Consider the following 116,677-nt stretch of genomic DNA (forward strand, 5'->3'; position numbering starts at 1 on the left):
TATTATCTGAAAGGATTTATGAGGAATTTGGGCTTGCTCCTCTCTCAGCAGCACCTTCTGAAGATTTAATAATGCTTCCGAAGACAAACCCCTGTCATCATTGTTCTCTGGCTGGTGGCTCCACATCTCCATTTTCACTTAAAAACCCAGAATTTCCAGGAAATGCAGTGCAGGGATTGCTGTGCAGGAATTGCTGTGCAGGGAATGCTGTGCAGGGAATTCTGGTGCAGGGAATGCAGTGCAGGGAATGCAGTGTAGGGAATTCTGGTGCAGGGATTGCAGTGCAGGGAATACAGTGCAGGGATTGCAGTGCAGGGAATGCAGTGCAGGAAATGCAGTGTAGGGAATGCAGTGTAGGGAATTCTGATGCAGGAAATGCAGTGCAGGAAATGCTGTGCAGGGATTGCTGTGCAGGGATTGCTGTGCAGGGATTGCAGGGAATTCTGGTGCAGGGAATTCTGGTGCAGGAAATGCAGTGCAGGAAATGCTGTGCAGGGATTGCTGTGCAGGGATTGCTGTGCAGGGATTGCAGGGAATATAGTGTAGGGAATTCTGGTGCAGGAAATGCAGTGCAGGGAATGCTGGAGATCCACACGTTTCACATGAAGGGTGGTCACGTGCAGCTGGTGCTCACAACGTTTTACATGGGGCCGGATTTTCCGTCTGTCATGTCGGCTGTGAAGTCACCCTGGATTACTCCACATTCCCTCTTCACTCAGGGATGTAGGGAAAAGCAGGGGATCACCCTCCCCACCCCAGCAAGGGACCCTGATATCCCATATTTGCCCTGGCAGATCACACATTGCAATCACTGTGTCCACTCCACCACGTAAAACGATTCCCATTCATTCCGTACAACAGATCCTGTGTCATTTAATTAATTTGGGCTGAGAGCAATGTTCAAGCATTCACCAACGACTTCACCTTTGGGACTGGCAGTGAGAAATCCTTGTGCTGTGCAGTGGCCAGAGCCAGGACAGCATTCCTGGAGGGAAGTTTTACATGGAGAGGGAAGTGTCCCTGTGCCCCTGCTGCCACCAGGTCACAGTAGGGACAGCAGTGAGTTGAGACAAGCAGTGATGGACTGGCAGGAAAAGTGTGAGGGACACGGGCTGGTCCCAAGTGAAAAACCTGAGAGAGGCACAAAGCAAAGGCAGGACAAACCCAGCCAGCTGCCAAGAAGCTGGGGAGGTTTTCCATCACTGCCCCTGCATCCCATGAGGGTCCAAGTGATTCCCAGCACTGGCAGCCAGAGCTGTTCCTGTGTCCTAAGGATTTCCTTTGCAGAAGACATCAGTAACTACAACACAACAAAAATCCCCCCTTTTTAAAAGTCTCATCACACTGAAAACTTGCTAGGATTTGTGACAGCACTTTTACATAAAAATACAAGAATTCAGATTTTCCGTGTGATGCAGCAGCAAAAATCACATTAGCAGAGAGTTGAAGTGAGAAGATCAACATTTATTACATCCCCATCATACACCTGCTTTTAAGTATGAAATGGAATATTGGATAAAGAGGGTTTAAAATCAAACCTGTCTCCAGCTTTGTGCTTGGGGCAAGTTCTTGCAGCGCCAGCACCACCGGGGTCGTGTTAAATTTGTTGTTGGGATCCAAAACACAACTCAAATAATTTGTCTGTTGTGGTTTGGGAGATGGAACTGATACATGTGGGCACGGGGGAGACCGGGAGGAAGGACATTGCTCCATCTGGATTCCATATCAGAATCTCTGTGTGAGCAGCAGGGGTGGCACCCACAACCACCTGCAGGTTTTGGTGCCGTGCACAGCCCTTCCCAAGCCCTCACACAGTTTCTAAATCCTAAATCTCACTTCCTTTCAGGGAGATGTGGATTTTACCCGGGGTGTGGATGGGCTCAGCTCCCTGTGGGATGCTCTGTGGGACAGAAGAGTCCCAGAATCACAAAACATCCTGAGCTGAGAGGGACCCACAAGGATCATCCAGTCCAACCCCTGGCCCTGCACAGCACATTCCCAAAATCCCTCCATGCCCTGGAGGTTTTCCAAACACTCCTTGAGCTCTGGGAGGCTGCTGGGTAGGGAGGGCAGCAGGGAAGGCACCGGTGCTGCAGGTTTTTGTTGCACTTTGGCAGCACCTGGATCAGGCTTGTCATGCCCAGGGAGCACAGCAGGGGTGACTCTGCCTGCCCTTCCTGCACTTGCACTGCCAGGAAAAGGCAGCAGGCAGGCATGGGAGAGTTACCAGCACGAGCGATGGTAGGGTTTGGTGCCAACAGCATTTTTGGGGCATTTTTTGTAGCGGTATCAGCTCAATATCCAAGCATTTCACCTCCCAGGACAAGCCATGCCCCCCGAACTCCCCCTTTGCAGAAGTTCCTGCAGTTTTGTAGGCACAAACAGGCAAAAGATGTTGGTTTTCTTTGGAAAAACTTCAACCCTTCAACCCCTGGCTCCCCACCCATCCCACAGCCCCAGCAGGAAAACCACAGGGATTATCCACCAGGAGAGAGGGAGAAACATCCACATGTGTGCAGGGAGAGAAAGCAATAAATAACAAATGAGATCTGATTATGTAACACAATCTTATTTTCGATGTGCAGACGAATGATGCAATAATAAATCAAACCTTTGTGTTTCACCAGATCAGAGCCAGCTCCAGACTGCAACATCTGGAGCTCTGGCTGGGCCTTCCAAATTCTGGGGGTACCTGGACCCCAAGGTTCAGCTGCAGCAGAGCAGATGGAAAAATGTGAAGTTTTAACTCTGGTGGTTATCACAGAAGTAGCAGCACACAGGGAGAGGGCATCACCCCCCATGGAAACGTGCAGCCACGACAGGATAGGGTGGGATTTCTTTTTAAAATTTCTTTTTAAAGCAGAGTAGGAAAAAGGAACAGACTCAGGGAATTGTTCAGTTTGGAACAGCCCTCTGAGGTCATTGAGTCCAAGCATCCCCAGCCCTGCCAAACCACACTGACCATGTCCCCAAGTGCCACCTGCCCAGGGCTGTCAAATCCCTCCAGGGATGGGGACTCCACCCCTGCCCTGAACAGCTGTGCCAGGGCTGGAAAACCATTTCTGGGAAGAAATTTTCCCAATATCCAACATTCCCCGACCCTGGCACAGCTTGAGGCCGTTCCCTCTCCTGCTGTCCCTCTCAGGGAGCTGTGCAGAGCCACAGGATCCAGGGGCCAAAAGATCCAGGAGCCACAAGGTCCAGGAGCCACAGGATCCAGCCCCAGGTGCCAGAGCTGTGCCAAGGGTCTGGGGGTGGCTGCGTGGGCATCCCCTGCTTCCCCCCTGGGGGAGACACCCCCAATCCACACCTGGATCACGTCTCACTCTTAAGCCTTGCCTGATCTTTGATCGCCTGTTCGATGTTTTGGCTAAGCCGGGTGAAAAGTTTGCTTAAAAAGCAGCGACCCCGTGCCCAGCTGAAACCTGGCAAAGCCGGGAAATCACGGGCACGGCTTGGACACGCTCGGGAAGCAGAGGCTGCTAAAACCAGCCAAGCAAAGGAAAGAAGCAGTTAAAGGAGTTTGGTTCCCGAGGTTCCCGGAGCTCCGGGGCAGATTTACACCCGGGAGCAGAGCAGGAGCAGCGGCTCCGAGCTGGAGCCGGAGCGCCGCAGAGTTTGGGATTCACGGCTCGGCAGCGCTGGAACAGCAACTGCTCCATCTGCTGGGAACGACCCCGGCCGGGATGGGATACGGGATGTGGGATCCAGGGTGCGATGTGGGATGCAATGTGGGATGTGATGCAGGATGTGATGTGGGATGAGGGATGGGATGTGGGATGTAGAATGTGATGCAGGATATGATATGGGATGTGATGTGGGATGCGGGATGTGGGACATAGGATCCAGGATGCGATGTGGGATGCAGGATTCGGCATGGGATGCGGGATGCGATGTGGGATGTGATGTGGGATGTGATGTGGGATGTGATTTGGGATGTGATTTAGGATGGGATGCGGGATGTGATTTGGGATGTGATTTAGGATGGGATGTGGGATGTGATGCGGGATGTGATTTAGGATGGGATGTGGGATGTGATGCGGGATGCGGGATGTGGGATGTGATGAGGGATGGGATCCAGGATGTGATGAGGGAAGCGGGATGGGATGTGGGATGGGATGTAGGATATGATGCGGGCTCGCAGCTCCCCCGGCAGAGCAGCAGCGATGTCCCGGCAGTCCCGGCATCCCAGGGCTCGCAGTGTCCCGGGGAATCCCGGCTGGAGTGCGGGACGGGCTAAAGGAACCGAGCTGAGCCCGGCGGCTGCTCGGGGGTTATAAACAAATCACTTAAAATAAAGGGGATTGGATCAGATATGAGGGGAAATCCTTCCCCATGAGGGTGGGCAGGGCTGGCACAGGGTGCCCAGAGCAGCTGTGGCTGCCCCTGGATCCCTGGCAGTGCCCAAGGCCAGGCTGGACAGGGCTTGGAGCAGCCTGGGACGGTGGGAGGTGTCCCTGCCATGGCAGGGGTGGGATGGGATCATTTTTGGGGTCCCTTCCGAACCATTCCAGGATCCCATGAGGTTTCCCAGGAGCGTGCAGGGGTGGGAGCACACAGCACGTGCTGGGCTCTGCCTGGGCTCCCAGGTTCCACTTTAAAAAAGCAAAAAAACAAACACAGAAATACAGGGTGGGGGGGATCGATATCCAGAATTTAAACTTTTCTTTCATATGAATTTTTGCTTCCTCACAACCCAGGGAGAGCCCTGAGAGACAAGGCTGGGCTGCAGGACTCATCCCTAAATTAATGATTGTGGAACTGCTCAGATATTGATGGCTCCATGCATTTATTTGTCCTGGGCCAACTTGAATGAGCCCCCACCCCAGAAGGGATCAAAATGCTCTTGGTGATATCAAACCACCCCAGAAGGGATGAAAATTACTCTGATGGAATCAAATCACCCCAGAAGGGATTGAAATGCCCCAAAAGAGACCAATTGTCTGTCTGTGGGTGCTTAGATGTGTGATGGGAGAGGTGGCCCAAGCCTGGCCCTGTGGCCAGGGGCTCACAGGGGGTTTCTGTGCTATCCAGAGTGCCTGATGGATTTGGAGATAACCAGGCATGGATGTTGGAAGAAGAAGGGAAGAAATACTTCCTTGCTTTCTAAGCGTGGCATTTTTGTACCTCAGCAAATCGGCGTCGCTCCCGCTGGCAGTCCTTCCTTTAAAATATGGGCATTTCTCTGCTGGAAATGCTTTCCTGCACTATTTCCTTGACCTGAAAGCTGGGAGTGTCAATACATCAGCGTTGAAGTCTGCTGAGTGCCTAGAAATAAGGGGATATCATCTCCAAAATGAGTGCCCACCAGGCTCTGTCAGCTCTGCCAGCACGGAGCAGCTCTTTGCAACTTTGATTTACTGGCAATTGTTGGAAAAGGAGCAAGCAAGGAATGAAAACCCAATATTTCCATTACCGTTTACTTAATAAAAAAATATTGTAGGGAAGTCAGACATCATAAAACGCCCATCCTCGCTCTGTATTTACAGGGTCATCCAATAACTTGAGCCAGGCCAGTAATCAATTTGAAAAAGCCCTTTGCAATTGAAGGCACAGACAAGTGAGTGCTCCATATCAATATTCCCAGAGCAGAGCAGCAGCCACGCTGCTGGAGCACCCCAAACACGCCAGGATGAGTTAGAGCCCTCAGAGGGATGAGGAGGCTCACAGGGAGCACTGGAAGGGGAGGATTTATTTCCAAGGAGCCTTTTGGAACACAGAAATTCCTTCTCCAATGTGTCCAAGAGCTCTTCTGCATCATCCACTCACAGAGCAGCTTCTCTTGTTAATGTGGAAGGGATTTTTATCATCAAGCTCTGGGATTCTGGCTGACCCACAGGGCAGAATCTTGCCTGTGGCAAGAAAAGATCAGTCCTGATGAGTTGGTTCCTCCTCTCCCCACTGCCTTGGCTGCTTCTGGTCCTTCCCATTGTCACAGGGATGGTTTGGGTTGGAAGGGACCCCTGAGACCCTCTGGTTCTGAGCCCGTGGGCTGCTGGCTTTGGGGCTCTCTCATGTCCAGCTCAGAGCTCAATGTTCAGCTTCCTCAGAGTCACTTTGGGCCACAGCTACAAGAACTTCCAGGCTGCTGCTGAAGAAATCCAAGCTCAGTTCCCAGTGAGGGCCGTTCCCTCTGGATGTGTTCCCACCCTGGAACGGGGGCTGAGCTCCAGGCAGGAGAGGCTGGACCAAGGCAAGAGCACACAATCCTTTTTCCTCCTGCTGTGTGCAGCCACCCTCCAAAGACATTTTGGGATAAAATGTGCTGCTTTGGGAGCTGCTCATTCTGAGGCTCGTGGAGAGCAGTGCCTGGTCCCTTGAATCCCCAGGGAGCAGCAGGAGGTTCCAGGGAGCAGGAGGGGCCCTGCTGGAAAGTCAAAGCAGCGTTTCTGCCAGAGTCACCCAGCATCTCTCATTTCTCAGTCCATGGTTTAATCTATTTTAATGATTATCAATACTGATGGTGAGTGTAATCACCTTGTCTGATACAATTGCTAGAATCTAAAAGTCAACTTGATTTTAATGGTTTATCATTAGGAGTATTATTTAGTCGGATTAAACTGGTCTTAATTCCTCGGCAGTCATTATTTAAAAGCTGTTTGGAGCACATTAGGGCGACCCCCCTCATCCCGGAATGAATCAATGCCCTGTCTCCATCCCATATATTTCCAGCAGCCTCTCTCAAGCAGCCACACGATGGACACCGAGGCACTACAAGCTGTTAATATTCATGAATCCTCCCTCCTGCCATGAAGGTTCCCTTAACACCCCCCAGCAGGGGCTGGATTTCACTCTCCTGCTGTGATGGGGATCCTTAACCCCTGTCCTGTCGGCAGGAGGGCTGGGGAATGCACGGACTGGGATTTGGAGAAGCTGGAGCAGCTTCCAGAGCCTTTGGAGCGAGTGCTGGGCTGCCAGGGAATGTCTGAGTGCATCCCTGTCACCTCCCAGGGCCAGGGGACACAGCCCAGCAACAATCCCAGCTCATCCCAGCACGGAGCAGGAGAACTGGGATTTTCCAGCAGCAATCCCAGCACGGAGCAGGGGAACTGGGATGTTCCAGCAGCAATCCCAGCACGGAGCAGGGGAACTGGGATTTTCCAGCAGCAATCCCAGCACGGAGCAGGGGAACTGGGCTGTTCCAGCTGCAGGGATGCTGTCCAAGGCTCCCGGAGCCCAGGGATCACTGCTCTCCAGCCTTTGCAGGGTTCAGGGCCGTGTCCACCCGTGGCTTTGGGAATAAAAGCTCTGGGTGTCACCCAGAGGCTGTGGAGCAGGAGCAAGGCTGGATCCTTGGCTGCTGGGTGCCAAATCCAACCTGTCCTGCAGGGACCCCCAGCCCTGCCCTCCCTCCCTGTGCGGGGCAGCCTCTTCCCAGCCTCTGGCCCTGGCAGAACAGGGCAGGTTGGTGCTGCTGGGGATGTCCCAGGGCTGCAGTGACCCTGCTCGCTGCCAGTGCAGCCATTGACTGGCACATCCCACGTCCTTTCCACATTATCCTTTTTTTTTTACCTAAAAATAAAAGGTGGGAGCAGCTTTTGTTGCTTCCAGAGGATGCTGAAGAGCTCACTGATGGGGGACACAGGGAATGAGAGGCTGGAGTGACCAACTGTGGCTGTGCTGCTCCACATTTGTGCTGAACCAACTTCTCTTCCCAAGAATGCAAATTTGGAGAGTGGGAACACAAGGATGGACTTGGGAAAGCCTCACATTCCGGGAGAAAGGCAGAAAGTGCAAATAAAGAAGAGTTTTCTTATTCTAGACACTTATTTAGATTCCTTTTGAATAAGGGATCAAACCTGGGATGTAACAACCAGGAGTAACTCCAGTCTTGGAGGAGTCTTCTGACAGAGAACTGTGGTGGAGTGAATTTGTTTAAAATGAGATTAATTTGTTTAAAAATAGAGCCCTGGAGACATTTAAGATGTTTCCTTTAGTTAATGAGATTTCCATGATAGTTAAAACAATGAAATTAGCAAACAATGCCGTTAATCTCGGATTACAAGCAGCACCAGGGAAGAATTAGTAAAATAAATGAAGAAGATTTAAGGCACTTTGCTCTCCAATAAAGTAGCTGGGATGGGAGCTCCGTGCTGTGTTTTCCTGGAATTAAGGAAGAGATGATCAGGATCTGCCTTTCAGCCTCTAACCTGGAATATTTGAGCATGGAAATAACATTTTCTCAAGTTTAAGGTTTTATTTAACCCATACGCTGCTTACTTATATATGGCCTATAAGTAAATAACTGCACACAGCTTCACATTTAAAAATTCAAATTATTTTCAATCAAAAGCCTCAAATTAAATCACAGCAACTTTATACACCCCACATTTGGCTGTTCTAACCAGCAGTATGGAAAGGGGATAAAAGACATCCTAAAACAGGATTACACAGAGCAGCAATAAAAGGAGAAATAATCTTTGAAGAAATGATGGAAGAACAAATTCTAAGGGCATTAAGAAGGAACAAGTCATGGTTTCAATCACAGCCAGGCAGGAGATTGCTAATCTCATGTTTACAGCAGATAAAGCTGGGAGGACAACAAATTGCATTTTAATTTATGGACTGAAAAGGTTAATTTTTAATTCTCTCACTCCAGAAATCAGGGAAATACAGGCTGAAACTAATAAAGTAATGGAGTTCTCCAAGGTGGATCCTCAAAAAACACAGGGAAAACATTTCATTTTCAGCGTGTGCTTTTGGCAGGAATTTAAATGCAATCCATTGAATCTATTAGTTTATTATTTTAAAATAAATTTATTTTTATTAGATTTTATTATTTAAAGCCAAAATTTATATTGTGTCCCCTTAAGTCACCTGAAATCAAAGGAGCTTCGTGATGAACCCACAAATGTATAAAAGGAGAGGAGAGGCTGGTAAGGAGAAAAAGTTGTTAAAAATTATTTCAAAAGTTTTCTTAGCAATAGCTCAGCAGGGCCTGGTCACAAAACACAATTCTTATCTCCTGCAAAACTTCCAGGAAATCAAAATTTCCAGGCACTGACACTCAAACAACAAACGAGTCCACATTTAGAGCTGTTTTCAACACTGCTCGTGCAATTAGATGTAATTATTTATCCTCGTTGCAAAGCAGAGCATTGAACGCTGTTCATCTCAAAAGAATTAACAAATGTGTCCCTGTCCTTTCTCCTGATGGTGTCAGCTCTCCAGTAAAATTATTGACTTCGAGCACAGACAGCCCTTAAATGCAAAATAATCACAATTCTCCAGGAATTTTGCTGGATAATCAGGGAGTTTTGAGTTCTGAGCTTGCTACAAACCACTTGGGTTTCCAGCAGAGGCTTCCCTGTGACCTGGGAAGATCTGTTGGAAGTCTCACCGTGGATTACACAATGACAGAATCTTGGAGTTTTTTAAGGCTGGAGAAGCCATCCCCAAGCCCCTGGGCTGTAGCAGCCTGAGCTACAACGTTGGCAACAGCCCCAGAGTTCTGAAGGTGAATAAATGATAAACACTAATTATGTGCAGCTTATCAAACAGTATTACCAGAAGGTTTTTGCAGCAAATATATCAGCTGCTTCTTTTTTTTTTTTTTTTTTTTTTTTTTTAAATAATGCTAAACTGCCAAAATACTGAATCCAGGAACTTTCAGAGCTCAAGAGAGAGCCCAGAGTGGAGAAGATAACCAAAGTGAGTTCCAGGGTAAGATTTCCAACAGTCACTGAGCTACTGTAGCAAATTTGTTCCATGAAATTAAACAATGTACTGGCAATTTAAAAATCTGAGATGAGTTTAAGAACTGGAGGCAACCCCAAGTATTTATTGGAGTGCAGAGAAGTTGAATGTCTGGCTGGGAAACTCTCCTGGCTCAATGGTCAGGCCAGGCTTCTATTTTTAGCCCAGTAATTAAATTTCAGAGCCTGATGTTTTGTGGAGGGATAGAAAGGATTGCAAAGGTGCAGGAGAAGTTTGTGTCCAGCATCTTGGCTCTTGCTGAATAAACTCTGGTTTATCCAGTCACAGCCTAGCCATGTTTAATGAAAAGGAAAACATGTGGAAAAGCTGAACACAATTCCCTCACAATAGGGTGATGTCAAAGCAAAGAAAAAAAAAGGAAAAAAATCTCGGTGAAGGGTTTTTTCTGAGCTAAACACAAAGAAGAGTTGTTTGGGTTTGGAGGGAGCAGGGGAGGAAGGACTCAGGGGAGAAAATAAGAGGAAAGGATGAAATTTTCCAGAAAAACTTGCACTAGATTCAGGCTCTTAGAGACTTTAGGATGGTGCTGCTCCAAGCCCAAGGGCTGGACTCATTTAGGACTTGAAAACTTGTAGGACTGCAGCTCTGTGTACAAGGGAAACATTAAATAGCCATGCACAGAACATAAAGCTCTACTAAAATCCAAACCTGGATTTAGCATCTGTGACAAGCTCCAGAATATCTCAAGGAATCCCAATCATCTCGTGCTGCAGAATGGGAAGGAACATTGAGTGGAAAAGGAAACACTGTCCAATCTATAATTCAAATGTGCAGTGATGAAACTCAGAGTGAACAGGAGGGCAGCTCATGCTCTACAGACAATTGGACACTCCCATTAATTATGGGAATAACCAGCTTTTTGTGCAACTAAACCCCCAAAGCTTTGGGCTGAGGGTGGTGTTGTCCTGTTAAACCAGGCTGAAGGATTCCAGGGAATCCCCCTCCTGAGCTGAGCCCATTTGTTTCCAGCATGAGTCTGTGGCAGATGGAAGCACAGGGATAGTGCAGCAGACACAGAGTGAGTGAACGCTTAATCCTGCCTTGGACCTTGAGAAATGAGGGTTTATTTTCCACCTAATGAAACTCTGGACACAATCAGGAATAAAGTCAACCAGAATTAGGCAATTCCTCCTCAAAACAGACTGTTACACAAATAGCAATGATGAAGCACCTCCCTCTTAGAAATTAGGACTTTGGGGCTGATTTCCTCTTTTCCAAGAGCCAGGTGAGCCCATCCTTTGATTTCTGGACTGAAGTGATGGATAAATTTGTCAGATTTTTATTTTGTTGCTTGGCAAGAGGCAGCAGTGAAGCTCTTTGGAAAAGCAGAGCCTTCCTTACCTTCAGGGCTCTCCAAGCAGGAGGTCTGCTTTTGTTTTCTCTTGATTACAAATACTTCATCCATTCCCAACCAACACTTTATACTTGACCAGATTCCTGTAAGCTCCTCAACCTGATCTGGAAGCATCTGTTTCCAATACAATTTGAACTGGAGGACTATTAACAAGATTGGATTCAGACCCCAATCAAGCCAGAACCCGGGGATTGATGTCATGTGCAGGCTGGCACTGCAATCCCGGGGCAGGGAATGGAGGGGGGGAGCTTTGGGGGCAATAAAATGTTGATTTTCGGAGTCTATCATAGAAAAGCATCTGCAAATCTGCACAGAATGTACTGTGAGGATCGTCAAAATCAAGTTCTGGGGGGGTTTGGGTAAATAAATGCTGCCTGGTTTATGTTTCCAGCTGGGGGCTGGAGCAGGAGAAAGTCAGGACTTTGTTCATGGAATAACGCCCTGGATCCCACAGAATGCTCACAGAATGCTCTGTCCCATAAAAGATAAAAGCAGGATTTGTTTCAGGTCCCACAGTTCAGTGTCCCCACCTCAGTGGGGGATTGTGTTCCATGGTGCAGAAGGTTTTATCCAGCCCACAATCCAGGGTTTGGGAATGATGCTGGAATTTTGGGTCCATCCTGAGGCCAGGGCTGCCTGGTCACTCCTCTGATTGCAGGGCCTTCTGAAATTCCTGTAATCAGAAAGACAACACCGACTGGAATCAGAACTCCTGGGAATCAGAACTCCTGGGAATCAGAACTCCTGGAGGAGTTCCAGGTAAATCTGGGAAGAACTTGCTTTTAATCTGGAATGGATTAACACGAAGTGCCTGGAATCCTTCCTTGTTCCATCCTGGTTTATGGCTCCACTTCATGGAGTTAAGCACCGAGATGTTTTCACACACAAACCTACAATTCTTCCTAGAGAAAAAAAAAAAAAACCAGAAAATCTTCTTTTTATACTCTTTTAAGTGCAAATCCAAGCTCTGGTAACAAGACAGGTGCCTGTGGAGCACAGTCCCAACCCATCCCAGTTCACCAGGTGTTTAAAGCCAAGGTACAAAAGTTTCTCCAAAGGTTTTGCTTTTCATTTCTTGGGCACAAAATGCCAATGTTCCACCTGGAAAGAGCATGACCAACAATGACTACTACACTGAGTATGAATATATTAAATATAAAACCACCCCAGCACCATGTGCAACCCCTCCCAATTTTTAGTGTCTACTTATTGTCTCCAAGTTGCAAATTAACCTGTTCAAAGTAGTTTTAATATTGGTATTTTCAATAAACTTGCTATTCTTGTTAGAATTATCATTATAGAAAGGGTACAAATTATTGTTCAGCCAGAAGATTTTATTATCAGAAAAAAAAAGTGATTTTAAAAAAAGTGCACTTCATTTCTGATTTATTTATTAACAAGCCTACTCTGAATCTTTAGCTGTAACAGGAAAATGATACAAAAATGTCAAGGAACAAAACTCCAAAGCTCCCAAGGAGCCAGGGAAGGTGGAGAACAAAGCAGAGGACCTGGGAGAATTTGGGGTTTGGCATCTTTACAGCAAGGCTCAGTCCACAGGTGCAGTTTCCCATCATGGCCAAGGCAAAGAGCAGGTAAAAGGTGCCCTCTGTGCATCTCCTCTGGAACTAAACACCAATTGGATACACAAATTATTACAATAACAGTTTTATAAACACAAAGAAACATTAAAAGGTACTCAGAGTCGACAGTTAGAGATAATTTGGGCATTTTGTTGTATAACCCATTCGAAGACTTTCAGTCATTCTTGTCCTGTTTTCCTGGGGCTCTGAATTTTCTGAGTTTCAGCACAAATCACTGAAAATTCAGGAACTGTTACAGTGCTGAGATCTCTGGCTAATGCCATTTTTGTGGCAGGATAATCTGCTCCCACATGGTAAGTAGTTTTTAAGGAATTTGTTGCTGTCTGTTTAGCAGATCTTTTGGAAAATTCTGTGGCATTCCAGGTAGACAAGGAATATAAATAGGCTTAGAAGTTAATTAATCACTTCCATAATCAATTAAAATGTCTGCACATAATTGACAAATCAAAATCTTCTGGTCTTTTGATGTGTTTGTTGGGATTTTAAAAATATACTGATAGTGAAGAGGCTGTGGTGAATGGCACCTTGGTGAAAAGGGGCAAAGATTTAAAACTAATTTTCCTCTAATTCTAACTTTTATTCCCAGGATGGAATAGTTTGGAGAAAGAAAAGGGGGGATTCTGCTTGCTCATGACAACAATCATTTAAATCAGATTTCTGCTGATAAATCCAGCTATAAATATTCCCTTCCTCTTCCCCTGCCAATCAATCGTTTTCCAGCCATCCAGGACCAGCATTTTCCTAAAATTCTCCTTGTCTGAATGGGAAAAAAACTCCCATTTTTTTCAGTCACCAAAGTGAAGTGGGGGTTTGAGTTGAGGAAAGCTCAGTGTGAGGGACAATCCAACAGTGGGAGAAACAGAAAATCAAAGAAACAAATGCCAAAAAACCACTAAGGTTTTTATGGAGCTGAGGGAATCTGGTGCCCAGGAACACCCAGCACACAAATGAAACCTGGCATTTCAATCACATCAGGAGAGCTCTGGGAAAGAAAAGCACATGGATTTTGGCAAGAAGGCTCTGAGGCATTGCAGGGGATTAAACTGAGAGTCCAGGGTTGTGGGGTTGTGGACAGAACTCCTTTCAGGCAGTGCAGTGCTGCTCTTCAGATGGCCAGAGAGGGTGAGGAAGGGTTTAAACTTCATCTGACAACAATGCACATCAAAACTGGTGCCAGGCTTTGGGATGTGACACTGATAGAAATCCAGTCCTCCTGCTAAAAAAAGCCTGGGCACAATTACTCCAACCAAAACTGAAAAACTGTAGCTCGAGTCACAAGAAAAAAAAAAAATTAAAAAAAGAATAATCCAGTCTGGAGAAAGCAAAATACTCATTTTTCACAGTTGAAGAGTTGCTGGTTTTCTCACTCTGGCTGTGTTTTGAAAATGAGCTGCCTCCCTGCTGGGCCGTGCTGCTGGATTACAATTATTTCCCTGGCATTAGCAGGAAGGCCATCAAACTGCTGCAATGGGCTGTGAACTTTCCTGCTGCACTGCCAGCAGCAGGTACAATGGTGATTTTCCACTTTTATTGATTTTTTTGTGGTCTCCACGTGGATGTTTACAGCATTTCCCACAGGCAGAGACACAACATTTATGTTCTGTTAGTTCAGAGCAGAGCATCCTCAGGGCCCAAAGGACACGAGAAGCCTGGGAAGCTGCTGAAAGAAGTAATTTTATAACATCTTTGTTTTGGGATGGGTGGGAAAAGCATCCACATACACGATTGCTAAATCCTTGTTAAAAAATACTCAGGGTTTTTGGAAAGTACACAAACTTTTCAAGACACTTCTGGGTGGGATTTTTTTTTTTTTTTTTTTTTTTATTTTTAATGGGAAAAAAGGTAAGAATTGCCATTATTCCTTGGGATTGCTGGACTGTGCTACTGATTCCTGAGGAGCAGCTGACAGAGGGCAGTGACACTCAGAGCTCCACACCCCACAATCCAGACTGTGCCCAAATTCCTCAGGCTGGGACTGCCTGGAACGACACACAAACAAATTAGCTGGAAAATAACATCTGCTGTTGATTTGAGGTCACTTTTGTTTGCAGTACAAATATGCAAATGTAAAGGTAGAATTTCATGTCTCTTTTTCTTGGCAACAGTGGAAGTTCCACCTCTTTTTTCTGGGCTCTGTGCCCACCCCTGCTCACTGTTGTAGTGCTGAGGGTGGCAGTGGAGGAACTCCTTGGTGGACATTGCTCCTGATAGGAAATGTTCTTTTCACCTTCTCTCTTATATCATAATAATGTATGATATCTAATTTATGATTAAATAACAGCTAATGAACAAAACTGGTGAATAGAAGGTAACTTTCTTTCCACACATCTTGATAAGAAACTGCAAAAGCAAGGATATTTGGAATGTGAATTACTAAAATCTCACTAAGATATTGATAAATGTATCATTTTGGACCAGGTAGTGGCAGTTCCATGCTCCAAAGCCTGGGTTTGTTTCCAGAGGAGCAGCAGGAAGGAAATCCCTCAGCACTGCCCTATCTCCAGGTTTATTATCAGTTCCATATTGAATCTGCTTTATTCCCATCTAGTCTGTGGGGAAGCATCTGGTTTACTTCAGCTTTTTGTTACCTCTGCTGTACCGTGGATTTTCTTTCCTATTTTTTTTTTTGTTTAATTGATGAGTTAATGGTTTTGATTTGATACAATATGAAGAGAGCAGTCTTCCATTTCAGACAAAACAGTAGTCCTTGGGCAGGCTGAACATTCCAGCCACTGCCAGGATTTGCTCAAGCACTACTCCAGTAATTTCATTCCCTGGAATATGGTTTTTTTAAATGCATGTATTGAAACAGAACACATGAAGATGTCAACATATTTTATGCTATAAGCAAATAAAGCCCACTTTCAATCAACAGGGAGGAAACCAACTGAACCCCACAAAGAAATGAGGCTTGGTTTCAACTCCCACATACTTCCACAAAAACCATGGAACCAGATTCCAAAACTCTATTGCATTTTAATGTCTGTATCAACTGAAAGTACTCCATGGAAAATATTCACAGATGTGTGTGGGACAGAAATGAGAAGGAAGGGAAAACTGGAGGCAACAGGTCTCAGAACTCCAGAATTTGTACACACTATTTTTGGATCCCTCTGAAAAAAAATGTATTTGGATGCTGTAGGAAAATCTCTCAGTAAAGACTGTGCTACATCATGGAGAACATTTTATTGTTGTAAAAACTTACCTTTTGCCACCTTCTGATTCTTGAGCTTACAGTAAACAAATCGTGAAATCATACTCAGGTTCTTGTTCACATAAAAAGCAGCAGTGACAATCTGAAAGAAATGAAACATTTGCTTGTTCAGTAGGCAAATAATTTGAAATACCTCAACTGCACCAAAATGTTGCTTCATAATCATAATGTGAATGACAAACACTGGCAGAAATGAACATCAGTGTAAATATTTGGGCAATGATGACTTGGTTTATGGATGGCAGAAATAAGAGAATCCTCTGTTAAACACAGGAGGGCTCAGAATGAACACAGAGTTCACAACTCCACTTAAGCCCCTAAATTGGAGAGCTGTGATTCAGAGTGACAGTGAGGACTAGGGAGCAATCCCAAAGCTGACCCCCTGGACATGCCTTGCTGAGTTCTGTGCTCACAAACATGACAGTTTGAATGTAAAGCCCTTCTCCAATTAATATTTCAGCTCACATTTCTGCAGCTCAACAGCTGAGCAAGTGTGGTTTTATTTCACTTGATTTCCACAGCCCTTTTACCAGACCAGTAAATTATATTCCCCTTATGGGGACAGACTTTGGAGTCAATCCCATTTTTTTCCAGGCATTTTTAGCTGCTGAGATCATTCCCCCTTTTCCTTTGTCATCTCCTACTTTCAGGTCTGAAACCTGAAGGCAGTGACCGAGTGATTCAGCACTGTGCAAGTGCCAGCTGCAGTGCTGTTCCTGACCTTTCCCCAGCCCAAACTGAATTGGCACGGCAGGATTGGTGGGAAAACATGGGTTTAAATAAACCTTGAGCCAGCCTGAGCTGCAAGTGCACACACAACTCAGGGTGGAGAAGATAAGAGAGGAGAGGTGATTTATTCTCATTTGCTCTAAGTGGCAGAGATTAGTGTCAAGTCACTACAACAGCACAGTACATCAAGCTCATTTGTCAACCACCAAATATTTTTGCAAACATGAACAACATGCTTCTCTGGCATATTATTCTATCTGTATTATGCAGATAGAGGAACATATCCAAGATAAAATTAAAAAAAAAAAAAAAAGAAAAAGAAAAAGGCAGCTTTTGCAAAAGGCTTCGGGCAAGATTACTCATGTTTGAATCTGAGAACTGCTTAAGACTTTCAACTTCGGGGAGTGCAGCAGGCAGCGAGCAGACAATGGCAGTGAGCCCTGTGACAAGGCTCCAGCACTCCCACACATCCCTGGCACATCCTCGCAGGAGCTGCCAAATCCAGGGCGCTCCATTCCTGCACAAGCTCCTGCTCTCTGCTGGGGAGATGCTGAGAGCAGCTCAGAGCCATCACTCCTGCACCGACATCCAATCCTCGGGGCTGATTGCTGCCTCCCTTCCCAGCCCGTGCAAATCCCCAAATCCGGTTAGGGATGCTGAACATCCTCTGTGCAAAGCCCTGCACATGCAGAGGGATGGAGCAGCTCCCAGTGAGCCCCAGTCTCCCCCAGGAACCTGCCAGATTCCAGGGAATAAACGCAGCCACTGGGAGCCAGGCATGACCCACACGATGATTCCAGACACGAGCTGCAGTTCCAGGAAAGAAAAAGACCTTGTGGATTCAATATGTAACGCTCCGAATTTATCACTGCAGCGTTTTAGTCTGAGCTCGTGGGGGGTGAGGTGGTCACTGACACGGAGGGGCCAGAAATCTGCTACAGGATAAGCTAAATGAGGGAATTTATTGCAATTTATGAACTCTGATTTTTCATGTTCGATGCGGTGCTAATAAAGTCACAGCACTTTCCTTAGAGGTACTTACCCAGATTCTGAACATGCTAGTCGCTCTTAAAAATATATATTTATATAAAATATTCGTCTATTTGTTGGTTCCATGCAATTAATTTAGAGAGAATGCTACGAACAAGAAGTGAGTTATGACTCAGATTCCAGGTGAGCTTTAAAGTCACTAAAATCCATGCAGCCTAATCAGTGACTCAACACAGTGTCAAACACTTTGGGTTATTTAACACTGCACAGGAAACATGGGAAGCATAAAAACCTGGCAGAAGGCAAATGTAGGGTGACCCTGACCCCAAAATTCCATAAATGATGCCACCATTATGCACCAAACTCTTCAAATCTTGAAAAAGTTTCAAAATTTGTTTTCACAGAGTATCATTCTCTGTAAAGTTAGGAGTTGCTTTGCTTGTTGGCCAGAAACTCCTTTTTCTTGCCATGAGACTTCAGGTTTTTTGTGGCTTTAAATGCTGGAACAAGTTTCCTGCAGGAATTGGCTGCCTCTTCAGAGAACTGTCATCATTGAACCTAAACCAATTAAACAATAAAAATACAACATACATTTATAGACTAGAAATCACCTGAGCCTGGAGGATATATTCAGTTTATTCTGCTTATACTGGGGAAGTTATTAGACCTTGTAGCCATCTTTGAAAATAACTTTTAAAGTTTAAAAAAATGTTGCAAGTAGTATTTCAAGTATTTTTATCCCATTCTGGCACTGTGCAGCTGAGCAGACTCACTAAAACAGGACATGGTATTTAAATTTGATTTTTTGGGGGGTTGTTATTATTGAGACTATAATTTTAGTATTACAAAATTTGCTACTTTTCTTAAATCCCTGGCAAAATGTCCTGTCCCAGGAAAAGCAAACCCAGGAATTCCATATAAAAAGATGATAAGGAGACTGCCAAAACATTTCTTTGCTTCCTGTAGTATTAAAATTGTCAGTGATGAGAAAAGCATAGAATGGTTTGTGCTGGACCTTAAAGATCATCCAGTTCCAACCCCCAAATTATAAAATTCTATTAAAAAATGGTTTATGTTCCTATAACAACTCTTTGCCTGTAACCTCATATTCTTTCTTAGATTGCTGCTCAAATACTGGTTACTTGCACATGGAAAATTTCCAGTGAAGGTGTGATCTTGGGCCTTTGGCATCATCCCCTTCTCCCAGGGTTAGAGCTTGTCCAGCTACAAACCACACTGTCGTGGTCCAAGGAATTTAGGAATAGGGAATCAACATCATGAGCCTCTTGTTTGGACACTTTATCCAATTTTCATATTTTACTCTGGAGGGAGTAAACAGAAACAGGCACTGCTTTAGAAGTGAAATCCACGTGCTTAGGATGAGCAGACAAGGAAATGCAGTTTATTTTTTCCCTGGGATTTGGGAGATTTACCACAGCTCCTGTGCCTCTCCAGCTGCTGTGAGCATCCCTGTGCTCTGGATGTCAAATAACCAGGGCTGCAAGTGATGTATGAGGATGTCAGAGGTGTGTTTGGCTGGTGTGCAAGGTCTTTAAACTGCACTTAAGAACAGCTCAAAGCCCAAAAAGGGTTCAGTTTTACCGTGTTCATCATTTAATTCCTGCTGGGGGAGGAAAAGGTGGAGCTGGGCTGTGGAGTAACCTGGGCTTCTGCAAGCATGTCCCAGTGTTAACCTGGTCACTGGATTTTGGCTTAAACTGTTCTCTGAAAGCGTTTTAAATGCTTTAAATGCTTTAAATGCTTTCTCCTGGTTGGGAATTCTGCTTGGCCAGATCTCACCTGGAAAGCAAGGCCAGTTCCCAGAGAACAATCCCAGTTTATCTTAACCTGGAATAGTGGAAGGCGTGCCCGGATGAGCTTTACGATCCCTTCCAGCCCAAACCAATCCGGGTTATTTGATTCTGTCATCTAGGAATTGATGGTTTTATTAACAATAATAAACCGAACAACAGAGCAGAAGGAAGCGCCTGTCTGGAGAGCCCAGCATCCCATCCCGGGAACTGAGATCCCGGGGGCTGCCATTCCCCTTTTCCCTCGGGGGATCCACGGGGAGAGGCAGGACACGGGAATAACAACGGGGAACGGCCCCGGGAGCGGCCCCGGGCACCGGGAGCGGGACACACGGACTGGGGCACCGAGGGAGGGCACGGAGGGATCTGCTGGGCTGCGGCAGCCGGCGGGCTGGCCTCGAGGGACACCCTGCGGGTGGAGAGGGAGGAATGGAGCACCGGGATAACCGGGATAACTGGGATAGCCGGGATAGCCGGGATAACAGGGATAACGGGGATAGCCGGGATAACGGGGATGAGCGGAGCTGCCCCATCCCCACAGCCCCGGCCTGGCCCTGCCGTTCCCGCCCGCCGCCGTCCCCTCAGAGCGCGGGCGCGGGGCGCCCCCTGGCGGCGGGCGGGCGCCGCTGCGGGCTCAGCCCACCCTGAGGGCCGGGAGCCGCCGGGGCCGGGTGGCCACGGGCCCTTCATGGCCCGGGCACCCCGCGAGGTGATGGACGCCAGGATTTCATCCTTCAACCCCCGCCTGGGCAAGGCTGGAAGGGCTCACAGCGTCCGTCTGCTCCCAAATGTGCCCTGCAGAGCTGGGCAGAGGGGCGGGATCACCCCCTGAACTGCGGGAAACGCCATGAGACCTTCCCGGAGCGGCACCAGCACCCTCCTCCTGCTCGCTTAAATACATTTAATCTGATCAATACAGAGCGCAGTAGAAATAATTCTAAATTACAATATTAGGATCTTTTTTTTAGGGGTCTTTGTCATTTTAGAAATAGAATGGTTTAGAAGTTAGTTAGAAGGATCTTAAAGCTCATCCTGCCATGGCAGGGACACCTCCCACTGTCCCAGGCTGCTCCAACCTGGCCTTGGGCACTGCCAGGGATCCAGGGACAGCCACAGCTTCTCTTGTCTTTATTTTCCTGTTTAAAATTCCCTGCTGCAGATATTTAGGATCTTGAGAAGAGTTTCCTAAGCTGCAAGAATTTGAACTTTTAACAAGCTTGAAAGTTCTGAATACTAATTTAATTGCTATGTAGGTTTGATTTCATATGAAATTTGAATTTTTATCAGTTTGAAATAGTTGTTTTGAATAGTGGGAATTGACACTTTGGATAAATGAATTTTACTTCTATTTATATATAAATCTCTCTTTGGAGAGCAAAGTGTCTTTTTGAATCACGTTTTCTCTTTCTGACAAATGTGGATGGAGGTGCTACAAAGGGTTTTGAGGGTGTTTTGTGGAGCATTTCCTGAAGCCCCAGTAAGGAGAGGAATTTTCATTCCCAGTGAGTGTTCAGCAGTCTGGGAAGTCAGTTCTGTTCCCTGTGTCAAAGGAAAAGAAACTGGAATTCCACTTGGCAAGAGGCTCGACAGTGAGTGCTCAAACCCCTCCTGTTCATGTGTGAGATTGCAGAATCCCAGACTGGTTTGGCTTGGAGGGAACCTTAAATCCCATCCTGTTCCCATGGCAGGGACAGCTCCCACTGCCCCAGGGGCTCCAAACCCCAATGTCCAGCCTGGCCTTGGGCACTGCCAGGGATCCAGGGGCAGCCACAGCAAATCTGGGAATTCCAGCCCAGCCCCTCCCCACCCTCCCAGGGAAGGATTTTTCCCTAATATCCCATCTAACCCTGCCCTCCTGCTCAAGGCCATTCCCCCTTGTCCTATCACTCCAGGCCCCTCCAGCCTCTTTGCAACCCCCTTTAGGTCCTGGAAATCCGGACATGAATATTTCAGAATATTTTGATAGGGAAGAGTGTTGTATAATTTACTGAATTTTTAATACAGTTTTACTTTTTATTCTCATACAGGCTCATCATGTCAGTGGTTGCTGCAGCCTAGCTAATTAACAGAGGGCTGGGGGAATGATTAAAGGCAGGCTCTGGGTATCTGCATTGTTCTAGTTTAATTGCTGCTCAGGCAATGATTCACTGGTTTTGGCAGTTGAGCTGCTTTTGTCTGGCACGGTGAAATTCCCTGTTTTGTCCATGCCACTCCTCTGTTGGGGATGGGCAAGAGCAGGAGGATTTGTAACAATTCTAGAGCCAGGCTCGTGGAAGGAATAGGAAGGAAGACCAGGCTGGAGTGGAAGGTGTCCCCTCCATCCCAAGCACTCCGGGATCCTGTGGTTGCAGGAGGGGAGCTCCTGGATGGACCCTTCATGCAAGGACATTGCCCTGCCAGCCTGAATCCATCCCTGTTTCCTTTGGATCTGTGCTGTAGCCTTGTCACAGGTCCTCTTTCTCACCTTGTCTCCTTTTGCTCCTGAATATTTAAAAACTCGTGTCAATCATAGGAAGAAAGGAGCTCTAAAGCAATTTGTATGTGGGAAAACGGCATAAAGATACCTCAAAAATCCTTCCAGAGACTAAAAGAAGTTTTCAGAAAGAGAGACTGAGATTCCTGGCTTTATCCAGGCCTTTTGCTGTCCCTGTTCCTGAATAAACACATCTTTGATGTCACAAGCTGCATTTCATGACACTCCCTTAAAAAAGAAGTGACTAAAGAGGGGATAATGTGGGAGACAGCCGATTACTCCATAAATGTAAACGACATTAAAAGTGGTGTGTAACATTATATATTTATGGCTACAATTTTGTTCTGCTGTCACATAACCAAATGAATAATGCATCAGTCCAAGAACTTGTCATTAAGTGAATTTCTTTGTTGCCTTGCTGTGAAAATATAAAAATCCTTGGTGTGTGTATATGTGTGACATTAACCCCTTCTGGGAGCAAAATATAGGGTGGGTGAAGGCACTGTCAGATTTTATCATTTTATCATTTTACAGGTGAAATAATGTTAGGGATTTGAAGACATTCAGGAGGGGTTTTTTTCTGTGGCTGAGAGGTAATAAATGCACTTCACTTCTCAAAAACAAACTTCTCAGTACAAGAAGAACAGGGATGCACTGAATCCAGGGGAGAGCCATGAAAATGGTTCAAAATCCAGCTGGAGGTGGCCCTGGGGCTGGACTTGATGGTCACTGGAGTCACCTTCCAACCCCACTCTAAGAGATGGGACATGGAATCCTTAAAAAGGTGAGACTGTTACTCACATGGTTAAAGTTAAGCTGAAAAATCTGCTGAGCTGAGATCTGGAACCTCCTGAAAACATCTCTAAAAGTTCATGGTCTCCACCCCCAGCTCCTGTGAGTTTCAATCTCTTTTCCATGTTGTCTTCCTTTAATCCTTGTCCCCCCCAGGAGAGAGGGGAGCAGCTATTTACAGCCTGACAGAGGAGACCAAAGGGCCAATGGAACTTCTGATTAGGAGAAAATTGCCTTTATGGTTGAAGTCAGTTAAACTGGATATGGAATTTCAGGCCCCAGCTGAAATCCTCGTCCTCCTGTGAGTCCTGCTGAGGGAAAAAAAAGGAAACCCTAATTCAGTTAGATGAGGGTGAAAAACTGTTTTGGTGTTGTGCCTTCCAGGCTCATCCAATGGAGATGCACGTGATGAGTTTGCACCTCTCAAAAGTAAGATTAAACTTATCTGAAATACCATTTATCTCAGAATGCATTAATCGGATTTTTTTTTTCTATTTTCTCCTATTTCTCCCTAACGTAATTGACAGCAAAATTGAATCGGTTTCCTACCGAGTTGGACTTGAAAGGTGAACACTGAATTTTCTATTACTTGGTTTTAATGCAATGTGTACACCTCAGGATTTGATAAATTCAGACCTGCTGGGGAAAAGCCAGGAACCGCATTTTGGACACAAAGGATCAGATCTTGTTTTATTTCTCAGGAACTATTGGTTTACATTTTGAAGTTATGAGAGGAAAATGGTTTCTCTGCAAAATGCGTTGAAAATTCAGGGAGCTGGTTTCTGGAGCAGGAGGTTCTCAGGTTAGGGAGGATGTTGGAGGAAAAACACAACAGATACAGTGATACCACCCAAAAAACCCCAAAACAACCACCCCATAAAAAAACCACAAAACCCCCAAAACACAGAGAAACTGAGGAAATGAAAACTTAGTGAGGATTGCTCAAGAACAGGACAGGACAACATGAGCAGAGCGAGAAAGAGATGAAAATAAAGAGATGTTTCCTTTAAAAGAAGATATTTGAGAGCAAAAAGAATCATTAATTCAGACACCAGGACAAACCAGTGATCTGGTGTGCTCAGTTCCTAATGGAGTAGGGGAAATCTCTGGCTAATGAGTAATCTCCTAATTGTGGAGTGTTGAAAAGCTTTGCTTAGGGAAGCAACACCAGGACAAACACCAGGTGAGCCTAGACCTGACAGCTCTTGCCTCAACAGGTTTGGTAAGCTCCAGGATTTTCCAATCCAACCTTCTGCAGTTCCATGCTTATTTGTACAAAGAATTCTACAAATCTAGCAAACAAAACTTTGCTTGCCAAACCACTTCCACATCAGTGCTGGTATTAATTAATTTAAATAACGTTTCCTGTGAGTTGCTGCCTCTCTTCTGTTTTCCCCTGCTTGGTTTTCTTAAGTCCCCAGGTAACTGCTGCTGTTCAGCTCTGCTGCCTTTGTGAAATGAGGTGCTGGTGGAAGCGTGCTCCCCTTTCAAAGCCTTGTGCTCCTCTGAGGTGCAGCGTCAATTATGGAAAGCTTATTCAGCAGATATTTTAGGGGTTTTGGTGCCTTACTGAGGCATCTCTCCATAGCCAGGAGGAGAAGCTGTGCACAGGTAAGGTGTGAGCAGGTATTGCTCCTCTATCGTGTAACTCAGCACAAATCCCTGGGTTAATTTTCATTGCTATGGATTAGCCGGTTTCATTAGCAGCTTCAGAGGCTGGGTGATTAATATTAATGACCCCTGTTAGCCTGTAGACTTAATGAGGGTGAGGAACAGCTGGGTGCTGTGCGGAACCAGCCCCGGCGTCTCTGCCCTGATTGCTGCGCTCTTAAAGACTCGGGCAGCTGGGACGGGCAGGTCCTCCCGGTCACCTATCGATATCTCCTCCTTCCTGCTTCCAGGACCCTGCTAAAGGCTCCTGGCTCTTACCCAGGACCTGGCAGCATGCTCGGAGCAGTCCTTGGAGTCACACGGGGTTTTTGTGTGTGGGAATAGCCGCTTTTGCTTTCCTGGGTGAGTTTTCCTCACTGCTGCTCTCAGGGACAAAGCCCAGATTCCTTGGGCTGGAAGCAGCAGCAGTTTCCTTCATTTCACGGCTCTCCTTAAATAAATTGTGCCAGCCTTCACAATGTCCCTTAGGGGTACTGCTCAAACCTGCAGGGATGTCAGGAGTGCGGAGCTGTTAAAGGGCTCCTTAACTTGCAGAGCTGCAGCTCCGCTGGCACCGACCCAGCGCTCGATGTTGGGTCGGGTTCAGGGTCTGGAACCCCGGCAGCAGCGCAGTTATGCAGCTCAATTAGCGCACTTCATAAACTATGCAGCTCAATTAAGGAAGCCCTGTCCGTGGACGGAGATGTCTGAGGTAATAAAATATGCCTTCAGTGGGGAAATAATGCAGGTGAAATTAAAATGTTACCTGAGATGTGAATGTGTGTGGGGATGTAAAAACGACGCTGGGTGTGTTTGAATTTGTCCAAGAGGAGGCTGAAGTGAATTTTTTTTGTTGCTTGTGAGTATTTTGGAGACCTCTCTGAATCAGCGGTTGTAAAGAATTGAGTACGCGAAGTTTCCCTATTGGCGATAAACTTTATCGCCACGGCGGCGCAGCAGATGTTGGGTTTGTGATGCAAATGAGCCTTTGGAGCAGGGCAGCTGTTAATGAGCTCTGAGCATTGCACAGCCAATACCCACCTGCAAACCCATACAGCTGGGCAGGGTTTGGCTCCTCCAAGACCTGGGCCATAATCTCAGAGTTTTATTCAGGGAAAACCTCTTTTAATTTCCAGCAGGGGCTGTGACTGTGGCTGGTACACGGTAACTGTGTACCAGTGTGTACAAAGCAAGGCTTTGTATGGAAACAAGGGAAACCTTTACGTGGTCCTCAAGGCGTTTGTGTCCTGGCTGATTCCATCAGAATCAGGGGAATGTTGTCTGATTTTAAGAATATGAGTGGATTAGGAGAACATTCATGGTTTGGCCAGCCTTGGAGTGCACATATTTAGAGGCCATTAATAAGTGGTGCCCTGCCCAGGCCACGCCAGAACAGAGCAGGATTTGAAACTCATTTATCCCATCCCACATTTCAGCTCAAACCCAGACAATTATTAGCCAAACTGAAACCCACTGGAGGTGTGATCTGTGAGTCCTGCACAATTCTCCTTGATTTTCCATGGCTGATTCCTGGCATACAGCAGAATTTTGGCATTGGGACAGGCTGCAGGGACATAAACCTGATTTTTGCCATTAGCCTTTTATGTTGGGAGGGGAGTGGGTTCTTACCTGAAATTAAAGAGATTTCAGCCTGACTGTAAAATTAATAGAGCTATCAACCCCCCCTCTGCCATTATACAACAAATGTTAATTATTTACAAGCAAACTTCTGCAAGAACAGTATTGTAGCTGTCGGCATTGTCGTTATTAAAATTAAAACACTTTGTCTGGGTTGAAGATAACATGAGTCATTTTGGTGAAATGTAATTAATATGGAATATTCTGTTGCTTTTCCCCAATTAGTCAGAGGGAGAACAATAGCCTGTCTCTTCCCTAACAAGATGTTTGTTTTTAAGAGTCTAACAAAATAAATATTTTCAGGGCTTTGCTGAAAAAGGGCGTCATTCATTGTAGCTGTTATGATAAAAGTTAAAACAAATTTATTTTTTTCTAAGATGGGGGAAAAACCTACATAAAGTAAATTCTCTTTTTTCAGCTGAGGAAAGATGTGTGTGAACCTTTTTGCTTTATTACCACAATATCTTGGTTTGTCTTATTATTACAGCGAAGACTTTAAAGCTCATCTTGTTCCACCCCTGCCATGAGCACCTTCCACCATCCCTGGTTGCTCCCAGCCCAGTCCAGCCTTGGACACTTCCAGGGATGGGGAATCCACAATCTCTGGGTGATTTTTTGGTTGCTATTAGAAATTAAAATGGGGTTCGTGGTGAGCAAAGGAAGCTCTGAATTCCTGCTGTACAATGGATAAAGTCGTTATGAGATGCAGAAATAAAATCCAACCCCCTGTCTGTGCTCTCCTAGTCAGACCACCCTGCCCTTTGAAATTTATTATATTAAAATCTCTTGTTTAGAAAATGAATTTCAGAGTGAGAATATTTCTGTCCTGCCATCATCTCACAAGCTTTTTAACAGTCTCATAGAAATGGGAGAGAAGCCTGCAGTGTTCCTGTCATTCCTGAGCTAAAAGGAAGATGTAGGAAACACACAATTGGATTTCCCTTAAAGAACAACAACTTTAACATCGTTAAAAGAATGTGTTCACCCCCCATTAATTTTGTATTTGATTGCCCAGGCTGTGGTGCAATGAACAGGAGCAAAAAAAGCCATTAGGAGGAACTGCCATCAAAACTGAGGACCTGTGTGACTGAATGTGGATTCTAGGGAGCAGATTTTTTTTAAAACTGTAATTTATAAACTCCTTCAGTATTACAAACACCCTAACGAGAGTTGTACAAACGTTTCTCCTCATTATCTTTGGGCAAACAGACTTTCCTTTCTCCCAGCAGCTGCCCAAGGGTGCTTGACCTTACACTTGGCTGTTCCCAGTTGGTTCCTTTGATATTTCTTTGGCTGTTATTAGAAAAATGTCCTTGCTGGGACACTCCCAGTGGGGGCTTGCTCCTGTGCTCTCCCAGGAGAGGAGGACACAGCCAGGCTCAGATCCATGGGGTCGGTTTTAGTTAAGCTTGACTTGGTGGGAATCTGGAGTTGATTTGTCAGAGGGAAGTTAAGGGGAAAAGTAAGGACACGCTCTCTGGGGAAGGCTCAGGTGTGTGTGGAATGCCTCTGGAATGCCTTGGAGATCATTCCTGTGACAGCTGCCAAGCTCTGGAGGTGCTCAGGTAGGTCCTGGGCACGGGTCCCACCTGGGCAGGTCCCTTTGGAAGGGCTGGCTGGGCTTCAGGAGCTGCTGGGATGCCACCGGTGGCAGCTGAAAGGCTGCATCTCCTCAGTGCCCTGCTCTCCCCTGACTTTTCCTTTGGCTGGAGTTCCTCCAGAGGCACTGACAGGCTCCAGCCTTCGAGAAGAGGCCCCATAAGTAATATTAACTTCTGCAATTTCCTTGTTACTCTTAAGCGGGTTATTAATTAACTGAGTGTAACCACTGGCTGTTGATAAATCCTTTTAACTAATTCAAATTCCATATCGAGCTGGGAGCACTTTCACTCGAGCTGCTGCCCGAGTTAAGCTGGGTGAGGAATTATTCCTGATGTGTTTTCCAGCACCGGGGTTGGGGCAGAGAGGCAGAGAGAAGATCTGTTTGCTTGATTCCACATGACAACTCCAGGGTAACAGAATAGACTGAACGCTCGGGTTGACAGGGCTGAGCACCCGGCAGCAGCCTGGCTCACATACCAGAGCCAGGGGGATGGAAGGGGCACTGGCAGCTGGGATGGAGCCCATCCCAATTTCTCTGAAGAGAGCCAATTTGCCATCAATTATTCATGTTTTTTCCGAGGTCTCGCTTCTGAGAGGTATGAATAACTTAAATATGTGTTCATGTAACAGTTGGAATAATGAATAAATTACCGTGAGGAGGGGAGTTGAGGAGCAGGGCTGAGTGTTAAATAATGGAGGAGGTTTTGGAGGGAGTGTGGTCGTTAACAGCGTGGCTGTTCTGGGCTCCTCTGACTGCAGGAGATGTAGGAATGTTTTACAGCGATGCCTGTGGGAAGTGCAGGGATTTGGAGGTGTCAGGGAAGGAAGAAGCAGTGTCTGTGTGTAGGACAAGAACCTGCAGCACCCCCGGATCTCCTGGGGCTCAGCTGCCTCCTTCCCCTCACCGTGCTCAGGGGAACTTTGTCCCTGGGCTCCAGAATTAAAGCCTTGCTTTGGGGGAACCCTGGCACACTGCTGGTCCTACTAAATCACCAGCTGGAGGGACACTGGGGTGGAGTGCCAGGTACCTGGGAGGACCTTCAGGACAGTCAGTGCTTGTCTGCTGCTGCTTCAGGAGACTTTGAGGTTCAATGACTTTTGCATTTATTTACTGCTCTAGTCCAGTTTTCCCTGCCAGAGTGGCATTTTTCATGACAGGGTCCCTGTATTCTGACCCTGTAGTCCCTCATGCTCTGCCCCATTTCTTCCTTCACTCTGTTTAGAACAGAAATGCACATTATTCCCTTTGTAAAATTTCAAACCAAATTCTTTTTCTGTAACATCACTGTGGTCTTGAAAACAAGTGACAAATCTAAAAGCTCGTTAAGCAACCCTTGAAAATGAGCAGCTTTTAAAAGACAGCATCATTGTGACAGTGATTAGTGCTTGTTATGAAGCATTTTATTCCATTTTAGTAGTGTTGTTTAGTTTACCCTGATATTTTAATAGAGACATTTAAACATGGAATTCTCACAAATCTGCCTTACTGATGTTAAAAATGCAAAGTCTTATGAAGTGTTACATAAAGCATCAGTGTGTGCTGAACCAGCAGCCAAATATGATTTCTTACAGATAGTTTCCTCTGATTTTCAATCTTGACAGCACTCAGATTATCAAGTAATTTATTTATATAAAAAATTGATCAAGTTGTCTGTTTGCAGCAGTAGAAGTTGGCAAGTTCCTAAGCACATTCTTACCCCTCTGCAGCAGTGGTTTCTGCACGAGCTGTGCAGCCAAAATTGCCTTGGAGCTTGGTGAGATCTGGTTCAGTTCGGGCAGATTCTGACCCATAAAGCTGCTGATGAAACCAGCTCATCACAGGAGAGAATATTCTCACATCTGGAAGGATCCTGAACTGCCTCCAGGCTGTGAGTGGTGGCACAGCCCTGGAATTCTGGTAGGAGAGATCTCTTGAAAGGCTCTGGAATTCCTGATTGTCCTCCATAGGGACACAGGTGCCTGGTGTCCAAGAGCTGGATGCTGAGAGCAAATCAACTCCCAGCACTGCAGAGAGGTGTTCCATTAGTAAAAACCAGTTTTAACCTCTAAAATTAATTTTAGGGATTAAAATTAATTAATAGATTTCATATTTTATGATTTCATCTGGTCCAGTTCAGCATCCATGGGATTTCAAGGGATGTGAAGTGTGGAAACCTGTCCTGACAGAAAAAAAAAAGAGAGAGGCTCACAGGAAACAATGGTTGTCTTGTGGGAAGATTTTAAATATATGCAGCTGATCCCATGGGAACTGCTGTAGTCTATTCACCCTGTGTGAAAATGATGCTCTCTCAATATAATCTTTAATCCTTTTCTTTCACTGAAAAATGTGAGAACTTTATTTCCAAGTTTTGAAAGAATGCTCTGTTTTAGGGGGCAAATGCTTTCCAAGCATGAAAATAAAATAAATTTTGATTAGTGCAACACAGAGGGGAAAGGTTCTCTGAAATATCTTGTAATATTCTGTCCATGAATTGCATGTGTGGATGTTCTTGGGAAATGTATCTTTTCTCCCTGGGTCAGTGCAGGGGGGGAAGGAAGCATCCAGCAGTCTTGGCAATATTACAAACTTCTGTAACTCTTTGAAACAGAAATTGCACAAAATTTTTTCTTGCAAGATGGGGAAGAAGAATTTCAACAGAAGGGAATTCTACCTAAAATTCAATTTTTTCTTTGGAGATGATTCTGATCTTCCTGCTATTCGTGGAAAAGGAAACTTAAAAGTAAATGTGCAGTTGTTAGAAACATTTATCCCCAGAGCATGGAAATCCAAAGCTGCTCTGTTCACTCCATGCATGTGTGAGTAACACAGAGCTGCTCTCCTGGCCTTGAAGGGCTCAGGTCCTGAGCATTAAACCCTGTTTGGTGCAAACCAATCATTCCTGGAGGGAATTTTACAGTCTGGAAAGACAAAGAGTCACTAACGTTATTTCCCTTCTGTTTTCCTGCAGTGCCTTTCATGCAAGGCATCCAAAGCCCATCCATGAGTTAAGCATGGCAGCGTGGTGGGAGGTAAGGAAAGGGATTTTTGGGTTCCTTTTTCAGGTCACTCAAAGCTCTGGGCTGTGTTGTGCCCAAGGTGACCACGATAAAACAGCTCCCAGTTCTCTAACACCACCCTCTCCATCTCCAGGAAATTCACTTTCCTCTCCCATGGAATTTACTGGACACCTTAAATGACAGTTTTGTACCAGATGCTCATTCTATACCTTTTAGATTTTTGGAGATTTTTGGAAAATGAGCACGGCCTTGTGTTTAGCAAAGAGCTGTGGCACCTGTGGTGGCTCAGCCTTTCATGGGGAATAAGAAATTCCACGTGGGAGTTGTGCTGCAGCATCTGGGGAGATCCGTGGTGTGGTGCCCGTGGCAAACTGGGGTCACAGAGGGTGGGGACTGGTCATTAATTGGATTTCCTTGGGAATCCTGCCTGGGCTGGGTTGGGAGCATCCCTGTCCTCACTGCAGCTCCAGCAAGGGAGAAACCAGAAAATCCTGTAAAGATTCACTTAACACGAACTCCAGAGGCCTGAGTTCCCAAAAATTCCTTACAGTGAGTGAAGACTGTCCTGCTGATGTTGTGTAGAGCAGAACTAGATATAAAAATCATTGCACAATTGTCTGAAGGTTGTGTTTCTGTTTCCTGGGATAACACCCAGGAAATCAAGCAGCTGGATTTACATTGCAAGTCTTTTGGAAGTTAAGGAAATTATTTTCTTGTAGAATTTCCTTCACTGTAAATATAAAAAACTTTCTCTTCTCCCTTCCTCTTTGGTTTAAAAGAGACTTTTTTTTCCTGTCCTTCTAATGTCATTCTGCAGAAGCTGAGCTCCTGATAAACTGTAAGGCTCAGCCTTTCAGCTCAAGTTCAAATGGCTTTTGGATGCCTGTAGGTCCAACTGCCCTTTTACATGGAATTTTTATTGTTAATCTTCTATTATTGGGGGAATTATTTTGCAAACAGACCAATTCAGTAGCTTCAAGCCCTGAAACCTGTCAGGCTGGCTTTTATTCTGATTGCTTGTGATAAGGAGCTTTGGTAAGAATGCTGTGCCTGCAGCAAGTGGAGAGATTCACCTTGGAGGGAGCAGCTTCAAGGTCCCAGGGAAAGGGTGGCTCTTTCAGCTTGGCATGAAAAGGGAAAAGGAGGTGTTGAAAATCAGATCAAACCTGGGAACTGATGTGGGACTGCACCAGAACCAGTGCAAGTGGTTTGTGTTGTATTCTGAGGGGTTTTTCCTGCATAATGATGACTTGGAAGTTTGTTCCAAGCTCTGGAGTTGCTGCTTTGTTCCCCACGTTCTGGCCTTGGAAAAGTGCAAATTCCTGCTGTGAATCCCCTCTGATGCAGCACCAGGGGGATCCAGGCAGGATGGACAGACTTTGGCCAAACCCTTTGCCTTTTCCATTCCTTCTGTGCACGGAACACAAATACAGCAATGAGAAAATTCTGATGGGTGGTGTGGAGTCAAGCTGATGTAGATTCAGGGTGATGAGACACCTCAGGAATTACACTCTGAAGCAATTTCATTGCCCAGCTTGACCCTTTAAAAAAAGACCATTTAAAAATGACATTTTATAAGACACGTGATTTGTTTTCCCTCTTGCCCAGTGCCTGCTGCCTATTAATAGCAAATCTTGTAGTGGGCAAGGAAATGCTTAAGGAACAATTGTCTTTAATGCTGATGCAAGGAAAGTATTTCCAGCACTGTTACACAGAGTAAGCATTAAGAGGATTTGCTATAATTCCATTTCCAAGAGCTCACAATAAAGAAATGTTTTTCTGCATTATCTTGAGTATTGTCTATAAAACTCAGATAAAATTCTCTGTTCAGGAAGAGCTCAGCACCTCTCTGAGAAATTCTTGTGTTACCCAGGGGAGGATCATTTGCACAAGGCCAATGATGTTGCCAAGGATCAGGGAATATCCTGAGCTGGAAGGGCCTCAGGAGGAGGAGGATGGAGGCCAGCTCGTGCAGGAGGGGCTGCTGTGTTTCAGAGCAGCTGATCACAGGGAGGGCTCCATGGACCCTCCTTCCTGGAGCACTTTTCTGCACCGTGTGGGCACATTTTGTTGTGCTGCTCCTGAGGCTCGTGTTAAAAGCCAGAGCAAACCTCAGACCCTCTTTTGTGCTCGTGTAAAGGCTGCAGAACCACAACATTTATTCCTTTGGCCGGGAAATCTCCTCTCCAGCAAGGCTGTTCACTTGTTCTCTTTCTTTCAAGCAGTGGGAGCTTACTGAGGGCTGTTTGCCCTCCTTGCCAGGGAAGGATAGCTTTTCCACTAACACAGAGACTTCTGTTTCCTCTATTAAAAACAACTGCCCTCAAGTGGAGCAGGCTTTGTATTTTGCCCTGGAAACAGAGCAGCTCATTCAGAGATAAGGCTTCCCTGCCTTTGGTTCCTTCAGTCACCTGACAGAGCCATGGGTAACTTTTAGGCTGATTTATTCTGCATTCCTGGGATGCCTTCCCCGTTAATTCACCGCAATTAACAGCTCTGGGATCCCTGCCTGCCACCCTGCCCTGGATGCTGCCCGGGGGGAGAGCAGGAAAAGGGCTCTGGTGTCCCCAGAACACCTGGCCCCATCCCTGAGGATGGCCTGGGGACATCCCGAGCAGGTAAAAAAAAAATCTGTTTGTGTCTGCAGCTTTCTGAACTTTTATTTTTTGGATTTTGGGAATGGCTGAGTGTGAGCAGGGTGAGAGTATCTGAGCTCCCACCCATCCCTGTGGCTCAGGTTTGTGATTTGTGCCTCGGGATTTGCCATCTCAGCTCCTTTCTGCTTCTGCTTGATGAGATTGGGAGTGCTGTGGAATGGTATTGATGGAGGTGGGGAAATTAAAACAGCCCTGCCTTGTGGCATTAGCAAGTGCACTGTGCTGCCTATTAAAATAGAGATTTTTATTTCAAGCTGGGAGTTGCTTCCAGAAGGTTCTCAGTGTTTTGTCCCTTCTGTGGGTGCCCCAACCCTGGCAGTGCCCAAGGTTAGGTTGGGTAAGACCTTGGGCAACCTGGGCTAGTGGGAGGTGGCCCTGCCCACAGCAGGGGGATTGGACTGGATGGGCTTTAGGTCCCTCCCAACTCTTTAAAGTTCTGTAATTCTGTGATTATATTTTACTTTTTTTTTTTCTCTGAAAAAAGAGAATAAAATAGAGATCAAGGGTACTCCATAATTATAAGTGATATATCTTGTGTCTTTGTCAACTCAAGAGAGGAATCCAGAGGAGCTGACACCCAAAGTGAATCCATGTGGGACCTAAGCAGAGTTTTAGGACTCAAGTACGGGGCACTTCCCAAAATGTGAGCCTGGCTCTGCCTCTGCTCCATTCCTCAGCCAAGGAGAAGAGCTGACTTTCACCTCAGCCAAGGCTTTGTTTTACAGGAGTTTAAAAGACCCTGGAGATCATTTTGGCAACCAAAGTGGCGATCTTTTTCGAAACAAAACTCATTATCTTCCCAATCTTGCTAATGATGTTTTTCTGGAGTCAAGACACAACAACCCAGAAAACAAAGGATGAGGCTTCACCTTCCTCCTCCTCCTCAAGCTCTGCTCCTGACCAGGGAAAGAAAAAGGAAAGGGGTTTGGAATCCTCAGCAGCTGGTCTAGACACCAGACTGCTCAGGTAACATGCACAGAAAGGAAAAAAGCCTTGGGTTGAGTAATTACTGAAAATTAGTATTTTTTAATCTAATTTTAAGCTACTTAGTGTTTGAAGGTAAAAAATTCACCCAGTTCATGAATGTGCTTAGAGATGTCCCTGGCTTAGGGGGTCTTGTCTGATATTTTCACACATTTAAAAACCAATGCATTTGCTGATATTCCCTCTTTTCTTTTTATTTTCATTTAGATTGGAGCCAGGGAAGCCTTGAAATACAGCCCAGGTTTAGCCTTCATGTGAAGCTGATCACTCCTGGCCAGCACTGTCCCCGTTGTGTCCCCAGCTGAGCTCTCTGTGCCCATGGTGCCTGCAGGGGGTGGCTGAGCAGGGCCATGCATCATCTCTTCGGGCTGGTTTTGGCACAGAAGGACCTGTCCCGGGCAGGGGATCTCTTCTCCCTGGAGGATGCTGAGATCGAGGGAAGCCTCTCTGAAGCTCTTGAACAGATCAGAATCATTAGTTCAGCTGCAGTGAGTGAAACGTTGTCCTTAATAATGTTTTTTTTTTGTTTTTTTTTTAATGAGATTATATTGTATAAATAAGGGGGCATACAAACAATTTGGATTTCTGAAGAGACTTGAAGGGCAAAGCATAATATTTTAAAATGTGCTTAAAAATGACAAATTCAAAATTTAAAAATGGCAAAATCCAGTTCTCACCAGCTTGTTTTCCCTCAAAGATATTTCCAATTCATCTTTATAATAATTTTTATTAAGTAGTTATTTAAAGCATATTAAAGATGATATGAGATTAGAGGGGTCCATAACTTCCCAGTAATGAGATTTAAGATCTGTGAGATGACAAATTCCAGAGTTTTATCACAGTGTTGTAAAGATGGATGCGGGAAATGGACTCTGGACTTTAATTAAACTTACAAAACCTGAATTTTGTGAGGTCCTGGCAAACCAACTCGTTGTGTTTTGCTGTGCCCCAAGGACTACCAGACCAATGACAACGACCAGGCAGTGGTGGAGATCTGCATCACCCGCATCACCACGGCCATCAGGGAGACTGCATCCATCGAGAAGCACGGCAAGGCCCTGGTGGCTCTCTGGGAGTCCTGTCTGGAGCACAACCTGAAACCCTCTGGCAAAGATGAGGATGCTCCACATGCCAAAATCGCCTCTGACATCATGAGCTGCATCCTGCAGGTAGAGCTGGGCTGAAAGCGGGAGCGCTGGGCTCTGGTTGCCAATTCAGTTTTTGGGTTTTTTTAAATGCTTTTGTAACTCTCTTTTTTGGGTGCTTGTGAGTGGTTATGCTTAAAATGAAGAGTTTGGGGAATTGCACTGTTGTGGTTTATCCTCTCTTGAAATTGTTGAGGTAACTCAGAATCGTGGAATGGTTTGGGATGGAAGGACCTTAAAGCCTTGTCTTGGTTTGAAAGACGGGTGTGTGCCAAGAAAGGCAGGAGAATGTAAACCCTTTCCCTCCAAATTATTATAGTTTTGAAATTAAGGGCTCCAGGCAAAGACAGAGGAATAGAAATAACAGTTCTTTACTGGGAAAATGCCAATAGCAATGCAGTATTGCAGAGAACAAACCCAGAGCAGGGGCAGAGGGAGAATCCAAGGTGCCCCCGTCAGTCAGTCAGGGTTGGTGCAGTCCCATTCCATGGTGGCTGCATCCTCCTGCAGTGACAGATGTGGTTCTGCTGGAGCAGGGCTCCTGCACAAGGTGCAGTTTTCCTCCAAAGCTGCAGGGATGATGTGCAAGGCTCTGGTTTTCCTCTGGGATCCAGTGGGAAAAGGCTGCTCTGCTGTTCCAAATCTCCCCTTTGATCTGGGTAGGAAATGCTCGGCTCCTGCCCTGGCTGGAGCATCTCCCAATGGGATGATGGAATTTGATCAGTTAATTAGTGGGACCCAATGGGATGATGGAATTTTATCAGTTAATTAGTGGGACCCAATGGGATGATGGAATTTTATCAGTTAATTAGTGGGACCCAATGGGATGATGGAATTTGATCAGCCCTGCCCTGGGACTCCATGGCCATTAACAGGAGAGATCTCCTGGAGGGAGGATGGGCTGTGGGAAGGATAAAGAACACTGCAACAGCTGGGTGAACAGCTGGAACATGAGCAGGGAATATCCCCCCAGAGATCAGGATCACTGCCCCAGATGCTTTAACAGATTGTGACAGAATCCAGACTTTTTGTCACATCCTGCATTGCAACCTAAGACAAACCCACCCAGTGCCACCCCTGCCATGGCAGGGACACCTCCCACTGTCCCAGGCTGCTCCAAGCCCTGTCCACTGCCAGGGATGTGAGTTATAAAAGTAAATTTGCTGCTCCCTGAAACAGAGCTTTTATTGGCAAGTTCCTTTGCATTAAAAAAAAAAAGAGGTATAAAAGGAGGTTTTCCAGCAGATGTGGGGACAGTTGGAACAATAATGAATATCTGCCAGCTGGGCTGGATCTCAGGCAGGTCTCTGTTGATATCAGCAGCAGGGAGGTCCCCAAGGTTTACAAACATCATTGTATCACTTTATTGAAATCTGCTCTTCATTGTCACCTCCCCATTTTCTAAGTGTGCCTTCCTGCCCTGATGTTTATCGTGGAACAAATGAAGCCTTTCTCCTTCCCTCTCAATTCAAACCTTTTCTTAACTAAGGATTTTATCTTTATTGTAAGGGGTGGGAGGGGAAAAAAAAATTGTTTTTGGATTTTTCTTAGATCTTTTAAATCCTAGTCAGAGAGCCAAGCCTTATCTTCCCATTCTTTGTGTGGAGTAGCAGAGCAATAACTTGGAGCAGCATTTGGCTCCTGCTCTGTGGTGTCTCAGCCAAACATAACGAGGCATTATGTTGATTTAAACGTGCTGCTGCAGAAAACTCCATTTATTTCAAGGGCTTTTCTCGTTAAAGATGCAGCTTTTGGTCATGTGGCAGCTGCCAAAATTCTCTGTCTTGACACCAAGGGGTGGCTGCAGCCCCTTCTTTCTCAGGGGTCTCTGGGAGGGAGTGTCCACTGCTTGGCAAGTTTCTGTTCCAAAGAAAAATCCTCAGAGCTACTCAAGCTCTGTGGAATAACAGATTTGAGGTTTCTCAGTCTAAATTTATTCTATTCCGAGCTGCTCCAGAATGCAAGTCCAGAAAGATTCCTCTGCCTTCCTTCATTCTGTCTGAAACATCTGGGTTCCAGGGGTTGCCTGGGATTTCAGCTGCTAATTAGACATAATCACATTGCAGGATCATTTTCAGAAACAGGGATGTGCTCCAGTTTCAAAGAGCTGCTCAGAACTGAGTGGAGAGGGGAGCACAGCACTGGTTAAGGAGGCTCCAGGGGGAATGTGGGTCCTCAGTCACACACAAACGTGTCCTGCTGCTGTGGGAATTCAGCAGGCAATGGATGTGGGTGGTTTGTACACATGATTTTTCTCTCTAAATAATAGCAGAAAACCTTTTCTGACCTTGATTCAAAACCCCAGTGTACATCCAGGGACCTGGGGTTCCAGGAACTTGGAGACATTTTAGGAAGAGGAGTTTGCACTCCTGAAAAATCTCAGTGTTCAGGAGAATTGGCTGGAGGTTCCCAGGGAAGGAGAAGTGGAATTCCAGTGGGAATTCCATTGCAATGGGCTGGAGGTTCCCAGAGCAGCTCTGGCTGCCCCTGGATCCCTGGGAGTGCCCAAGGCCAGGCTGGACAGGGCTTGGAGCTCCCTGGGACACTGGAAGATGTCCCTGCCCATGGCTTTAAGACCTTTCTAACCCAAACCATTCTGGCATTCCGTGAGTTGAAATTAAAAAATGAAATCTTAATGATTACAGGATAATTCATGATCAATACTAGAGCTATTAGACTGTGAGCAAGTTTCCAGTGCAGGTCCAGGGAGTGGCTGCTCCAAGGTGTCTCCTGTTTTGGGATGATGGATAGAGCCTCTGTCTTCCCAGGGAGCACCAAACACAAAATGTCTTGTTATGAATGTTAACATGTAGTTAGTGCACTTCATACTTTATAGATTTTATTTATATTGATTTCTATTTACCCACCATGTATTTTGTCAGTGCCCTTCTGCTTCCTGGAGCAGAAGACAGAAATAGGGCTGGTCTTAACATTTCCTGCTGCAGTAGTTTTCAATTCCTGTATTTGCTCTTTCTTTGACTCAGTGCCTTCAGTGGTGCTACCAAAACATGACCTTTCTTGACAATTTTTTTGCTTTTTTATTTTTTTTCCCTTGCTGCTCTGACTTTGGTTTCCCTACTCTGCCCAGCACAAGACTTTGATATAAATTTTTATTTTTATTTTTTTTTTTCAGAATTACAACCGGCCTCCAGTGATGGCCCTGGCTGTGCCAGTGGCAGTGAAATTCCTGCAGAGGGGCAATAAGGAGCTGTGCAGGAACATGTCCAGTTACCTGTCCTTGGCTGCCATTGCCAAGGCAGAGCTGCTGGCTGAGCACACAGAAACCATCCTCAGGAGTGTCCTTCAAGGTAGGCCCAGCCCAGAGTCTGGGTTTAGTCCAGGTGTCCAGATCAGTTAGGCTGTGCTAAGCATGTACACAACCATTCTCTAATAGAATCAATCAATCATTAGGGGTGGGAAAGACTCCAGGATCAATCCCACCATTAAACAAATCATATAAAGCAGACCCATGGAAATATCTATAAATGTGATCAAATGTATTCATCACACTCTAATAACAAACTTGCTCAAGGAATATGTGAATTTACTGCACCTCTGGAGGTTTTGGTATGGATTGGCTGACCCACAGGGCAGGAAATACATCTGTACTCGTTAATATTCCCTGCTAATGGACTCCAAATTATCAGCCCTGATACGAGGCACCAGCCATGGAGCTCTTATCCTTCCTCTTAGTGTCACTGGCAAGGCTCCAAAAGAGAAATGGGGATGAAATTAATCCCATTCTGTGGTGGAATAGTCAGATGGAAGATACAAAAGCTTTGTAGTGGTTCTTTCATTTTGTCTACGTTATTAGCTTTATATAGAACAATGTTGCTAATCTCTTTACATTTTTTTTTTTTTTTTTGTGGTTTAAAAAGCCAAAAATATTCATTCCCCTATAAAAGGAACTCCAGTTGGATTGGAGTAATAAAGTTCACAGTGTTTGTTGCAATACAGTGCCACTGCAGTGGTAAAATCCTTCGAGTAGGGGTAATAGCAGTAAGTAACAATAACTAATTATTAAAAGAACGTTGTTATGAAGATTTTAAGCCCTCAGATTAAATGTATGCATCATGTATTTATTAGTTTATAAATTAATTTGTGACTTTATTATGTTAAGACTTATTAATGTGCTAACATTATGCATTGCCACTTGTAACTGTGGGGTAGTAACAGAAAGAAATAGTGAATATATTCATGGATTTTGGGAAAAGTGCAGCACACACACCCACAAGGGAAGCTTCGAGCACGGCTGAGTTGTGTATTTATGTTCTTCCACCAGCAGATGTTGCTGTGGATATCAGGTTTGGGAATTCCAGCCTGGAAGGGGCCACTCAGAACAGGCAAAATGATTTGGTTTTTTTTGAGTAGTGACTTAATTACCCTGCACATAATTAGCGTTGGAGGCACGAGAAGCTGGGTTTGCAGCAGGCTGAGAGCTGGGAGTGTTTGCTGAAGGGAGCAGGAGGCAGAGCTGCTGGGGATGGATTTCCAAGGCAGATTTTGGAGACAAAGCCGTGTTGTGGGGCTGCACAGACGGGGCTCAGCCTCGTGGCACCAGCCTGAGCAAACTTTGGCCTCTTGCCTGCAGATGTTGGAGAGGAACTGGAGTTTTTCATTACTTGGGGCAACTCTTTGGCTGCTCAGCCAGGTTCTTATCTCATTAGCTAAAAAAGAGCTCTTTAGAAAAGGTTTGAGTGCTGTGCCCCAGCGAGCGTGGGCTCTGTGCTGACACCGTCCATCAGCACTGGGGTCACACCCCGATTTATTCCCGTTCCCGGGGGTCCCACCCGGATTTATTCCCGTTCCCGGGGTTCACACCCGGATTTATTCCCATTCCCGGGGGTCCCACCCGGATTTATTCCCATTCCTGGGGTCCCACCGGGATTTATTCCCATTCCCCGGGGTCCCACCCGGATTTATTCCCGTTATCATTGCTATTATTCCCCCCCCCCAAAAAAAAAAACACGCTATTATTTTAAGTATGAGCTGCAGTGAGAGGAGCAGCCAGGAAGGATTTCTGGAGATCTTTCTGAGGATTTTCCTTTTCCTGCTGTATTTCATGGCCATTTGTTTTGATTTAATGGAGGGCACTGAACAGAGGCAGGATTTGAGAGTGGTTTTGCCCTTGCACAGTGTTGGGACCCCGAGTGTTTTTGTAACTCCCAGGATCTGGGGTTTGGCTGCCAGAGATGAACAGAGGTAATATTTCATTGCACTGTAGCTAAGGTTATTTGTAGATATTACTTAGTGAGGGATTTTTGTCAAGTTTACTGCCCAGCATTTATAACGTAGATACCTTTTTATTGCAGGGGAACAGGAGAAATTCCAGCAATCAGAGCAATTCTTTTTCCCTTAAATAAGCAGTGCTGCCAAAACTTTGGAGCAGTGTAACTTTAGGTATGAAGCACAACCCCCTCGAATGGCACAGGAAAGTGGAATTTACCTTTTTTTACTACTTTTGTATCCAGGCACTAAGGATCTGTCATGGTCAGGAGGAAGTGTAGCAGAAAGAAATTTGTCCAAGTGTGTTCTTAGGATATCTGTAAAGAATGAGAGACAGAAACAAGGGAATAGAGAAGAAGGATGGGCTGCTTCCAGGGGAAATAAGAATTGCTTTAAATAAGACATTCCTCATGATGACTTGTTCAGAGGCTTCAACAGGTAGCAAGTGATGGTTCTTGTTGTAAATGGTTACACACCCAGCGAGCAGGGCATTCATCATTCTCTGCTTGTGCTGTTTCCCACATGAAAACCATCAGCAGCTCCTTGGCTCTCTGCAGCTGCTGCTGTGCTCTGGATCCAGCCCTGGGCTTGGAGGGGGTTTGGGATTTGAGAGAGAAGAGAGTCACTGGCACTGAGCAGCAATTCTGTCTTGTACAAACCCCCCGAGGGCAGCAAACAAGTCCAAAGGTACCTTAAAACCTGGGCCCCCAGAGAGCCAGGATTGTGCACAGGGTCTCTCTGCAGCTAAAACTGCATGGTTCAAAATGAGAAAAAAGTCCCACCTGGGACTCGACTCAGAATTTTGGTTTATGAGAAGAGTAGAGTGTTTTAGTCTAGTAAAGTATCTTTATTTACAAAACAACTTTACAAAAATAATTTCAATAAAATTATCACAAAGTCAATGTACAATATAATACAGCTGCGTTTCCTCCCAATGTAACATCAGATTATGATGGGGAATATTATTTTTATATCAATCTGTGGCATAAATAATGCTTTAAACAAGGAACTAGCTTTCTTAGAGTCTACTCATGACTAACAAGGATTAATAGACAGCACATTTCTGGACTTGGGTGGTTCCTCTGTAAAATTCACATTAACACTATAGAACCCAAGGATTGGAGGAGCCTGGAATGGTTTGGGTTGGAATGGACCTTAAAGGTCCAGTGCCACCCCTGCCGTGGCAGGGACAGCTCCCACTGTCCCAGGCTGCTCCAAGCCCTGTCCATCCTGGCTTGGGACACTTCCAGGGATCCAGGGGCAGCCACAGCTGCTCTGTTCTGCAGAGCCAGGTCAGATTTTTCTTCAGCAGGGATGTCAGGAGCTTCATGTGGCTCCTGAATGTCCGTGGTGACCCTCCCTGTATACATCAGCAAACCCTGCTGGAGAGACAGAGCTGCCTGGCCCCAGGAGCAGCTTTTCCAGTGCCTTGGTCTGTGGGGATGTTTTCAGGGTTTGGCCAGGACAGCAGGCAGAGATCAATCCCTTCTCCACAGTTCTGTGACCTTGCAGTGCTGCTGTTCCTTGGAATTCCAGAGGCAGGGGCTCCTGCAGCTCTGCTGGTTGTGACACTGCTGCTCAGCTCTGTGAAATCCACGCCCTGTGCACAGCCCAGCTTTAGGACACGTACTGGGCTCCTCCATGGGGCAGCACCTCCGTGACCCCCCAGCCCACCACACTGCCCCGGGTGCCACAGGTGTCCCCTGTGCTCTGAGCTGTCACCTCAGCAGGGCTGAGCACTCTGTCCCACAGGTTAAAGCCAGTCAGCTTCCCTGAGAAAGCCAGAGCTTCATCAAAGCCCCCTCCCACGCAGCAGCCGTTCTTCTCCTGCCCCAGCTGCAGGATGCCCCCGTCGGGGATGGTGTGAGCCCCAGCCACGTCCCAGGCACTGGCTGCCAGCTGCCCCTGTGCCCACAGGGATGCAGATCCGTTCTCTGAGCTCCAGGTGCCACACAGGTGGAGCCACTTGCCAGGAGTAACCACATTTCTGGCAGCCAACTTGTGCTGGGCACTGCCCACGGCGAGCACGGCCGAGTCCCGGCTCAGGTACAGCTGGATCTCATAGGGGTTGAATTTGGTTCCGTAGGAGAAGATGATGGTTTTGTCCAAGGCCTCGGTCACCTTGAGCCAGATGCAGGCAGTGAAGGAGCTCAGGGTCATTCCAGAGCTCGGGTGGACACTCCCAAAGATCTTCCTCGAGCGCATGGGGAACAGAATTGCAGTTTCACAGCCTAGAAAAGTTGAGAAAATTGTCAGGTAAATAAAAGCTGGTTTATTTGTATGTGCACAGTTGGGACTTTTGATATGACATGGATTCATTAAGGTTGGAAAAGATCTCTCTGGTCACCAAGCTGTGGCTGCCCCATCCCTGGAAGTGTCCAAGGCCAGGCTGGACAAGGCTTGGAGCAGCCTGGGATAGGGAAAGGTGTCCCTGCCCATGGCAGGTGAGATTGGAACAAGAAGATCTTTTAGATCCCTTCACCCCAAACCATTCCCTGATTCTGGGAAGTCCAACTGCCAGCCCAGCACCACCAGGCCCTCAAGTGCCACATCCCCTCCCTTTGAGCACTTCCAGGGATGGGGATTCCATCACTCCTCCAGGCAGCCTGTCCCAGTGCCTGAGCCAGGGCTCACTTCCAGGCTTCCCCAAGGGAGCTGAGAGCTCAGCTCATCCCCTGGGATGCAGGAACCTACCCCAGGACGGTTGGAAGGAGCTGTCAGAGCTGCTGGAGGAATTGCTGGGCACTATGGCAAGGGATAATCTGGCTGCAGGAATCTCTTGGCTCTTCCTGCCTGCACAGGGGGCACGGTACAGTCCTGTGGCATCCAAAGGGTTAATGCAGCCTGCTGCTCCCTTTGGGAAGCTGGCTCTGTATGGAGCATCACCTCCTGGGACAGGGACTCTTTCAGCCCTTTCAAGTGGGTAATTCTGCCAGGGAATTGGGTAACCCTCCCTCGGTGCCACTGAAGTGTTGTTTCATCCTCTGCTCTAAGCGTGGAGTCAGGAAAATTCCTCAGTGGTGCTGAGGGAAGGGGCCGGGGTCCCTCAAACAGGTTTGGACACCAAGGTGTTCCCAGGAGAGGGGGGAGGCTGTGCCTGGAGAAGGCAACTGCTGTGCCATGGGTGACAGGGCACCAGGGCACTGCAGCTTCTGGAAAGCAGAAAATGTTGGCAGGAACATGCTGAGATGGGCTTGCTTATTTAATTTACATTCCTGGCCCTTCCTTTAGAATTGTTTTGGTCAGGAGCACTCATGGGCACTGGTTAAATAGAGGAAATTATGAGACAACTGATACTTTTAAACCAGCTCTTCTCTCATGTCCAATTAATCAAAGTGTTGATAATGGAAATTAAATTAGTTAAAACCGCTAACAGAAATTTATGCAGCTTGGGAAAGCAATTGGTGATCAGTAAAGCCAAGACATTTCTGGTGGTTTCTGTGCTGTTCCCTGGTTGTACCTAAGTTAATACCCAAGGTGACAGGAGGGAACAAGCAGCCCCTTCTCCAATTAAGCTGCTTCATTTCCTGTTAAAAGAAGCTGGAGGATCTGAAATGTCTAAAACGTGTGTGGAAATTTCTGCTCCAGGGAAATGAAGGACTCTTTGTGCCCTCCAGGACTGAGCTGCTGTGGTATTTCATGGGCTGCTTCCCTCCAGCTTTGAGCAGATTTTACATCTCCCATTGACCCTTTTGAGGAGGGGCAGGGTCAGTGAGCAACTGCTGGGGATTCTCCTTAAAATGCTACTTAGGAGCGCTATTGTGAAAAAGCTTTTAATTAGCAGGCTTTCAGGCTCTATTATCAAAGCCTAAACAAAATTAAAACCAGCCTCAGTGAAGAACAAAAAAGTGTGATTAGAAAATCCCTCAAGAGTATGGCTGGCAGTAAGTCAAGATGTGAGAAATTAAAGTCAGTTGCTAAAAATTCCCTTGGAAAAAAAAAATCCAGAGAGATACTCTGGAAGTACTTAAAATGCAGCCTTTACATTTACAAGTATGGCTGTTTTCTGTAAAATCACGTGGGAACCAGTGGAAATAAACCGAATTTCCACTGATGATCCTCAGTGCACACCGAGTTTGTTGCTCTCACCTGGTGCAGTCGCTGCTGGGGCACAGAGAGATAAGGAATGAGAACATGCTCTCTGCAAGCTTTGTGCTTGGGGAAAAGAGGAATATGCTCCAAGACCTCCTCCCAGCAAACAAAGATTTGAGGTGTTGTGATAAAGCAGTGAGAACAATTAACTTCTGAAGCTGAGTCCCTGCCCCGCATGAAGGGACGGGTTCAGGTTAGGCTGGAAAAGCTTTGATGTTGTGGTTGTGTTGGTGCCTTTGCTGCAGCAATTACTGCTCCTCTCTGCTCCCTGGTGTGAGAGCTCAGTCTGGAGATGCTGCACCCACCCTGCAGGGCTAGATTTTGGGAGTTTAGGTTGCAATAACTTCAATTTGTGGATAACAGGGGCATTAATGAGCAGGCAGAAGCCAGGCAGTGACAGCTCGCTGGAGGGCAGGGTGATTTCAGTGCACACGGTAATTCTGCACCCACACTTTAAACAAACGGGGGGCTGCTCTGCCACACCCGAGCTGCTGCTTTTTTGGGTGTCTTGCTGCACAGAAAAACTGAGTTTGGATTTGATGTATGAGCCCACCTTTCTATAACCACCTCACTGACCAGTGCAAATGTTTTGGAAGTGGAAAAATCCCCCAAACAACAGCAGCACTGAGGGTTACTGTTTTCTCTGTGCCAGAGGGAATATTCAAGGCAGAATCTTCCCACTGGCATGCAGGGAATGTGCCCTCCCTGCCCTGGAAGTGTTCTTGGCTGGCTGGCAGCAGCTTTGGACGCTGGAGCTGGTGAGGAGATGTTAATGTAGGGAGAGGAAGGAGTGGGAACATGCAGGAGAACTGGAGAAGCTCCATGGCTGCGAGCACCAGGAGTCACCAGCTGGGAAGGCAAAAGGTGAGAGAACATAACCTGGCTGTCTAAAATCCATTTGCTGCTCTCGGGCAATGGCTTTGATCTGGGAGGGCCTGGAGGAGGTGGGATCCTGCCCTGCAAGAGGAGCTTTGATGAAAACTTTCTTTGATCCCACCTTTGAAAAGCTCAGTGCTGCTTTTTCCACAAGTGCTGGGGTTCCCCAACCCTTCAGGCTCAACCTGCTCAAAGCTGCTCCTGGGGTTGAAGGAGGTGCCCAGGAGGGGTTTGTGGAGCCCTGTTTTGGAGTGGCCCCCAGAGCTCTCACGCTGGCCTTACCTGCTGGCAGCAGGTGCTGAGCTGCCCATTGCTGTGACACCCTCAGCTCAGCCCGGGTCTGCTGCAGCTCCTTCCACAGCGAGTTCAGGATGGGATTGTCCCCTCTGCTGCCATCCAGTTTATCCTGCAGGGCTGTTTCCTGTGCCTGCTGCTCGGCCCTGCTGCTCCAGGCGCTCTCCAGCCAGCCCAGCCTCACGGACACGTTGTGGCTCAGCTGCAGGACGTGCTCCAGAACCTTCCCTTGCTCCCACTCCTGCAGCCTCCTGGCCTCCTCAGCCTGCTCCCTGCTCCTCACCAGCGCCTGCTCCACCTGGGACACCACCTGGGACGTGACAGTGGCCAAGGTGCCCGCCAGGGTGGTGGCCAGCTGGCTCAGCTCTGCCTTCAGGGTCTGCAGCTCCAGCCTGGGGAGCTCATCCAGAGCCTGCAGCATCATGTTCTCCTTCATCTGCGAGTTCTCCAGCATGATGAACAGCTTGTCCCACTTGCTGTGCTCCCGCTGGCAGTCGCACGAAGCAGCTGCAAGGGAACGTACAGATGTTGCTATTCCTTTGTGTCCCTTAGTTTTAAATGGGAGCGCTTGGCAAAATCTGGCTCTGTGCAAAGCCCGTGTCCTCCAGACTGTCCCAGAATCGTGGACTCAGACTGGTTGGGGTTGGAGTCATGTTCCAACCCCCTGCCCAGTGCCTTTCCCTTTGTATCAGCACCGAACAGTGCAGGGCTGTGAGCACAGAGATCCTAAACCCCTGCGACAGCAACAGCGTTTTGCAGGAAAACCGAGAAATAAAGAGCCTAAAGCACAGTCCAAGGCATCCCATCCAAGGGCTTTACCGTTATAGCCCATAATAATCTACAGCTACGAGCTTCCCGGTAATAACTCTTTCAGAACGAAGGCAGTTCTGCAATTCGGGTTAAATTCACTCACCTTCCTCAGTCGCAGGGGCCGGACCTTCGATCTCATTATCCAGGTTCACGTACATGAGCTCGTAGTCATCCTCTTCATCCACGGCGGAGCCAGAAGCGCTGGAAACACAGAGCAGAGCGAGCAGGGAGAGGAATCCTCGGGCCAGCATTTCCCTGGCCGTGCCCGGGCTGGGGCAGTTCGTGGCTACCGCAGAGGCGAGGGTGGCGAGCGGAGCGCACAATGAATGAGCGCTGAAACCGGAGCGCTCCTGGTTGTGCCTTTTAGCCGGGAGGGGATGGGAAGGGAAGGGAAGGAAGGGAAGGGAAAGGGGCGGGCGGATTTGCTCAATCCCAACCCTCCAGGTTTGCCTGCGGGATGCTCTGAGTGGCCAAGGGCACAAACGGGGAGAGCCGCGCTCGCCCCCGGGCGGATCGGGACGTGCCCGGGGCTGGCAGCGCTCGGGATGAGCGGGGTTGAGTTGGTTTTGTGTCATTTGTGGAAAAGAAAGCGTTCCCTGAACAGAAATGAGGGATGAGAGGCTCTAGGGGGCTCTTTAAAAATGCTGTTCGTTGTCTTTAAGTGATACAGCGATTTATTTATTCTTTAAAATGCTGTTTATTTTATTTAAATGGTGCAGCAATTCACGGGTCGTGGGTGACAAGAGCCCAGCTCACAGCTATTTTAGCCACAGCTGTGGGTTTGTCTGAAGCCACTCTAGTTCTGCTTACAATTCATTATATATTTTTTATTGCAGAGCATTTTTATACATGACCACCAATCAATACTTTTACCTATAGCTTATCAAAACTGCTAACATCACTATATTCATCGTTTTTTAATTACAAAAAGCTAGTGTGTTACAGTTTAAGTTAGAAGTTGTTTTCCAGTTTTCTTGTAATGGAAATTTTTGAGATTTCTTTTTTTACTTGCAACAATGGCTTTCTTGTTTGTTTGTAAAAATCTTTTTGCTTGGGTAAAAACATCTTTTGTTTAAGGTAGATTTATCCTTTGCTCTGAGTCATAAAAACCCCTTCTAACTCACATGCTAACACATGCTTTGCCTTCTAGCTATCCAGTAAGACTGGCTCAGCAATTCTTTTTTTCTATCTCAAAACTTGCTTTTATTTTTATTTCTTTTTTCAGATTCTATATTCAAAAATCTTTCTGTTATACATACACATCTGTGAGACCTTCCTGTTAAATCCATATCTTTTCCAACAGTTCCCTGTGAATTCAGTTTGTTTGCCAGGGCTCTGGAGGGGATTGGTAGAAAAATAAACATACCTGGAGTTGGTTTGGATACACGTGTCTAAAACCTAAATAGTGCAGCTTTTTTGGAGAGTTTGGCACTGCTGTGTAAGGAATTCTATTGTATACCAACAGTTTATTGCTTTAAGCAATACAGGAGAACTCTTAAGGAGTTCTAACAGCTTGTTAGGGTTCTGCTTTTCCAGCCCTAATTAGCACTTACACCACCATTGCTCCGTGGATAATCTCTTAGTGCTGTATCCTGTTTTGGGAGCTGTAAATCTGCAGCTGCACAATCGGAGTTGTGTCTGTTACCTTTGAAAAAGCTACACAAGGTGCTTTTGGATGAAACATTAATTTAGTCTGAGTCTTATTGATGTTAATCTGGTTTAAATTCTGTAATCTTATTGGTTCAACAGGCCATTAATCATGTCAGAGATGCTTTGCTGAGGTGAGATTAGGGGTGATCTCGTACAAATTATGAAATATCCAGAGAACAGCAAAAAACCCCTCCTGCAATTACATCTAACTTGGAATCTGTGCTCCCTTTCCCTTTGTGTCTCTGGTTTTGCTTATCCAAACCTGCACTACCTGTGCCTTGGATATTGGGGAGAATTCCTCCCTGGGAGGCTGGTGGGGACAGGCTGGGCTCTGATCCTGGAGGTTCTTCCCAGCCTAAATGATTCCATGATTTTCAGGTAGGTTTGTGCCAAGCCTGGGTCATGCTGGGGGAGAAGTTGGTCTTGGTGCTGGGATTTTTGTCTGTGGGAATTCCCTTTGGAGTGAAAATCCCTGTGCCCATGGGACAGTGGGAATGTGCTCCTTGTTGTTCCCAATCCCCCTGTGCTGCTGGGATGGGCAGAGCTGGAGTTTGGGGCAGCCTTTTCCAGGAATGGGAGCAGGGCTGGCACCACCCTGTCACAGCCCTTGGGTCCCTCCCTGGCTCACCTGCAGCCGTGCAGTGTCCCCAGCTGTAGGACACTGTGCTGGAATCGTCATTCCCAGTGTGTGGTCTGCTTGGGGAGGGTGAGAAAATCGAATCTGCAAAGTATTGGGGGTCAGGGTGGCAGGGAAGGAAGAGGGAAGGGAGGTATTTAGGGAGTTGAGTGGGATGTTCTTTCCATTCTCACACAACAAACATGTTCAGGCTCTTAGTTTAGATTGAGGCAGATGAAGCAAGATTGGGAAAAAGTGACTTATTCAGAATTCCCAATAATCACCTCTGGCTGTCTGAGCTCTGGGAATCAGGGGGTTGGGGAGCTGGGTGTGCATAAATCCCCTCAGAGCTGTAAAGATGTGACAAACAAACAGCTCTGAGTATCCCTTGCTGCCTCAAACGTGAAAATTCCAGAAAATGGCCAACGGGGTTGTGCCTGCTGACCTTTCTTGAGGTCTCTGAAGAGCAGGCCCAAACTGGGATATGTGGGATTATTTACACGTTTGCACACAGGTTCTTCACTTAAAAGCAATTCCACGTCAGTGAGGTCACCTCAATCTCGCTGCAGAGGGAGGGGGTTGCTCTGATTGCCTTTGCTTTTCATTTATCTTGGTTAGGGAATATCAGCCCAGCAGTGTTTGCTGCAGGAAACTGCCCAGAGCTGTGCTTGCACAAAGTATTTTTTGTTCAGAGAGGTTTGGTGGCTGCAGTCCATCATCTGTGATTGCATCACTCCTCTGGTACACCCCACACTGCAAACGCTCTTTGCCAGACTAAATAATCACTCTTCCTTTCCAGATCCTTTCCTAGCCCTGACAGCCCAGCTTAGGCAATAGCATGGCTCAGGTTGGTGTCTTTCCTTGCTTAAAGCCGTTTTTTTTTTTTTTTGGTTGTTGTTACTCCCTCTTGGATTCCTTCCCATCACACTTCAAGAGCTGAGAGGAAATTTGCCTGTCCAGGAATACGGGAATTTCATCTTTTGCAATCATTGCTGAAATTTGACTGGAGTTTAAGGGTTCTGTTCCATGTGGGCAGAAAACTTCCCGTGCAATTTAAGCAAGGACAAGTGTAAAGAAAGGACTTTGTGCTGCAAGCGCGACGTCATCCGGAGAGAAAAGAATTTTTGGTGTAATCAGTACAAAATGTTTCAATTTTCAACTATGACACGAGTCTAGAAAAGTTCCAGTAAATCCATCCTCTCACCTTTCTTATCATTGAGTATCCTGAGTTGGAAAGGACCCCCAAAGATCCTCCAGTCCAGCCCCTGGCCCTGCACAGACACCCCAAAATCTCACCCTGGGCATCCCTGGGAGCAATGTCCAAACACTCCTGGAGCTCTGGCAGCCTCGGGGCTGGGACCGTTCCCTGGGGCAGTGCCCATCACCCTCGGGGGGAAGCAGAACCTTTCCCTGATCTCCAGCTTCTCCCTCTGGGGGAATTTTTGCTTGGCATCAATCCCATGGAACGTTAGTGGTGACATTTTTAATCCAAATCTGCTGGGAACATCAGGAAGAGCCCAGGGAATGTGGTTGGGGAATGGCCAGAATGGGGCACTTTGCTCTTCTTTTCAGGGTGATTGAGCAGCAAACCTCTTTCCTTTGCCCCTGGCCTTTGTGATTGTGTAGAACAGATAAATGTGCTGTGTCCCTGGGGTGGCAGTGGGGTCTGACCTGGCCTTTGGCTGCACTGGGGGCTCGGGGCAGCCTTTGGGGAGCAGCCAGGGATCCCCCAAGCAGGATAAAGTGCAGAAGTGTGGCTGGCTTGAGTGCAGAGGTGCTCCTGAGGAGGATGAGGACCCTCAGGGATCATTACAAGCTGCTGGGCTCAGAGCTGTCTGAACCTGCCTGAGTTATGTGCTGGTTTCTTGGCTCAGGGGGAGGCTGTGAGACCCAGCCGTGTCCTGGGGTGCATTTGCTGTATCTGGCAAGAGCCCCACGTGCTCCAGCCTGAACCCAAATATCCCTTTCCTACCATCCATGAACAGATCTGCTGATCTTCCACAGTTATCCGGCTCAGATGTGAACGGGAGGAAAAGCAGCAGGCCAGAGAGCTGATTCCTCTTGGAAACCAAATCCAAAGAGGCCGTGAGGACTTGCAAGGGTTGACAGAAAGGAGCCATGCTAGCTTGCAATAGGCAGATGTTTTCCATATGTTGCTCAAGTGAAATTTAAATCCATCGAGGCAGGCATGTACTGCGATGTGAAGTTATATATTTTGGTATGAGCCTGGGCTTCAAATTGAATTATGCACAGACATGTTAAGAAAACGTGTGAGAGAGGGTTTAGCATATCTCTGTCTGTCTGCAGTTGGCTCTCTCTGGCTCCTTTCTATTCCTGGAAATGGCATTTTTAACTATTTCTGTTCAAATGCATGTTTAGCTCTCTGTTAACCAATTATTCCTTCCACATGATGCTTATTTGATTTGGAACTCTGAATCTCAGCAAAGGAGAATTGTAGTTTCGTCTCTTGTTTTTGTTGTTTCTTTGTCTTTTGTTTCTGTCTTCTTTTGTTTCTAAGTTAATTGAAATCACACTTAGTTTGGCCTAGGACTCAACAGAGCATCATCCAAAACTGAAAGCTTATTAAGCAATGTTCTCATGATATTCAGAAATAAGATGATAATTAATAGGAATTCGTAGGGTTTTATTTACACAATGTTGTTACGCCTGCAATGATTTGCTCTATTTGGATAATTTATTTGGTTTCTTGGCCCAATATACAATTTTTTACAGCTTTATGCCTCCCTGGTTTTGCACTGATGATCCTTCAAGGCCAGGTTGGAGCAGCCTGGTGGAAGGAGATGAGCTTTGACATCTCCCTAACCCAAACTGTTCTGTGATTGTTAAACTGGTGTCTCCAGGAGTGTGCTGGTGTTGTGGGGCTCTCCCCAGTGCAGTGATGGCTGGAGAGGCTCCCTGGAACAGAGGCTGGACAGAGTTAAGGGAATAAAGAAGGGATTTATTAAAAACCTTCAAAGGATTCACCTTGGGCAGTGCAAGAGCCTGGATGTGGATGCACAGTGGACCCCAAGTCAGGAGTTCTCACACTTTTATAAATTTTGGTCCATTTCCACCTTGGGGTTCATTGTCCAACCCCAGCTCCAGGCTCTGCAGTCCCACCCTCCTACATTCTCTCCTCCATTCTCTGCTCTTTGCACTTTTTGGGGCTGGAGCTGCAGCGTGTCCTTGGTTGTGGGGCTGGAAAAGGATTGTTTGGTGTGCCTGAGCTGGGAGGAGAACTCGCTGATGTGGATAGAGGAAAACTCTGCTTTCCCAGGTGTTTGAAGGGAACCAGAAAGGAAAGAATTAATAACAAAAGTTGCACCTGCAGTGGATTACAGGATGCATACGTGTGAGAGGTGATGTTTTGGTAAAAGCACATTTGTAAGAGGTGTTCTGCCTTCCTTGGACCAATAAGCTGACCCTGTTCTTGGTTCAATGAGGTGGGCTATAAAATGTGAGTATTTCTACAATAAAGTGCAGCTTCTGCCTCTGAGAGGAAGCCGTGCTATCGCTGTTGGTGTGCAGTCAGCAATGGAACAGCGACCATGAAACACACAGTGACATTGGTCTCCTTTCAAGACAGGAAAGGGACACTTTATTGTGACACCACCTTCCTTGTGGTGTCACTCACTCCCTAACCAAAAAAACAGAACACAGCCCATTGGCCAGAGCAAGCAACACCTCTAGCAAGATGTTCTCACTGTAAACCATACAATTTCTCACAGTACACATCCTGTAAATAATAGCAGGTGCATCTTTGTTTGAGATTCTTCCCTTTCTGTTTCTCTCTCCCGTGTCCCTCAGGCAGTCCCTGGGGAAGCTTTCCTGTTTTCACACAGCTTGCCCAGCTCTGTGCATCCGCACCGTGCCCCGTGATTTCTTCACCGCTCCTGCAGCAATAGCCGACACGTTTCTATAAAGTTCAGAGCTCTACACCAGTGCAGTGCTGAGTCTGGAAATAGGAAAGCTAAGCTTGAAGGCACCAGCAGAGCCCTGAGTGACCGTGGTCCCTGTGTGTCCCCAGGGAACTCGATGCTGCTGCGGGTGCTGCCCGCGCTCTACGAGCAGCGGCCGCGGCCGATCCTCGCCCGCCTGCCAGAGCTGGTGGCACCCATGGCCCAGCTGGACCCTCCCGAGCAGCTGCACATCCTCAGGCTCCTGCACACCGTGGCCAGGAAGAGACAAGTGGGGGTAAAGCACGCTGGGAGTGTCTCCCTGCCCTTCCTTTGGAGGGTTTGTGTGGCACAGGCTTGGGGAGGGAGGAATGGCACAGCGCAGGGCAGTGCCTGCCTCTGCTAATTCCCTGTCAATTCTTTAATTCCATCCCAAATCCTCCACCTAGGCATAAGGAGAAGGGAGCAAAGACTCTGCTGGACAAGAAGGTTTGGGTTAAACCATTTGTCTCCGATGTTTTTGGCTCTTCCTCTGTCAGCTGAGTGTGAAATCCCATAACTGTGTTTCTGTCAGTGTACATGAACTGTATTAAAATCCATGTCAAGGACAATTAACATGATTTAGGAACTGATGAGAACTGATAATCCTCAAAAAAAAAAAAAAAAAAGGAACAGAAGAAGGAGTTGTTTTATGCCCTGTGTCTGAATGTCTTTTCCACAGATGCAGCAGTTTCCATGAATCCAAGGTAATTTAGTGTGCCTGTTTATCCTGCATTAATCCCTCAGTGGGGACTTGCATCCTGTTTGGCAGATGGCTCTGAGGATTACACCCTCAGCCTCCTGAAAATTGGGTTCTTACAAGAAATGACAACTTACCTCCAGCACGTTTATTGTGCAGTGAGGGTCTTGCCCCCATTTTTTCCCTTTATTCCAGCTCCTGACCTTGCCACACTGTTTAGTTTCTGGAGGAACCCCAAAAATTTCTACAAGTACTTTAATTTACTGCATCACTGAGGAAGGCTGAGTCTTATGTTGTTTTAATCAATAAAATATAGACTGGCCTGGAGCAAGGAAAATATTTGGTAGAGGTGGTGTTTTGTTTTGTTTTGTTTTAAATTGGGCATTTCCTTACTTATTTATGCATAACTGCCATATTTTACAGCAGAGTTTACCCTTACTCCATATGTTCACTTGAACTTGGATTGACCTCAGCAAAGCTCCATGCAAAGGTCACCAAGAGTGGAAAACTCTTCTGTTAACTCAGAGTCTGGTGGCTTATTTTTATCACTCTGGTGGTTGTGTCTCTCTGGTTATACGTTCACAATTCAAAACAGAGATCCAATTTGTTTCTGGTTTTTTTAACAGGTGCTGAAAGAGTGTTTGCCATTTTTATTTGGACACCTGAGGGACCCCAACCACAGCGAGGTGATTCTAAACATCCTTCTGGAAATATCCAGCTATGAACCTGCAGCCTTGGCCCCTTTCCTTCCCACCCTGAGGGAAATTGGGGAGACTTTTCCCACTTTGATTGGGCAGACTGCAAAGATCTTTGGAGCTGTTGGACACCTCGATGAGGTAAGGTGGGAAACAAAAACAAAAAGACTTGCTTGGGTTTGGGGGTGCTTTTAATCTTTATAAAGTAATGCATCCACTTATGTCTTTCTTCACGAGTAACCAGACTGCCCTGCCATGGAATCATGGAATGGTTTGGGTTGGAGGGACCTTAAAGATGATTTAATTCCAGTCCTTGCCCCTTTGGCAATTAATTTGGGTGTGTATTGGCTGGGCCTCGTGTGTGTGAGCAGCACAGGAAGGCACCATCCTTGCTGTTTCTACTGATCTGGAACTTTGTATTCATGTAAAATTAAATTTGTCTCAGAAGAATCAAAACCAGATTTGGCTTGGCTTTGTAAATCTGATTTCTGTTGTGTGGAAAGAGGAGCCAAAATCTCATTGAGGCCTGGGAGCCAAATGAAGTTTTTTGTTCTCTCCTTGTTTACTTCCATCCCCCAACAAGTTTTACTTTTATAAGATCTGCAGGTGACCACATATAATTCTGTATTTAATATTTAAGAGTCAGCATTTTTCTAGAAACTTTACAGTTGCTAACCAGCCAATCCTCAGCTGAGCACAGCTGGGCTCAGAACTGAAGGATTTCATTTGGATTCTGTGTTTTGGGGTGTTGAACCAGCTCTCCCCATCTGGGTGTCTCTGAGGCTCTGATTCCACTGAGTTCTGCTACTTCAAAGGGGCTGAATTTATTTATTTTGCCTTTTGTTGCTGTGATTGTTTTATACCAAACCAAAAATAAGCAAGGAACCAACTGGCCCTGTCGGGTTTCACGTAGTGCTGGAAATTCCACACTAAAGTTTACAAAGACAGAATTCAAAGAATATTTTCCCCCTCATATTTTTAACCTGTTGGTTTATGAGTGGAGCACACACAGCCTGCACTGAATAATTGATGTCCAGTCTCCCTGGAGTAAGTGTGGAGTAAGATCTCACCATGTCCTGTGTCATGAGTCTGATTTTTTTTTTTTTTTTAGGAAGCTGCTGACTCAGCAGCATCCCAGCCCATGGGGAGGACACATTTGTCATTTGTTTGCTGTGTTTGTCACTGACATCCAGGGACCCTGCTCCAGGCTCAAAAACAGGGATAAAAACAACACACAGAGGGTGCTGGAGGTGAATGTTCCCCCAGGAGATCAACAGCTCCTCTCTTGTTTTGCTCTCTATAAAGTTAGGAGGTGTGAATAATTCTGAATTGTGGAAGGTCTTAAAATGCCAGAGTGGTTGGAGTTGGAGGGGACCTTGAAGCTCATCCCATTCCCCTGCTGTGGGCAGGGACACTTCCACTACCCCAGGCTGTTCCAAACCCTGTCTAAGCTGATTTTACAAAGAATCCCCTCACCTGAGAGGAGAAGGAAATGCCTCCATGGCTGATTCCTGAGCATAGGTGGGATCATGGAATCATAAGTCATTTTAATTACAAATCATTTCCCCAGGCTGGGAAAAAACCTCCAGGACTTCCAGCCATCAACCCACTGTGCCTCTGGTGGTCTCATCTCATCTCATTTTGGCCTTCCCAAACCCTCCCTCATCCCTTCTCCCCCTCTCCCTGTGCTGTGCCTGGGATATTCTGTCACTTCTCAGACAGGAATTGATGTCCCCTGCCTGGCCAGGCAAAACAAGGGGGCAAGGAGACATCAATGGTAGTGCTGGAGTTTTATTTGTTGATGTTTTATTTCACTGGAAGGCTTGCCTGGGGAGAAGAGGTGGCAAGGATTGAGGCTTGGCCTTTGATGCTTGAGGCTGTAGATCTGAGCAGCAAATCCTTGCTGGCTCCTGGAAAAAAAACCTCTTGTGCTTCCAGGGACCCTGGGAGAGAGGAGAGCTCTGGATTTGAAAGGTTGCTCCTTGTTTACACACATCACTTCTGTTGGTGTCAGCAACACTCTAAGGGGCAAGCTGAAATCAGAACTTGTCCCTTAACCACGAATCTGTGCAAATGAAAAACCATCCTGGGGCTCAGGGTGATCAGACACTTTATTTTTCCCCTTATGTTTTGAGCCACCTGGGAGCTGGAGTTATTTCTGAAAGCCCTGTGATCTTTTTGTAATCTCCTGAACCTGTTTTTGAGAAAAACAGCACAACACTTTGCCACACCTCATTGCCTGTGCTTTAGCTCTTCACCTTCTGGCAGATGTAATGCCATAAAACGTAAGGGCTGCTTATGAGAAAATACACAAATACATCAAACGGGCTCTGCTGAAATAACAAGGGGTTATGTGCATCCAAATAGGCTTTGGGAAACATTTGGGATAAGAATTGTGGCAGGGATAAGGGCTGCTTTCATGTGGAGCTATTTTGCTTTAATTTTGTTTTGTGAAACAGTTACATATTATGTTACTCAGGCAAGTTTATTGTTCTTTTACCTCACTCCAGGCGAGTAGCAGCATTTCAGCATGGCTGGAGACTCTCCAGCTGGATCAAAGTGACAGGAAAATGGTCAAAACTGCTCCTCCATTTAGTCTGCTGCACAGTTTGTTTAGAAAACAAAAATGCGTTTTAAATGTTAATTGAGCCTCTGTTTATCTCTTGGAGGAAGGCTCGGCTTTCAAATAAATTAGTGCACACCAAAAAGCCAACCTTGCCCAAGCCATTGAGGAAAAAGCTCCTTGGTCCCAGCAGCCCAGGGTGAACTGGAGTTTTCCCCACGTGGCTGAAGGGATGGGGTTTGTGTGATCCACTCTTCCCCCGTGTCCCTGCCAGGGCAGGATGCAGCAGAGCTGATTTTCCTTCCATTACCTTGCCTCGCCCGTGATGCTCCCACCACGTCCTGCCAAAATCTCCCGGGTGTTTTTATAGCCCAGCTGGGCCTGGAACCAAACTTGGAGCAGATTTTGCTCTCTGGTTCCGAGGTCCCAGAAGAGAGGAGGAAATGGGGCTGGGACCCTGCAGAGAGCAGAGCACGTGCGTGGCACATGAGCTCTGGCAAGAAGAAAGCTGTTTGTGTTTGCCTTTGTTTGTGTTTCAGCACAGGCTGAAATCCAAACTTCTCCCAGTTCCTGTTTCCATCTGCTGAGGACCAAGTGGGCTTCCCTGAGTTAAAGGATTCCCCCAGTGAAGGATCTGATGGGAGTTCCTGAGTTAATTGCTGGTTTTTCCACTGCTTTTCCCACTTGGGTGTTTTTAGGACTGTGGAACCCAATCTAATTAGGACAGAGGAGCCCTAACCTGGAGATGTTCAGGTCCAGGCTGGATGTTCCCCACTCCTGGAGGTGCTGGTGGGGCTCGGAGCAACCTGTGGAAGCAACCTGCCCATGGCAGGGCTGGGACTGGGTGGCCTCTAAGGTCCCTCCTAAACCATTCTCTGGTTTTATGAAACAGCTGAGCCAGACTCAGCAGAGGTGAAAGGGGAGCTTGGTGAAAGAGGAGCCACTGAGCCAGGCTGATCTAACCCAGAACCATGCAGGGCCCTTAAAGAGCCTTCAGGGATCTGGCTCCAGGTCTGAGGAGGAGACAACACGTCCTGGGTTAGGTAACACCAAGAGGAACAAAAGTCACTTCAGTGTAACCACAAATAAACTGCTTTTGAGGCAGCTCTGCCAGCACGGGGCAGCCACTCTTCCCCAGGGCAGTGAGTCAGTGGCAGCACCCCAACCTTGTCCCATCAGCACCCCAACCTTGTCCCAACAGCACCTCAATCCTGTCCCAGGAGCACCCCAGTCCTGTCCCATCAGCACCCCAGCCCTCTCCCAGCAGCACCCCATGATTTATTCACTGCCCACGTGTTCAGCCCTGTCCTCCTGTCCCCACGCTGCCCAGGAGCGAGCCAGGACGTGTCTGCTGTATCTGGTGAACCAGCTGGCCAACATGGAGCACTCCTTCCACCACATCCTCCTGCTGGAGATCAAGAGCCTCACCGACAGTTTCTGCAGCATCCTGGGCTCCCAGAGCAGGGACATTTATCGGATGAGCAACAGCTTCTCTGCCATCGCCCGCCTGCTGGCACGGCAGCTGGACCACGACGGAGCTGCAGCACCCAGGTACTGCCAGACCTGCCCTGCCCTGGGCTCTGCTGCTGCCTGAGTCTTACCTTCCACATTTCCACACTCTCTACCCTATTGGTGTGTGATTCTGAATTTTATATCAAGTGTTCCAAGGTCTCCTCCCAGCTCAGGCACACCAAACAATCCTTTGCCAGCCCCACAACCAAGGACACGCTGCAGCTCCAGCCCCAAAAAGTGCAAAGAGCAGAGAATGGAGGAGAGAATGTGGGAGGGTGGGACTGCAGAACCTGGAGCTGGGGTTGGACAATGAACCCCAATATGTGATATATATTATTACACACACACACACATATATATATGTAATATATTTCACACTTATATAAGTGTGAAAACTCAATATTCAGGTTCATCTTGGGTGTAGACTTGACCAGGCTCCTGCACTGCCCAAGGTGAATCCTTTGAAGCCTTTTAATAAATCTCTGCTTTATTCCTCTAACTCTGCCCAGACTCTGTCCCAGGCATCAAAATTCCCATTAAATCTCCTCCCATTGCCATGAGGAAAGCCATGCCCCAGATAAGTAGACTTAAGCAAGCTATAAAGCCTTGGTTAAAAATAAATCAATGAAGTCAGGCCCCACAATTATCATTGAGTTTATTCTAGAAAATGCCCACTGAGGTTGATGAGAACAATGGCTGGCACAGCTCCCTGATGGAGATTTGTCCAAAAAAACTCTGAGATAAATTTCTGAAGCATCCACAGAGAGATTTCTGCTCACTCAGCTGCTCCTGACTGTGCATCCTAAGGTTAAAGCATTGTGATGTTTGTCATGGTGAGGATAGAAATGTTATTTAAATACAGGGTGCCAGTCACTTCTAATTAGTGAGAGATTTATAATTAGAGTTGTCTATACTGCAGTGGGTCAGGGGGGGCACAGAGGAATAGTGATTCTTTGGAAAAATGGAACACAGATGTCAGAAAACTCCTAAGGGTGAAGGCCAGCCCTGGAGCCAGGCTGGGAGCAGTGGAGCCAAAACAGTGAGGTCAGTGGAGAAATTAAAAATTGGTGTCCTGGAGAGAGGTAAAAATGAAAAAGGAGAGGAACTCAGACAGAGCCCCTCCTCTGACTGTGAGAAATATCCAAGCTTCACCTGGTGGCAGAACCTCAGCAGAAACCAGCCCTCCATTTATGGTTGAAAAATTACTTTATTTGTTAAAATACTGTGATATTCCTATTCATTATTATATTCTGTGCTTAACATTTATCTCTAGAGCTGCTAGAAAATCAGTTAAAGACAAGGTTTTCATCCAAAGCTGGCTGTTTCTCTCTAAAATTCTCTTTGTTAAAGACTGGCTGAAGTGTAGAAGCTTCATTGTCTGTATGAGTGTGGTTACAGATTATTTTCTCTCTCTGCTCCTTCATTTTATTTATTTCTCCATTTATTTTAAATTTCATTGCCTCTCCAACCCTCTGTGCCATCATTATCTCAACATGGCTGTGTGAGATCACAGCAAAAGCTGTTTTTTTGCAGAGTTTTTAGCTATTTGGTTTTACATTTCAGGCCTGTATCAAGCAGAGTTTCAGCTCAATCAGACAAGGCTGAATGAGAGCTCTCTGCTGATTTTAGCAGAGTTGATTTTGACTCGAGGTTGGGACCAGTCCAGTTGTGGAGGTGGAAGTGCCCTCCCAGCTCTGGAGCTGCTGCAACCCAAAGTGTTTGTGCTGTGGAAGGAAACCAGGATTTAATGTGTGTGCCTGGATTTTAACCAGTCCTCCCCAAACCCCTGTGTTTACAGGAGGAAAAGCTGATTTCTGCAGAGCCATGGCTGCTCCAGGGTTGTTTGATACAGGGAATTTTACATGCAGGGACTGGGGAGCATAATTAAAACCAGGCCATGCTCTGCTGCTCCTTACTGTCCCAAAATTGCAAGTTGTTCAGTCCCAGAGGGGCTTTTAAAGACCATGCACGGGGTTTTAATGGATTTATCCAACCTAGAGGGGCAGTGTAGTCAATTAAAGGGAAAGAAAGGTTCAAAGTCCTCGTTGTGGGTCCTCGTTGTGCTGCTCCTGCCAGTGGTGTGGCTGCTTGGAATTGTTTTATACTGGGAGAGGAGAGATTTGGGTTAAATAGGAGGAAATTCTTTACTCAGAGGGGAGGGAGGCTCTGGCACAGGTTCCCAGAGAAGTCCCTGGATCCCTGGAAGTGTCCCAGGCCAGGTTGGACATTGGGGTTGGAGCAGCCTGGGACAGTGGGAGGTGTCCCTGCCATGGAATGGGATGGGATAGGATGGGATTTAAGGTCCCTCCAACCCAACCCATTCTGGGATTCAGAGATTCTGAGCAATTTCAGCATCAATTCCAATGGAATTACACAGGCAGACAGTGACAGGATAAGGGGGAATGGCCTTAAAACAAAGGAAGAAAAAGAAAGAAAGATTTGGATTAGATACTGGGGAGAAATCCCTTCCTGGGAGGATGGGGACAGCCTGTCACAGCCTGGGACAGTGGGAGCTGTCCCTGCCATGGGATGGGATGGGATGGGATGGGATGGGATGGGATGGGATGGGATGGGATGGGATGGGATGGGATGGGATGGGATGGGATGGGATGGGATTTAAGGTCCCTCCAACCCAAACCAGTCTGGGATCCTGCTGACAATCCCACGATCTTTTCTCCACCTCTTGCCTTATTTAAACTTTCTAGTCCATCCAATTTGAGGAGATGATTTTCTCTCCCTCGACAAACCACGAGCACCTGACCCACGCTCGTGGCCTCCATGTGCTCAGAGGTGAAGGCCTGGCCACAATCCCAGGTGTGTTTTCATTCATCTCCCTTTGGGATGCTCTGTATCCCACTGTGAGCATCCCCCCAGTGTGAGAATGGTGCTGCTGCTCTGGAGAAATGTCCTTTATGCATAAATGTATAAATGTATAAATGCATCACCTGGACACTGAGGTGCATTTGTGCAGAGGATTTAAAGCATGAAGCCCTCAGCAGCCTGGCACTATTTTTGGCATTTTAGATCCTCCTTCTCCTCCTTCTCCTCCTTCTCCTCCTTCTCCTCCTTCTCCTCCTTCTCCTCCTCCTCCTCCTCCTCCTCCTCCTCCTCCTGCAAACATCTTTGGTGTAAACTGATCCTTCTGGAGCAGCCTCAGCAGTGCCTCTTTTCAAGGCTGCAGACAAGGCTTGGTTTGAGTGGAGCTGGAAGGGCTGCCAGGCATCCCAGTGGGGTGGGCTGGAGCCTTCTCTGGGGTTTTGGGGGGGTTTTGTGCCTTTGGCTCCCCAAGGAGCTGCTGTGAGCACGAGGCTGGTGCACAGGAGAGCTCCTGGGCACTCCTCTGCTTCCCACTTGGAAATCCTGGCACCAACAGGGGCAAAAATGAGGAGTTGGCTTGAGGAGCCCACCCTCCACGCCCTAGGAGTGACTTTTTTCTGCTCTACACATGGAAAATAGGATTCATCCACGTTTCTTTTCCAACCATAACGATATTTTGATTCTTTAGGGGAAGTATTTCCTTGCATTCCCTTCACAAAGCCCTGGAGCTCAGCAGGAAGGATGCTGGACAAAGAGGTGCTGTTTGAAACCCCATTTTGAATTCCAAGCATCACCAAGGCTCCCTGGTTGGGGTCTGTCACTCCCAAAGCCCACCAGTCCATCAATCCCCTCTCTGTGCCCTGAGGCTTTGCCCATATTTACACAGGGAACAGAAGTTTTCCTTCCAGCTCAGCTCCCACAATGGCAGCAGTGTTGGGAGCTGTGACTGCTTTCCAATAAATTAAATCTTGTCCTACATCCCCAGAAAGTTCTGTTAGGAAAGGTCACATCAAGGGTCTTTATTACAGAAGAATATTTTTCAAGTGCTCCTCAGTGTTAATATATTATGAGCTCTTGCTTGAATTAAAAACAAAGCAAGACAAAACTTGCCAGCTCCCCTGAGAAATATCCCGAGCTGCCTTTATCAAAACAAGTAGAAAAGTGTATTTTGTGATGCCACATTTCTGGCTCTTAAAAAAAAAAAAAAAAAACTTGGCTTTTTACAATCGGTAATTTGCAGTTTGGGGAGTTTTTAATGGGCTCCCCCCCTGCGAGTGTGATTTTGTGGTTTTATATATCCATGATTTACAGATTTAGCTATTCAGATGTTTGTTCATGGGGGGGGGGGGGGGGGGAAGAAAATCAAACAAAAATTAGTCAGAAGCATAACAAACTTGTTTCAGAGCTGTGGGTAGAGTTTAAAAAGGAAATTGTGCCCAATCCCCTTGATTCTCCAAGAGATTCCTGATTTCTTTCTGCTGCCTCCGTGATTTTTTGGGCCAGTTCCTCCCAGTTTGCAGGAGTGAGATGGGATCATCCCAGCAGGAGAGGCAGAGGGGAAGGAGCAGTGATGCTCTTGCTGTTGGTCCCTGGGAAATCCAGTCCTGCTGCTGCTGCAGCATCTTCAAGGCAGAGTCAAAATACTCAAAATTCAGATTTCCAGCAAATATTTGGAGCTGAGTGTGTCTGCAGCCTCTGAGCAATGAGGAAACCCAGAAAAAGCCATTTTCAAAGCTGTTTGAGGGACATTTTTGCCAGCAGTTTCTTTTCCAGCAGATTTCTTTTGGTGCTGTAAAATCAACAGCTTCTCTTCCATTTATTTGAAAGTTACCTTTGAATTTTGCATGAAGATGTTCCATAGTGTGGCTGCTCATCCCTGGAAGTGTCCAAGGCTTGGGACAGTGGAAGTGTCACCTGGAAGGTGTCCAGGGGTGGCACTGGATGGGCTCTGAGGTCCCTTCCACCCCAAACCATTCCATGATTCTGTGATTTTAAGGCAAACATAACAAATCCAAAATAAGATCTGCTTGCCCTGCATTCCTACAAGTTCATTTGAACTCTTCATTTTCTCTTTGCTGAGCTGGAGTCACATTGCTCAGAACTTTTCTTGAGTTTTTTTAAAGGTATTTTTCTTTCTCAGAGTGCAATAATTCAGTAAGAACTGCATGTACTTTGGTCAAAGCTTTAAAACCACAGAATTTTATAAAGTCTACAAATAGCTTGACTTTTGCCTTGTGAAAATAATGCAATAAGTCAGTGTTTAGCAATTTTGAGAGAATGGTTGAGTTCAGATGAAAAGCTTTTGACTATCAGGGACAGAGCTGTGATTTGCTGGTGCTTGGAACTTTTTAATCCAGGGTTGTCAGAAATGTTCAATATTTCTGATCCATCAGATACATCAATCTAGAAGATGTTCCTGAAAATAACCTCAGGGAATCTTTGTTTAAATATAATTATTTTATCAGCTCCAAACCACCATTCCCAGGCAGAGAACAGCACAATGAACACAGGGTTAAACCTCTGCTTTCTGCTTCCTCAGGGTGGAAAACGACCCCGAGGCACAATGTCCTGCACCCCTGGATGATTTCAAATCTGTCATGAGTGGCAGTGAAGAAGATGAAAAGCTGCAAGTTAAAATTCAGGCTTTTGAAGAGAAAATAAACGTGGACAGCAGCACCCCTGGCTCAGTGAGGAGATACAGCCTGGGCCAGGTTTCTAAAGAAGAAAGGAAGGATATGAGGTTTAACAGGTATGGCTCTGGGAAACGTGTGAGGGGTTCAGGGAGATCAGTTTTGTCAGAAAACTTCATCCACACGTTGGAGGGTTTGTTCTGCTCATGGAATACCCACAGGCAGCATCAAACTCATTTTAAGGAATTTTTTGCATCCTTGAACTTAAGGGCTGGATGAAATCTTTCGAAATCCCAGAAGCACAGAATGGTTTGGGTTGGAAGGGACCTGAAAGTGTCACCCCTGCCATGGGGACACCTCCCACTGTCCCAGGCTGCTCCAAACCCCAATGTCCAACCTGGCCTGGGACACTGCCAGGGATCCAGGGGCAGCCACAGCTTCCCTAGGAAATCTATTTAATCTTTTCTGTGCCCTAAAGCAGCAAAAAGGGCAGGAAAACAACTGCACTGAGATATCACAGACAGGAAAGGCCCTGAGGGCATTTCTGGGGTGTTAACACTAAAAATATTTATCAATATTTACCAATATTTACCAATATTTACCAATATTTATCAGTATTTGCCAATATTTACCAGTATTTTCCAGTATTTACCAGTATTTACAATATTTATCAGTATTTACCAATTTTTGCCAGTATTTACCAATATTTTCCAGTATTTTCCAGTATGTACCAATATTTACCAATATTTATCAGTATTTATCAGTATGGAGCTCGTGGCTCAGGGAAAAGCTGCATTGTTATGATGTGATTTATTTATCATATTTTGATGATGTGATTTATTTATCACATTGTTATGATGTGATTTATTTATCACATTGTTATGATGTGATTTATTTATCACATTTTGATGATGTGATTGCTGGAGCAGCCACACCACCCCTGGGCTGGTGAGATCCTTGCATTGGGGCTGCCCTGCTGCCCCCCTGGCAGATGTTGGGATATGTGGATATCGTTTGGATATGATTTCACTTCATTTATTCATTAAAGCCGTGGCTTCAGCTCGGCTTTGGAAATGCAGATTTTTCCAGAAGGTTCTTGGTGAGCCCCACGCTGGGCTGGTTTTGGGGTGGTTTTTGTGCCTCTGTTCCAAACCTTTTTTTTTTTTTTTCCCCTCCCTCAGGTCCAAGAGCCTGGCCCTGCACGCTCTCAGGATGAAGGGGCTGAGCTCTGAGGGAGGCCAGGACGAGGACAACGGGGACATCCCTGCTGGCATCTCCTTCTCTGAGCTCTGCCTCAGCCAGGAACACCAGAAAGTTCCTTTGGGGCTCCAGCACGTGGGGAACCCCCTGGTTTCACAGCCCAGTCACCCCCAGGAAAAGGCTGGGCAGGACAGGGCAGGGACAGATGTGGAACATCAGGACAAGCTGTACCTGCACCTCAAGGACAACCTGGGCAAAGTCAAGGAGTTTGTGCTGGAGATGGGGAGGAGGATTCCCATCCCTGAGCAGTGTGTGATTGAAGGTAAGCAGGAGGAGCCTGAACACCCAGCCAAGGCAAAGGGCAGCAAAGACCCTCTGTGGGAATGAAGGAAATTAATGTGATTCTGTAGAAGTTGATCTGTTGGTTATTTTGAATTTTATTTATTCGTTGTTTATGAGATTATGTATTTTTTTGATTGGTGTTTTTATTTTGTTTATGTGTTTTGTATGAGTTTTGTAGGTAAGATGATTGGTTGTAGTTTAGAGTATTAGTGTTTATTTTTTATTTTGGGTTTTTTCATTTTGGTATTTTCTTTTTTAGTTTTTTTTTTTTTTTTAATTTAGCACAATTTATTTTAGTAGCCTTGAAGAGTTTTAGAAAGTGCAATAGACTGCAGAAAACCACTTAAAAATGGTTTATCTAGTGCACCTGTTACAAACAATTTTAAACTAAGAAATGTAGAAACCCAGTTAAACATGCAGAGAAACAGCTAAATGTAGTTTGGCTGGTGCACTCAGTACAGGTATGGCCTAGACTGTTCAGACACAAAGGTCAGGAGCCTCGGGGCAGGACACTGCAACCACAGAACCCGAGGGCACAGCAGGGTGACATCCCCAGTGGGCTGGGTTGGGTTGGATCCCATCTCACCAAGCCCTGGGGTGCTTTAGTGTTTGCTGCTTTCATCCCTGGTGGGTCTGATCTGCTCCTCTTGGAAGTGAATGGGCTGGGTTGGGTTGGGTTTGGTTGGGTTGGATTGGATTGAGTTGGGTTGGGCTGGGTTGGGCTGGGTTGACTTGGATTGGATTGAGTTGGGGTGGGCTGGGTTGGGCTGGGTTGTGTTAGGTTGGGTTGAGCTGGGCTGGGCTGGGTTGACTTGGATTGGATTGAGTTGGGGTGGGCTGGGTTGGTTTGGGCTGGTCTGGGTTAGATTGGATTGAGTTGGGTTGGATTGGATTGGATTGAGTTGGGCTGAGCTAAATTGGGCTGGATTGGGTTGGATTGGGCTGAGTTGGGTTGGGTTGGGTTGGATTGGATTGAGTTGGGCTGGGTTGGATTGGGTTGGGTTGGATTGGGCTGAGTTGAGTTGGGCTGGATTGAGTTGGGGTGGGTTGGTTTGGGATGGATTGGATTGAGTTGGGTTGGGCTGGATTGGGTTGGGGTGGGTTGGTTTGGGATGGATTGGATTGGATTGGATTGGATTGGATTGGATTGAGTTGGGCTGGATTGGGTTAGACTGGGCTGGGTTGGGTTGGGTTGGATTGGATTGGATTGAGTTGGGCTGGGTTGGGTTGGATTGGATTGAGTTGGGCTGGGTTGGATTGGGCTGAGTTGAGTTGGGCTGGATTGGGTTGGGGTGGGTTGGATTGGATTGAGTTGGGCTGGATTGGGTTAGACTGGGCTGGGATCCTCCTGCTTTTATTCCCTTTGCCATTAATTTAGGTGCCTCCAACCCCTCAGTGGTGGCCCTGAGCTGTTCACACCCAACCCTGCCATGGGCCACACTGAACCCAAAGAGCAGCTGCCTCAAGCAATGAAATTCAATTTAATTTGACAAATTAAATTTCCAGTCACTTCAAACATCACCTTCTAATACAGCATCACTTCAGCTCCATCAACTGAAGTGATAAAAGATTTATTTCTTTCCTTTCTCAGTGTCAAGAAGTGCAAAAGCAGTTTCCACTCATAGAAGGGATATAACTCTTTCTCTAGATATATTTTAAAAGTTCATGCTTGGGAAGAATTTCCTAAATACTTTAAATTCCAGGTTTAGTAGTTGAAATAGTTATTTGGTAGAATTAAGGATGAAACTTGTATTCCATAAAATTCCAGTGAAAACATGAGAGTGAACAATGTGGCTTTTGAAGTGCTGAGTGCTCTGACTCCACATTAATGAAATCCCATATATTGAATATTTTTTAATGTATTGCTCAGTTTCCTTTCTGCAATACTTCTTATGATACATCCTAGGCACGTGACTATTTCTAAATTCATTCAAACTCTTGTAATTTCCTGAAAATCCTCAGCTAGCATTCCTGGGGAAATTCCTTGAGCAGGGACACGTGCAGAGCAGAGATTTATGGCACTCGTTCTAAATCTATGGAAGAAATTCAGCCCTGCTCGTTCCACTGGGGACAGCTCTGGTAATATTCCAGATATTGCACAAACCACTCCAAAAACCTGCAATTATTGCACTTCAGAGATCCCCAAACTCTAACAGGGCTCACTCCAAGGCGTGTTTTACATTTCACCAACGTGTTTAGCAGAAAAAAAAAAAAAAAAAAAAAAAAAAAAAAAAAAAACAAGATTAGGAAACGTGAATCAACATAGCTGGCTGAATTTTGGCTGTGTGGGAGCCTTGAACTGGAAATTTAATGTGTGAGCAATTTAATTTAAATTTAATGTGTGGAAGAGATGAAAAGCTAAGAACTCCATAGCAAAGGCCTCGTGGCACAGATATTTGAAGGAAGGAGTGGCAAAACTTGAGTGCAAATTCCCAACTTTTCCTTGCCTTGCTCAGGGATTTCTGTGGCAGCTCTGGGGGGTCAGCAGGGTGACAATGGAACTTCGAGAAATTTCCAAAGGGTGTTGGGCCAAATTCTGCTCTCTAAACCTGAATTCCAGCCCTGCTTGTATTTCTGCTCCTGGTGGGGCAGCCTGGCTGGGAATGGGGTGAATTCCTCATGGTTTAAACCCAGACTGGGGACTCCTCCAAAAGGGGATGTGAGGACAGAAATAGATAAAAATATATAAAAAGATATAAAAGATATAAAAATATATAAATAGATAAAAATATAAAAAGTACAGGAATATCTATATAAAAATACAGGAATACATATGATATATAAAAATATTAAAAGTACAGGAATATATATAAAAATACGGGAATGCATATAATATATAAAAATATAATATAGAAAAAATATAATATATATCTATAGATAAATATATGTATGTATATATATATTTATATATTTTTAAAAACACAGGAATATCCCAATTTTCCTGTAAGCCCCCTCAGACCTGGCCACTAATGTGTCCCAGGTGTCCCTGCCCAGGAGCTGGAGATGCTGTGATTTTAGGATTGCCTGCATCAATTCTTGAAGGATAAAGGATAAAATTGACTGCAGGAGTGTGAGGAAAATCAGAGATGTCCATGTGGAATAAATGGACTCTGCAGCCTGGAAAAAGAGATTTTCAATATGAGGAGTGACTGGGAGGATGAGCTGAGTGTGTGCCCTGCTCCAGGTGCAATGAAGTTGTCACAGGCCAGTTCAAAGCACACAAATCAGGCCCCTCTGCTCTGTGAAATCGTCTGTGATTTGAAAATTGGCTTTTTTTTGCTCTTGACTCAGATGTTTGCTGTGTAGGTCTTACCCCTCACTGAGTATTTTTGCTTTCCAGGGTGTGATTTGCAGGCTCCTTGTTGACTTCTAAGCTCATTCCATTTTTTATTCCGTGTCCAAATGGATGTAACATTAACTGGAGTGTCAGATTTTACAGCTGGGAAGGTTGAGAAGTGTCAGGGTGGATGCACGAACTGCCTGTGACAGTTTGGAGATTCCTCATGCACACCTTGAAAAATTGCCATGTCAGCCCTGTTGTTTGAGATTTCCAGATTTTTTTGGCTGGCTGTGCCTCGGCCAGGGGAGAGCTGTGAGTTGGGGGATGATCCTGCAGCAGGAGCAGGGTTAGCCCTGAGCTCCTGGCCAGATTTTATCCTAAAGGGAAGGGCTGGGCTGGGCTGGGGGTGTTTCACAGAGCAGACAACTGCAGCACCTCACTCCTGTGCTTAAGGGAATTTTTTTTTTTGGGATAACGCTGCAGTGAGAGAGGGGATTTGAGCTGGGGCAGAAAGAAGGAACCCAAACCCACAAAAATCCCATTTATTGGTTCAGTTCCTGCTTAGTCTGAAGCTTCGTGTCCTGGCCCACATTTCTGACATACCTGAAGCAATTTGAGGCATTTTTTAACATCGTGGTCATCACTTCAAGCCTCTTAATCCTGGGGAACTTTTCCTCAAAAGAAAAGAAAAACAAGCAGCCACCATATCTGTCAGGCTCTTCAGTTTTCACGGATTTCAGCAGAGTTTTTCCTCAGCCCATATTTTTTGGGGTGGATTAGGATCCTGTGCTCTCCAGGGTGATGCTGGTGGGAGCTGCCCAGGCCCTTCCAACCCCAACCACTGCAGGTTCTGGGGTGATTCTGTGCTTTTTGGTGTCGTGACCTGCCAGTGCTGCTCTGGGGACAGCCACAGCATCCAGCTGCCATTGGGGACACTCAGTTCCTCCTGGCACTGAGAGATTCTCCTGCAGAGCCCACCTGGGACAACCCTGATTTCTGATTTCTCTCCTTGTTTCCCACTGCCAGGACAGTCCCCAGACCCATGGCCAGGTTTATGCTGCTTTTGGGTGCAGATGATTCCCAGAAAGGGAATCAAACTGCTGGGTTTGGTTATAACCAAATATATATATATATCTATTTATATATATATATATATATATATATATATATTTGGTTATAAACACATATATATACACACACATGTAATACATATATATAATGTACATAATAACCAAATATACATATACACACATGTAATACATCTATATAATGTATATAATAACTATATATATATTTGGTTATAAACAAATATATATACACACATGTAACATAAATATATATATTATATCTATAATAACCATCTATATATAAGGACAGGCCCTTGTTTTCTGCTGTAGTTCTGCTCCATTTTTAGACAATTTGGATTAAAAAGCCACCATTAATGCTCAGAGCTCTGATTGTTGTTTGAGCTGCTGGAAAGAAAGTATTTGGCAATATCTGTGTGACAAGGCTGCTGAAGGGTTTGCCATCTCCTTTGGAAAGCACAGAGCCCTGGGAGCTCATGGAATCATTTCCCCCTCGTCACTGAGGCCACGTTCAGTGACATCCAAGGGAAAATATCAGAAGGCTTTTGCAGCAGTCACTGCTGGCTCCTGGGTGCCATGCAGGAGGAAATCCATGCAGTGAACATTCCTGGCAGAGGAGGAGGAGGAGGAGGAGGAAGCACAGGGGGAGCAGGTTGCAGCGTGCTGGCCCCCAGGGTGGTTGTTATTATGTTTTATGTGGTACTGAGGGGTAATGGGGACCAGATGGATGGAAAAGCTCATTGCTCCCCTGCAGTGCTCACCCCTGCTCCGACCTGAGAAATTCCAGCATTCCATCAGCCAGAGCCTGATTGGGAACAGATGGGGCTGGGGTCCTGCAGTGGGATCACAGAGCTGGGGAGGCTCAGCACAGCTCACAGCAAACAGGAGCTGCCCTTCCATCCCACCCCAAATGCATCCCAAAGGTCAGGGACGAGTGGGGATGGCAGTGCCACCACTCAGGATGGCCAGGGTGATGCTGCTGATCCAGGCTGTCAGACTGCAGGAATTCCCAGAGCCACAGGCAGAGGGCTGGGAATGCAACCAGCTCTTCCCTGGATTCCCTTACACACATCCTGGGGGCTTCACCCTGCCCTGGGAGCAGATCTGCTCTCCAGGTGAGCTTTACCTGGCACCTGGGACACTCCTGTGCGTGGTGGCATCAACCAGAGCACTTGGACTTGGAGCAACCTGGTCTAGGGGGAGGAAGGGGAGGTAGAACAGGATGAGCTTTAAGGCTCTTCCAGCCCGGTCTGTGATTCTGGGATGATTTTGTGGCTCCTGAGCTCCTGGCTTTGCCCCCTTGGATGTGAAGCCTGTGCTGAGTGCCTCGTTGTTGGTGTCCACCCCCATTCCAGCCCTGCCATCTCTTAGTGTTGGTGTAACTCACTGGAGGTGAAACCTTGGGACTGACTTATGCCCTGCACACCGAGTTAGCAGTGTTAAAAACAATATAAAGTAGCATTTCTTGAAGCTGCTGGCTTTAAAAATTGCCCTCTCCTCCTATAAACGTATTTATTGCTTGCATACTTCTTGTAACCCAAACTGAAGAGGTCAGGCAAAGGAAAATGAGGAAGCTGAAAAAGCTTAAACCCAAAATTTGAAAAGTTGCATCCATTTCTTATTGGTTCCATGTTTATGTGTGGGTTTGATTCTATTTAGGAAATTTATGGGCATATTTTTACTCCTATTAACAGATTTCATTTAATAGTAAAGGATTACCAACATAAATCAAATAATGCATTAATTGTTCCCAGAGCCAGTGACTCTGTACCCTCCTGGTTCAGCCCAGCATGTGAAGCTGGAATAGGTAACAATTAACAGCTCTGCTGACATTCCTCTGGTTATATTTTGTTCTTTTTTCCCCAGGCACAACCACTCGGTTGTGAACTTCAAAATTGCAACATACATTCCCTTGTTTCCTGTAGGAATAACAAATTGTTGCTTATTCCCTTGCTGGAAGGCAGAGGCTGGCCAGGAGCTGGGCTGGGAAATGTTCCTTGGCTGGAGGAACCTTTCCTTGGGGTCTAGATCAGTCTTTGGGGCATTTGGTGACTGTGTGGGGTGGGTTTGTGTCCTGTGCTGCTCTTCACGTGTTCTCACGTTTTAAAATCCTTTTCTTGTGGTGATTGGACCCTCCTGGCCAGGCTGAGGAAGGAGGAGAATGAAAGCAGGTAATGAACAGGCAGGAGAAGAAAATGGTCTGAAACTGCCAGAGGGCAGGGATGGATGGGATATTGGGAAGGAATTCCTGGCTGAGAGAGGCTGGGATGGAATTCCCAGAGAAGCTGTGGCTGCCCCTGGATCCCTGGAAGTGTCTCAGGCCAGGCTGGGCATTGGGCTTGGAGCAGCCTGGGATGGTGGAAGGTGTCCCTGCCATGGCAGGGATGAAATTAGATTATCTTTGAGTTCTCTTCCAATCCAAGCCACTCCACGATTCCATGACTCTGCTGACCTTGGAATAACTGATATTCCCTGCTAGAGAAGGAACTGGTGGTCCATGGCAAGCTGCTGGAAGGTGCACGTAGCACTCGTGGGCTGTTATCAGCCAGGGCCAGACTCAGCACATCAAAGAGAGCAGAGCAGCCCTGAGTCACAGCCCAGCTCATTCCCGAGGCTGGGGCATTGTCTGGGAAGGAGATTTCTGCAGTGGGGAGTGACAAATGAGGGCTGGAGTGACAAATGAGGGCTGGAGTGACAAATGAGGGCTGCATTGTCCAGGAACTTTGTGCTCAGCCAGCCAGGGCTCCGCTCTGGAGCTGCCGTGGATTTTGGCACGTGTGCTCCTCAGTGTCACCAACAGAACCTTGCTCAACACTTTTCTCAGCAGCTCCTGTTTCTCCGCAGATCCTTTGCCATTTTTTTTTTTAGCCTGCAGCATTCAGGGATGTCCTTCCCAGCCCGTCAAACACGATCTTAGCAGGGGCTGCCCCTCCTGCTCCCAGCGTTTTTGTCAATCCGTGGTTTTGTAACTGTGTTCCAGGGAGGAGGAAGGACAAACTGCCTGCTCCCCTTCACGTGGTTTAGGGTCAATTTTAGCTCCGAGTCATTTCCCATCTCAAACATCAACTTTTCACACACATGGCCCGAAGCCAAGCCTGGATTTCTGCTTGAGTGCATCAGTGAAGGTTTTTTTAGCATCTGTGAGGGGTCTGCAGTTTGGAAGAGCATCTGTCAACAGCCTCCTTGGAAATGTCATTGTGTGCTCTCCTGTGCCCCAGGAGTCAGGATGAATCTAATTAACCCCTTTGGCTTCCCAAACTCCTCTGTTCTAGTGAACACGAGCAGGTTTGGGTAATTCAACTCAAGTTTCCTCCATAGCCAGCGCTGCCAGTGTGTGGATTTTATGGCACTAATGCAAGAGAAGTGGATTTATGCCCCATTTTTCCTTGCTGGGTGTGTTGATCATGGGATGTGACTCAGTCTCTGGCTGTCCTGGTGAGTTACCGTGGGGAGAAGGGGGAAGGAATGAAATGCTCAAAGAAAATCTCCTAACTGGAAAAATGAGTTGTGGCTTTTGAGAAAACGTGACTAAGCTGAGATGGTTTCTGGATCTCCTGACAAGGACAGGCTGAGAGCAGAGGCAGCCTCTGTGTCCAGCAACAACTTGAAATGTTTGGCTTTAACATTTGCCATCTAATCAAGATGTGAATGCACAGCAGGGAAATGTAATAAATCCAGTATTTCATGTAAAAGTGAGGAATGAGTTTACCAGAGGTACAAAAGAATGCATTGTCAGAACGAAGTGTCAGTGGTCAGATTGTCACTGAAAATGCAGAAAATCTAAAAGTGGGATGTTGGAATCTGCCAGAAATGCTGCAGAGAGGCCAGATGGCTGCGAGGCTGGGAGCAAAGCCTCCAGAAGCTGGCAAGGAGAAACCATTTCCTCATCCCTTGACAAAGGTGTTTGGGTTTGAAATGGCTTCACATGCACACAGGGCAGGGGTGGATGGGATATTGGAATTCCTGGGTCAGATGGGATGTTGGGAAGGAATTGTTCCCTGGGAGGGATGGAATTCCCAGAGCAGCTGTGGCTGCCCCTGCATCCCTGGAAGTGTCCAAGGCCAGGCTGGAGCAGCCTGGGACAGTGGAATAGGGTGGGATTTAAGGTCTTTCCAACCCAAACCATTCCATGATCTGTAATATTTAGCAAAAGCAGAATTGTGCACCTCAACGGCTCCATTTCCAGTTAAAACCATTTCCTCAACTGGGATCCCACAAGTGTCAGCTGGGGCCTGATAGGGCAGGAGTTTTCCAACAAACTTTTTAAAATAAGGATAGGGGATACCCAGCTTTGATGGATCTGATGGTTTGATATCCCAAACACAGGAGAAAGCACAAAGGCTTTGAACAGCCTGGCTGGGCTGTGCTGCCCCTGCTGCATTTGGCAGTAAAGGGTTAATGGGTGAGCCTTGAAGCACTGAATTCTGAATTTCTCTCCTTCTTTAAGGGTGCAGACACATCAGTGCCCTGCTGACTGCAGCAGTGTCCCAAATCCTGACTGGATGTTTCCCCACAGGGGCTCTGAGTTTCTCTCTGGCTTGTGGCTGATTTTGATATTCAATGATTTCAGTATTCCATGATTTCAATATTCCATTATTTCAGTATTCCATGATTTCATTATTCCATGATTTTGATATTCCATTATTTCGATATTCCATGATTTCAGTATTCCATTATTTTGATATTCCATGACTTTGATATTCCATGACTTTGATATTCCATCATTTCCATATTCCATTATTTCAATATTCCATTATTTTGATATTCCATGATTTCAGCATTCCATGATTTCAGTATTCCATGATTTCGATATTCCATGACTTCAATATTCCATTATTTCGATATTCCATTATTTCAATATTCCATTATTTTGATATTCCATGATTTCAGTATTCCATTATTTCAGTATTCCATGATTTTGATATTCCATGATTTTGACATTCCATAATTTCCATATTCCATTATTTATATATTCCATGATATCGATATTCCATGATTTTTATATTCCATGACTTTGATATTCCATGATTTCAATATTCCATGATTTCTATATTCCACTATTTCATTATTCCATTATTTCGATATTCCATTATTTCAATATTCCATGTATTTCTTTGCAGACACTGTTCAAAGCTGTGTGGCAAAGCTGTTCTTCAGCTGTCCCCTGAAGGGCCACTACTGCCTGTACAGCAAATCCAGCTTCACCCTGGTGAGCCAGCAGCCTCCTCTCTGGATCCACATCATGTTCCTGTTCCAGCAGGTGAGAGCCACGACATCCAGGGCCACCTCTGGGCTGCTCACCTGGCACCTGGACAAGAATTTTAATGGTTAAACTCATTAAATTCCCCTCTAGCTCACAGTCATTAGTGACCCTCGTGATCCCTCAGAAATTCATTTGATTGGGCTGAAGTTATTTTGTGCTTTATAGGTTTGGGGTTTTTTTTTTTTATTTCTGTTAAATACCCCAAATTCAAACTGGCTGGGGAGATTACAAAGTCTGGGGATAAAAAAGTGGGACCAAAACCATATTGTTCTTATTCAGGCAAAACTTCCAGCAAGTCCCAGATGCTTTGGAAGCAGCCAGGAGCTGGCAGTGGATTCCAGGGGAGCAGCAGGAGGAGGTTGGAGGGGCAGAACCCACCGGGGTTCTGAGGTTTGGACCGAGCAGAATTTGTAAATCTGCTCAGTGCTGCTCCACCAGCCTTCAAGTGACTTTCCTGTGTTTAATGTTGTTTCCAAGCACAGCCCAGTATTTGGAAATGTGTGGAATTTCCTGACAGGTTACAAAGAGTGTGAAATTAAGAGAGAGCCCTACATTCAGATGGGGTTTGAGTTAAAATGCAATATTCATTTTCTGAACACACACTGAGCCTTTCACTGCACTTCATCCCATCCCAAGGCAGCCTTGCAAACACCCAGGATTTCTCCAAAATGCAGCACAGTGAGGGATGCTGTGGAGGGAACAGCCTGGATTGCTCTGCCCTGTGTGTTTTCCTAGAAATAAACACTTTTCAAGAACACTGGTCAATTCATCAAAGAAATATTAATGGAGAGTTCTACTGTGTTTCAAAACTCTTGGATGGAAATTGGGAACTGATGAGTGCAGGACAGCAGGATTAGGCTGGATGAGTTTGCTCAGAAAAAGGAGACAGAAAGTCCATCCAGAAATCCCACATTTGAAGGACATTGCCCATATTGTGAAATCAAATATTTGCAGTATGGAAAATCAGATTTGTTCGTGCACTCTTATCTTGGCTTATAAATGCATTCTTTAATTAAAAGATCACAGGGGAGATACAGGAAAGGCACAAAAGTTTCTCTCAGCCACAGAGCTCCTGCACCACTGACTTTGTGAGCAGCTGATGCAACAAATTTGGTGCTGTTGGAATTCCAGGATCGTTCCTGGTGCTGGAAGTTGGGATCCCCACTGTCCCTTGGCTCAGGGAGCTCTGGGGGTGACAGCACCCACCCCAACAAGGGCTCCTCCTGTCCTGGGAGTGCTCAGTGGCCCAGAAATTTGGGATTTTTGAGCTTTCTGGCACTGACCCTCAGGAGAACACTGCTTTGGACAGGAGGCCTTGGAGAAGGATTCCAAATTTGAGTGCTGGAGTTAAAATCACGGGTGTGTGGTTAAATAGAAATGTGTGATTGCACATGGGGAAGGGTTTGGAATTTGGAGCTTTTATAATATAATAACATATTGTAATGCAATAGAATATTAACATTTTGTTATAATATTAACATTTATTATAATATTAACATTTATTATAATATTAACATTTTTAAAATAATATTAACATTTATTATAATATTAACATTTTGTCTCAGTATGAGATAAAATGAAGGATTTTTGGGTATTATCTCTTTTCTGTTTTCTTCCCTCTTCTCCATGATTTCAGGCAGTTTTTGGTTGGACAGTCAGTGCTGCCCTGAGGGTCACAGGAGTTTGGTTATTGGGTCAAAAGTATCAATTATATAAGTATTACTTCTCTATTGGATTATTTAGCTTTAAAAGATCTTGTAACCAGCTGGATCCAGAGCCCCATTTTGCTCACTTTTAACTGGTAGCTAAAAGTGTTACAAAACTCTCTGTACTTTAAATCAAATTTAATAAGCAACCAAGCCCAAACACGAAAAAATTAACCTCCTTCGTGTTTTTAATCCTAACTCTAAATAAAATTAAAAAAAATTAAAAATACAAACAAACCACTAATTAAATAGTACAAACACCACCTTTACATTCAGCTGCTGAGAAATCCTGCACTCTGTGCTGAGAGTGGAGTTTTCCCTCCTGTATTTTCATCTCCTCTCTGCTCAGTGCACCCAAAACTCTGCTCTTGCTGCTGCAGAGCTGAAGGAGCTCCAAAAAAAAACCCACACAGTCTTGGGGTGACTTCATAATACTTTATAATACTTTATAATACTTTATATTACTTTATAATACTTTATATTACTTTATATTACTTTATAATACTTTATAATACTTTATATTACTTGTATAAGCCAGGTTGCAACCCACGAAAGGAACTCCTCTGAATGTGTCATCTCTTCAGAGCAGAGAGAGGTTTTGCTGTTTAGTATTGTTCATTTTTTGTGCTGGGGAGTGCTTTGCCTGTTAAATAAACTTTTTTTTTTCCACTTTTCTCCTGGGAAATATTTCCCTGAACCACTCGGGGTAGGGCTGCTTGAATCTGTTTCCTATAGAGACCCCATTCAGAGGTTTCCTCCCTAAATTTGCCCAAACCAGGGCACCCAGAGCCCTGCAGGGATGTGAAGCATCCCCTCACTCTGGCTGGAATTGCCAGGTGTGTTCCAGCTCCTCACCCAGGGCTCTGTGTGGTGATAAATTAACAGAAACCTTTTAATCAAATAATTACAGATAAATTACAGAACCCTGTAGTGGTGATTGCAGGGTGAGCCACAGACCTCAGACACTGTGGGATGTGCACCAAGCTTCAAAAACCCCAAAGGAAATGAGATGATTTGGTGTCGTGTCTGAGCCTGCTGATCCATCAGAATTCCCTATGGAGAGCTGGGCTGACCCCTGGGAATTCCCAGAGGACAAGAAGCTCTTCGGTGATGACTGAGTGAAAAAAAAAAAAAAAACAAACCCTGAAATGATTTCCAATGTTTCCCTCAGAGCCTGTTTGCAGAACCTCTGTCCACCCAGAGCAGCTCAGTGCAAGGGCTCAAGGCTCTGTGGGAGAAGAGCCAGCTCAAGGGGATGCACAGCTTTGAGACTGCCATGATCCAGAGCACATTCCCTCTCCAGAAGGTAAGGACTGCCTTTCCTCACGGCCTGGGAAGGAGAAGGATCTGCCAGGAAGGGTTTGCAGATGTGTGTGTGTGTGTGTGTGTGTGACAGAAAGGTTTTTGAATGTGGAATCTGAAGAAGGAATAGAAATGAGAGCAAGTTTTGATATAGAAGGAAAGAATTGCTGAGCCAGTCTGGCTGGGTAATGAGAAGGCAAAGAGCAAAGTGAGTTGGAAGGGGATTTTATGGCTCTGAACAAAGGATAAACCCACCTAAAATAAAATATGCTTTTACCAAGCAAAAAGATTTTCACAAACAAGAAAGCCAATATTGCAAGTAGAGAGAAGATCTCAGAATTTTCCAGTGCAAGAAAACTGAAAAACAATTTCTAGCTTAAACTGTGACACACTGGCCTTTTGTGATTGGAAAATAGAAACATGGATATGGTAATGTTAGTAATTATGATAGGTTACAGGTAATAGTAAAAGTATTGATTGATTGTTGTGTATTAAGATGCTCTGCAATGAAAAGTATAAAATGCAATATAAAGTTACCAGAACTAGAGTTGGCTTCAGACAAACCCACAGCTGAGGTGACAGGCTGGGCTGGGCTCTGTCACCCAGGACCCTGAATTGCTGAATCCTCTGGATGCAATAAACAGCATTTTAAATAATAAATAAATTGCTGGATCATTTGGATACAATAAACAGCATTTTAAAGAGCTGCCTGGAACCCCCATCCCTGGTTTTTGGCTCTTGCACTCACAAATGCAAAGAGCAGGAGTTTGCCCTGAATTTTGGGGTTTGCAATAATCCCAGGGAATGTTCTGTGCTCTGCTTTGCAAGGTCCCCAGGCTCCTTCTGTGTCTGAATCAGTAAATCAAGAATCTCTCTGAATTCTTCAGAGAAAAATCAAAGTGGAAGGATTAAATTAAAAGCCTTTATATGGATTAAAGGATGTTAAGCCACTCACACTTAAGTGAAAAAAGTGGAAGTTTAAGTTTTAGCATGAGTAAAGAAATAGAATAAGTAAGTGAATAAATGGAATAAATAAGTAAGGAAATAAAATGAGTAAGTAAATAAGTAGAATGAGTTTTAAGTGCTTTTAGTAAATAAAGGTCTTAAATGCCAGAGAAGTAGTCCATGTTCTAGTAAAAGTTAAAAACCATAGTCCCAAGTACTAAAAGTTCCTTAGAAGCTCCAAGAACATAATTTCAAACATAATAAAACTATAGTAAAAATATTGCTTACATTTTTTCAGTTAGAACAAAACAGACCATGTATGTAATTTGTATGTAGCCTGGTGTGCTAAAAACCTAAAATTCTAATAAGTTAAAAAGTAGTGGTCTGAGTTTGTGTCTTAACCTGTTAGAAGGTTTCTATATAGGAACATGTATTAAAAAGAGCTGGTGCTTTATGCCATTGCTTTTGCCACTTACTTTTTATGCCATTTGCTTTTTACCATTGATCTGCTTTGCTTTTATCTTTAAGACTGAGGTGCTTCTGCAGTAAATAACTTTATAGTAACTATTAACTGCTTAGCTCATTAAAAAAAAAATAAACAACCCAACAAGTTGGGTGCCCAAGAGCACCCCAAAGTTGTAACCTCACATTTTGCTGATCCATGGCCTGGAAAGCAGGGATGAGGCTTTTCCTGCTTAGTCCTGAGCTCTAGGCTCAGCTTAGCTTGGGCAGCCCCTGGAAGTTCACCCAGTTAAACACAGCCCTGGGGTTTGTGGAATTGTTTTTCTGCACATGTGCCATTAGTTACCCCCAGCACTTGAAGGGATTACAGCCCAAAGCTCTTTTCTGTCTCCAGGATTTCAGTGAATGCCCTTTCCAAGCTATTAATCAGCTGCTTGGAAAAGGCCACTGCAGGATTGGAAAACAAATATCTATTCATCCCTGAGCATCTCCATCCAGCTCAGCTGGATGAAATGAGTTGTCAAACATGATTTTAAAACACTCTCTCTCAGCATATTGTGGGCATGAGGATGTCTGGTGGAATAAGATTAAATTACCCAGGCTATGGCTGGTTTGAAAGCAGAGTTTTGTTAGGAACACCTTCTGAACTCCCAGGATAATGTGGTGCAGAAGTGGGAACTCCTGCTGGGGCTCAGAGCAGTGGGGGACCCCCACATGTGAGAGCAGCTTTGGGACCAGTTTTACTCCCACACAGGAGCTGTGCCAAGGATTTGAGCTGCTGCTCAGTCCAGGCCTGGCTCACCCAGAGGCTTTAGGGCAGATTAAGCTGAGCCCTGCCCAGCCTCACTCACCCCAAGGCAGGGCTGGTGCAGGGGGGAGAGTTTGGGGGAATAAAGAGCTTAGGGCAGGGCACACAGAGCCTGCAGCCACCCCAGCTCATGGCATCAGTGTGCTCAAGCCTGGCAGAGCTCAGATGCAGCAGTCCAGCCTATTTTGGGAACTTTCACCTCTCTGTGACAATATCCCAGAGTTCCCAAAGCTGGGAAAGGGATCCCTGATCCCTGCTGGGTCTGGGACTGCCCAGCAGCCCCTGGAGCTGAGGAACACATCTGACCTGCTCTGGCACTGCAGGCTCCAGTCCTTTTTGGAGATTTTTTGCTTTCTGTTCTGGTTATTTATTAGCACAGACCCAGGGTTTGTTCTAGTTGTGTTTAGTACTAAGAGCCCGAGTTTGTCTCCAGTGCAATTTCCATTCAGTTTTCACTAGGACTGCCATAAAGAAGGTTTTCTTTGGCTTCTGCATTTCCAAAAAATCTGCCTGGAGCATTCCCTAGTCCTTACTTTCCTCAGCTTCTGTCACAATGGGAATTTGTCATCTCAGAAGTTCTTCCCATTGCTAACAGGACTTCAGAGATTGTGAATTACTGGACAAAATTATTGTATTTATTAACGTTATTCCCCTGCCAGTAGTCCAGGAAGCAAAATTCTGAGGGTGTGGTTGCTTCATTAAGCAGAGCACTTTTCATTTTCAATGGCTTGAAATGTGTTGATGCAAATGCAGCATCAACATTGTCTGCTGTATTTGAGACTAAGTTTTATGTATTGTGTTCTAGCAGAGTCTGAAATGCTTTGTCAGGCTGGGATTGGATATTGGGAAGGAATTCCTGGCTGGGAGGGTGGGCAGGGCTGGCACAGGGTGCCCAGAGCAGCTGTGGCTGCCCCTGGATCCCTGGCAGTGCCCAAGGCCAGGATGGACATTGGGGCTTAGAGCAGCCTGGGACAGTGGGAGGTGATAATTTATTTCCAATATGAATTCTAAAGCGTTTTTTCAACCCTGAAGAGTAATGTATGACATCAATGCTTCACTGCAGACTGAATTCTGAGAAATCCCTCCAGATGTGCAGCCCTGTGGAGATCCCTGGGGCTGCAGGGAGTACCTGGCTCACCCAGAGCACGCTGTGTTTCACTGGGCAGCCTCTCCGTGCCACTAAAAACATTCCTGTATTTACTCAGCACGCCTCGAGGGGTGCCAGCAGCAAAGCACTTCCAGATGTGGATCCTCCCAGCTTTCCTGGGGCTCCTTATCGAGGTCCCTGATTTCTGCTGCTGCTGGTCCTGCTCAGCACCTTGTCCTTGTCCCTCTGGCTGTGGGGTCCTGAGCTCCTTCACCTCCTGAGTTTGGTTTCTCTCCTCCCATGCCAGGACCTGGAGAAGGTTCAGATGCACCTGGAGGAAGTGAGGTTCTTTGATTTATTTGGCTACAGCGAGGAGGCAGGAGCCTGGCAGTGCTTCATGTGCAACAACCCCGAGAAGGCAACAGGTACACAGGGCTCCTGCCTCTGGCACTGCTGGGTGTGGGGACATGGTGGGGACAGGGGAAAAGGGGAAACCCAACTCCCCAGTGGCTATTTTAATTGGAATTCTCCATTAAACTCATCTTTGGTGAGTGCTTAGAGGGACACAGCCCCAGATCTGCAGCATCACTGACCCCTGGGAGCGGGAGGGCTCTGCACCCCTCCTCCAGTGTCCAGATAAAGGATTGCATCTCCTGGCCCACATCCCAGGCCCTCTGGAGCCCACCCAGGTGCCACAAGTCAGGGGACACTGGCACAGGAACAACACCTGGTTCCTGCTTCCTTCACTCTCAGAATTATTTGCTTTAATGTCACATCTCCTTAGGGACGTGGTGATTAAATCTTATAAAGGCACAATACCTCAGCTGTATTGGAAAAGAGGGTGAGTGGAAAATAGGGGGAAACAGCCTTTTTTTCCCAGGTACCATCTCCTGGTGCCCTGCTTTGGAAGCTCTCTGGCACCCAGCAGTCCCTGACTGCAGAAGAATGTCTTGTTCTTAGATGATTTCTGCCACTCCATAAAAGTCTGACCAATCCTGGCCAAGAATTTTGACTATTTTGGCCAAGTGTTTGAATAATGGGCTGTTTCAGAGATTTATTTTAACAGTTAGTGTCTCTTCAGACTGCATCAACCCCCAGTTTAGTAAACCAGGCTGCCCCTGCTCTTTCCATGGGTGTTTGAGCATCCTCTCCTTCCCCAGCTCCCCTGGGACTCCAGGACCAGGAAAGAAATCCTGCTCTGAGTTAAAACTTCATCCCCACAGTGCTCTCAGTGTGGTTTCCCCATCACATCAGGGATGCTGAGCTCTGAGGAAAACGAGGAAAGCTCTTGCTTAAAATGTCAAAGCTTAATGAAGGAACTTTGGTCTGAATTACCAAAGACATTCAACCAGTCCAGCCTTGCCTCGCTGCTGCTCTCCTGGCTGGAATTGTCTTTTTCTTGAGCAGTTGCTCTCTTTGTCTCAGTTTAAAAGGATTTTTGTAAGAAAGGCTCATTGTGAGTATCACGATTTACTTCTGAGCTCCAAAGGCTTTTAGAAAAGCAAGAAAAAAAATTTTCCTTGAGTGGTTCACGTGAAAGCTGAGGAAAGGAACGTGGAAGAGGGAGCTCAGTGGAATAAAAATTTGGAGGGACAACTCCACCTTTGAATTGGTGCTGCAGAGCTGTGGCAGCTGGGAAGGGTCAGGGCAGAGTGGGAGACCCTGCAGGGTCTCTCTGGGTTTGTAGGATCTGGCACAAGAAAGGATTTGGAGTTCTCCTTGGACTGATGAGGAATTTAAAGGCTGTGAAACATCTTTTATTTTCATTCCAGACTGGGAAAGACCCTTTGAAATCTGAAATAGTTTTGAGAGGCAAGAAAGCAATTTCTTCCTCTCAGCAATGCTGTTTAGAAACCGAATTCCTGTTGAAGAAGGAATTCAGAGGCAAATTTTTTTTCCTATTCTTTTCTATCATTGTCTGCCGGGTTTGGTTCGTGTGGGGTTTTGTTGCACTTTCTGGATGCCGTGTTGCAAGATGCCATTTATCCTCCAAACTTGGGCAAACACTGCTTTAAAACCCTTAAAGGCTTTGCCTTGGGATGGAATTCCATCCAGCTGTGGCTGCCCCTGGATCCCTGGCAGTGCCCAAGGCCAGGTTGGATATTGGGGTTTGGATGGTGAAAGGTGTCCCTGCCATGGCTGGGGTGGGATGAGATATTTAAGATCCTTTTCAGCCCAAACCACTCCATGCTTTTGTGATCAGTGATTCCTGTTTGGCTCTAGCTGGGAGGGATTTTGGAGCTGGAAGCTCCAGTTAAGCTGAAACAACGTGGTTGATGCACCCCCAGTGACAATTAGAGAAAGTCTGACTCCTTCTCATGCATTCCTCTGCTTGTCTTGTACAAACACACTTTTCCAGAGGTGCTGTTAGATCACCCTGGATTGGCTTTTCCTGCCATTGAAGAGGAGCATTCCCACAAATCCACACAAAAAATTCCCACAGCTGCAGCTCCCACCACGGTGTGTCCCAGCCCTGGCCATCCCAGCACAGCCACGGGGCTCCTGGAATGCTGGAAAAGAGGAGGATTCCTCCTGTTAGGACAGGCTGGCTGCTGGGAGCCTCATTCCACCACAACCCCCTGCACTGAGAGTTTGAGCTCTTGCACAAAACATTCCTCAAAACCACTGCAGAGGCAACAGGGAATTCCAGCTCGTTCCTCTCTCTGGAAGCTCACAAAGACATGGCAGGGATCCCTGGGGGAGCCATGGGCAAGGATTTGGGATGTGGGAAAAACTGAGAGTGTTTGTCCCAATTCCTCTGGAAAGCTGCAATTCCCAGGGAAATTACACCACGTTAATTTGGGGAATGCTTTCATCCTCCTCCTGCTGTGCCAGCTATCCAGAGAAAGGAAGGAGCCCAAAATCATAAAATGTGTTCCTTCCAGGTTTTCAGCAAAACCCAACGTGGTGATTAATGGAAGAGAGTGAATCCATATTCCCCGAGGTTAATTGCATTTATCTGCCACACATTCCATTCTTTCAAGTTCATAGGGGTTTATTATCACTGAGATCATTCATGAATTCTTGTGGAGGATTTTATGTTTCATCAAATTCAAGATTTAAAGCTTTGGGTTTTATCTGTCTCAAGTTCATCTTGGAAGAGTTTTGGAGGGTTTTGAACTTTTTATTCAGTACCCAAACTCCTTAGAGCTGGATGTGTTGTAGTTCTGCAAAGAAAGGAAGATGGAAAATAGAAAATTCCAACAGCCACAGCAACAGGAACTACTCAGGGTTAAATTGGAGTCAGTGTGTCTATATCATGATGATTTAAGAAAAAATAGGTGTTTCAAGACCTTTGGCTATTTCATGACCTTTTCAAACTGGAGGAGAAGAGATTTAGATGGGATATTGAACAGGGATTGTTCCCTGTGAGTGAAAGCTTTGCCACCATGAGGACATCAAGCACTGCAACAGCTTGCCCCGAGATGTTGTGGAGATTTTTCAAGCCCCACGTGGATAAATCCAGGAACAATCCAGCCTGACCCCACGGGTGACCTTGCTTGGAGGAGAGACCCCTCCAGCTCTCTTCCAGCTCAGTTATTCTGGGATTCTGTGAAGCCAACCGCAAGGAAAATAAGCAGAAGGGCTTAGAAAAATATTGGAAAAGAGCTTTATTGTTATCTTGCATGGATCTCAGTCTCCTAATGAGCCCCTCAGACACGCTGGCATCAGATTCATTACGGCCACTTTGGGAGCTGCCATCAAACTCCCCCTGGATTCTTTGTGGATGCACAGGACAAGACCTCTGGTAGCATTGCCCAAAGCCACTGGCTCCTTTAGAGAGATCAACATTTCTCAGCAAATCCTGGGTTTGAAAAATTTTGGCCATAAAAATTCACTTTAGGCCAAAATTGCACATTCACTTCCCTTCTCATGTTGTGCTCCTGCCCACAAACTATCTCGGATCATCTGAGCCTTTTGTGCTTTACCCCTCTCAGTTTGGCTGAAGAGGGATTGAAGATGTTCCTGTGCAAGCAGGAGCCAGGCAGGGAACAATATTTAACAAAATTGCCAAGTTTTTACCAAGGGGGACACTAAAACGTGGTTCTGTCCCACTAAAGAGCTTTTGGGGAGAGGGTGCAGCCCCAAACCAGCTTCCTGGGAAATTTATCCCCTTTTGCAGTGACAACATTTACACAGGGAGAAAGGAACCCTGTGCTTTCCTCTGTCCCAGCCAGGCTGGGTGCTGTGGTGGGTGCTGGCACAAAAATATCCAGGGAGGTTTGGAGTCAGGGCTGAGGTGGCTGCGTGGAGCAGAGCACGGCTCTGGAAATCACAGCTGCAGCTCCCCCCGGCACTGAGGCTCTGCCAACCCTTTTTTCATTCATCCATCTCCTTTCCAAGCACTCCCTGTCTGCAGAGACAGAAATATTTATGGTTTTTCCTGAGGAAATTGCACGAGTCCACACTGCCAAGGAAAACAAGGCTGGGGGAAGGACACAGCCTTTACCTGCAGCTGATGCCTTGTCTTGGCTTTGCTTTGTCCCCTTCCAGACAGGGGCTGGCTGCCCAAAAAGCCATCAAGCCTTTGGCACTCCCTTGGGTGGCACCTGGGCACCCTGCTGACCCCCATCCCCTGCAGCCTTTGGGCTCAGGAGCTGCAGGTGACACCAAAGGTGTTCAAGGAGTGCTGGATGGAGCTGGGGTGGGAGAGCAGCCAGCCAGGGATCACTGCCCCTCTGACACAGGCTGGGCTGGGCTCCAAATCCCATCCAAAAATGTCCCTTCTGAGCCTGCCTGTGCCTGCACTGCCCTCTGGTCTGTCCTGGTGTAAAGGATAAAGAGAAAGGGAAAAGACATCTCCTAGGAGATCCCAGGGCTTTAAACTGCCAGAGAGCAGGGTGAGCTGGATACTGGGAAAGAATCCTGGCTGGGATGGAATTCCCAGAGAAGCTGTGGCTGCCCCTGGACCCCTGGCAGTGTCCAAGGCCAGAAATGGTTATTGCAGGGCTGAGGAACAACTGGGAGGTGTGGGGGGGGAGAAGTTTGGGATGAGGGAGTAGGAAAAGAGATGGGAGAGGGGTCTGAGCTGTCACCTCCACGTGCTCAGCATCCCCAGCAGGACAGGCTGAGCTCTCTGGGTGAAGCCAGAGCCGAATGCTGGAAAAGGAGGAAGGCACAACAACCTTCATCCAACACAGCACAAGCCTTCAGCTGGGGAAAAGGAGGGCAGGACTAACCCTGGCTGTGTGCTCCCCTCCCAGGTGTGAACCAGGACGGGCAGCCCCTGATGGAAGGCAAGCTGAAGGAGAAGCAAGTGCGCTGGAAGTTCATCAAGAGGTGGAAAACTCGGTACTTCACCCTGGCTGGCAACCAGCTGCTGTTCCGCAGGGACAAATCCGTGAGTGTCACAGAAATCCGTGAGTGTCACAGCAGGGACAAATCCGTGAGTGTCACATAAATCCCTGAGTGTCACTGCAGGGCAAATCCGTGTCACTGCAGGGGTAAATCCGTGAGTGTCACATAAATCCCTGAGTGTCACAGCAGGGGTAAATCCGTGTCACTGCAGGGGCTGGGCAGGGCAACAACTCCAGTATGGGGGAGGTTCAAGGGGAAGGTACAAACTACCAGCAAATTGGAGAAATTCTGGGGAAAGGTAAAGGTAGGGTTCACAAAGGCATTGTCCAATGAGGGAGGTAGGGGGGGGAAACTCAGTCACATGGACTAATGGGACATCGAATTGTAGGGGATTTCTGAAGGGGAATTCCAAACAGGGGGCTGGCACAAAGCAGGGTTGACAGGTAATTCAGGATACATTGACAGGGTGGGTGGGAGGGTGTAATCTGGGACTAAACCATTAACTGGGGCAATAACAGAACCCAGCAATAACAGGGAGCAAAGTGCAGCAGCCCCTGGCAGTTCTCCCACTGGCACAGGGCATGGCAGGGCTGCACAGGAGCTGCCACTGCTGGCTCCCCAAACTTCAGGGGGATAAAGATCATCCCACTCCATCCCCCTGCCATGGCAGGGACACCTCCCACCGTGCCAGGCTGCCCTGTCCAAGCTGTCCTGGGACATTTGCAGGAGCTGCCAGGTGTTTGTGGTGGGGGGCTGCTCACAGGTGACCCTGCTGTGTCCCCGTGTCCCAGAAGGATGACCCCGAGGAGAGCCCCATCGAGCTGAGCAAGGTGCAGAGCGTCAAAGCGGTGGCCAGGAAGCGTCGGGAGCGGGGCCTGCCCAGGGCCTTCGAGATCTTCACGGACAGCAGGAGCTACGTGCTCAAGGCCAGGGACCAGAGGAGCGCCCAGCAGTGGCTGCAGTGCCTCAACGTGGCCCTGGCACAGGCCCGCCAGTGCCACAGCCACGAGGCCACCACCTCCCTGTAGCCACGGGGCCACCAGACTGTGACAGTGACACCAGGGCATGGACACGAGGTCACCACCTCCCTGTAGCCATGGGGCCACCAGACTGTGCCAGTGACACCAGGGCATGGACACGAGGCCACCACCAAACTGTGCCAGTGTAACACCAAACTGTGACACCAGGGCATGGACACGAGGCCACCACCTCCCTGTAGCCATAGGGCCACCAGACTGTGCCATGGGGCCACCAGAGTGTGACAGTGACACCAGGGCATGGACACGAGGCCACCACCTCCCTGTAGCCACGGGGCCACCAGACTGTGCCATGGGGCCACCAGACTGTGACAGTGACACCAGGGGATGGACATGAGGTCACCACCTCCCTGTAGCCATGGGGCCACCAAACTGTGACAGTGACACCAGAGGATGGACACAAGGCCATGCCAGACATGGAGCCACCAAACTCTGACAGTGACACCAAACTGACACCAGGGGATGGACACGAGGCCATGCCAGCAATGGGGTCACCAAACTGCACCAGTGTGACACCTGAGGATGGACATGAGGTGACACCAGCCCTGTGGCCACCAAACTGTGACAGTGTGGGACCAGAGGATGGACACGAGGCCACCATGTACCTGTAGCCATGGGGCCACCAAACTGTGCCCATGTGGGACCTGGATGGACACGAGGCCGCCCCAGTCCTGGGGCCACCAAACTGTGACAGTGTGACACCACAAGGCCACCTCAGTCCTGGGGCCACCAAACTGTGCCTGTGGGACAATGACACCCCCGGTGCCACCATGGGAACACGCCCTGGCACGGGGACACTGCCACATCCCCTGGGGACATCCTTCAGCCTGGAGCCAGGGAATGTGGTCACAAAGCCACCCCCAAGTCTGTGACACTGCCAGGAGAATTCCAGGAGTGGGGACTTCTGCTCTCCTCAAGCAACTTCATGTAAAAAGTTAATTTTCTTTATTTAATCCCGATGGACTTTATCCTTTTATTGTTTATATGTGTCTGTGCTGCTGCTTTCAGGTTTAAATGAGGAAATTTGAAAGATTTTTTTTTTTTTAACGGCTGGAAAATAATTTTAAATATTTAACTGGTTTGATTTTCTCTCTTTTTCCTGCTTTTGCTCTGCTTTGTACCTGAATGTAATTTTAAATTTTTTTTTCAATTCTCTTTTCTATTCTGTGGCTTTTCAAAATTTCTGCAAATCTGGAAAATTCCCAGTTTATTTGATTTTCCTTGTTACTTTCAAATTATTCCAAAGTAGAGGAAGTGCTGTAGAAGAAACTGAAAGGAAAAGAGGGGAGCAAAAAAAAGAATGAGAAGAAGTGAGCTCAGAGATCATTCAAGGCTGAGTAGAAATAAAATTTGAAATTTTCCAACCTACTAAAATGTATTTTTGGCAAAAAAATATTGCCAGAAATGCGGAATAATTAGGAAAAAAAAATTCTTTTTCCTGTAACTTCCACTCAGTGGCTGCAGTGGGGCTGGGGCAGGGATGTTCCTGGCCTTACCCCATGGAATGTGTGAGGAAGAGGATGGAAAAGCTGTGGGGGGAGTGGGATTGAGGGATGTGCCAGCCTGGTTTGGTTCCTGCTCCCTTGGTGTGGCTGCTCCACAGGTTTCTGGCTCAAAGTTGGGAATCTCGTCCCAGGAAATGCAAATATTTGATCCTCCCCAGCACTGAGTGTTCCTACCCTTTGTTATCCTGACAGGTAAGTTTGGGAATGAGCATTTACCTAAATTAAAATGAGAAATAAATTTATTTCTGGCAGCGTGGGGGTGCCTGAGCTCTGCTGCCCTCACAGGCACAGGGGGAATTCTCAACCTGAGCCATCCAAAAAGCCTCAAACCCTCTGGGGAGAAAGCCTGGAGCTGTGCCAGGGCAAGGAATTGCCAGGGACAGAGGGAAATCAGCTGAACTGGAAAGGTTTCCTTGCTCTGGGTCCCCCTGCACTCCTGGGGATCCCTGTGTCCCCCTGCTTGGGGGAACCACAATTTTTATCCTATAATTTTTAATCACTTCCCATTATGGTGGTGGCCCTAGGGGAGTTGCAGGAAGATGGTGAGACCACAGGTGAGCTCAGCAGGGTGGAGAGTAAAACCAAAAAAAAAACCTCAAAAGTGGCTCCAGACTTCCCAATGCTCTGGGGAATAATGAGAAATGTTCACATTCCTGGAAATCCTTGCATCGAGTAAAACATGGAGGTGAGTGTCAGGTCTGGAATGTGGCAAAGTGATCAGAAGAGCCTTGTTAAAGTTGAATTTAGTCACAGAAAATATGGAACCCACCGTGGAACAGCAGCAGGGCAAGGGTGAGGACAGACACACCATGGGAGATTTCCACAGGAAAATGGGAGATGAGGAAAGGAGATTTCATCCATTTAATTTTCAATACCTGGACCAACAAACCTCACCTTGGCCTCAGGACAAACCACTGAGAGTGTGGGGAATGAATTTGATTTATAGGTGAGAACTTGGAATTTATCACCTTGAGTTCCAGAATTACATCCTGCAGTTCAGCCACCCTAGGATGAGTTCACTGATGAAGGTGACATCCAAAACAACTTTTACAGACCAAATTTTCTGTGTTTCCTTCCCTCAGAGCCCAGTGATCCCAGTCCCAGCCCCTCCAGGGATCTCCCTGAGAGCTCTCACATTGTCTCAGGACATCACAAGATTTAGATTTTTTTTGCTTCTCCAGACGTGGACGCTGTAATATAAATGTTGTGTCCGTCTTGTCTGGATATCCCAGCCCTGGAAGTGTTCAGGGCCAGCCTGGATGGGGCTTGCACAAACCTGGTGCAGTGAGGGATGGTCCTGCCCATGGAACAAGATGGTCTTTGGGTCCCTTCCAACCCAAACCCTTCTCTGATTCCATGAAAATCCTGGCATTTAAGTAACTGCAACTTTTAGGACACACCAAAATCACTTTTTTTTGTTGTTGTTGTTTAGGACAGAAGTAAAAATACATTTACACAATAGCTATTGTTTGGGAGCCAAGATTTGCCTCCTGATCTCTGCCCCTGCCCTTCCCTTCCAGCTCCTGCTCAGCAGGAAAATCCCGCGGTGGCTCTGTCTGTCCTGGAGGGCAGGGATGGGGACACTGGGACCCCAGGGCTCCTCCCCAGCCCTTCATGGCAGTGCCAGAGCAGGTGGCTCCTTGGGCTCAGTGGCCACCCCCAGGCACTGCTCAGCCACTGCCTTGGATGTGGTTTCACCACCCAGAGCGTGGCTAAAGGTCACTGAAAATCCGGGCTGGCAGCAGCCACGCCAATGCCTCCAGGTTAGGAGTAAAAAAAATAAAAAAAGCCTGGTTTTCACTGGCAGCTCTTCATGGAAAAGATGTGTCTGTGGGTTTTGTCTGCAGGGAGTTTTGGAAAGGATAACTTTGGGAAGGATAATCTTGGGAAGGATAACTTTGGGAAGGATAACTTTGGGAAGGATAACTTTGGGAAGGATAACTTTGCGTCACCACGAACGCTCCCATCAAAGGCTCCAGGTCTGCTGTGGTGGGACCAGGATTTCCTTGGGGATAAACAACAGGAGACAGAGCAGGGTGACAGAACAGATTCCAGCCCAGAGAGCCCAGCCTGGCTGTGCTGCAGAGCCTCCAGCACGAGGGGAAACATTCCAGGGGTGTTGTTTTTGCTTTGAAGGACACAAGTGTGAGGATCCTTTGCTCCAGTGCAGGTGGTGTTCAGGCAGCAGCAGAGTCTGTTTGTCCAGCTGGCCACAGCTGTGCCTCAGCTCAGAGGGTCACACAATCCCACAATGGTTTGGGTTGGAGGGGAACCTTCAAAACAACCCTGTCCCACCCCATCCCACACCTTCCACTGTCCCACGGTGCCCCATGTCCCGTCCAGCCTGGCCTTGGACACTTCCAGGGATGGCTGCTGGTCCCACGGGGTCCCTGTGTGTCCCATTGCCCAGGGAGCAGGACAACCTCAGCACCAGGGAAATCATGGAAGCACAGTGGCCACTGACTCCTTTGGGCTGTGCTGATGTTTTAAAGCTCCCACCGAGCCTGGTCATTGCAGAGAGGTGCATCTTGTTTTGATCATTACATTTTGGGTTAGGGAACACAGCTTGATATGAAATCCAGAAATGCCAGAAATGCCTTTTGTCCACCAGTGGTTTTCAGCAGCTTGTTAAACACTCACAGATCGTTTGGGCAGCCTAAACCCTGACAGGCCTGGGATGGAGACATCTCTCCTTTATTTGGGCTGATGTGTGAGGTTACACAGCTCTCACTCCCTCCCATCCCAAAAAGTGGCTGGGGAAAAGCAGCCCTGCAGAGTGGTCAGCTGGGCTTTGCCACAAGTGTCTGGAATATTCCCATTAATCATTGAGCTAAGGAGGATTTCTGAGCTCCTGCAGGGGTGAGCATGGAGAGGAGAGTGCCTGGCTCCCTGTGCTGACACAGCTGCACTGCCTAAAGCCAGTGATGTGCAGGTGGCAGAGGGATCACAGGGATGAGCAGGATTTGTTCCAGGTGGAACGAGGGAATTGTGGCTCAATTGTGCTGGGTGGGCACATTTTTGGCTCACAGACCACAGGAAAAGCCCAGCTTAAAGAGCAACATTGCTTGGCTGTGACCCATGAGGCTCCTGGATGTGCTGGAGGCTGGGTGGTGACCTGGAGAAAGCCATGCTTTGAGGAGAGCCCCAGGAGCAGGATGCCTGCTCACATGGGTTGGGGTTCAGGAGGTGCCAGCTCCCTGCAGGTGCTGCTCTGGCTGCCAAGGGAAGCAGGTGAGTGTCCAGCACGTGGCTTTGGTGTTATCCCAAAGGAGCCAAGAGCTTTAGGGACAGCCTGGTCCTGCTCCAGGCATCGAGGGAAGGGACAATCAATAATTTGGGGGAGCCCAGCCTGTGCAATCCATCGGTCTGAAATCCAAGATTGGTTATTTTGGTGGGGTTATTTTGGTTAAATTGGTTATTTTTTGGGAGCATGGGAGAGCCAGAAGTGCTCCATGCCTGGCTGAGATTCTGGTGCTTTCATCTGTCTGAGCCATCCAGGTTTTCTATTCAGCTCCAGCACAGTAAAAATGGCAATTATAGTAAATTGTGACTTTTCTCTTGATGATGATGGATGCAAATGGGCTTTAAGGGAACAATTGGATTGTGCTGATCCCTTCTGGGGCTCCCCTGTGACACAGAGCAGAGATGGTTTGAGGGTAGAATCACCACAAGTCTTGTTCTGCTGCACAACAGGGTCAGAAATTCTTTCTTCCAGCAACACCAGCAGGCACAAAAGGGCCACAAAATCAGAATGAGCACATTTTGAACCTGATATAATCCTTTATTAGTACAGTCCCATTTGTAATTAGTGCAGGAAAATGTGGAATTTCCCTTGGGAAGACCCTTGAGCTTCCCAGCCTCTCCCTGGAGGGGCTGAGCCACCCCTAAATCCTGCACTGCCTCTGTCAGAGCTGCTGCAGGCAGGCACCACACCGTGGGTGTTATTTTCATTTTTTTCCGGTTTAATTCACCTCCAAATCGAGTTTTACCTGAGGTCACAGACATATTTAGGAAGTTTTGGGTTGTTTTGCAGTAAAGTGCTGCCTCCTGCTGGGTGCAGGGCCCTGTAAAAGAGGCTGCTCAGTAATTTGGTGTAGAGGATTTCTTTCAGCTGAACTTGGGAAAAGGCTCTGCAGACATTGCTGAGCATTATTATTACATTCACTTGCCAAAGCCCATTTTTTAAATCATTATTTTTTTATAATTAATTTTTTATAATTAAATTAAATTAGGGAAATACTAGGAAACTGTATTGTCAGTGTTTCCAGAAACTAGAGAAGGTTTAAAGCATCTTTAAGAATCTCCTAATTCAGACTCTGATTATTTCCTTTGTTTAAAGAAATGTTTGTGACAATCCCTTCACCTCCAAGATGCACAGAACATACTTGTGGATGCAGCAAAAGCAAGGGAAATAAATTCTTAGAGCAGATATTTTTAGGAAAATGAGCTGATGTATTTGCAGGGGACTAAAATGTTTTTTCATCTTTCTTGGAGGCTGAGCAAAGACCCCAGCTGGGGCTGAGCAGGAAGGACACAGGCTGGAAGAGTTTCCTGCTTTGTTCTTTCTTTTCCAAGCCTCAAATGAAGATCCCAAATTCCTTCCTTTGCATGTGTGTGCCAGGAGGAATGGAGTCACCCAAGTGCTAAGAACATTGATTAATGCTGTTGATAACACCTGTTTTATTTAGAAGGTGGAAGTTTTTCAGAGAGGACATTCCTGTGTTATAATATTGGAACGTGCAGTCAGGAATTCCAGCATTTTCCTCAGGACTCCTGCTGTGCTGAGTCATCACACAAGCTTCTGTTTGCTCTTCATTATTCATTTATTCCATTACCTGATTTGAATTGACTTGGAAGAAAGTATTTCTATTTACTGAGCATCTGCACAGTGCCACACTGAGCTGGAAATACAACAGTGACTTGACCAGCGAGTTTCAGAATGGACAAAGTGCAGTTCAGTAGATTTTATAATGCATGCAGAGCAGCATGGGCAGCTTTGCAATGACTGAAACTTTGTTATATCCACATGAAGAACGAGGCAGGATTGAGAGGGGGAGTCACTTCTGTGTTGATTTCTTCCTGGAAGTCCCAGGGCCATAAGAACTTAATCTGTGAATAAATAAATGAATAAATAAATGAATAAATAAATGAATAAATAAATGCTGTTTAGCTCATCAGAGATGGTGCTGCAATTCTGCCTCTGACTCTGCTGCCAGGTTCCAGATCGAATAGGAAAGCTGCAGTTGTAATTACAATTGGTCTGGCTAATGATGATTGCTTGTAATGACACGAGTGACATGCTCACGGTGTTCGAGTGTACCTGACCTTGGAGCAGAGCAGGGACACAGAGAGGATGGGGACAGGGGTCAAAGGTCAGGGGTCAAAGGAAAAAGGAGTTTATGGCCTCAGGAACCCCCCAGAACATCTGGGCTCCACTGGCAGTGATGCCAGGTCCTGGCCACACCTCGGGCCTTTGCTGCTCCCACCCCTGCACTGGAGCTGCATTTTGGGGCTGCATTTTGGGGCTGCATTTTGGGAGCAGCTGTGCCCTGGCAGCGTGGCAGCAGTGCTGGCATGAGCTGTGTGCAATCCCTGCCATCCCTGGAACCGAGACTAGACAGAGCAAAAGGAATAAATCAGGTATTTATTGAATAGGTATTTATTTCTTTATGATTATTGAATAGCTGTTTATTTATTATTATTTAATATTACACTTTGGGCAGTGTAAAAGCTCAACTGGGGTGGTGCTTAAATTAAATCCAAGATGGATGCTGGTCACGAGTTTTTACATTTTGATAAGTTTTGGTTCATCCTCATTTTGGGGTCAATTGTCCAACCACAGCCCCAGGCTATGAAGTCTCAGCTCCTGCCCTGCCCCCTTTCCCTCTCCATTGTTTCTGCTTTTTGGTTCCAGTTGTCCCTGATTCTCCAGCTCAAAAGAATTGTTTTGTCACTCCCCTGTGAAGAGAACTCACTGACACCTAACATGACATCTCAGAGTTACACGCTAAGCAGCAGAGATTCTGGAAAATAGAAAATCTAAAACCCAAGGTGTCACACAGGGGACCTGCTGGGCTGGATCCCTGCTCCAGGGCCAGTCAGGCTGGGGGGGGATTTTTTTTTTTTTTTCCTAGAAATCACCACCACTGCCTTCCCAGGGCTGCTCTGTGAGAGCTGAGCCCAGCTCCAGGAAGATTTGCAAGGAAATTTCACCCTCCAGTTCTGCCCCCTCCCCAGACAAAGCTTTGTGTGTGACAGGAATGGAACAGGGCAGGCGAGAAATGCTGATCTGTTCCAAAAATGAGGGACAGAATTAATAATATTGACTAAAAGGAGATTTTTATTAAAGACAAGCCTTAGTCTAATATATGATTCTGTACACTCTGGGGCAACTCTGCTCATAAAGGCAGAAATCCCCATTTCTGTCAATCCTTGAACAAAATGTCTTCCCAAGTCTTCATAAATGACTTATTAACATGATTTTTTAAGTTAATTTTATTCCTTTGTGTAATTCCTAGAACTAACAGGAACTGAAAATATTCTGAGATATCCCAGACTAAATTTCTACATCAGCACACCCTGGCAATGTACACCTTCTGTAGGCTTTAAATCCATTTATTTTTTCTTGGTGCTCTGGGGACAGAGAGCTTCTTGATGACACCTGTAACTAATTACTTCAAAGAACCAATTTATTTTATTTATTCTACTTACAAATGGCTCCTCAGTGGCAACAGCTGGGTGTGTTCAATATTGCTGTTGTTCTATCAGAAAAACATTATTTTAAGGAAAATCTTGCCCTTATATCCTCACTTGGATTTCCCCTCCTTTTCCTGGGGAGGGTCTTGATGTTCCTGTCCCTTTTATGGAGGGGGGTGACACAAAAATAACCAAATAAAATAACCACCAAATAAAATAACCACCAAATAACAACCCGGAGGCTTTTGTGCAAAATCCCAACACCCCACTAGATGGCAAACGAGGCCTTGAAAAAAAGCTCACAAATACTGCTGTCATTTAAACCAAGCCAGTGAAAAATCGTTAATAGGATTCTATTCTGGCTTTTAGTTCACCCCAGACTGTTGTGGGTTTTTTGTTGGTTTTTTTTTTTTTTGTTTTGGTTAAGGTTGGGATTAAAAGAGTGAGATGGTATTTTTTGTTTGGACTCAGATGTTTATTAGTTTTTATTTCTATTGCAGTTTTACAGTACTTTGAGCTAACAAACTAAAAATGGAGCTTTATTTTTCTTTTTACGAGGTTTTTTTTTTAAGGATAAATTGTTGAATTAAGAAATGACACTTAAATTATTTTTATTTTTAACTCGTGGTCTGCAATGCAAACTTTTTAATTTAATTATACAATATTACCTAAACCCATGAAGAAGAAGGTGAAGGACTAGCTTCTACCTTAAAATTTCCATCTTGCTTTATATATATTACTATATCCTAAAACTTTAAACTTTAAGTGTGATATTACACATTTCTATTCAAACTAGTCACTCATAATCCTAGTTCCATTATTTAATTTTGGAAGTTTTCTTTACTTCTTTGGATGTACTTATTTTTACTTCTTTTCTTTCTTTTACTTCTTTGGAAGTTACTTTACTTTCTTTCTTTTCTTTCTTATTTTTTACCTCAGGTCAAATGCAGTGTTTTCCTGGGGGTGAGCACAGAAAATCTAAAATTCTCAGGGTTCCAACACCAGACTACTGTCAAAAAAAAAAAAAACAAAACATTAGTTAGATATAAAAGTAAAAGCTGTGTCACATTCTGGAATGCTGAGGTACAAAATGAGCTTTTATGGAATGGTTTGGGATAGAAAGGATCTTTAAAGGGCACCCTGAATTCCTTCCCCAAATCCTGTCTGAGCTCACCCTGTCATTTCTGCCAGTGTCACACACACCTCAAGGAGGTTCTGATGTTTTTGCACACCTCAAGAAGGTTTTGCTGGTTTTCTGCACTGCCCCACTCTGCCCATAAGGCCAGAATTTCGTGTTTCATTGCAATCAGTGGGGAATTTGCCACTGACTCAGAGTTCAGGGGAGATTTCACTCAGATACTGCAGAAGTGAAGTCCCTGACAGAGCAGCAGATGAAGAGGCAAGGACCTGATGGCCCTGATCTTTCTGCTGTGAGTCATTCTCTGAGGAGGAAAAAATAGCATAAAAGACCTCTTGAGGTTAAGAAGACACTTGAAAATGCTTTAAAAGCAGAACAAACTTACAAAGCCATGAAGGGCTCACAGACCATGACAGGAATTCATTCCTGCAGGGACAGAAGGGGCCAGGACATCAGCCCCAGCTCTGCCCTCACTCTGCTCTGTGCCCTCCTTGCTTTGCCAACCGGTGTTTTAACACTTGGATGACAGAAGTAACAACTTGTTTAATATTAAAGCAGCTTTTTTTCATCTTCCAGAGCAGATGTGAGCAGCCCAAGAGCCTCCCTGGCTGTTCTGAGTGTGCACACACAGTGCTGCTGTCCCTGCCCTGCCGATCACACCTTGGGAAATGCAAATATGCAAATGGTGAAGTGGTGAAAGATTTGCTCAGTATTTACATGAGGTGAAGCATCTCTGCAGCAGCTGTGTGTGAGCAGGGGAAGCACCTGCTGGCACCTTGCAGCTCGGCATTTCCTTCCCTGTGATCAGATAAGAGGGGTTTGGTGACAGCCCTGTCCCCAGCAGCAGGATGTGGCCGGGGTGTGCTCACACGGGGCCTCTCGGGGCTCAGGGCCACGCTGGGTCCCTGGCTGGGACATCTGTGCTCCTGCTGCACAGCAAGGTGGCTCTGGGACAGGAGTGTCCCTCTGGGATGGGACAGGAGTGTCCCTCTGGGATGGCAGTGTCCCTTTGGGATGGGACAGGAGTGTCCCTCTGGGATGGCAGGGTCCCTCTGGGACAGAAGTGTCCCTTTAGGATGGGACAGGAGTGTCCCTCTGGCATGGCAGTGTCCCTGTGGCACTGGAGTGTCCCTCTGAGATGGCAATGTTCCTCTGGGATGAGAAAGGAGTGTTCCTGTGGCACTGGAGTGTCCCTCTGGGCCATGCCAGGGTTGCTAACACAGTCTGGGTGGGCAGGAAACGCCCCAAAGCTCCCAATGGCCTGAGCCTGAGCAGCGAGGCAATTCCTGGGTAAAGCTGCTCCATCTTAACCTGATTTCACTCAGGAATGCTCACTTGGGCTCAGCCTGCTGGCCCAGCTGAGCACAGCTGATGCTGGGCTTTGCAGGCAGAGTGTCATGACAGGAACAGACACTGCACTTGGTGGCTTGTCCATGTCCTTGTGTTCCCCAGCTCCTGGAGGTCACTTGTCCATGTCCCCATGTTCCAGCTCCTGGAGGTGGCTTGTCCCTGCTGGCACACACTCCTCATCTCCAGCCCCACAAGAGCTGGGTAAGCCTGGCCAGCCAAGCCGGCCTCATCTTTCTTTTTCTGTCCTTCAAAGCTGCAGACTCATGAGGAAAGCTCTAAAAATAGTTTGGGGCTCTCATTGTAGTGACAAATGTCCTCCTGCTGGAGCTGGAGCTATATCTGTCAGTGACGTGAGCCGTGCAGGACACAGCCTGTTCTCCTCTGTCCCCTCCGTGCCGCTGGCTCTGCTGTCACCTGCTCCAGCCCAGCACCCCGACCTGCACTTCCCTGCTCCTCCTGCACCTCCAGCCTGCCAGCTGGGACACAGGGGGGACACACAGGAGGGGACTGCACCCCAAGGACGAGCCCAGCGTGTTCCCTGCTCAGGCCTTTCCCCGTCAGGATGATCCAGAGTGCAAGAGCCTCTTGCTGAAGCAGAGGGGGTTTGGGAACCTGGGCCATCCTCTCCCTGGTGCTTTTTTCCCAGTTTTCTTACCCCAGCTGGGAATAGCAGCAGACCCAGAGCATTTCACTGGATCGGATGGGATTTCAGGTGACACACTGGTGGGATGTCCCCCAGGCTGGTCGTACATTTCTCCCCGTTCCCAAAGGTGCCAAGAAGGGTTTGTCACCCCCTCCCAGGACTGGCCGTGCCACCGCGGGGACATGAAGCAGCCTGTTTGTTCCTGTCACACCTTCACGGTTTCGGGTGTCACCGGCAGCGCTGAGTCAAACGTGGGGCACAGCAGAAACCGCCTGCCCCCGGAGCCACCCACCTGGCAGCAGAGATGTCACCGCAGCGCTGTCACACTTGGGGACAATCGGCAGTGCAGAGCTCTCCTTCCTCCCTCGGCAGCTGCCCACACAGAATTCCAGCTGCCCGTGCACAAACACGCCCTGTGGAAGAGCCAAGGCTGCTCACACCCCACCTCTCCAGAGAGATCCAGCCTTAAAGGTCCTCATTGTTGCTGATCGACACCTCAGTGGGACTTGATAAGATCCAACAAATCCATTTCCACGTGCTTTTCCTGGAATACCAATGTGTCTCAAGGAGAAAAGCAGGGCTGAGTTCTAAATGTGCTGGAAAATAGGTTTGAACTTCAGCGACTTCAAGCCTGATGTTCAATTTGTAAATGCAACAAACTGCTATGTTTGTATATTTATTTAAATTATTATTATTATTATTATTATTGCAAACAGGTGAGTTGTTGAACATCAGTCTGTAGGAAAAACTAATTTTAATACATGGTGAGTATTCCTTTCTTCCTTGTTTTCCCAATATCTTTGATGAAGTTCAAGCAATTTGTGTGTTGTGATGGAAAACCTGAAGCCTCGAATCTATAAACTCATGAACTGAGAGAAATGGGCTTCATTTAGGCACTAAATCTTCGGAAAATTTTGTATAACACTCACAGAAATGCAGATTTACTGAGAAATCAAAAGGCAACAAATATTGTTCCTTGAGTACGAGGTTTAAAGAGCACCAATTTCCCAGTCCTACAGTGAATTTTACATTCTGGATGATAAAATAATTGGAAAAAATAAAAAACTGCTTTCATACATGAACAATATTTAAATAATTTCTTGATACTTTAAGCCAGCTATGCCTCCACTGCAGTAAATAAGAAACGAAAGAGAGGAATTCTGCTGAAACCAGGGCAGGGAGGGATTCGGGGAGTGGAAGGTAAAGGCTCAGTTAACCTGAAACAGAGAAACATTTACAGCCCAGTGTATCCCAAGTGCCCTGGTTTCACACCCGCTTATTCACGGTGCAAACTGCGGGGTGTGACTCCACTGCTCAATTCCTCGTTTCTCTTTCAAAAGCAGTGAGTAAGAGCTTAAAGAACTCGCCCTCTGGGAACGATTTCAAATAATCCTCCTTGTTCCTCTGAGCTGTTAATTCAGAGCCCGAAATTGGAGTCTCTACAAATCTTTCATAAAGGTATCTAACGAATTTCTGTTCAAGTGATAATTTGGCAGAGCAGAACGCCGTTTATCCAGCTGGAATAAATCCCACTGCCAAGTTTTTTTGGCACCAAACTCTTATATCAATGTCAACCCAGTACTCGACACATACGGGGGCTGTTCTTGCCATCAGAACTCCTGTTCCAGCTGATAATGCAGATTTTTACCATTGAGATGGAGGGGAATTCCAGATTCTCAATTATTTTATCACATTTAGCATGAAGAATTAAATTCAGTCTCTTAAATTACTTGGAAAAATTACTAGGAAATAAAACCCCACAAACAACTTTCAACTAATGTTTTACTCTGGAGATTTTAGAATTTAATGAATCAATTCATCAATAAGTTGAGCTAAGCATATTCTGCATTCCTAGTCTCATGTATTTTGATATGACAGCAGAAACTTTTAGATATCAGCTCATGTCAAAATATTTTGCTGCCTAAATTCCTGTCACGTTGCTTTCTTACAGCCATCATTCTTCAAGGAAATCAGATTTTTCTGTCATCACAGATTCTTATTTTCCCAAAATAATCTTTTATTTTCTGTTAAGGTAATAACACACTATAATTTGTAGCAATTTGCAAAGGAAGTTTTTGTATTTTGTTCTGGGAAACATTTGTTGCCAAGCCTGTAAATCCTGAGGGGATTTAGGCACTGAGGTGATGTCAGTGCCCACCAGAAGAGACAGTTTGGGATACTCAAAACTCGCTTTCCATTATGTTTTTCCTTTTCCCCCTTTATTCATCGCTCAGCTTTGGTGTCTGTCTCTGCAATCGGATACCTGGAAGAACAAAATCCGTTTATATTTGTGTACAACTGATTTAAAGAGCAGCTCCCGTGGCCTGCAGGGCCAAAGGGCTCCAGGAGAAGCAAGCTCGTTAATGCCTCATCATGACTCCAGCAGCAATTATTGATTGATGCTATTTTCCAGCAGTGTCCTGGCAACAAAGCACTGCTCATCTTCATCGAGTTCAAAAATACTCACAGAAAATCATCGAGGATTGGGAATTGGTAAGAACAGACAAGTGGGTCGAGCTGCGTCAGAAGAGCAAGTACAAATCTCTCCAGCTTTTGGAAATATCAAAGTGGAACCTGGAAAACTAGAGCGCATTAAAAGCAATAAATGATGGGTGTGTGCATGGAAAAAAAAATAAGAGTGGGCAAATTCCACTGTGCTGACACCTGCTGCTTCCATGACTCGTTTTTCCTCCTTTCCAGCCCCTTTGGCACAGGGTGGTACCTGGGAGGGAAATGGAAAACGCTGCTTGCCTTCTGCAAATGCCACCTAACCCGGGATTTTCACTTCAGGGTATTCTGAGGGTCAGAGAACTGAGTCAGCTTTTCCCAGCTCTCCTTTTATTATGAGTCCTTTAATCTCCAGTGCATTTCCGTGGGCTGTACATTGCTTTTTGCCATTGCAGAGGTGTTTAGCACCAGCACTGTGGTACATAGGACTTTTTTTGGCTCTGTTATCACAACTCCAAAGCCTGTTCCAGGTTTCTAAAATGCCAGTGCTGTTCCAGGTCGGTGGTGAGATTTTTTTTTAATTCCGTGTAAAATTGTTTTGACAATCTCAGAGATCGGACAGCACATGGCTGTAGGAGGGGAGTTGTCAAAGGGCCAGGAAAATAGGATGAACTATTCCAAATAACTGAATAATAAATAATGTCCTTTCCAAATAGCCAGGATCCCTGCTGAGTCATGAATCTGCACATAAAACAGCTCCCAATTAAACGCTTTATTTCCATTTAAAAAACCACTATTTTGGTGACAGTTACAGACTCCGAAGCCCAAAACTATAATAGGAAAAGAAGGGTAAAAACCAAACGTATCGCGGGGACCTTTCTAAAAGACGTGTTTGTAAAACTGGGCAGGTTTATTAATGACTGTAACCGTGACACAGAATTTGGCACTGCTCCACACTCTGTGAGGAGGATGAGCAGACCTTGAGCACCTCGGCCTCCTCCTCACGGCTGATCCTGAGGGAGCTGGGAAGGGGCTGGAGAATTCCTGAGGGAGATGGGGAAGGGGCTAGAGAATTCCTGAGGGAGCTGGGAAGGGGCTCAGCCTGGAGGAAAGGGGGATCAAGGGGGACTTGTGGCTCTCCACAACTCTCTGACAGGAGGGGACAGCCAGGCTGGGATTGGGCTGTGCTCCCAGCGAACAGGGGCAGGAGGAGAGGGAATGGCCTCAGGCTGGACATCAGCAGGAATTTCTCCACGGAAAGGGTGCTCAGGCCTCGGAACTGCCCAGCGAGGTTTGGAGCCCCCATCCCTGGAGGTTTCCAAGGAATTTCTGGACGTTGCACTCAGTGCTCTGGACTGATGACAACGTGGGGATCCGTCACAGCTCGGACTCCGTGGTGGAGTTTTTTCCCAAGCTCTGGCACTCGGGGATTCTGTGACCGTTCCCGGAAGCCGGGCAAGGCGGGGCCGCCCGCTCCCCACACAACATGGCGGCCACGGCCCCTCAGGCGCCGCTGCCACTCAAACCCAGCGAGCCAATCAGAGGCCGCGGCTGCAGCGGAGAGGGGCGGGCCTTCCCCGCTTGGCGCGCGCGCGCAGTAACGGCCGCGGAGGGATCTGGGGCGCGCGGCGCGGGGCTGTGCTGCGGCCCTTCCCAGAAGTGACGCAATCGCCGGCGCTGTCCCGGTCGCCGCGTCCCGCGTGGTCGCGACAGCGGGGGAATGTCGCGACATGCGGGCCTGGCCGGGAGCACTGAGACACTGCTGACAGCGGCGATTGTCGCGACATGCGAGCCTGGCCGGCAGCGCCGGGACACTGGCGGCGTTCGGGAGCGCGGTGTTTGACGTGCGCGGGCGCTGTGCTCTTCCGCGCGTCTCGCCATGTGGGAATATTTCCTCGTTTATTGTTCATTTATTACTTAAAACCGCTAAAACTGCAGGAGCTGGTTAATTTTTGCTTTTCCTTAATAAACGAAGTGGGTGGCAACTTTCCCGCTCACGTTTCCAGTCCGGAAAGGCGCAGCCCGTCTTTTGCGAGTAATAACCCACAATCACTTTAATTTTACTCAAATTTATGGATTTATTTTCCCTATGTGGCGTATACAGAACATAAAAACTCCAAAACAGGGCTTGGATCCAGGACCCGAACCCTGGTTAACTACTTATGGGATATTTCTATGTTTCATAAATCTATTCTGTAGCATGTTTCTGCCCATGGCAAGGTTGGACTGGACAGACCCTGCAAGATCCAGCTCCAACTACTGCGGTAATCCCGTGGTTAAACCGCGCTTTATCCAGCACACCCCGTTATTCTGCGCTGGTTTACAGCTGGTACCGTTCCGGAATCCTGGTCCCGGTCCCTTATTTGCTGTGCCTGTCCTGTTTTTTTTCTCATTCCCGGTTCCGTTCTGGTTCCCGGTAACATTCCCTGTCCCCTTCCCGCTCCCGGGGCGTGGCCCGGGGACTCTTTTTTCCCGCCGTCCCCCGCGCTCGCGCGCGCGCGGCGCTGGTGCGTGCGTCACGCGCGGGGCCGCGCAGTCGGCGCGCGGCCGCTGCCGGGAGCGGACCCGGACCCAGCGCCCGCTCACGCCGCCATGGCCGCCGCGCACCCGGGCCCCGCCGCGCCCGCAGCCCCCGCCGCGCCCGCAGCCCCTGCCCCCCCTGGCATCCTCATCGGTGACCGGCTCTACTCCGAGGTATCGCTGACCATCGACCACTCGCTGATCCCCGAGGAGCGGCTCTCGCCCACCCCCTCCATGCAGGACGGGCTGGACCTGCAGTGCGAGACCGACTTGCGCATCCTGGGCTGCGAGCTCATCCAAGCGGCCGGCATCCTGCTGCGGCTGCCGCAGGTGGGCCATGGCCGGGGCTTCCAGGGGAGGAAAGGAAGAAGAGAAGAGAAGGGAAGGGCGGGTGCCGCCATTGTGGCGGCGGGAAGGGCGTGAGGCGGCGCGGGGGGGGGGCGGCGGTGCCTCACACAAAATGGCGGCGGCTGGGCCAGGGCACTGACTCGGCTCCTTCTCCTTCCTCCTGCTCTGCCCGCACAGGTGGCCATGGCGACGGGGCAGGTGCTGTTCCATCGGTTCTTCTACTCCAAGTCCTTCGTCAAGCACAGCTTCGAGGTGAGCGCGGCCCCAGGGGCACCGGGAGAGGGCGGCTGGGGCGGCCACGCGCCACGCAGGCCGCTCGCTTCGAGCCTGGCGGATTTGCTTCTTAGTTACGTAATTCTCCGTTTATCTGGCCTGAGAATTGTTTGCTTAACGGAAACGGGGCTTCTTTTCAGATTGTTGCTATGGCCTGCATCAATCTCGCGTCCAAAATCGAAGAGGCGCCTCGTCGGATAAGGGACGTGATCAACGTGTTCCATCACTTGCGGCAGTTAAGAGCTAAAAGGTAAGATCAGCTTCGTTATGAGTATCAGCATCTGTTACCACTAATGTACGCTGCAGTTCTCAATTCACAGTATTTTTCCAGGCTAAGTTCAACGACCTAAAATTGAGAAGGGAGTGCCCGTTGGCTGCTGTGTAGGCAGTACAGTGCAATCTCGGCTGCTTCTGCTTTTGTTCACTTGGTAGACCCGTTTTCGTTGTTGATTTAGCTACAAGTTACGATTGGCAAGTATTGTTTCTAGTTTTAGGACCGTGGTCGTAGTTTCAGGTCTGTTGGTTTTTTGGACGTCTTGTAGTTATTGTAAAGTAATCTTAGGTGTGAGTAGCCGGTTAGTGAGTTGCTGTATATTCTCCAGATTTTTAAGTATACTCGGCTATCCTGATGATTTTTTTCTCCTTAATCTGTGGCTGCCTACGTGTGGTTGTGGTGCTAAGAAAGTACTTCCTAAGAAGAAGCTGAACTTTCAGTGGTGACCATGTTGCCTTCTAGAAAAAGCCATTTTAGAAAGTAGCTGACAAAAGGTCGGGTTTGGCCTGCGGTGTTTGCAGCTGTAGTGATGAGGAGCGTGTAATTGAGTCTGGGAGGCCGAAGGCATTTTTAGGTGCAGAAAGTGAGAGCTGCTTTGTTCTGGTGCCGTGTGCCTGCACAGGTGGAGTGGGGGCTCACCTGGCCAGGTAGAGCTGTCCCAGTTCTGAGTGCTTAATGCTGCTCTTTGTGTGTAAAGCATCGTTTTCCATGTGTAAAGCAAATCATCGATGCATTGAAAGGAACAAGGTGTGGTTGAATGGAAAGAGTTCTCTAGGTTACTGTTGAACACAAATTTCCTTAATTCTGTTTGGCAACAGTGTCTCAGTCTGGGATTGGAGGCTTCATCTTTCCTTCTGGTGCCTGATTGCTTAAAGTTTCAGGTACTCTGTAGTTACAAAAGGATTTTGTTTTCAGCTACAGTGATAAATTTACACTTTATTTCCCTGCCCTCTGTCACCAGGTGACGGCAGGAATTTGAACTCGTGTTGTGCAAGCTTTTCTGAGAAACAGAGTAGAAATCCCTTAGGGAATCCAGCTGTTTGTTGGTGTTTTTATCCTGGTTATGCTGAAGCCAGAATGGGGCTTTTATTGCCTCCTGATGGTGTTGTCCTAGTTAGTTCTAGATCCAAGAAGGAAGAGTTGGTGTTACACTTTGGAATTTAGCTTTGTTCAGTCCAGCCTTTAAAGCTGTTCTCCCTGATGGGCCTGAGGGAGCTGTGTGAAGTTCTGCCAGGTGTGAATTCAGTGGGATTGTCTTCCACAGTTATTAAGGGAGTCTGGTTATTGGAATTCCTGGAGCAGGCTCAGTGATTAGTAACGTTCTGGCCTCTGTCCAGGCAGCAAAGGTTAATTAATCATATGCCTTGCTTCTCTTTGCAACGAGAATATAAATTAGTTGTTTCTTTGTGCTGTGTGAAGGACCAGAGAAACTGAACTTAACCTGTGAATTTAAATCTTTCCAGCTAGCCTGTTCCAATTCCCAACTTGTGCATGTTACGTGGTGCCTAAAGTGCATCATGTCCAGAGAAATCGTGCACTGCTACCCATTATTTTCGGGAGAAATGGGTATTGTTGCTCTGCGATTCTGAGTGAATCTGCATGAAATTAACCTTAAAAATGCTGCAGTCTGACATTCAGACTTGCACATACCCCCCCCCCTTTTTTTTTTTTTAGCAAGCAGGATGTAAACGTTTTTCTGTACTTTTTACAAGCTGACAATTCAATCACCTGTACACGTTATTAACTTCAACTCTTTTTTCCCTTGCAACCGACTATACAGCGACCAGCTACATTTACCAAAGCCTGGGTGATGTGGAGTGGTACATAAAGATGAAGCTGTCGTCATGGCAACAGTGAGTGAAGTATCGAAAATCCCCAAGGAGAAGCCAGTGCTCTGAGCATAGGTCACTGGAATCGGGGGACTAACAGGTTGGCCGCTGGTGAACCATTTGGAAGAACTCCTGTATCTTGTTATAAGCTTTTTTCTTTGCTGTCCAGGTTTTTAGAATACTAGCTTGACCTTTTTTTTTTTTTATTATTATTATTTTTTTTTTACTGAAGCTAACACTTAGGCTGTAGTTAGTTTCTCACACACGACCCAGAACTGAAACAGGCTGCTGTACTTTCTATTTTTTTTAGTCTAGCATTTCTGTTAACTGAAGCTCTTAACCTGCACACCAATTTGGGGTAGTTTGGGTAGGCTTTGCTTTCTTTCTTAACCAGTTTTGGGTTCTTAGTTCCACTTTCTGGCTCTGTATAATTGCAGTTTGAATTGACAGTAAAACAAGGGTACGGAAGACTTTGAATTTGTACATTTTTATCAACTATGATGTAAGCAGTCCCTTCTATGTACCTGTTTGCAGAACTGGGAATTGCATTGGAATTTTCTTTTTATGAGACATGTAGTCAACTGAGGTGGTATTTCTAATGCTGAGAAGTAAGAAAAAGCTAAACAAGTGTTTTGGACAAGCATATTTTCTTTGGGATCTTTGACGAGCATATGTGATGTAGAACTGCATGTAAAAATGTTTGTGTGCATGGAGAAAAGCTCGTACTATGGAAAAACTGCTTTTTAAATAACTGTGTGCCAAAACATCTCTGTTCTGAGCAAAGTGCAACTGTTGTTTAACTTGTAGAATGTAGTTTGAAGTTGATTTTATTTCTTTTAACTGTGCCTGAAAGCTTCAGAAGGTCCTGAGACTGGAAATGTGACTCGTGTGGTGCTGTAATCTCACATGGTGCTTTGAGGTGCTCAGTCAGCTGTTCCTCACTCAGGGGCCCTGCAGTGGGGCTGCAGTAATGACACACGTCCTTAGTGCCTTCAGACTGCCTGCAAACCCGTGCTGCTTGTGGTTGTGATCCTGGAGACAAACAGAGAGCTGGTGTTCTTTTACTGAGCAGCAGAACACATCTCTGCTCCTTGAAATGAGGTGCTGGTGCTCTGCTGGACTTGTCACAAGTGCTTTGCTCATTAGGAACAAAACTCCACGCAGGGCACTGTTCCTTCAAGTGTTAGTCATGCCAAAGACATCAAAGTTTAATGTTACACCAAATGAAGCTGCAGCTGTGTGGAGAACTTAGGTCTCAATTGTCAGAGCGATTTTTAAAAAAAGGTATTTGTAATTTATTTATTGTTACAAACACATTGCAGCGTGTGTTAATCTTCTGGGTTGTTACACAATCTAAATCCCAATCAAGTTTTGCATCTGAAGTGTTGGATTGACTTCCCAGAGGGGCCATTGTGTGCTCTGTTCTTAAAGATGAAGTCTTGCCTGGAGCTCTAGTGCTGGTCTGTAGGAACAGATTCCAAGTAGGAGCTTGCAACACTCCTTGGCTATACAGGCTTTGAAGCTTATATTTCATATATTAAGCTTACAAATTCTTTTTCTCTGGCTTGTTACTTGGCCCTAAGATAATTCTTGGACTGAGAATTAAGTGCAGCAAATGCACTGGCAAAGTTCCTCTTTTTTTCTTAGTAGAAAACAAACTTTTTCAAAGGGGAATCTCAGAAGTTTCTAAGTTATAAATAATTGTTCACCAACATTGCAGAGTATATGGCAAAAGTATTAAATTGGTGAATCAATGCAGTGGAGAACCTGACTTGTGCCAGTACTAAGGTGCAGTAAAACACTTGAGTCTCCTGCAGATGTTTATTTTTCCATGAGTGGATAAAAGGCTGCATTTGTCTGGATAAACTGATGGTTTTCATGGCTTCCTTTGGGCTGTAGGACTTGTGATCAAAGGAATGTGGCACAGCAGAGTAAAGCAAAGCACACTTGGCATGCTGGGTTTTACTGTCCCATGCTGTGGGACGTGGGCCAAGTGTGAGCTGTTGGTGCTGATCTGTGCAAGGACAGTGAAAACTTAAAATTCATTAAAGGCTCCCATCTGTCCTGCTGCACCTGGAGCCACCTTAACTTCCTCCCAGAGCTCTCAGGGAATGCAGGGACACGTGGAAGGTGGGCTGGTGGATAATCCTGAGCAGTCCCACTATGTTTTAATAGACTGGAAGTCATGGCTGTCCTGAGGGTTTAACCCAGGATCTCCCAGCTGTGATGAAACTTCCTGCTCACAAACTGCCTGGACACCTCAACTGGCACTGGGTGCTGCTCTGCAGATCCTGTTAATGCCAGCGATCTCCAGATGAAACTGTGGAGAGCAATGCTGAAGGAAATGTTATCAGCACCAGTAAAATTGATGGGAATGAATTTAAGTGAATCAGCATCACTGATGGCGAGAACTCAGCTTGGCTGTTCCACTGTCCCACTCCAGAGCACTGAGTGCAGCCTGTCTCTGAAGTGCTCAGACAAAATCAGCTCCTCACTCAAGCAGTTACCCTAAAGAGGCTTGAAAAGCTTTAACTTTAATTTATGGGAAGAAAAGAAAAACAATTAACCATGAACAAAAGAAAAAGTCTCCCGGCTTTGGGTTTACTTAGAGGAGCTGAAATGAAAAACTTTATCAGCTCGTCCTGCTGAGTGAGAGTAACACTTAACTAGAGAAGTTACTCTGCTGGAACACGGCAAACCTGGCACTTCATAGGATGAGACAGTGCTTGAACTGAGCTCCATCCTGGCAGCAGGAGCTGCAGTTTTTTATTCCAGAGCTGGGAGCTGCATCAGCCCCGTGGAAGAGCAGGGACAGCTCGTGCTTCAGCTGCACGTGAAGATGCTTTTGTTAGAAAAGTTTGTTGTGTCCTTTGCCCATCGGTGCCTGTCCAGCTGACTGCAGAAGTCGTGGCATAAACTGGATTATTCCAGCCTTGTCATTAAATCCACCTTTTCTTCCTGAGGTGGGAACCTTGATTTTTGGAGTGTTTTTTTCTATTCTGTGACCTGTCAGGGAAGAGAAGTGAGACCCACTCATGGAATTTGCAAGTTGGCAGTGAAATATTTTGTCTGATACAACAAAAGCTGTATTTTGAATCCACTTTGCATTACTTTTTTTTTTTTCTTTTGAAGGTAATGTAAAATAAATTTGTCATCGGTGCTTGGGGTGTATCATGTACACAGACCGTGGTTTATTAGAGCATAACGAGCTGCAAAAACATTATTCTGCTTTGGAAAGCACATGGAATGTGTGAGGCATATTACAGGGAAAAAGCTGGTCTGTCTTCAGGAGGAAGTGGATTAAAATATCCCATGTGGAATGTTGAAAGGTCAAGTCTAAGCACGGACAAAGCAAAGAATATGCAATGGAGTGTGACACTTGTGCATCAAGTGTTCAGAAGGTTTTTGTGGTTGAACGTGCTCTGGACAGTTCAGGGGTTGGATTTGGAAGGAATTAGGATTGACAGTGCTGGAGTTGGAAATCTCTCTCTCTGAAATGAGCTGTGGTTTTTAAATGCAAACAGCAGCAGGATCATCCCTGCTACCACTGGAGAGGGGAGCAGGCCCAGAGTCCCAGGCAGATCCGTGCCCATTTCCCAGGTTCATTCTGTGCTTCCCTCAGCTTCTCACACCTCACAGGGCAGGGCTGGCTTCTCTGAAGGGTGAAACTGCAATTCCTAGAGCACGAGTTGCTACTTTGTACCAGTGAGAAAGAAAGAACCGTGTTGTGACATACTTCTGCTTTGAAATCCTGCCTGGCAAAGGATTCCTTCTGCCACCTCTGCCACAGAGAGGAAAAGTTCTTAGGAGTGCCCCCATCAAGCCAACTCCTTCCAGCAGCTGGAGCAGTGCAGTTGGCATACACAGGAGCAGAAGGTTATTTATTTTTTTTTTAATCTCAGCCATCTAATCTATAGCTAGCCAAAAGCAGCAACTAAACTAGTTTATCTAAACTTGGACAGCACAAGATTAATGCTTAAACTTGCTTGCAGGAGTTGAAAACCGGTTTCTGTTGCCATTAGTTGGTTGGAAGGGAAAACAGAGTTGTCGTTGTTTTTGGATATGCAAAACAGTTTTGATTTTATTTCTTGCAAACTATAGGACTCCAAGCCCCCTGATACTTGATCAGAACTACATAAACACCAAAAATCAAGTAATCAAAGCAGAAAGGAGGGTACTGAAGGAGTTGGGATTTTGTGTTCATGTCAAGCATCCTCATAAGGTGAGTTCTCAATGATAATGTAATTGTAATTCTTACTCTACCTTGGTGGCATCACTGGGAGCTGTGGAACAAGGAACACAGGTGTCAGAATGACCTGAATTTCTTCTCTTTTTATTCCTCTGTAGTTATTAATGGTTTTGCCAGAGTACTTGGGCAAACAGCCATATTGACTGTGAAAAAAGTCACTTCCCTGGACGAGGGTAAAGGTGGCTGATTTGAAAACAGTGGGAAAGTAGTGAAATAAAGAATTGACATTTGAACGTGATGGGGTGACATGAGAGCTTAGAGTGTGTGCTTGGAGAGAAGGAGCCCCCATTGTTTGGGCATACTGCTTGATTTTGTTTTTACATATATATATATTTAGTTCCTTACTCCTACTTCATGTGTTGAAACTGAGTCTTTTCTTCTCTTTTCCCTCCTCCTTATTCCTCAGATCATTGTTATGTATTTACAAGTCCTAGAATGTGAACGTAATCAAACCCTGGTACAGACAGCCTGGTAAGTTGCAATTTTCCATTCTTTTCCTAGCCAGGAAAATAGTAGCAGAAATAACAAGCCTGCTGATCCCTATGCAAAGCAATGAGATGTAAGTTACCACCCAAACACATTTGGACAATCTCGTGGTGCTTGTTTCTGCTTACTATTTTCATGGCTTGATTCCAGCTTAGCGATGGAGAACTCAATTTAACTTTGTTCTTTTTTCTACTCTTTGATTGAAGGGTAGTCCCTGCTGGTAAGTCATAGAGCTCTGCCCTCTGCACCTCAGCCCATGACCTGGGGATGGCTGCTTTGGCTGCCCTTCTCTCCAGCCAAGCCAGTGCAAGCCTCAGCGAGTTCACTGCCGTCACCCAAAGCCAGCGGGCAGCACCTCCTAGTTCTGTCCTGGCGCCAGGATTTGTATATTTGGTTCTAGAAGTAACTGTTACAACTCTTTCTCAATGTCTTTGTTGCCTACCTGCTGTATGTTAAAGGACACGTGGGGGACAATTCTACCAGCGTTTCTTTAGTTGATTTAACGATTAAACTGGAGTTAAACAGAGGACAGTGCATGCAGCATGTTCACTTAGCAGCCAGGCTGGGCATGGGGGTGTACAGTCCTCACTGACTGACTGCTGTTCTCTCTCCCATATTGGGAATTTGGAAATCCTGGAGCTCTGCTGTTCACTGCATCTCTGGGCTTGTGTTATGGGCAGTGCCAGCCCTGTGCAACAACAGGAGACTGGGGACCCAGTTCTAATTCACAGATCTGTTCCAACACTCGGGGAGCAAATGGGGTGCACCTCCCTGGGTGAAGTTAAAGTGACTCAAAGCACACAAATGGAAATGCAGTCAGAGTTCTGTGAACTCTGCAGGCTGCACGTAGCCTCTGCATAATGGTAGGTTGAAAATGCACCTTGCTCTCCTGATGGCTCTTGAGTTCTACATTCATTTTTAAACACAAACCCATTGCTGTTTAAGACAATCAGCTGCACAGATGCAAAGTACTTGTTAAATTGTAACTCAGTGGGCACTTCCCAGGGTAACTTAACCTAGGAAGTGGCCGTTCCACACTGCTTGGATTTATTGCTCCACTTTATTGCCTTGGGGTTTAAAACAGTGGCAGCGGTGCAAACTGTTAGTGACACATGTAAACATCCAGCACAACCTGAAAGAAATCACACGTTTAATGTAACAACAGAAAAAATAATAAAGTCAATTGAGTCTCCAGTATTGTTATCCTCTGCAAAACAGCAAAGTGGAGTTCCAAGCTGTGCTGCTTTGTTTTTTTAGGAATTACATGAACGACAGCCTGCGGACGAACGTGTTCGTTCGCTTCCAGCCGGAGACCATCGCGTGTGCGTGCATTTACCTCGCTGCCAGAGCCCTGCAGGTGAGCCTGCCTGCACCACCCCTGCCTGCAGTGCTGCTGCTCTGCTTCCCAGGAAACGTTTCAGCAAAACCTGGCCCCAAATCTCCAGTAAGCTTCTCTTCGTTTGATTTTTCAGATCCCGCTCCCTACCCGTCCCCATTGGTTCCTGCTCTTTGGCACCACGGAAGAGGAGATTCAGGAGATCTGCTTAACAACTCTGAAGCTTTACACCAGGAAGAAGGTGAGTTTGACGTGTTGGGTTTTGCTGCTTGATGCTCAACGTGGCTGGAGCTGAGTTATGGTTGTCCAGAAAAGTTTGGGAGTGCCCAATACAGATGTGCTAATGGGAAGGGCTCCTCAGGAGAGAACAAATTCTGGAAGTTGCATTACTGACACGTCATTAACAGCCAACTCAGTGTTTTTCAGAAATTAGATTCAATATGAATTACATTAGTTCAACTTCTTACCTGGTTGTTACTTCTACAGCCCAATTACGAATTTCTGGATAAAGAAGTAGAAAAGAGGAAGATGGCACTACAGGAGGCAAAGCTGAAGGCAAAAGGTTTAAATCCAGATGGAACTCCAGCACTCTCAACACTGGGTGGCTTTTCTCCTGCATCCAAACCATGTAAGTCTGTTTTCTGAACAGAAGAACATTTTTTTGTTTTCTTTAACGTAATTTTAAAACCACTCTCAAAACCTTGAGACCAGATTAGAAAGAAAAGAGATGCTTTATTCCATATTTCCCCAGGTAAGAGAGTGATGTATTATTAATATGCACCCTTAAGGGAATGAGATAATGAAGCAGGAGTTGTTGTGTGTTCTGTGATGTGAAGAGAGGCTTTTTGGATTTAATTTGGGGGTGCTGCAATAGCCTTCATGGCCCCTTTTGCAGCAGGTATCTGTGAAAATTCCTTCCCCTGGTTGTTTTTAATGCACTTGGCAAGTGTTTGGTGCAGGGAGGGCAGACAGCTGGTGGGCAGGAAATGGAGGAGGGAGAGGCCCAGCACTGCCTTGGCACCAGGGAATTAAATGGAACAGTCTGTCTGAACTCTCGTGGTTTCTCCTGAAGAGTCCTGAGTGTTCAGAGGTCTCTGGGATGGGCGGTGTGATTTTCTTAGGGAACAAGGGAAGTATTTTCTGCCAGGAGAGGGAGCTGAGGTTGGAAGAGTTTGAAAGCTCTGCTGGGCTTAACAGCCCTTCCATGGAAGGTGAATCCATCTCTGGGCTGTACCAACTGTCTGTAGAGACAGACTGATGTAGTAACTAGATAATTTTATTTGTTACTCATTTAGATTTGTGCTATTATTGTAAAGATAAAATCTGTTATTTGGCTGAGAAGGCTTAATCCTTTCTATAGCATTGGAAATAAATGCCAAGGTAAGAAGTTCTGTATTGTGGGGCACAAGGACAGCTTCTCTTTTGTACCTTTTGGCCCCAGGTGAGCATGGCTGTGTGCTCTGAGGGTCCCAGTGCTGTTCCCCCTTCATGGACAGAGCGTTTCCCCACGAATATCCCATTCCAGGAGTGAATATAAGTGGAGAGATGGGATGAAATAATAGATGTAGAGTTCCTAGCTACGCCTAATGCAAGGTGCCTGAAGTACAGTGTGTTTATGACAAAAGATGAATAAAAGAACTGATTTTGAATTGAAATTTACTTCTTAGCTTCCCCAAGAGAAGTAAAAACAGAGGAGAAGTCTCCAGTGTCTGTGAATACCAAAACCATTAAAAAAGAGCCAGAAGAGAGGCAGCAAACCTCAAAGAGCCCTTACAACGGGTAGGTACCACTCTTCTGATCCAGAAACACTCGAGTGCAAATGCTTGCAGCAGGCAGGGAGCTGCTGGGTGTTGTGGCAGTGGCTGAGCAGTGAACTTTGTGTTTGTTTTGTGCCCTGCAGGCTGAGGAAGGAGAGCAAGAGGAGCCGCAGCAGCCGCAGCGCCAGCAGGTCCCGCTCCCGCACCAAGTCCCGATCCCGATCGCACACACCCCGCAGGCAGTGAGTGGGGCTGGGCCTGCACGGCTCTGGGGCACTTCAGCAGGGTTTGGCACTGCCAGGGGCACCCCCGAGTGCTGGCCAGCAAAACTTGGTTTGATGTCGCGTTCTCAGTTGCTCTGAGGAGTTCAGGCTGTGCCTGAGGGGGCTGGGCTGGTGTTAGTCTTCCCATTACAAGTGAGAGCAGTCTCTGGGAGCACAGTGCCCTTGGAACGGGAGAGAAGTGCCCCAGGTGTGCAGCCTCGTTGTGCCAGTGCTCCCTGGGGCTCTGCCTCTCTCGGTCTGAGGGAAGAGGATGGATGCAGTGAGAGTTGCTGGCTTTAGGGTATTCTGAGAATCTTCAGGCTGCCAACTTGGATCTCAGTGAAGTCACTGAAGGAAAAAGGCAAAAGATAGCTGCATTCTGGTTTTAGTTTGATCTGTTTATTTTCAAATGAGCTGAGCTAAAAGACTCACAGGAGTGGTTTGGGTTGGAAGCACCTTAAATCCCACACTGCTGACCCCAGCCTTCCACAGGGCAGGTTCTGAGACATCCCTGTCCTCTCATTCACCCCTGAGGGCCAAAGCCTGATTTCTTCCAGTACCTTAGAAAGCTCTAGGCACTGAGTGCTGTTCTCTTCTCGTGGTGTAACTGTTGTCTCTCGTGCAGCTACAACAACCGGCGGAGCCTGTCGGGCACCTACAGCTCCCGCTCTCGCAGCCGCTCACGGAGCCACAGCGGGAGCCCCCGGCGGCACCACAACCACGGCTCGCCCCACGCCAAGGCCAAGCACGGCCGCGAGGAGCTCAAGGGCGCCAGCAGACACGGCCACAAGAGGAAAAAGTCTCGTTCCCGCTCGCAGAGCAAATCCCGGGAGCACTCGGAGGCGGCCAAGAAGCACCGGCACGAGCGCGGCCACCACCGGGAGCGGCGCGAACGCTCGCGTTCCTTCGAGCGCTCCCACAAGGGAGGGAAACACCACGGCAGCGGCCGCTCGGGCCACGGGCGGCACCGCCGCTGAGCCTGCCATGGACTGCGGGGCTGGGCTGGGCCTGATCCTGCCCCTGGCACCGCCTCTGAGCCCCCGGGGACTGCGGGGCTGGGCTGGGCCTGATCCCACCCCCAGGGATTGCTGGACAGGGCCGGGCCAGCTCCCACCCCTGGCACCGAGCCCAGCACAGCCTGTGGGGCTGGGCCAGTTCCCACCCACAGCACCGAGCCCACCGCAGCCTGTGGGGCCCTGGCATTGAGCCCACAGACTGCCAGGGTTGCAGCAATTTCGATTCCCCCCATCTCGGTTTTCTAAAAGGTGTAGGAGACTTTTTTTTTCTTTCGGGAAAGAAACTGTTACCAACTTTTGCACATAATACCTTGGCAGTATCCCAGAGGTGGCAAACGATCAGGTTCACTGTATGTATTAGAGTTGTGTATTGTTTATTGAGCTGAGAACTGGAGAAAGGATTTCTGTAAAAAAGCAAAATGTACCTTATTTTTATACCAGTCAATTGCAGACGCTTATATTTAAGTATAGTTATTTGTTTAAACATGGTGGAGACTTTCTTACACTGGTTTTAGTCTGCATGTGTTCAAAGATTTTTACAAGAAATAAAATATAAATCTTTTTTTTTTTTTTTTTTTTTATTACTGCCTGTTGGATGCCAAATGTGTGCAAACTAAACTTGGTTTTCTTACATGGCTTTGACCTTTGTGCCTGCGTGGGACACGGGGTTGTGGATGTGTTGGGAGGGAAAACTGGGAAAGCTTTGGATGTTTGTGCCCTCCTGGAGGTGTAGTTGGGATAAATGGTCATGGAATTCTGGAGTTGAGTGGGATGAGCCAGGGATGGGCTGCTGGGACATCCCTGGAGCTGTGCCTGCCATGTGAAAGGAGAGCTGGAAGGGCAGAGCAGGAATCTGATCCGGCTGCTGCTCAGGTGGTAGCAGAGCCTGGAGCCTGCAGGTGAGAGGTGTTTGCTGTGCTGCTCCCCTGGAGCCCCTGGGCTCTCCCAAAATGCTTCTCCC

At 46.6% G+C, this 116,677-nt stretch overlaps 4 protein-coding genes across 4 annotated transcripts; 2 read left to right on the forward strand and 2 right to left on the reverse strand.

The window, feature by feature from the left end:
• Positions 1 to 12,486: 12,486 nt before the first annotated feature.
• On the reverse strand, positions 12,487 to 17,672 carry LOC106859095 (lysosomal amino acid transporter 1 homolog). Its single transcript, XM_088170391.1, is given in 8 exon segments — positions 12,487 to 12,696; positions 13,549 to 13,615; positions 13,617 to 13,652; positions 14,558 to 14,651; positions 15,878 to 15,968; positions 17,012 to 17,165; positions 17,355 to 17,422; positions 17,658 to 17,672. Coding segments are annotated over 8 exon segments (735 nt in total).
• A 10,349-nt stretch (positions 17,673 to 28,021) lies between these two features.
• VEPH1 (ventricular zone expressed PH domain containing 1) lies at positions 28,022 to 94,221 on the forward strand. The gene is made up of 15 exons (XM_088171101.1): positions 28,022 to 28,167; positions 30,520 to 30,580; positions 34,417 to 34,697; positions 35,163 to 35,378; positions 38,488 to 38,662; positions 52,946 to 53,112; positions 54,180 to 54,389; positions 58,142 to 58,362; positions 63,680 to 63,889; positions 64,952 to 65,292; positions 74,798 to 74,937; positions 77,818 to 77,952; positions 81,558 to 81,675; positions 86,455 to 86,591; positions 87,340 to 94,221. Exons 3-15 carry the CDS (start codon positions 34,560 to 34,562, stop codon positions 87,574 to 87,576), a joined length of 2,445 nt encoding a protein of 814 aa, XP_088027227.1. The 5' UTR covers positions 28,022 to 28,167; positions 30,520 to 30,580; positions 34,417 to 34,559; the 3' UTR covers positions 87,577 to 94,221.
• Positions 41,413 to 47,021, reverse strand: PTX3 (pentraxin 3). The gene is made up of 3 exons (XM_014886175.2): positions 46,756 to 47,021; positions 45,831 to 46,349; positions 41,413 to 42,811 (listed from the first exon to the last, which is right to left on the reverse strand). The coding sequence occupies exons 1-3, from the start codon at positions 46,901 to 46,903 to the stop codon at positions 42,198 to 42,200; spliced, it is 1,281 nt and encodes a 426-aa protein (XP_014741661.1). The 5' UTR covers positions 46,904 to 47,021; the 3' UTR covers positions 41,413 to 42,197.
• A 9,683-nt stretch (positions 94,222 to 103,904) lies between the features above and the next one.
• Positions 103,905 to 116,278, forward strand: CCNL1 (cyclin L1). The gene is made up of 11 exons (XM_014886161.2): positions 103,905 to 104,215; positions 104,411 to 104,485; positions 104,647 to 104,756; positions 110,711 to 110,831; positions 111,265 to 111,329; positions 112,602 to 112,701; positions 112,817 to 112,921; positions 113,167 to 113,308; positions 114,348 to 114,459; positions 114,581 to 114,679; positions 115,326 to 116,278. Exons 1-11 carry the CDS (start codon positions 103,958 to 103,960, stop codon positions 115,675 to 115,677), a joined length of 1,539 nt encoding a protein of 512 aa, XP_014741647.2. The 5' UTR covers positions 103,905 to 103,957; the 3' UTR covers positions 115,678 to 116,278.
• The last annotated feature ends 399 nt before the right edge of the window (positions 116,279 to 116,677 follow it).

This window comes from Sturnus vulgaris, chromosome 10, assembly GCF_052056855.1.
Source record: "Sturnus vulgaris isolate bStuVul1 chromosome 10, bStuVul1.hap1, whole genome shotgun sequence".
NCBI classification, from domain to species: domain Eukaryota; kingdom Metazoa; phylum Chordata; class Aves; order Passeriformes; family Sturnidae; genus Sturnus; species Sturnus vulgaris.

Excerpts from the sequence above, each read along its gene's own strand:
- VEPH1 (XM_088171101.1), top strand. The coding sequence starts at position 34,560 with ATGCATCATCTCTTCGGGCTGGTTTTGGCACAGAAGGACCTGTCCCGG. Across the intron at positions 34,698-35,162 it reads GAATCATTAGTTCAGCTGCA|GACTACCAGACCAATGACAA; the intron begins GTGAGTGAAACG and ends CTGTGCCCCAAG. Across the intron at positions 74,938-77,817 it reads TCATGTTCCTGTTCCAGCAG|AGCCTGTTTGCAGAACCTCT; the intron begins GTGAGAGCCACG and ends TGTTTCCCTCAG.
- PTX3 (XM_014886175.2), bottom strand. The coding sequence starts at position 46,903 with ATGCTGGCCCGAGGATTCCTCTCCCTGCTCGCTCTGCTCTGTGTTTCC. Across the intron at positions 46,350-46,755 it reads GGCCCCTGCGACTGAGGAAG|CTGCTTCGTGCGACTGCCAG; the intron begins GTGAGTGAATTT and ends GTTCCCTTGCAG. Across the intron at positions 42,812-45,830 it reads TCAGCACCTGCTGCCAGCAG|GCTGTGAAACTGCAATTCTG; the intron begins GTAAGGCCAGCG and ends CAACTTTTCTAG.
- CCNL1 (XM_014886161.2), top strand. The coding sequence starts at position 103,958 with ATGGCCGCCGCGCACCCGGGCCCCGCCGCGCCCGCAGCCCCCGCCGCG. Across the intron at positions 110,832-111,264 it reads ATGTCAAGCATCCTCATAAG|ATCATTGTTATGTATTTACA; the intron begins GTGAGTTCTCAA and ends CTTATTCCTCAG. Across the intron at positions 114,680-115,325 it reads TCGCACACACCCCGCAGGCA|CTACAACAACCGGCGGAGCC; the intron begins GTGAGTGGGGCT and ends TCTCTCGTGCAG.